The 144,179-nt window shown below is 41.8% G+C and overlaps 3 protein-coding genes and 2 long non-coding RNA genes across 8 annotated transcripts in view; 1 reads left to right on the forward strand and 4 right to left on the reverse strand.

The window, feature by feature from the left end:
- LOC135972726 (uncharacterized) overlaps nt 1–3,952 on the reverse strand; it is an 18,487-nt gene extending 14,535 nt beyond the window's left edge. The window contains exon 1 of the long non-coding RNA XR_010589209.1: nt 3,834–3,952. This is a non-coding gene — a long non-coding RNA (uncharacterized LOC135972726). The remainder of the gene's footprint in view (nt 1–3,833) is intronic.
- A 12,878-nt stretch (nt 3,953–16,830) lies between these two features.
- LOC122174113 (uncharacterized) lies at nt 16,831–22,068 on the reverse strand. The gene is made up of 4 exons (XR_010589210.1): nt 21,932–22,068; nt 18,882–18,993; nt 18,330–18,481; nt 16,831–17,100 (listed from the first exon to the last, which is right to left on the reverse strand). It is a non-coding gene; the product is annotated as an uncharacterized LOC122174113 (long non-coding RNA).
- Nucleotides 22,069–22,147: 79 nt separating this feature from the next.
- On the forward strand, nt 22,148–87,512 carry CDHR1 (cadherin related family member 1). Its single transcript, XM_024106960.3, has 17 exons — nt 22,148–22,348; nt 23,097–23,192; nt 31,037–31,182; nt 32,756–32,806; nt 34,423–34,512; nt 35,211–35,297; nt 38,422–38,538; nt 40,300–40,443; nt 45,410–45,488; nt 50,096–50,196; nt 52,377–52,580; nt 56,093–56,245; nt 59,038–59,202; nt 63,280–63,347; nt 67,114–67,342; nt 68,408–68,662; nt 82,558–87,512. The coding sequence occupies exons 1-17, from the start codon at nt 22,288–22,290 to the stop codon at nt 83,107–83,109; spliced, it is 2,598 nt and encodes an 865-aa protein (XP_023962728.2). The 5' UTR covers nt 22,148–22,287; the 3' UTR covers nt 83,110–87,512.
- A 7,361-nt stretch (nt 87,513–94,873) lies between these two features.
- Nucleotides 94,874–98,627, reverse strand: LRIT2 (leucine rich repeat, Ig-like and transmembrane domains 2). Of its 2 annotated transcripts, none has more exons than XM_005294025.4 (2): nt 97,846–98,627; nt 94,874–95,933 (listed from the first exon to the last, which is right to left on the reverse strand). In XM_005294025.4, the coding sequence occupies exons 1-2, from the start codon at nt 98,612–98,614 to the stop codon at nt 95,125–95,127; spliced, it is 1,578 nt and encodes a 525-aa protein (XP_005294082.3). In that variant the 5' UTR covers nt 98,615–98,627; the 3' UTR covers nt 94,874–95,124. The 2 variants fall into 2 exon arrangements, with proteins under 2 accessions (XP_005294082.3, XP_042710718.2); XM_042854784.2 differs by having other exon boundaries at nt 94,874–95,944; nt 97,839–98,627.
- Nucleotides 98,628–118,734: 20,107 nt separating this feature from the next.
- On the reverse strand, nt 118,735–138,773 carry LRIT1 (leucine rich repeat, Ig-like and transmembrane domains 1). 3 transcript variants are annotated; one of them, XM_065551798.1, is made up of 7 exons: nt 136,337–138,773; nt 136,015–136,122; nt 135,782–135,843; nt 135,284–135,671; nt 130,575–131,041; nt 123,984–124,289; nt 118,735–121,269 (listed from the first exon to the last, which is right to left on the reverse strand). In XM_065551798.1, the coding sequence occupies exons 4-7, from the start codon at nt 135,403–135,405 to the stop codon at nt 120,257–120,259; spliced, it is 1,908 nt and encodes a 635-aa protein (XP_065407870.1). In that variant the 5' UTR covers nt 135,406–135,671; nt 135,782–135,843; nt 136,015–136,122; nt 136,337–138,773; the 3' UTR covers nt 118,735–120,256. The 3 variants fall into 3 exon arrangements, with proteins under 3 accessions (XP_065407870.1, XP_042710600.2, XP_065407871.1); XM_042854666.2 differs by having other exon boundaries at nt 136,015–138,773; XM_065551799.1 differs by lacking the exons at nt 135,782–135,843; nt 136,015–136,122; nt 136,337–138,773 and adding an exon at nt 133,882–133,990 and having other exon boundaries at nt 135,284–135,413.
- Between the last annotated feature and the right edge of the window lie 5,406 nt (nt 138,774–144,179).

Here is a 144,179-nt window from a genome sequence, read left to right on the forward strand (position 1 = left end):
TCCAATGATGGAGATTCCACAACCTCCCTAGGCAATTTATTCCAGTGCTTAACCACCATGACAGGAAGTTTTTCCTAATGTCCAGCCTAAACCTCCCTTGCTGCAATTTAAACCCATTGTTCCTTGTCCTATTCTCAGAGGTTAAGGAGAACATTTTTTCTACCTCCTCCTTCTAACAAACTTTTATGTACTTGAAAACTGTTATCACGTTCCCCCCTCAGTCTTCTCTTCTCCAGACTAAACAAACCCAGTTTTTTCAATCTTCCCTCATAGGTCATGTTTTCTAGACCTTTAATCATTTTTGTTGCTCTTCTCTGGACTGTCTCCAATTTGTCCACATCTTTCCTGAAATTTGGTGCCCCAAACTGGACACTATACTCCAGTTGAGGTCTAATCAGCATGGGATAGAGAGGAAGAATTACTTTTTGTGTCTTGCTTATAAACTACGGCTAATACATCCCAGAATTATGTTTGCTTTTTTGCAACAATGTTACACTGTTGACTCATATTTAGCTTGTGACCCACTATGACCCCCAGATCCCTTTCTGCAGTACTCCTTCCTAGGCAGTCAGCTCCCAGTTTGTATGTGTGCAACTGCTTGTTCCTTCCAAAGTGGAGTACTTTGCATTTGTCCTCTATTTAATTTCATGCTATTTCAGACCATTTCTCCAGTTTGTCCAGGACATTTTGAATTTTAATCCTATCCTCCAAAGCACTTGCAATCCCTTGCAGCTAGGTATCATCTGCAAACTTGATAAGTGTACACTCTATGCCATTATCTAAATTATTGACAAAGATATTGAACAGAACTGGGAACCCAGTCAATTTGCCCTTTTAGCTTGACTGTGAACCACTGATAACTACTCTCTGAGAATGGTTTTCCAACCAGTTATGCACCCACCTTATAGTAGCTCCATCTAAGTTGTATTTTACTAGTTTGTTTATGAGAAGATCATGTGAGACAGAACCAAAACCTTACTAAAGTCAAGATATACCATGTCTACCGCTTCCCCTCATCCACAAGGCTTCTTACTCTGTCAAAGAAAGCTTGGCTTAACACAATTTGTTCTTGACAAATCCATGCTGATTGTTACTTATCACCTTATGATCTTCTAGATGTTTGCAAATTGATTGCTTAATTATTTGCTTCATTATCTTTGTGGGTGCTGAAATTAAGCTGACTGGTCTGTAATTCCCTGGGTTGTCCTTTATTTCCTGAGAAACAAACATCTGGGAAGTTTACTCAACAGGCAGGGATGTTTTTTCTCATTCCATGGAAAAAACTTTAACTGATAAGCTCTTATGCCCCAAATCAGACAGCTGGGCCCACCAGATATGCACAGTTGGCTGAGTCACTGCTACTTCATTTGTAGAACTCTCTCAAATATTAGTTCCTCTCTTTCCAGTGCCTGTGGGGGAAAGCGAGCATTCCCCATACAACTCACCCACCATGCGATAACTTCTTCTCACTGCTCTCTTATGGTATGTTGTCTTTTTCATCCCAAAGTCACTTGTGCCCCGATTCAGAGCCTGTAATTAATACTGTAAGATTTAGTACTGAACTATCAATTTTATTGATGGTGTCCTGCCTGGCGGCTGATCTACACAGTACTGCGTAAACACCACTAAGGGGTCCTGTCCTTCCAGGTGCTGAAGGTTCTGATCTGGCAGCTATTGGCACTGAAGAAATTCCCTAAGTATGAGTTCTATCCTCTCAAGCATGTAAATGCAGGAGTGAAAGCATTCTCTCTTTCCTGGAAAAGCAGAAAGGTGGGTTTGGGAATAGGGTTGAAGTTTGAGCTCCTGAGTCATAGACCAACCCTCAATATTTATTTTTGTCTCATCTGTATTTCCTTATAAACTCCTTCAGGTGAAGGAAGATTAATGTCACATTTTCTACTTGACTCACCTTCTGTGTGGGAATGGCTAAGGACAGGGATTTGCTGTGGGATAATCATCTTATAGTCATAACACCATCTGTCCAGCCCACAAAAGTGTAAACCAAGAAATTGGGTCACTGAGTGTCATTGAGAGCAGCCAAACTGAGAACATATTCATCTTGTTGTATGCAGTGTTCTTGTAGCTGTGTTGGTCCCAGGATATTACAGAAACAATGTGGGTGAGGTAATATCTTTTATTGGACCAATTTCTTTTGGTGAGAGAGACCAGCTTTCCCATCATGACACACACACAAAAATTCTGGAATTGCAACATACTGGTTACAATTTCTGAAGCTGAGTCAAACAACCTGCTAGTCATGTTCCTGAGAGCTGGTTAGCACTTGTTATAGAAATACAAAGCAGATGTCCATGAGGGAGTTAAAGCTACTCATGATGGAGGAGAGACATTCAAGACCAAACTTTCAGAAAAGGAAGGATGAATTAGTTTGTATGCAAAAAATAGATGCACAACATGTATCCATAATTACAAGTGCAAAATGGGCTGTTGTGAATGGAAATAGACAATTATAGCCTGCTAAACTATCCATTTGCATGTGCAACTGTGGTAAATGTAGTATTTGAGTACGCTGAAGGGAACAAATATTTCCTGAGTCCTAGGCTCCCTGAATACAAATGTTAACTTTATCTAAATACTAACCATCTTCCCCCTCCCTACTTATAAGGTGGCTGTCTGCTATGAGTAAAGGGGCTTCAGTATTCAGCAATGTCAATCCAGCAAATTTTGCTACCCTAACACTTTTGAAAGTGGGACTATCTAAAGGTCATTAGGAACCAAGGCCCCCAATTAAAATCTAGAAGAACTTATTTTTGATTGTACTTTTCTGAATTAGGTGGGCAGGAGGTTCTCCTCACTTTTGCTTTTTGTTCCTCCTCCAAAGGCTCTTTATTGTACTGACCCAGCCAAGGATTAAACACAAATCCCTCCAGGACTTATCAAAGCTGTTCTTGGGCAAAGGGCTACCTTGAATGAGATGTTCTTCTTATAGTGTATTCACCTCCCAAGACAGCTCAGAGCCCAACACACTACCAGTCCCCAAAGAGATTAACTGACTATCTTTCCAGCCTACACCTCCATGCCTAATGGTATTAAGCTGACTTCCTGGGTGATATTTGCATAAGGCTTAATCTGTAAAGTGAAGATCTCCCCCATAATTATCTTCCATTTCCCCCACCACATGCTTCTCATCAATAATTGACAAGTATAACCTTGACATTTCCCCCCCACTTCATTGTATACTGTGTTCACATGTTTCTTAGTAGATTTATTACAGCAGCTGAATAGGTAACTATGCCTCTTTGATGAGCCTACTGGAAAGTTCCAGCAGTAGTGGTGGTTGTTTGGTTTGTTTGTTTGTCTTTCCTTGGACACCTTGCTCATGCAAACCTGCCTCTGTAGCAGCAGGAAGAGGAGGCTTCCTTTCACCTTAATAAGGAAGAAATGCTGTTAAGGAGCTGGAAAGGAATGTTGCTGATTTCTGGTGAGTTTTTATTGAAAGAGAGTCATTTCTCTAAGTCCCAGTCAGAAATCATGTATGCTGTGTAAATGTGAAGGTCAGATTTAAGAGCTTTGGCTTTTCATATGTAGAATGTGGCTATTTTCATAATAAAGCATTAGGTCAGGTAAGTGCTGGCCATTTAACCATCTCCATGTCTCAGATGAACCAGTTAGACTCAACAAAACCCCAAAGGAAAATATGCCCTAAGAGAAAGTTGGGATATACTAGCACAGAGCAACTATATGCTCTCACTTCCTGATACTTTATGGTCTGGCCTTTATTGCTTAATGTGCCTAACAAGGGTGTGGCTTGGGTTATCTGAGTTTTATAGCTTCAGGGGTACAGACCAGGGGTGAAAGTAACTTAAAGGACTTACCAGTACTCCAGAGTCCTGCAGAGGGGGCGGGGCCTCAACTGGAAGGGGCGTGGCTGCTACTGGAAGAGGTGGGGCCTTTAAATCCCACAGCTTTTAAATTGGGACTTAAAGGGCTCGGGGATCCGGCTGAAGCTAGGAGCCCCGGGCCCTTTAAATCACCCCCGGAGCTACCAGTTCCAGAGGCAGCTGGGAGCCCTGGGGTTTGGGCAGGGGTGAAAGTAACTTACATTTCTTACCCATATGGTCCAATTGCAAGCAAGCAACCCACCTCTCCTATGTACTTCATGGATCCCTCCCATTGCATGACATAGATATAGAAAATAAAGCTGCTACTACTACTAAAAATACTGTTTGTAATAAAACTTTAATATTGGAATAAGCCTGAAAAAATGAAAACTCACGGTCACATTTTTCTCCATGTCTTCCCTCCTCTTCCAGCCAGGCTGCCGATGCTAGGCCATGCTTTCCCCCTGCCTGGCACTCAGCAGCAGCTGCAGGGACTCCCCACTAGGTTGCAGCAGGGATACTGGCTGAGGGAGGGAGAAGCCTGCCTCCTGCATAAGAACCGTTTAAACTCAGCTGTTCCCTGGGCAGTTCAGCCCCCGGGGTTAGGAGCCGTTTCTGGCATCCTTGTTAATTTCACTCCCAGTCATGGGGGGGGGGGGGAGAATGGGGGGAAGGTGTGTGTGACCATGGCAGGGGCAGTTCTTTTGTTTTCCCAGGAAGACATTCATGTGGATATTACAAAGTTAGCTTTTGAGTGCCATACGGTACCCCCACATGGTAATCGCACGGGCTTGCTATTTACAACTGCCTCAAACAAAGCCAATCAAAGCACACGTGAAGAAAGGTCTTCCAATTATAAGAACTTAATTAACAATTTGTCAGTTTTGAATCCCGAAAAATGGCAAGAGAATCCAGAGAATCCCCATTTCGGAGAAAAGGAAATAAGAGCATTGGCTGATCAACTGAGGGATTTGTTGAATTCCAGGCTTTTGGAGGAAAAAACATTCCTGGTAAACTTACTCGTCCTTGCAGTGGACACCCTGGCTGCAAGCAATGCTGACTGCAAAAGGGGATTAAGTGCGATGAACAACATGAACAGTGAAACAGACTGCACTTACCACTTGTCATGTGGTGGACTTGCTATTCATTTCATGTGTGGGACCTCCTTATACTCAATGGAATCCCATGCCATATGTGAAATTGTGCAGCACATTCATCTCGAGGTATGGCACGACAACAGGGAGAGCAGTTATATGGCCCAATGTGGGAGTTGCTATAAGGATGCTTTGCTCCATCCAGTCCTTCCCATGGATGCCCCTTTCTTGCCCCCGCTGGGCTGGCCCCCTCACACCTTCCATGTGCCAGGACTGAGCCAGGGATGGGGTGGCTTTGCTGTGGGTAGTGGTTCCCGTTGGAGCTGCAGCCCCCACCTGCCACCCCCTTTTGCTTGTGTTGTTGCTGCTGCATGCCCCCCAGACCTCCGTCTCCTCCCCTGTCTCCCGGGCAGCTCCCTCCCACAGCCTGGAAGAGAGAACAGCAGCTGCTGAGGCTGGAAGTTTTCCTGGGGACACCATTAAGCAGCAACCCAAAAGCTGGGTGCCCACAGATGCGCTGGCAGTACCCAGCCAGACCTTGCCTCTTACAGAAGTTCCTGAGGTGTGAGCAGCAGAAATACTGTCTCCCCTGTCCCCGCACCCCTCAAAAGGGCACCGGCGCCCTCCTCACAGGATAGTAATATATACAGTATGTATATGTATGTGTATGAATGTGTCACAAACAATGCAGCTGCACCCTGCCACCGACCCGCAGCGATCCCCAACAACCGGCCCCTGTGGGCTGCTGCTGCCTGCAGAGAGCCAACAGATGCTGCTGGGCTGGGTCTGCCAAGGAGTAAGTAACCAAGGCAAAAAACATAGCCAGCCAGCCAGGGAGGGAGCCAGGGGGGCAAGGGACTGCGTTGCCCCATGCCCACTAGTGCCCTGCTTTCCCTAGATCCTCCCTATTTCCTAGCAAGTCAGATATCAAGGATTTTTTAATCTCCCTTCCAGGCATATAAAAGAGTGCAGGGGACACACCCATGGGTGGCTAGTAGTAGGCAGGGCTGGCTCTAGGTTTTTTGCCACCCCAAGCAAAAAAAATGTTGGCTGCCCCCCGTCCCAGCCCTGGGGTCCTCGCTGGACCCCCCTGCTGCCCCAGCCCTGGGCTCTTCCCCCCCCACCCCACCCCACCCACACCCTCTGCCACCCCAGCTCTGGGCTCCCTCATTCCCCCCCCACCACCATTGTCCCACACACACACCTCCTGCCGCCCCAGCCCTGGGCTCTCTTTCCCCCACCGCCCCGCACCCTCCTTCCGCTGCAGCCCTGGGTCACTGGTAACTCTCTCCCACAGCAGGTCATTCAGCAGGAATTTTAGATGTGCACAGAACACAGACAGGATTGGTTCCCATATGGTTACAGAACTGCCCTAAAGTGGAACAATTTTCAGCTTGTGTGATTGGAGGATATCTGGATGCATATTATGACTGTCCTACATAAATGAAGAAAAGTTGAGGTGCCTTTTATTATTCTTTTGTTCCTCTCTTTCTTTCTATGGGGAATTTGCCAATGCAATATCACTGTCTTCCTTTTAAACAAACAAACAAACAAACAAAGGCAATGGCTGTTGCAAATACCAATTCCAGTCCTAATAACCACTGGGAAGCATTTCTTGCTCAATTTTATCCTACATTTTCTACAGCAAGTTACAGTGGATCAGGATATTTGATTTGGGAGAAATGAAGTAACAGCTGCCCAAACTGAGCTTGAGCACTCCTGAATTTTGAGGTGTTCAAATCTGGAAGGCAGGTGCTGGGGAGGGGGGGGAGAGGGGGCTGTGGCTCTGCGGGGGAGCACGGCAGCATATATGCAGCAGTGTGTCTGGCGCTGCATGGAGCCAGACACGCTGGTCTGAGTGGCACGGTAAGGGGGCTGGGGGGTTGGATGGGGCGGAGGTTTGGGGTGGGCAGTCAGGGGCAGGGAGAAGGGGGGGTTAGATGGGTCAGGGGTTTGAGGGGGCAGTCAGGGGACAGGCAGCGGTTGGATAGGCATGGGAGTCCCGGGAGTTTGTCAGGGGACAAGTAGGGGGTGGGGGTCCTGAGGGGAAGTTGGGGGGGGGGGTCTCAGGAGGGGGCAGTTGGGGACAAGGAGAAGGGAGGTTTAGATAGGGGGTGGGATCCTGGGGGGCAGTTAGGGGCAGGGGTCCCGGGAGGGGGTAATCAGGGAGCAGGAGGGGTTGGATGGGTTGGGGTTTCTGTGGGGGGCAATCAGAGGGAGTAGATGGGGGCAAGGTGGGGCTACCCTCCCTCCCCGTGGAGTGTCCTATTTTTTTGAATGTTAAAAATATGGTATCCCTACTCACAGTGCAGCTCTCCATTCACTGCAGCATGAGGTCTCAGCTACCTCACTCCCTCCCCCTCTTTCCTGTTGGTAGTGGCCAAGGGAATGCTGGGAAATGTAGTTCTTTCCCTGCTCCAGGGCTGGTTCTATAGGCAGGGAGCTAACCAAGGAACTACAGCTCCCAGGGACCCTGTTGGTTCTCAGCTCCTATGCTGGATCCCTGCAGCCCCTGCAAATGGGCTGCCCCAAGCACGTGCTTGCTTTGCTGGTGCCTAGAGCAGCCCCTGGTAGTAGGGGAAGGCAGGGGTGAATGAAGGACAACTGGAATAGCCTTCATGAAATATACAAGATATTTAGAGAAAGTTTTGTCAATTTCAGCCTCTGCACTGTGCAGGCAGGACAAAACAAAAAGATCTGAGATTGAGCCCTATGTCCTAAGGACATTTCAGGTGTTTAGATCAATATATAAAGAAGGTGGAATGAAAACTACTATTTCTTTCAAAGGAGGCACAATAATTTCCCTGAATATCCAGTTTTCCCCTCCAATCCCTTTGTGGTTTTGTCTATGGGGACTATTTGCTTTCCCTGTGAATCTTTAGTTGCTTTAGCAAAATTGCTTTGCCCAAAATAAACCCTGATCATCATAACACATCTTCCCACCATGTTCTCCTTGTTTTTTGTGATTTTTTTTTTTTTTATTTTTTTTATTTAAACAGTAATATTTCAAAGAGGATCTGCAAGCAGTTTGGACATCACAACCATGATCCTCTGCTGGGGAGGGAATGGGATAGATTTGAACTTGGAAATGGTTCCTGATTTTGATTGTATTTTTGTGTATAAGAGATCCCCCCCCATCCCAGGGGCAGAAAAGAACTGCTCCTGCCATGGTCACACACACCGTTCCCTTCCCCTTCCCCCTCCCTCACCCCCCCAGCAAATGTGAGTGAAATTAACAAGCATGCCAGAAACGGCTCCTAACCCCGGGGGCGCATGGAACAGTTGAGTTTAAACCTTTCTTATGCAGGGGGCAGGCTTCTCCCCCCCTTCAGCCAGTCTCCTTTTCTTAACAGTCCTCCGTACCAGCCCATACCGGCTTACTTTCACCTCTGGTACAGATCCAGGTGTTATTTTAGTCAACTGTACATTAATATGGTAGATCTAGGGCCTGTTTCAACAGGGGCACAAATATAAGGCACCAGGGACAGCAGGTGTTCAGCAGAGGGGCAAAGGGATGCCAAGAGTGAATGAATGGTGCTCTAAAGAAGAGGAAGGGAGAGGAGGGAATATCATGAAACTTCAACTGGATTGAGGGACGGTCTTGCTTCGGTAACATGTTTGCTAAGCCTTAATATTAAATCGCAGAGCTGCCCAGCTACCATTCTGATGAGCAAGCAAGAAATGCCAATAAAAAAATTAACTTACACTTCATGTTAGCTTCCTGTACAGAATCCTTTCATTATTTATTTTTAACACTTTATCTGACACCATTACCTGGAGGAGGTGATCTGAGCTGCTGACCTGTGGCACAGCACAGCCAATGAGGACACAAATCAGGATATGGAGCATAGCAGAGTAAGCTTGTGACACTGGTAAGAGGGAAGTGGAGTTTGGCTGTCTGAGCCGCTCAACAGTGGGGAGGTCAAGTCTGTGGTATGACTGTGTACAGATCAGAAAGAACCAATCTCTTCCTAAAGGGAAAATAGAAATGCATGTAATTCCGCACTTACTGTCTGTCCCAGATTCTCAGCCACGCTCTGGCTACTTTATGCTAGAATATATAAATTGGGTTTTGTCACCCTCCCACTTGCCCTTTAGTCATGTGCTTGCTCTTTTTGTTGTTTTATTATTCCCCAGGGGATCTGTAGGTGCCACTGATTGGGCAATACTACACATCTCAGTTTAAGGTTTATTCACACAAGTAGGGAGCGGGGGCAGAGTGGAAGGAACCTATGGCGGAGAGAACCCAGAGTGTTCTATTGTTCTTGATTCCATTCCCACCCAACCTTTGCTGCCCAGAGAAACCAGCAGCTCCTCCTCTCTGATCACATTTCCTGCTGGTGAAGGGTTTTTAAGGTGGTTTTATACTCCTGCTCTGATATCACAATAACATCTAAGCATGGATGGCTATGAAAATAAACTTCTTATATAAAGGACAAGAGGTACTGAAACCTGTAAAGGCTTCCTGGGTAACCTTTGCTGGAATCCCCCTTAAGACTTTCTATTACAGTTTTTGCTTCTGAATGTTAGCTAGATTCAAAACACTAGTTAAAAGATTGAATGCAATAATAAATATGTGCACACAGAAAACTTGTCTCTCATTAACCCCTACCAGAGCACAGGCCATAGTCAGTTCAGGCATCCCTCTACTGTACTATAGTTAAACTCAAACCTTTTCAAAGGGAATATCAGTGAAAGAGGCACAGGAATGTGTGAGAGAGGGAGTTAGTTCAGACCCCGTTGCACCTGCAGCTGATATAGACATCCTGGAATTAATTCATTTTATACCTGATCACTGTTTGTTTTTTCTTCCAGATCAGTGATTCTTTTCTCATTAAATTGGAAAACTGAGATTTTTTTTTTTTAGAAACCTTTAAACCTGTCAAATAAAACTCCGATCCAGCCACATTTTATGTATGTCCTTAACTTTGCATAAGTGGGTAGTCCCAGTGAAGTCAATGGGCTATTCATATGCATACAGTTAAGCACCCATAATTGCTTTAGAAAATCTTGGCCTTTCTGTTTAGACTCTTAAGCCATTCGCATATGCGGCTAACAGGGCAGCCGGCCGGATGGTGCCACTTGCATGGGGCTCCAACAGCCAGAGAGAGTCTCTCCTCCCCCCTGCAGCAGAGATCACTCCCTCCCTCCCTGCATTCGCAGATCGCCTCAGCAAATCCCAACAACAAGGGAACCAGGGGGTCGGAGAAGGGGCAGGGAGGTTTTGGAGGGGGCAGTCAAGAGACGGGGGTGGGGGGGTCGGGAGTTCGGGGGGGGTTATGGGGGTGGGGGTGTGGATAAGGTTTTGGGCAGTCAGGGTACAGGTGGGGGTAGGGTCCTCGGGGGTATGGGGGGGGAGTCTTAGGAGGGGGCAGTTAGGGGACAAGGAACAGGGAGGCTTAGGTAGGGGGTGGGGTTCTGGAGGGCAGTTAGGAGCAGGGGTCCCAGGAGGGGGCAGTCAGGGGACAAGGGGGGGGGGTTGGAGTTCTGGGGGCGGGGCTGTCAGGTGGCAGGGGTGGGGAGAGGGATCGGAGCAGTCAGGGGACAGGGAGCAGAGGGGTTTAGATGGGTCGGGAGTTCTGGGGGTGGGGGCTGTCAGGGGGTGGAGATTGGTTGGATGGGGCGTGGGAGTCCCAGGGGTCTGTCTGGGGGTGGGGGTGTAGATAAGGGTTGGGGCAATCAGGGTACAGGTAGGGGGTAGAGTCCTAGGGGGCCAGTTAGGATGGGGGCAGGGGTCCCAGGAGGGGGCAGTCAGGGGACAAGGAGCGGGGGGAGGGTTGGGGGTTCTGAGGGGGGGAGTGGGAGGGGCAGGGGTGGGGCTAGGGCGGGGCTCCTCCCGTCCTCTTTTTTGCTTGCTGAAATATGGTAACCCTATTCTCCATCGCTGGTAATTTTTAAATCAAGACTGGATTTTTTCTAAAACAGATTCAGTAGTTAAAACAGGAATTAATTCAGGGACGTTCTATGGCTTGTGTTGGACAGGAGGTCAGACTAGATGATCACAATAGTCTCTTCTGGCCTTATAAACTATCCCCAGCCTTCTCTCTATCCCTTTATTCTTAGCACTGTTGGTGCAAGAACTTTTTTCTATGCAGCTCCTGCCCTCTGGAACAGCCATCCTGTATTTCACCGCATCATTGTCTCCATCTATTTTCAGATCCCGTTTGACCCTTTGCCTATACCTTAGTATTTCTCTCCCTGTGCTACTTATAATTTAATTTAACTTTATAATTTTATTTGATTTTTGTAAAACATTCTGAGATGCAGTTTGTAGGAAAGACATGACACAAAATAATGTCATCTTGTATTAGTTATCCTCAACCATTATCTTTGCACAAGGGATCGTTTCAATTCCAGGGCAGAAATACCTATACTTACATGTGAGTTACAGTATTAACAATTAATCTGAAGTGTGGATATGCTATAATGTCAGAGTTGCTGCATGGTACTGTGAGTATGTTATTTCTGCCCTTTGAACTGGAATTATGTTTGGACCTGCTGTGTAATTGTCACGTGGTCTGAAACTTGCAGTTACTACAAGGGAGGGGCATTCTGCAGTAATCTGTGAATACTGTATGTTGACCTGGTTATTGGGATATTTACGTATGACTATATTGGTTTACTTTAATAGAAGGCTGTTAGAAAAACAAGCAGGAAATGAAATAAAGACTTGAGGTAAGATACCGCCAAGTAAACACTTCAGGGCAGTTAAGAGACAATGCCTGAGCTATTCACTGTGAAGAGCTTACCTTCCGGGCTCCAGCTAAGTTACAGAGCTTGTCTGGCTAATGCTGGGAACCAACAGATCAAAAGGGCTAGAAACAGTTCACGACTGTCTCTGTCCAGAGGCTATATAGTTTCTGAGGAACTGTTTGGAAGAATAGACGCTGTGGGATCTGGGATGTGATAGGCCTGTCTAGGGCCTCAGGTAAGATAGAAGTCTTTGTAGCCCTCGTGTTGTCTTAAAACCCTTTTCTCTTATGTTATGCTTTGTTCCTACCGTTAAGATTAAACAATACTTTGGTTTAAGAAGGCTGTCTGATCACTCAGTATACCACTACATTCCTTAAGGGAAGAACCACAGGTGCAGAACCTAGGTGGACCTGTTGAATAAGCACAGTTGATACACAGAATGCTATAGCCCAGAGCCGGATCTAAGAGTGGAAGAATCAAGGACTTCCACCCTGAGAGAGATGAAGGCATGAGGCCTGATGCCTGCGGCGTTGCACCCAGAGAAAGCAGAGAGGAGTCAGATGTGCAGCTAGCTCTGTAACCGTCACACCGGCTATTCACCACCTAAATCCCACTTAAGATCTGATAAATATGCTTAGGCCTTAAGGCAGTCCTCCACACAAGGGTATATTTTACCCCATGTCCCTGACCTGGGTGCCCCCATTGCAATGCATTACTGACTTAGTTATATGTGGCAATGCAGAAAGCATGTTTATTTTTAACACATTCTCTGACGAGCAAGAAGATTTCCTTTCCAGGAGTGCTGACTCTGACCATCACTAGTGCAGATGACTATGTTCTGAGCATGGTGCAACAAAAGGTTGCCCATATTATGATGCAAAAGCCAGTAGAATTATTGGTGATAATTCCATCATTTCATTATGTCCCTTTGACAGGCCTGTCGATATTATAATCCACATTAGCAGTAGTAACTTCTGTTAAACAAATTAGATGCTTATTTATTAGTTGATTGATTGGATAGCAACATCCCATTCCCTCAGAATAATAAGTAATAGATATGCAGGCAGAACAATAAAAGAGAGCAATTCTTGCAGGCATGGCCTTGGACCTGCTCCTAAATGTAGGGTTACCATACGTCCTCTTTTTCCCGGACATGTCCGGCTTTTCGGCAGTCAAACCCCGTCCGGGGGGAATTGCTAAAAAGCCGAACATGTCCTCCCCTACCCAGAGTGAATGATTATACAGAAAAAACAGGTTGTGGACAGGTGATCTGGAATTTTTATTGCTGCTAGTTTGGCACAATTACCAAGGAGTGGAAATTTAACCCCTCTGTGCCTGTCATGACCTATACCTGCCTCACAAGTATGTTGGAACGTGTATTTGATTGTTGCATGAAAATAACTCTAGAAATGCCACATCTTTTTTCTTAAGCATTTGTCGTTTTCTAGTCTCCCTCTGTTTTGTCCATTTGAAGTTCATTAGTTACTTTGGAAACAGGGACATCTCTGTTCTGGCTTCCTCCACAAGAGCTGTTTGCACCATGGTTTGTGAAATACCAGTGCTCCCTGATATGATCAGAATACATTTTGGATACTGCAAGCAGAGAGGTCTAAGGAGCCAAGTGTAAATTCTATTCATTGACAATCACTCTGCTTTATTTACTGTGTTACCTAGGTGGATTAGTTGGTTCCTGATGTAGTATAGTGGGTATTTGCACACAGTATGTGCTAAGGTAATGCTATATCAGCAATCCAGTATAGCAACTTGCATCCAGAATGTTCCCAAAGAAGGAAAGTATGATGCATTTCCAGATTATGATCCAGCTGAAATATGACATGAGGTTTGAGGCATTAGAAGAGGAACCCACAGCTATTTTGCAATCTGAAATACTGATTGTAGGTGCTCATGTTGTACCTCAGCCTCATACTGAGTATATTTAAGTTATAAAGTGAATATTTACTCCTGCAAACTCTGGCTGTAAAGCCATGAGAAGATTGATTTAATTGTAAGTGTTTTGCTGGTTACAGTTTTATTTCAGGTTAATTGAAGTAATATCTTTCATGTTATATGGCTCCTTTCTTTGCTCTTTCATCTTGGTCTAACTGAGTGCAAATAAACAATTTTACTGCCAGGTAGAAATCAAATTCTTTCCTGTTTAAAGTCTCTTCTCACCAGACTTGGTAATAGCTACACAGGGCAGTTCATTTAACTCTGTGGGGTGGGAGGAGAGGGACTGTGGATTTTGTTTGTTTCTATTGACTGCAGTGCTTCATTTGTAATGAAAGAGGTGCCCGGGGTCAAGCAAATTTTTTACTTTCATAACTTATACAGCAAGCCGAGAGGTGCTAGGGCTATGAACTGCCAAGCTTAGAGGTGCTGGGGCTCAGCGCTGGCAAACCCTGGCACAAATTAAGCCCTGCTTGACTGTTCTCCTAGCTAGTCACTGTTAAATAAGGGAGGATGTCTAGCATGTCTATTTTATGCTGTATCCATGGAACATATACAAGATACACGATAACCTGGAAAACAAATCCACACACATTGCAAATTTCTAGGGACCTCATCTCTTGTGGAGGGACTATTCTAAAACAAAAGGGGGGCAGGGAAGGACCTATATGTGATCCTCCACTGGGCTATAGGCAGCCTTTTCCTCCCAAGCAGGATAGTTACTGTGTGGGGCACAGTACTCCAGGTCAGTTATGTACTTTCCTTTTTCTTGCAATTGTGGTAGATACCTTTGAGGGATGCCGTTGGAATCCATCTCACTATAAAAAAAGCAGCCTCAGCAATATTTTTTCCCACTTAATGTCTGCAGTTAGGGGAAGTAGCAACACCCCCTTGTGGCGGCAGCAAAATAGCACTGCCTCTAGTGAATGAAATGAGATTAATGGGTATCTAGAGTATCTAGAAAGGACTTTCCTATTATCCCATTCACCTCCATTCCCTTGGTGTGTATGAACCATTTATTGCCATGATATCCTCTTGTAGGGAAGAGGTACAGTTCTCCAGCTGGTGGAATGGGAAAGGGCGTGAGCCAAAGGGGAATCTAGAGATTAGCTTTGCTCTGCCGTTGAACATAGATTCAGTGCAACGAGGCTGTAGGGATGTGTGCGGAGCCAGAGGGAGGTTTGCACAGTGCTGGAAGGAGGTTTGAAGTTTGTTTCTCTGCTTTTCTTCCTTGTTCCCATTTGCCCCAATTCCTCATCGCCTTCCAGCCCTGCTGGGACTGTGGGACAGCTGAACAAGGTACCAGTCCACTCCTCTTCCCAAGCCAGTCCAAACAGCACTGCTCACTCTTCCTGATGCATGGGGCCAAAGCAGGGAGCCTGGTCTGTTAAAGAGTTGGTAGAGTTGGGGAGAAACTAAGGAGTTTTTCCCGCAACAAAAATTTAGAGAAAATAGTTTTGTTTTTCATTGAAAATTTAGACGTTTCTGTTAAATATATATTTGTTTAAAAAAAAAATCAGTTCAAAATGGTACCTCCATGCTTCATGGGAGTTGTAGTTCAGGTCTAATGCTCCCATTCTCTTCTATGGGCCAGGGATTTTAGCCAGACTACATCTCCCATAATGCTCCACTTTATTTGTGAAGGGAAGGGAGAGTGTCATAATAGTCCCTGGCCATGGTACATCATGAAAGATGTAGTCTGGCAAGAGAGTCCGGCCCAAAGAAGAGAATGGAAGCTTAAATCCCCCAAAGTACAACTTCCATGAGGTACAGTGGTATCATTTTCAATTGAAATATTTTAGTTTTCAGATGAATATAAAACTCTTCTCAGTTGTCAGGCATTTGTTTTTTTTCAATAAAGTAGTGAAATTATCCACAGGCAGTGGATACTTTTCATCAAAATCTTTGTTTAGTTTAAAACCCATTTTTCTGTTTAAAAAAAAAAAAAACAGTTTTGATGGAAAAATTTGACCAGCCCTAAGAGGCAGGAAGGTTTTGACTAGCCCAAAACATAACCTCAAGTTACTAATTTTCAAAGTACTGCTGCCTTTATTTACAAACTATACACAGTTTATTAGTGAAGAGATGGATCAAAATGCAATATGTTGAGCCAGTAAAAAAATCACAGATGGTCCAAAACAGAGAGTAATTAGGAAATAATTAAAAAGAAAAGCAATACCTTCTGCATACTCAGAAGTAGCAAACCCCCACTCTTCGAAACTCACATGTACTGAGGGAAACTAACCCTTTCATTAGTTAACCCCAGAGATGAAGATAATTAACTGTATCCTTCCTGAAGCAGTTTCAGTACATGACAAAAACATGTTTTTTCCTGTTTTGTCTAAAGCAAAAAAACCCCAAGAATTTCCAAAATAGCTAACAATTTGGGTGCCTCAGTTTTGGCTGCCCTACTTGAGAAGGTTGAGACCTGAATTTTGGACTCAGGTTTGTTTTGAGGTTTTTTGTTTGTTTTTAATCAGGTCCCTTTAAGGTGTCTTAAGTTGGGCACCCAAAATCTCTAGTCACTTCTGAAAATTTTGGTCATAATTCACTGTCAGTCAAGTAACTTTTCTTTTTCTGTCTCTGGTGCATCCAAGATCCCTAAGGGAAAGAGAGGGTGTGTCCCCAGCCACACCCTTGCCCAAGCAATTCTGTGTCTTAGCAGTGGCATGACTTAATGCATCCCTTCTAGCTTCTCTATACCTGTGTCTGCAGCCATACTCACCCCCAAAGCTGCTGAATAGGGAAGGCACAAACTGCTTCCTCTCAAGCAGCAGCACAGGGTGAATTGGCTCCTCTGTATTTATCTTAGGGATGAGTGAAAATAATCATCAAATTATAAAATCTTTAACTCTAAAGGGTTTCTGTAAGTTATTGTGAAAAACATGCAAGTTTTGGATAGAATTTTTGCCTTGCGAATATATTAAAAAAAAAAAAGTTCACCTAAAAATGGTCCCATTTTAGAGCAAAAACCTCAACATTTGGAAATTCCTTTTGGTCCAAAAATCGATTTTTTTGCATATTTCAAGAGAGGAAGGGGATTTTGCAAAATGTTGCAGAAATGCAAAACTTAGCAGGTGCAAAATCACCCACAATTAAATTGTAAAAATGTTCACCTAAAACATTCTTGAAAAATTATTCTAGTTTTGCACCAGCCTCATTTTACTCCCTAGCCTTAAAGCTTGGGACAGAGTGACATTGCTCCACCACAGAGATCAAGCTCTCCATTGATCCACTGGGTGCTGGTTGGTTTTTTGAACTAGTATTTTTTATGCTGTTTTTGTGGCTTGTGCTTTTACTCCGGATCAACCCTGGGTATGCTAAATCAGCTCAACTGAAATCAAGAGCAATATTGTCTAGCAATGTAATGAGATGGAAGCTTACATGCAAGCACTGAAGTGAAATTTGTCACACCTACTGTACCTTAGCACTTCCTGCTGCAGATGAGACATGTGAAGAACAGCTTGAACAATTCACACTCATGCAGTTCTGTGAGAGTTGCTAGTGAGCTGCAGAACACGATTCCTCTGAAAACAAAGAGCCATTTGATATGCATTTGCAGATACCCCAAGCTGAGCCATATAGGGCATAATTCTGCCTTGTCCTGCATGGATGTGGGAGGCACATCCTCCCCCGAACTCCCAAATGGCTATCCTCTCATTCTCTAGGAAGGGGCATGCCTGATAAACCTGGTGGCTTCTGTGGGAAAAGGTCAGGTTCCATCCCCTCCCTCCCAACTACTGGCACTGCTGATTGTGCTGCTCTGTGCCATTCGGCCTCACATAGGCCAAATGGCTCCAGGAACCTCTGCTTGGCCATTACAGCTTTTTCTCCCCTTCACATGGCCCAGACAGGAAATGCAGGGTGTAGCCTCAACTCATTCTTGAGATTTTTAAATACAACGCAGAGCACACTTACCTGCTGAATTAACTTACACACACACACACACACACACACACACACACACACACACACACACACACACACACACACACACTGAGTGAGTGAGTGAGTGAGTGAGTGAAGAAAAGGTGCAGTTTTCCTCTGGAAGTTTTCACCAGGAGATGATCTGTCATGTGTATCCAGTGCAGAAAGAGAAGGCTTATGTAGAAGGTGGAGTTTCAAGCTAGTTATTTTGAATGATTTAATATGAATATACATCTTTTCACTCATAAAAAGGTACAGAGGTTAGAGCAGGTGTGTGTCTAAACCTTGTCCAAGTGAAGGCTGCATTAATAACTTGCAGAAGACTGAAGGCCACACCTAGTTCATGTGAAGCAGAGCAGAAAGCTGATACCCTCTACTCCCTTTTTTTGTTTGTGTCTCTCTTTAAAATGTATATGTTAATTTAGTGCAGGTGAAAGGGACGAGATTGGCAACCAAGGAAAGCAAAATCTTGTATTTACCCAAAGTCAGCATGGGCAGACTTTTCTCCATAACATCTGGCTAATGTGATGTGCTCTGACATGGAGTGACCACCTATGATGCTGAAAATATACTTTATCTCCATGCCCATTCAGCCTTTGGCCTCTGTGCTGAGACTGCCAATTCAGGTGACAATTAGTGCCTGTTGTGGTGATGTTGACTAATCTGGGCACTTGTTCATTGCCTGCTGAACTCTAGTGCATCTCCCTTCTGTGAACAAACTACTGTCCAAAAGAGTCTCCCTGTACCCCATTATGGGAATTGCTGTTGCAGAGATACTCTTGTGAGTATTACTGTACCTCTCCTGATAAGAGTTTTCATTTGTACTTACTATGCTCAGATGGGCTGGGGCTTCGTGTAGGTTTTCGTTCAACTGCAGGAGTGTTGACTGCAGCTGTTACCGATGTTACAACGTGTTTCCTCTGCTTTATTTGTTTGTCTTCCAGGTCCTGGAATGGGACATGCTCACTCAGGCAATGTTAGCTGAAATATAGTAGGTATTAGAAATGGTTGGATATTGGAGAGGAGAAAGTTTGCAAAAATATTTGACTTTTTTTTTTCTGGTTTTCATCAATTTCAAAACATTCCGCATTTGACAACCAGCTCTGCCAGGTGTAGGTAGGTGGGTGTACACACAAAAAGGGTATTGGCTAGGGGTTTCCAAATGAGTCTAAGAGAGGGGCACAAATCCATTGAAATTCAGTGGGAATTTGGTGCCATGCTTCTTTGAAAATCCCAGCCCTAGAAACTAAGGGTTTGATCCTGTTCCCTTGAAATCAATAGTCATGCTCCCACTGATATCAGTGGGGCAGAATCAGGCACTAGCAGCAGGGAAAATCTCCTGCCACTCTTGCTGGTAAAGTACCCTGTAGAAAGAACTCACTGTCTGTTTTCTTTTTGCTGCCATTGTGTCCTTCCCTTGAGATCCTTGTCTCACACTTTAAAGGCCTGAAGGCCACATTTGGGCTCAGTGGATGAAGAGCTTAGAACACGACCTGTTAAGAGAGAGAAGAGGGTCAGTTAAGGGACAGACAGCATGTGTGGTGAGAGCCATCCATCCTCAAGGATAGTGCTAAAAAGCAAGACAACTGAAGGGAACAAATCAAGACCCTGACCCTGCAAACACGTATGCAAGTGTGTGGCTCCACACACACACACACACACAAGCAGTCCCATTGACTCTGTTGAGGACTATGTTTTCACTTTGTGTTTTGGTGCTAGCTACCTGAGCAGGCACCATTACTCTTCCTTTTGAGCTACATATGCCTCAGTTTTCTCAGCCAACCAACACTGTCACTGGCAGGTTGGTTTTCTTCTCCTCTCTTGGGAGTCACATGGTTCCTGCTTGTAGGCCATTTTGTATATGTTGCTATACTGTCACTGTTGTGTTAGTATTATTGTTATTGTTAATAAGATAGTAATTATTTATCAGTGATACAAATTAACAGCATCCTAGATTTACACAGAGCCTTTGCTAATAATACTCCACTAATTTTAATGTACTTTTTACCATGCTGAGGCCTTACAGTTCACTTGTCCTGCAGGAAAAGTGTCCATACAGGAACACAATGTGTTCCAATGGGATTCCCCCTGCAGGCCAGGAAACCCTGTGTTGGGGTTTAATGCTCGAGGAAAGTGTGTATCTGGTGCAAAGATGTCTCTCTTCTGGGTTCTGTGTCTTTGCTCTGGCTTCTGTTTCCCTGGCTGGTGATCTGCATGTGACTATCTGTATAGATAACAGGCTCTAATTAGTGGTGCCCTTTGTATTGTAGAAAATGCATAAAATAAAGTATATTGGGCCAGATTGTCCCCTCTACATCTGTGGTCAGAGAGGATGAAAACCTGGTGGATTCAAGCAGGAAGAGAGGCAGGCTGCCTCTTCAGCACCATCCTCCCCTTCTTCCCACACTGCAGAATACCCCAGTGGCTGCTTTGCAGTGACCAGGCTCCATGAGCAGAGAGGGAGCTGTTTTGTCCATGGAATTGTCCCCATGGAAAATCAGAGAATAAGGTCATGCTGACTCTCTCAGCATTCATTTCTTCACTGTTCCCCTCTGCACTCTGAAACTCCCCCTGAGGGTGGTATCAGGAGCAGCAGCTGCCAGCTGGATCCATGCTTCCAGATGCTTAGAAGCTTAAGGGAGAGGGTCAGGAGATTGTGAAGCAGCTCAGGCCTCTGTAGAGGTGACCATAGCTTCTGATTGGTCCCCAAAAATCTATGTGTTTGTGGACCAAATCCCCTGCTATTTCCTTGAGTGGGATGGGGAACACTTACTACCCTCTATCACAGAACAATATAGAAGGAACTCTGTCTGATCCTATAGGAGTCTTTCCAATTACTTCAGTTGGCTTTGGATCAGGCCCTCTGAGTAGCAACTTGCAGATTTTCCTATTTCTTCTGCAAGAACAACACACATGGAGGGGCAATTTAACCCTTTGTTCATTAAACTAAGCCTGGAAGTTCCAGGTGACAAGCTGGGCCGAACCCATGGCACTGATATGTTTCAGAAATAATTCATGTGCTTTTCACCCACTCATGGGACCACATCCTGCACTCCTTACTCAAGCAAAGGTCCCACTGAAGCCAATAGGAGTCTTGCTGCGTAAGGAGTCGGGGTTTGGCCTGTCTAAAGCAGCTGGAAAGAACAGAAAGCTTGTTCCAAATGTTTAGTTAATAATAATAATAATAATAATAAAATGAATGGAATGATCACAAAAGTGCTGACAAATGGAGTACATCCACTGGGGCCCAGTCTGCAGCTGCTGCATGGTTGGGCCCTCTAGGACACGGACAACACAGTGCAAATTATTCCCACCAAGGATCAGTCCTACTCACATCGGCAATGGCTTCAATCCAGCAAAGCACGGAAGTGTGTGAGTAATCCTAGTGAAGGTAAGCACGTGCGTAAATGCTGTGTTTTGGATCCAGACCACGGGGCATGCTTTAGAGGGAACTACCTTTAGGAAGAGAGATATTATTTCATTCTCCATGATCAGTCGGTATTCTCTGCCTTTACTGAGCACTGCTAGCAAGAGTGCCTAGATAGTGCAGTTGTGATAACGGGTATGGTGACGTGGCTACCTGTCCACTGGAAATTGGACTGATCTCACCAACGCCGTCACTTCCAATTCACATTCAGTCCCAATGTATATAGTTCATGTCTGCCAGAAGAAAAAGTAACTTTGATCACACCTGAGTAGCAGAGTGGTTTATTTAAAAAAAAAAAAATCCTGGACAAAGAGAAAAAGGACTTGTGTTAATTTCTTGCTAACTTCTGAGGGGGTTGTTTTTTGTGTGTGTTCTGTAAATTCAAAAATATCATTAAAATACATTAGAGCATTCTTAAAGGGAAAGAATTCTGCATCAAGCTGACAGCTAGAAGGCTGCTTAAACATCTCCCTTTAGGAATTACCATTTGCCAAGTTCCTCTTATGTTTTGTTTATATGCATTTTCCAGTGTGGGTTTCTTTCCCCCTGAATTTACTGAATAGATATATATATATTTGTGTACCATGAAATACACTTTTAACTGTATGAAATAGAAAACAAAGAGGAAAAAAAACCCTATTTCATTAATATTTTCTTTGGAATACTTTTTTAAAATGTTTCAGGATGTTAATTATAAACTGTATACCAGCTATAAAAGATGCATCAAAAACTTAACTGAAATCCAAATCTTTAGGCCATCTCATGAATAAAAAAACCCATCGCTGGCTTCTGTCTGATATTTGCTGTTGTAATTGACTACTGGCCTCCTTTAAAGTACTGATATTAAAGTATTGATGCTTAATGTACCATGCATTTGTTTTGAGTTCCTACCCCCTTGTTTCTCAAAGAAGCCAAAATCTAAAATAAATAAAAATCCCTCTTAGTTCTGAAAAGCAAAGGAGTAAATTAGAGAATAAGACATATTTTTAAAAATTCAACTTTACCTGCCTTCTGGCTTCTATATTCGAGCAGTGAAGAGTGGTTCATTAGGCAACCTAAACACAGTGCAAACAAACAACCCTGTGAGAGTGATGTTGATTCCTCCCAACCTTGTATCAGAAATGAGTCCCACAGCTCCTTGCAAAGTAATTGGTCTAATTAGGTGGTAGGAAGGAGCTTCTTTAAATTCCTCAGAAATTAAGACGTGTCATCCGCTTAACATCTTAACATCTGTTACTGCCTCTTGCACATTTCACCACCGCACAGGTCTGAAGGAGACTTTGCAAGTCCCTTCAGACAAAAAAACAAACAAACCAAAAACCTTTGAAACAGAGAAGAAATTAGCCTTTCCTTCAGTGGGATGAAGCATGTAAGGCATTTCGCCCCATCTTTATTTCTCAATTTGGTGCATGTTTGCCTGGGTGAGTACGGCTTTCTCTTTGTTAATAAACAAAGAGAAGGACATGGCATATCCTATAGTAATCCTTACTGATGGGATAATGTGGTCCTGAATTGTTTCCTGAGAGATTGATCACTTTGCACGTTACCCCCTCCTCCTGTTTGCATATTTTCAATTTTGTTTCAAATGGGCTATTTTGATTTTTAACTATGAGTGATTAGAATGACAACTAATTTGCTTTCTTTTTTTTTCTTTAACTTTATTGTCTGGCAGCAAGTAAGTAACTGTTTAATTATGGCTTATTGCTCATTCAGTAGGTGTAATTTAAAAATATGTTTAGAATATTGATTAGGTTATTACTTAGCCATTGGCCAGGTGTCAGACATACACACACAGAGTGTATGGGAGCTGTATACAGAAATGGTGAATGGTTGTGAAGGTTACTTTGCAAGACGCAGCTTCTGAATGTTTGAGGCTCTTTAAATATATCCTGTTTAGTTCCTTTTTTCTACACTCATATTCTTTAAATGCTGCTGTGCAGTATTTATGTGAATTATTGGTACAACACCAGAGGGGAGCAATTTAACATAGATATATAATTTAAAAGGTAAAAAGTTCATGAGTGTAATTGGATATGTTACATACAAACTCACATTATTTCCCAAAGGGCTCATCATTCTTTGTACAGAGAGAGAGGCAGGATAGGAAATCTTGAGTTACTGCAGTTTATTAAATGCTTTTCTTTGGGTTCTGCTTTGTTTTAATTGCAGCTCAGGCAAATTATGCCCCCTACTTCTTTGATAATGGAGCCAGCAGTACTAATGGGAACATGGCACTTCTCAGCCTTTCAGAAGACACACCTGTTGGTCAGTATCACAGTAAATGTGTTTTAAATAAATTCTAAAATTGCTGTCCTTTGTTGCCTGAATCATTACAAAGGTATGGGAAAGCATACAATTTATTTTGTTATGGTGTCCATTAACATATGCCCAAAATGTTCTAGTACCTCTGCCTTTGATGCACTTAAATGTTATTCTTTCTCTCTTTATAGACCTCACTTTATTTTAAATGACTTGTTTGAATGCAAACTGCATTTTGAAATCCTTCTTCTTCTCTCCCACACTATTGGTCACCTGATTCACCCAGAGCATCTGAGCATGAGTGTTGTGAGGTCATAAATGATTTGTGAAATTAAGAGAGATTCTTGTCTGCCCAGGCAGACGTTTATGGGAAGAGAACAGAGTTGTTAATAATTATTTAATGACAGCTTAACTGTACATTGAAATGAAAATAAGAGAACACACATGAGGTTTTTCTTCAAATAATTATCCTTTTTATGTTTAAAGTAGAAATGGTTGAATATTTACTGTCACAATATTTTTGTGATTTTTTTTTTTAATTGAAAAATTTGGATGTTTTATTTCCCAACCAGCTCTACTTTAAAGGTTTTATGGTTTAAAAAAATAGCATAGCAATGCATCCAAATGCAGCACTGGAACTCTGTTTTGTGTTTACTCTTGTCTGGCTGTAGTTACTAGCTTTTCAATGAGCCCCATAAAAGATAGGCACTATCTGTTCTGGTTGGAATTAAAGTAAATGAGATTTTAAAAAGTGCTCAGCATTGGCCTAGTTCTGCTCCCACTGTCATCAATGGGGCAACACCATGCTTTGGAAAATCTCACCCTAAAGTTTCTTTGGCATGTTTTGTAACAGGAGGTGTTTGTCATGGTGTGGTTGGGAAAGTATCTCCAGCCGACTCTTGTTTAGAGTGCTATGTACTGGTTGCTTCTACTCCAGACACATCTGCATTTCAGTGGTGGTGAAGATCTAGCCAGTGGAATTTCACTCTAACAAGAAAGGACCAATGTAGCAAAAATGATCCTTCTCTTCCTTTTGGGAGTGATGGCATGGATTCTCTTCAGTTTCTGCAGCTGTAGGACAAAGGGCCACTCCCAGTGGTGGCAGACTACAGCAACACCAGCCTGAGGTCTGGTCTACACTTAGGTTTTAGGTCATCATGAATTTTAGGTTAACATAGTTACATTGCTCAGGTGTGTGAAAAATCGATATCCCTGAGCGATGTAGCTATGCCAACTTAAACCCCAGTGTAGATGCAGGTAGGTCAATGGAAGAATTAGCTACCACTGCTTGAGAGGCGATGCTCCTACAGTGATGGAAAAACCCTTTCCGTTGTTGTAGGCCATATCTACACTAAGAGATTATGGCTGCATAGCTATGGTGCCGTAGCTGTGCTGCTACAGTCCCCATAGTGTAGACATGGTCTGAGTCTTCTTTACTCCTTCCTGGGCTCTGTGACATGGGGGATCAGAGTTTCTTCTTCAGCTCTTCCCACCAATGGGAGAGTGGCAACATCAACCAGAAAAGAGGGGAAGGAATGATAATCCCTTGGAATGCACCATTTAGCACATAGCTTATCGTGCATTTTCCAATGGAATTAGCTCAGCTGGAGCCTGCCCATGGTGACCCTGAGTTTCACTATAAGCAGACTGAAGCTGCAGTGTCAGTGGGAATTTCCTCAGACTCCAGCAAACGAAGGCCAGCACCAGTGTACCCACACAAAGCAAACCCCCAGTGCAGTCAGGAAAGTTGTGATTTGCATCAGTGGATACTACCCCTGACACTCGGGTAGATCCCAGCTTTTCTTGTCTACACTTGGGGTTTGTTCTGGGGAAGCTACATCAGTGGCTGGCCAGTGACTACTGGAATCGAGGCAAAATCCCAACACAGACCAAGCCTATAAAAGGACTGAAAATCCATTAATATACAATGAAGCAAAATGGGACTCTCATGCCATTTCAGGCTGGATGAAATTCACCCTGATGCTAAAGGTTCACTCAAAAATAATCAAATCACTTAAACCCCAGGCAGAGGCTGCAGGTTGGTAGGTGGTTAGGAGCAAGAGAGGGAGAGGGTTTTTTTTGGCTTAGATCTCAGGTGGTCTCAGACTCCCAGCTAGAAGTGCCTCTCTGATAGGCAACTAACTAGGCTCAGAAACTTAAGAAGATGCTGGGCAGCTCTCATAAGGGGAGACATGGGATTGCTGTCCAGAAGCCAGGAGATGGTGACCCTGCCATTTAAGTGCTTCTCTGAGCCTCTTTGGTCTGAGATTTCCTTGTCTGAGTGGGCTGGAAGTAGCGTGAAAACACCTATTCTGGCAGTACTTTGGTATGTTCCTTTCCAGTCTTGCTTAGAACTTGGATGTGCCTTGAAGAAAAATGAGAAAATAAAATCAGAGTAAAACAAATTTACCTGCAGGCCATTTCAATGCATTCCTCTGTTACTAATTTAACAGATAGTCTAGATGTGTAATGGGTTTAAAAAATCTCAGAGTAATTTCAATGGTTCACTGTCAAACAGGAAGGAAATATCTAGTGGGGTCCCACAGGGGACTGTCCTAGGTCCAGTGCTATTCAATATTTCCATGGATGACACCAAGCTGGAAGGGGTTGCAAGCACTTTGGAGGACAGGATTAGAATTCAAATGACCTTGAAAAATTGGAGAATTGGTCTGAAATCAATTAGATGAAATTCAGTAAAGACACGGTCAAAGTACTTCACTTAGAAAGAAAACATCAAATGCTAACTACAAAATGGGGCATAACTGGCAAGGCGGTAGTACTGAAGACAAGCATCTGGGATGATAGTGGATCTCAGACTGAATGTGAGTCAACAGTGTGATGCAGCTGTGAAAAAAGCAAACGTCATTCTGGGGTGTATTAAGAGTATCATATGTCAGACACGGGAGGTAATTGCTCCCATCTCTTGGCACTGGTGAGACCTCAGCTGAGTACTGTATCCAGTTCGGGGTTCCACACCTTAAGAAAGATGTAAACAAATTGGAGAGACCAGAGGAGAGCTACAAAAAATGTTAAAGGTTTAGAAAACCTGACCTATGAGGAAAGGTTGAAAGAATTGGGCATGTGTAGTTTAGAGAAGATAAGGCTGAGGGGGGACCTGAAAACAATCTTCAAATATGTAAAAGATTATTATGAAGAGGAGGGTGATCAATTGTTTTCCATGTCCACTGAGGATAGGACAAGAAGTAATTGACTTAGTTTGCAGTAAGGGAGATTTAGGTTGGATATTAGGAAAAACTTTCTAACTGTACTGATCCTATAAGCACCTGAACAAGTTACCGAAGGAGGTTGTGGAATCCCCATCACTGGAGGTTTTTAAGAATAGGCTGGCCAAACACTTGTCGGGGATGGTCTAGGTATCCTTGGTCCTGCCTCAGCACAGCGGGGGCTGGACTAGAAGAACTCTTGATGTCCCTTTCAGCCCTACATTTCTATGATTTTATTATTCTAAGGCTCCCCCAAGGGAAGGATCCATGTGGGGCAGCTGCTTCAGTGCTAATGTGCTGTTTATTGAGCGCTGTCTGTGTGCTGAGTGCTACACTAAGCAAAGATCCCTGTCCTCCAGGAGGTTGCAGCTAAAGGGCCAGATTGTGGCATTATCAGTTACTATTGTATTTTCCCTTGTCCCTATATGAATAATACTCTATTTGCTTCTGTTTATGACTGGAGGGGGCTGTTTGCTTGTACCCACCGATAGGATTTTGGTTGGATTTTTAATTTACTTCTTTTTCAGCAAGTGGAGTCAGCATGCCTAGGATAGCTTTTTAATTGGCATTAACACTGTGCTGGGAAGTGTTCCCAGGGCGTTAATGATATGGAGAGCTTGTGCATTCAGATATAACTCATCCAATATTAGGAGCTGAGACCGAACTGGAAGAGAAATTGCAATCAAACAATTCAATTTCAATGGCACATTAACTGCCCAGTAGTCACATAGCCAAGTGTATCAGTTATACCCGAAAAACCAGCTCAGGAAACAGTAGGGCATAAAGATCAATGAACCCCATTGTTTCCTATTGGGAGACCTCAGCAATCTCAAACTTGACATGAATGTCAATGTTTCATGTTACCTTCAGCAACAGAAATTTCCTGCTACCCTTATAAGAAAGTCCCTAAAAACTGCAGCAGGTAAAATGCATCAATTACCATAAGAGATTTTTTGATATGACTAGTGCATAGGCTTGCAAAGAAGATGCGAGATTATATGGCTAATATTTGATTTACTGTGGTGTTCCCTCCATGCAGATCCTCTTTTCCCCCCATAAAGGATGAAAACTGCAAAGGATGAAAACCTTACTGGGTTTTTGATCACTCGGTTTCCATCCTGCAGATGGTTCAGTGGGTAGAGGTGGATTTGCACAAGTTCAGGTTGAAATACATTCTCACACACTTGCATAAAATTCTTCCTCTGCAGCCCTTATGCTCCATTGTCTACTGGATGGTTATGTGTTTCTTGGGAGTGATATTATTATTGTTATTTATTTGTATTGGGGCAGTTCCTAGGAGTCCTGATGATGGCACAGGGCCCCATTATGTTAGGTGATATACAAACACAACAGAAAGGAGATCCCTGTTTGTAAGAGTAGTTAGTGTATAAGACTTGGAGCCAGGATTTCTAGGTTGCCACTGGCTCGCTGTGAGATCTTGGGCCTCTTTGACTCAGTTTCCCCATCTGTACAATGGGTTTATTATTTGCTGCTCAGCAGTATTGTTGGGCTTAATTAAAGTGATTTGCTTTCCATAGACGAAAGGTATCCCATATTGCAAATGTCAAGTGCTATTTTTATCACTAATGTTCATGGCATCTGAAACTCCCAGTATAGCTTTTTAAACAGATAATACAACTGGAACAGCTGCCACAGACAAATGTGCTAGAAACCCACAGCAGGATGTCTCAGAGAGGTAGAAGAAATCAGCTGGAAGGCAGAAAAACAGTTACGCATTTGGAGAGGAAATAGACATGATAGAGATATATAAGGTTGAAGAGACCGAGAGTGAGAAATATAACAGTGAGGCAATTAAAAAGTGGAAAGTTATAATGACATAAAAAGAGTGAGAAAAAGACTGCATTGACATTGAAGTCATTGGAGTTAATCCAGATATATGCCTGTATAAATGAGAGCAGAATCTGGCCGGAAAAGTGTATAACATCAAGACAGATTTTCAGAAACAAAAACATGTGAAGTCAATGGGAGCTGCTGGATGTTCATCTTTTTTGAAAATCAGTTCCCTTATATAGGAAGCTAAGTCAGGATGTAGACACCTCACTGTGACACCCCATTTTTTGAGAAAAATCTCAGACCAAGTTTTTTCTTTTTTCCCCTTTTATTTTATTTTGCAGTAAAGCAAAAATAACTTTGACTCCTCTGTGCCTTTTCCTAGTTACTTGGTGAATTACAAAGTTATATTTATAATTTTCCTGGGAGTTTTTAAATGGAAAAGCCTAAGGAAAACATGATTTGGTTTGCAATTTTGTGCGCCTGTTTTCCAAACTCTACATACTCACTGGGGATGGGTTAAGCTGGATCTTGGCAGTGTGTACCACCAGCATACCTCTTGTTCCTCTGTTACTCTTTGCAAAATTTAAACTTTTACTTTAAGAAAATACTACATATTTAGCACTTCCAATAGCAGAGGTTGCCATACAAATGAGACCTGATGCAGTGCAGTCTGACTGAATCTTCCAATAGCCTCTCAAAATAATCCCTCTATCCTTGCGGATAACCAAATATGCTGAGTGTCAGCTTCAGATGCCATATTGCTTGATGTTCCATAGCCCTTTAGCCCTCTGCTCCATTGTGTTCTGCCTGTGATAGGTTTAATTTCTATATCTGAAGAGTGAGCAAGTGATCTTTGAAAAGCTTTTATTACAAAATCTGAGAAAATACAAGAAAACATTCATGGTGCATAGTTGCTACTGACAGCACCACAATCCACAGCACATCAACTGTAGTTAGGGAGCTAGTAACCTGCAGCAGCATTGTCTCTCTCTGCTGCTAAAATAACCACATGTGCTCTATTACAGACATCAAAAAGATATTGAACCGCTGCATGATTTTAAGCTGCTATATAACTTAGGGTGAAAATCTTGCAAAACTCAGTGTTTCTGAATGGTTTTAACCAGGAACCAGGCAAAACTTGGTGGTTTCATCAGACAATACACACTAACCTTGTGTGAATCCTTAAATCTGGAGCCCACCTCTGCCACGTTTATTTTGAGGAGAGCACAGTTCACCTCTGTGGGCTGTGCTTGGATCATTCATGCTGCCACTGACAGAGCCAGGAAAAAAGATCTTCCTTCTAATCACCTTGCCACACAACTTCATCAGCCACGATCCTTCCTTTAGGAGAAGGAGCTATGACTTTTTGTGGGCTGTCCGTGGTATAAGCAAATTTCACTGTTCACCCAGCCAGTAGAGTTACTCAGCTACAATACTTTTGCCACAGTGTAAAATATAAGTTTCCATAAGCGTGGTTTTGAGTATTGAACCCTCAGAATTTCAAGGGAGAAAAGTTCTGAGCATAATTTTTAGAGTTGTTTGTGGTTCTTACTAGAAAGAATGATCTTCCTAGTGGTTAGAGGATTGGACTGAACCTCAGGACTCCTGAGTTCTACTTCTGACTCTGGCACTAACTTGTCGTATGATCCTGGGTAATTCACATAACTTGTTTGTGCTCAGTTTACCTACCTGTAAAATGGGGATAACACCACCTGTCAGGCTCAGTTAATTGATGTTTGAAAAATATTTTAAGATCCAGGGATGAAGGGTGCTATATAAATGCAAAGTAGGATAATGGACTTTCAAGGATATTGCCCAGTAAATGCCCCACAATGTTTTGAAAATGCAGTTCCCTCAGGAAATGTCAATTTTGATAAAAGGAGTCAATTCACCACACAAGCTGGCACCATCTTCTCAAGTATTTAAAAATAGAAATAATATCTCTTTTGACCATCTTGTAGGTGAATTAGACTGATTAGCTTATAGGATTTATTCATTTGTGTGTGAGTGAGTGGATGGTTGGGTGTGTTGTATAAAGAATTTAAATGAAGGGAAAGCTAAGTGGAAGAAAGGAGGTTGACATTTATTTAGTTCTGAGACTGGGTAAGCCTGTGGTCATTCTGACATCTCTGTCAGGGGAGAGTTCAATAGTCCAGGTCCAGCTCTTGTGGAAGTTGTCTTCAATATTCACGGGACTCCACATATTGACTTATAGTTCCATTGTTCCAATGAGGCATAGCTGTCCTGTGAGGATGGGCAGCAGTCTTCTTGTCAGCTTCAGATGGAAGTGGGCATTTTAATGCTCTCATGGTTGGCTGGGCATCCAATAGCATTGAGGATCCCAATAGTGTGGACGATCTTAACAATCTGGGCAGTTACCCTCAATAGTGGGGAATATTATAGAGGATACAAATCATTCAGAGCTCTTACTTCTTCCTACCAGCATCACCTCAGCCTTGCTTGGGTTCAGGATTAGTCAGCTACTCTTCATCCAAATGAATTGTATGAGGGAAGAAGATTGAACTTTGTGGTATTCTGCAGCTGAGGGCTCTGGAGGGAAGGACCGGTTGCCCACACTGATTATCTGGGTTTAACCAATAGGCAGAAAATTATGAATCGTAACTATTGAACTGTATACTTATGATCTGGTGTTTGCTTCTGACCTTAAAATCTGTGACTCTATGAATACATTCCTAGAAATTGGAGCTGGTTTACAAAACTTCTCTAACCATAAAAAGGAGCTAAATGCATAAGAAATAGTTCATTGAAGACATATCCTGGTTGAAGTTACCATTGGGAAGTCTTGTGGAATGACTAAATCTATCTTTTCAGGTACACATGTGTACACTCTGAATGGAACTGACCCAGAAGGAGATCCTGTGACCTACGGAATGACCTATGAAACTGGGTCAAGAAGTTACTTTGCCATTGATGCAAATTTTGGAAATGTCACCTTGATTGAGGAGCTTGATAGAGAGGTAAAGCACAATGAAATAGTACCTATCTGCATGTTTCTATAATGGATTCAAGTTTTTAATTTGATTAGTAGTTTTAAGGGAGAGTGTCAATTCAGACCGTGGTGTAAATGGTAACTTGAAGTCTTTCAGTCATGATTTGAAGACTTGAATTACTCAGTCAGAGGTTATGGGTCTGTTACGGGCATAGGTGGGTGAGGTTCTGTGGCCTGCAATGTGCAGGAGGTCAGACTAGATGGTCACGACAGTCCCTTCTGCCCATAAAGTCTGAGTCTATTTGGCCTCCAAATCATGTAAACTTATTCTGCAGTCTAATTGTATCCATATTAATATAATACAGTATATTATTGCACTTATCATCTCCTTTTCCAGTTCATTTATAACATTGCTTCTACTACAGAATCTTTGAGTACCCAACTGTTAAACTCTTAGAATCATAGAATATCAGGGTTGGAAGGGACCTCAGGAGGTCATCTAGTCCAACCCCCTGCTCAAAGCAGGACCAATCCCCAGACAGATTTTTGCCCCACATCCCTAAATGGCCCCCTCAAGGATTGAGCTCACAACCCTGGGTTTAGTAGGCCAATGCTCAAACCACTGAGCTATCCCTCCCCCCTCTTGCCAAATAGAAAATTCACTGTTTATTCCTACTCTGTTTTCTGTTTAGTGCCTGATGCAGCTAAGGTTCTCTAATCCTAGGAGATGGAATCTGAATTTCTTTAGGATTCTCCCAGATGTAGGATGAGTTGGGTTCTCTGTAATTATTTTTCAAGGACAGATTGTTTGATACCAAAAATGAATATTTCTCCACATATATGCTCTTTCCCACATACACACAAGCATATTTTCTTAGGTGTCGGACCCTCAGTTAAGTGCCATGCTGCCGCTGTTGAATTTCCTTAAATATTTCATTTGGGACTGATTACAAATAATGGAAATAAAAGTCACTAAAATGGGTTAAGAAACATGTATCCAGTTAAATGAAAGCCCTTCCTGTCAGCTCAGGATAGTCCCACCAAACATGGCATATTAGGCAACCTTGTTCCAAGATCAGATGCTCTAAACTCCTGATTTGACCTGTTTTCGGGGGAAATCCTTTTCAGGTGAGACTGCCCAATGTTTATTAAATCCCTTAAACCACTGTACACCAATGAGCAGAAGTTTCTCACAATACCTTTTTAGTTAGTATTTTCTTGAAAAATGCAAAGGTTGACTTCCAGCAACTCACACATAGGAATTGCTGGATCAAATTGCATGGTCCAGCTAGTCCAGCATTCTGTCTTCAACAGTGGCCAACACTGGATGCCTCAGAGGGAAATGCAAGAAATCCCACAAAATGCTGATGTGGGCTAATTTCCTCCCCCCACCCCATGAAAGACTCATCCTAATCCCTAATAGTTAGAGATCGTCTTATGCCCCAAAACATGAGGTTTTATTTCCTTTCCAATACTCACTTCGTTAGTGTTAACTGTTATAACTCTGGGTATTCTTGCGATCCATTTAAATACGCAAACCCTCCTTGAATAATTTTGCTAAATACTGGACCTCTGTTTAAATGAATTGCCTTTGTTTGCAGAAAGAAGATGAGATTGAAGTTATAGTCAGTATTTCAGATGGCCTGAGTACAGTGAGTATTCACATGTGCCAAAGCTTGTCAAGCTCACCCTTTCTGCATTAGCCACCTTTCATACTGTATCTTGTTATATAAGAAAACATGGTAGAAATGAGGGTCTTATGCTACTTATGCTCTTTGATGAAATCACAGTAACTCAGACCTAAATCCAACTCCTTGCAGTCATTTCAAACTGATTTTGGATTCTGTGGTCCAAGGCAAAAGTCTGACTCAAAGTAGGCCGTAAAACCATGGTATCTTTTCATACAAGTTGTCACCTTAGGCTGAGACAACAGTAGGTCTCAAGCCCAAAGAAGAGTTGGGCCTGGTAAATTTTTGGAGACCTCTAATGAAAAATTCAGTGTTGCAGGAATTAGTGTTGGAGAGTCAGTAGCTGGTGTTCCTCCCTTTGAGTCACTAGTGAACTTTCATGGTATGGCGTTGCACTATGAAGCTCTGTTTTGCTTGGGGTGCTGTTTTTGTTTGTTTTGTTGTTTGTTGTTGAAGCTCTTATTATTAAGGGCCTGATATCATTTTCACAAGACTAATTGAAGTGACTGCACCAATATCCTGACCTAATTCCACTTGAGACCCATACATTTCCCTGTTGTTTTTATTTGTTTTAAAGATAGGAAGGATGGTTTTATGATTAAGGCACAGGACTGGTGGTCAGAAAACTTGGGTATTACTTCTGGATGTGCCACAAAACTATCCATGGTAACTTGGGCAAGTCATGTAGGCCCAGATCCTCAAAGGTATTTCAGTGCCTAACTTCCATTGATTTCAGTGGAAGTTAGGCACCAACATACTTTTGAGGATCTGAACCTTAATCTCTGTGTTTTCATTTTCTCCTCTGTAAAACTGGAATAATGATTCTCTGCAATGCTTCCTTACTCAGAGGAGCGTAGTGAGAATAAATGTTTAGGAGGCTCATATATAATGAGCAGTGCCATAGAAATCTCCTTAAATAAAAGTATCTGGATCTTTACTTCACAAAAAAAGTTGCACTTTTGCTGGGAATTGATGTTAGCTACTGCATTCCATCCCAGAAGGGGCTCCTTTATGTTGGATGTCAGAGTGAGCTCTCTAGGTATAAATGGGACCAGATTTTCAAAGTTAGCTGCATGCATTTGCACACACCCAATTAATGCACACTAACAGCAGTGGTATCAAATGAGGTATCTGTGCACATCATAGCCAGCTAGGCACCTAAGTAGCCTTGCCTATGCACAGATATCTCATTTATGTGCATGCATCAGGTATGTTTTGAAGCTCTTGAAGAGTCTAGTAAGTGTGAAACTAACTTTGAAAATCAGCCCCATAATCTGTTGTTCATAGAGTGCCCTGAGACTTTTGAAAGTCATAATATAAATCAATAAATAATACTCTCGGGGAAAGCTTTATATTGCCTTTCTTTTGGGGGGGGCAGGGGGAGGAAATTCTTTAAGAAGCCCATGATGTTCTCTCTTTCCATTTTCCTACTGAATTATGGTAGCTTGAGGACATTCCACAACAAAGCAGTTTTCACTGCTATTGAACTCCTTAGCCAGTTGGGATCATAGTGTGCAAATGAACAAGCATATGGTATAATTTAGTTTATTTCAATAAGTGTTTATCATATTCCACTCCAGGTTGCTGAAAAAGTCCGAATCCTTGTTACAGATGCTAATGATGAGAGTCCAGAATTTATCAACACACCTTACATAGTCCAAGTCCCAGAGGTTGGTTGAGGGTTTTTTTTCATGCTATAAGTATGTTTGAATGGGGAACAGGGAAAAGAAGCGAATGTGTTTTCTGTAACATCCCATCACTAATGTGATTAACTCAGTGTTTAGCTGGTTAGGTTTTGAGTATCACTAAAGTGTATGGTTAGTGAGGAAGTCATGCTGTGGTTTTCTCCACTGTCTGAATGCGTGAGGTCTCCCATGGGAAAGCTGTGATGCTTATTTGCACACTGTTTTCCACAGGAAGCCTGCTCCTCCTCCCATTGAAGTCAATGGGGATTTTACCACTGACTTCAATGGGAGGAGGAGCAACATCATAGAAGAAGAAGATTTCTCTGTCTCCTTGACCCCTACACGGACATTTCTCTCTTCCCGTTTCTGCCCCAATCTTTCCCTTATTTTTAATATATTTTCTTCCTCTTTCATCCCATAATTTCCCTCACTTTCATCCCCACTCATACATGTGCCCATTCACTCTCCATCACATTCTGTGTTTCATTCTCTGCTGACTTTCAATCGCTTTTCCTTCTACCTTCTGAATCCCCCATTCCCACCTGCCTCTCTATTTTTGGTTTCTCATTCCTTTGCTGCTTTCCAGCCCTCTCTCATTCATTCCTCATTTCTTGCCTCTCTCATCTTTTATCTCCCATTACTCTGCCAGTCCCCCTGATTCTAGTAACTGTTTTGATTCACAGAACACTCCCTCGGGGAGCAGTATCTTTAAGATCGAGGCAGTGGACAAAGACACGGGTTCCGGGGGAAGTATCACCTACTTCTTGCAGGTATGGGTATTACATGTATGTTTAAAAGTAGTCTCATTTACTGAGGTGTTCAGGCCCCAGGAGGATAAAAACAAGGCCATGGAGCTTGTTAGAAGTGTCACCATAACAGTAGGAGTGATCCCAGAAAATGCATGAGATAAATAGATTCTAAATTAATATGTACCTCTAGGAAAAAGCTGGGGTGGTTGACCATGGACTGGGAACTGTTAGCATTCAGCTTCAGTTCAGGATTCAGTCATCTTCAGCCCTACTCCTGCCTTCTCTGATCCCTCCTCAGCCTCCCTCAGCTGCACGTGGTTCTCTGCAGTGCTTCAGCTACAACACTCCTTCTGCTTCTCAGTGAAGTCAGGGTCATCTCTCCTGGCTACCTGTTAGGCCTGGTCTACATACCGCATTGTATAGCAGTATAGTTAGTTGGTTAGGGGAGTGGGGATTTTTTTGTTTAGTTTTTTTACTGTAGTAGTTCTACTGGTACAACCTCTGGTATAGATGCAGTTAGATCAGAAAGAGGTACCTTAGACCAGTATAGATTATTTCCCTTCCTGCATGGAAATAAGCTAAACCAGTATAAGTACATGTACACCAATATAACTGCATACACAGCAGGGGTGATGTACCACTGTAACTATGCCAGGATAACTAAAGCAGTGCAACTTTTATACTAAGTAAGGCCTTAGTGTGGGAGGAGTGAACAACACGGCTGAATTATCAGGTGGGTGAGAAAACCTCTGTTGCACTCCTGATAACTCTGGATAAGAGTCAGACAGCGGAGAAAGAACCCTCTTGTGACTGATCCTGCATTGTGATCTGATAGGGTCCATCTGCCAAAAAACTAATACATACAGCTAAATATTTTTCTGTTACCCCCATCATATATATTCACACGTCCTTTCATTTTTGCTGCTCTCCTCCTGCTCATACTTGCAACACTGATTAACTTATGCAGTGTTTTAAGGTTCTAACAGAACATTTGTCTCCTGCCACATCACTGGCATTCTCATATTTCCTGCTTCCTTTTCTGTTCCCCACTTATTCTCTTTCTTGTTTATCGGGAGCATAGGCAAGTAGGTACTATCACTTTTGCACTATCTCAGTGAAGAGAAGGACAAACAAGGGTACTGCCTTGAGTGAACTAATAACAGATATTTAATAGGCATGTTTGAAAGGGTTGACCACGTTCCCTCATCAAGACAATCCTGTAAAGAAAAGGTGGCTACAACCTGAGCTGCTGTTGCTAAAAGCTTAGCCTGCCGCTGAATAATTTTGATTCTCCCCAGTAAGAGGAAGTGGTACACATAGACTAACTCATTCATTACAATATCTACTTAGACAAAAGTGAGTGCAGGATCAATGTCTACTTGAGAAAATGCAAATATTTATGTAGGATTAAAGCTAATTGTCTTAACATGAGATAACTGAAAGAAAAAAAATCCTAAACCAAATACTGTAATCAGCCAAAAAAGACACAAAAAGCAAACACAATGATCTTACTGCAAAGGAAATCTAACTCTCATTTAAATTCAATGCCACTTACAAATCCACTCTGCAATTCTGACAAGTCCCTCAGATCAGGTCACTCTGTGAAAACCCATTTCTCTCACAGAAATTGAGTCTCTTACTTTTTTTTCACAGTCATTTTTGTTCTGCGTTTTGCCACTCTGTTCCCCTTTTGAGATGCTAGTGACCCTCATTTTCTCCTTAGCAAGAGGCAAAGCTAGCAGACAATATGTTGCATTGTTTAATGTCACCCGTAGTCAGTCACTGAAGAGGCACATTATCTACAGAGCATTGTTATAATACCTGGACAATTTTCACAGGCTGTGCTTTTGTTTGACAGCACATTTCTATCTGTCCTATCCCCTTATTAGGAGTTGCTCATTAACTCCTAAAACTTTCATCTTTGTGTCAGAAATTTTCTAGATTTGTGCTCTTCCTGAAGGCAGTTTTTGTTAGTTTGAGGAAAAATTGGTTTTGCCATTTTTGAATATGAGGACACTGAACAAATGTATTTTCCCATTATAAAAGAATGATTGCAAACTTTTTGTGAACAGTGCTAGATGCAGCCAGGTTAGATTAATGTAGAAAATTGAAATTTGGCACAAACATAGCCTTACTGTTAAGAGAAGCTTTTGGGTGCCCTATTGAAATTAGCTTTTGATATGACCAAGTTATGATCCTTTGAAAATCTCATACGTAATTCATTTTGCATAGGGTTTTTCACTAAGCTTACAAAATGTGCAGCAAAGAAGGCCATGCCATACATGTGTATATATGACTAACGTATCAGTCTAGCAAAAAGTCCACTTAAAGTGTGCATTGGTTGAAGCAAAAGGCTCCACAAGAGCTATTGGCTCACTCCCTGAGAGCTCCCAAGTATCACATAACAGGGGAACACACATTCTCTCTCTCTCTCTCTGAAGTGTTGGCTTTTTACAATATACGGGATAGAACATTCTAGTAGTGATGTCTACTCAAATATGTCAAGATTTTCAAAACAACCAGTGAATTTGGGTGCTTCAATGTTTGGTGCCCACCATGAGACACCTTAAAAAGCCCTGATTTTTCAGAGGGTAAATGCTCAGCACCTTATCAAAATCAGGCTTCTTTAAAATACTTCAGATTAGGCATCCAAAATTCAGCAATCACTTTTGAAAATCCTGGCCAGTGTTCCAGATAATGGATTGTACATGAACTATTGCCAGTTTTTTGGAAGCCAGTAGAATTTTGAAGTCCTGAAGAGGGACACAACTTTTTTGTGTGTCGTGGGGAGGGGGGGGGGGTCATCTTCTTATTTTCTAAAACAAAAAAAACAACTAATTCCATCCAATAAACTATGTTAACAGAATATTATGGCTACATAGTTAAATATTAAAGGCTGGGAAATGTCTAAGTTAAGGTTGCTGCATTATTTTGAATAATGAGAAAATTGTGACCTGTTCATAAATTGTTTCTGAACACAAAGAGGTGAAATTAATCACATGAATTATTCATTACAGACTATTTACCCACCTCTGTTTATTATTCTAGTCTATATCTTTAGCAAGTTAAATAAAATATAGTCCAAATACTAGTCTTGTTTCCATACCAGTAATCTTTCACCACTTCTCCTCTTCTTTTCTTCTAGAACATCCGTACTAATAAGTTTACCATAGACCGACACAGTGGTGTTCTTCGCATCAAAACAGGGATCACTCTAGACTATGAAAAATCAAGAACTCATTTTGTCACCGTGGTAGCAAAGGTATCAAGCTCTTTCCTGAAAGAAGAGGCAGGGAGGGGAAGGACTTTAACTGTGGAAAGCCACATCTGAGAATGGCCCAAAGAAGAATGGGGAAGAATTAGACGCAGAGGAGTATGCCTTCAGAGTTACCCTCATTCTGGCTAGTGCAGTAATCAGCAGTGTGTGCGCTGTAAGAGGGAACCCACCATTATGAAGGCATGAAGCAATATCTAGGAGTCGGAGTTATCAGCACATAAAGTAGAGTAATTAACTGCAGTACTGGCAGTGTTTGTGTGCATCACTGCTCTTTGTCGGTACAGCAGGTGGAGAATAGTCACGCTGCAGAACAAAGATGACACATCTCTTCTCCAAAACCCATATATTTTCTTCCCTCTCTTATGGACTGACTAATGGGCCATAGTTATTCATATCCTTTAGAGGCAGCTGCACATTCCACTCCTCTCCCCACTGCTATAAATCCTATGGAGTCTGTGCTGTAGACTCATAACAGACTGTCAAACTATTGAGTCTGAGGTGCAAAGACTTGCAGAAATATATAGGACCTGTAGTTCTGATAGACACATTTGGGCAGGTGCTATGAGGTGACACGACTTCTGCTAGGCCACAAAGAACATTTGTGAGGACCTACTAGGGTGACCAGATGTCCCTATTTTATAGGGACAGTCCTGATATTTGGGACATTTTCTTCTATAGGCACTTATTGCCCCCCATCCCGTGTCCTGATTTTTTTCACACTTGCTGTCTGGTCACCTTAGGACCTACTAAGTGCTCTTGTGTTTTGTGAGAAGAGCTTGGTCTGGGTGTCATTTAATTTTTTGGGGCCAGACTTGAGTCGGGGAGGAGTTTGTGGCAAAATGTGGTCCAAATTCACCTGTCTTTGTTATAGTGCAGAGTGGCTGAGGGTGGGAGGAAGTGGACATATCCCTGCATAAAAGTGCTTTATTCTTGTTACAGTGGGGACGCAAAACTATTCACTGCTTTAATAATCAGCATAATTACTAAAGGGTTAAAATCTTCTCATATTTTGAGTCGTCTCTAATTGGCTCTGTCGTGTCAGTAGCACAAACAGAGTTGATTACACCGTGGCCACTTAACAATTCCCAGCTTTATGCTCATTCACGCCTTTGACTGTATCACAAGAGTCCGTAGGAGACTTTGATCACATGCAGAATTTAATCTTCCCCAGCAATGCACTTCCTGGAGCAGTGTCTTTTGTTATGCCCTACATTTAGCATGAAAAGTTATAGATGTTCCTCCAGATTTGGCCTCTTCTTCTCACTTACCTGTTTCCTGCAAAGACTGGTTTTCCTCCCTAGGTGGCATTGATAAATAGGAGCTCAAATGCAAAATAATACATGTGATTCCATGTATCAGTACAACCACTTTTAATGTTAAAAATGACTCCAGGGAGACTCAGGGCTGTCTGCTTAATCACAGAGGGAACTAAACAAACCAAAAATAGAAGGAATAGGACAGAGCAGAGTTTTCTATAACTCTTGGCATTCATTGATTAGCTCTAAAGCTCTCTGTTTAGTTGAGCTGTTTCCACCTGTTATTGACCATTTTCTTGTTAAGATTAGAATAAATATCTCCACGCATTCTTGTTCTGATGATTCTGGCCCTGTATGTATTGCAGGAGATGCATTAGTTTTGGGAGTGTACTAATCAGGAGTGTGGGGTTCTGTGAGCTGATAAATCTCCAATCAGGAGTTCCAGTGGGTGAATTTCAGCATAATGACTTGACAATGCGTTCTGTTGTAGGACGGTGGTGGGAAGCTCAGGGGAGACAACAAGGTGTTTTCAGCCACAACCACAGTCACTATCAATGTGGAGGATGTTCAGGACACCCCTCCCATGTTCATTGGGACTCCCTACTATGGCTATGTCTATGAGGACACCCTGGCGGTGAGTATCACTTTCACCTACAGGAGACCCAGAAGCAATGGAGAAACCTTTCAACATGACAAACCAGTGGGGTCAGGTGTCACCAGCACCAGCCTTCCAATTCTGGAGACCTACATTCAAACTCTGACTTGAATCTTAAGTGAAATGAGTCAGGTAAATCTCATGCTGGTACTTATTTGTGTCCATCACAAAATCACAGAGAGCCTGCTCCAGCTCTCTTTGAAGTCACAGGGATTTTTTACGTGTACAAGTAGGATCATGATTAACAGCCACTCCATGGTAGAGACTTGCAGCGCTTCTGAAAGTGTTTGAGAGCTCAAATGAGCAACCCCCATTAACCCAGCCAGCCCTGCAGAGGCCTCTGACTATTGCTGCAAGTGGAGATCTTTTACCCAGATGAACCTGTACTTACCATCTGAGAGGTCTGTTTTGGAGCCATCAGCTAGGGTATGGGTCAAGGAAAACTTTGACTCTGCTCCCCTACTGCCCTATAAGATACCAGATCCCAGGCATCATCTCCCTTAGAGTCACTAGGGAGGAGGTGCCCTGACATGCCAGTCATGTGGGATCTTCTCTGCTGAATGATGGCTCTGGAGATGGAATGGGTCAAGTGGCCTGTCATAGTCTCACCCCCACTCTAGACTTTAGAGTACAGATATGGGGACCTGCATGTGAACTCCTAAGCTCAATTAACAGCTTAGATCTGGTCTGGCTGCCACCACCCAAATAGTTTGAGTCAATTGGGAAACTGTCCCCCCCCCCCCGCCTCCCCCCTAAAAGCCTTTCCCTCCCTGGGTAGCCTTGAGAAACTTCTTCACCAATTTCCGGGTGAACACCGATCCAAACCCTTGGATCTTAACACAAGGAGAATTTAACCATCCCCCCTCCTTTCTCCCACCAATTCCTGGTGAGTCCAGACCCAATCCCCTGGGATCTTAAAAACAGGGAAAAATCAATCAGGTTCTTAAAAAGAAGGCTTTTAATTAAAGAAAAGAAAGGTGAAAGACAAACCTCTGGGAGAGATTAGCATACCAGCTACTCTCACAGACAACAGATTCAAAACACCGAGGATGTTCCCCTGGGCAAAACTTAGTTACACAAAAGAATACCCAATTTGATTATTCCCCTAATTGCAAGACAAGTTACAAAAAGAAAATAAACAAAACCTATTTATTCCTTTTCTAATACTCACTACTCTGATAAGAACTGATTCCTTGATCTTTTCCACTCCGGCCAAAACTGAAACTGACCCAGACAAAGGGAACTTCCCTCCTTCCTTTTGAAACATTTTGTCCCCCCCATTGGTTCCTCTGGTCAGGTGTCAGCTAGACTAGGTGAACTTCCTAACCCTTTACAGGTAAAAGAGGTATTAACCCTTAACTATCTGTTTATGACACGGCCTTTACAGCCTGTAGAGTCAGCTGACAGCTCTGAAACCAAACTGTCAATCGGGCAAATAACTCGCAGGTGGAGACAGGAGGTTAGTGGCTACACAGCAAGGACATGGCTGCCGCGAGGAGATATCTCCATCAGGTTCCATTTCTAATCCATGGCCACAGAGCCCAGGCAGACTGGAGCTTCTGAGTGCTCCATGATATGGAAGAATCCTGAATAACAATTCAGCCACTTGTAAACAGAAAGGGTATTAACCATAGCATATAGTCCAAAGGGTATTAGCCATAGTCCATAAAGTCCACTATCCTGCTTCCAGCTGTGCCTTATACTGGATGCCTCAAAGAAAAGTGAAACAAAACCATAGCTCTAGCTAATTGCTATATATGAAGGAGGTGGAAATTCCTCCCTAAGCCCAGTGCAGACCTGCTTTCATTCTTAACCATGAGATTTTGATTTACCCTCTCCTAGCACATATCACTGCAAATGGTATTATTAGTCATAAAGTTACTGAGTTGTAGACTCTGACTTCTAGTAGCAGTGTGGCTACATTCTGTCTACCTAAATTTCCCTTGCAGTTTCAGTAGACGCAGTTTTCTTTACTTTCTGACCTAAATTATAATTTAGCATTGCTGTATGCTGTTAAATAGTTGCTGTAGTTCTTTGCCTAAAGTGCTGCATTTCAGCAGGGTGGTGAGGTGGAAGGGATTACTGTATATATTGTAGGTAGTTTTTAAGGCACTTCACAATCCTTTGGCTTGAAAGAGGCTTTAAAAATGTGATGTATACTAATTTACTCTACGTAGTTGCCAAGTGATCTTGAAAGACCCATATCTATCAAGTGCACACAGTACATGGTATTTACTGTGGAAACCATGGGTTAGTAAGTATTCATTACATCCAGTCTGAGCCCTGCAATTTACACTATTATGATGATATAATGATGGAAATACTAGTGTCCTTCGCAGCCTGGCCTCAGCCATTACAGCAAACTTCACACAGAGAAATGCACTTGCTGCTTTCACTCTGATTTACACATTCAACTTTAGTTCCATGAAGTTGCTACTTTTTTTTTTTTCCTGGGTGGTGCTTTCTTGGAGTTAACATTTTTAACCCATGACAAAATGCTCTATCTCTATCCAAGGGACTGCACTGGAGTTCTTCCAGTAGCCATTCTTTAAATCCATCTTCCAGCATAAAAAGTTAGAAATAGAACACTGATGTTTTCTGTGGCTATTTATCCATCTTTTTCTCTGTGAATATCTTGTTCATCAATATGGTAAAGAAATTAAGTAACTCTTTGAGGAAGGGTTTTGCCAGCACATACTATAAACTGTGTAATTGCTATTGCTCTGACAGAACCTTGCCATTGTTTGAAATATACAGTGGTTGTCATGGAAATATTTCCAATCACTATTTGCAACGATTTAACATTATCTCAGGGTTCCCTGGTTCTATGTTGATGTAGACTGAAATTTACAAAGGGGCCTAGAATGTGCCACCCTGGCTCATTGTGTTCAGTATTTTTACTCCGGGAGCAGCCCCAGTTCAGTCAATAGGCCTACCTGTGTGAGGAAATTGTGCAAAACTTATTGATGTTGGTGACCATCTAGCCTACAGCAATGTTAATTAGGCAAAATGAAAGACTGTAAAGATTTTAAAGACAGCCACAAATGTTCCTTGTTGTTTCATAGCACTTACCAATCACATTGCCTTGGGATCCATAGATTGCTTCTGCTGTCTATCTTGATTTTATTGGAGAGACCAGAAATGACCATCTGCTGCTTGGTGAATTACGTGGCAATGAGCCATTGCAATTCCAAGCACTGGAAACCTGTGGAGTAGTTACCAGTACATACATATTTGAGGTCTACAACAGTTGAGTGGCATTTCCAGGATCAAATCCGAGGACTTGAGCCTGCAAGGTTTTGGGCATTTCAACTCCTTTGATATCATTAGGAACTGAGAAAGGACCTTGCAAGACAAGTTCTAAGTGAGGAGTTTTAGGAAATGAAGGTACCCTCATTTAAATGAATATAACGTCTGTATGAGGAGAAGACCGAAGAAATAGAGCTGACTTCCTCTGCTTAAAATCGGAGGTGGACGTGAACCCAAAATCTTAAAACTGAGTTCTCTCAAACTTTTGGATGGCCAGGGAATTCCAATCTACACCTGAATTTTGTAAGTGGCTCCAGTCTTTGCAATGTCATGAGCCTAACTAAAACCTAGAGGGTGAACACTCCCAAACTGTGACTTAGAATCTTTCATCCAAATGTATGGCTTGTGCCCATCTCTGGTTCTTTTTTACCAGGCTCTGTCCACTTACCATGGTGGTCTGTTCCCTGGGAAGTAAGAGCAACAGTATTTAAAACGATTGCAGAATAGAATTCACTGCCTCGGTTTGGGCTAATGTACTCAGCATTGCCATGAAATGCTCACATGGGTTTAGTAACCATTCCACAGGGGAGCAGAGCAGCATTCTCTGATTCCATAGCTGCTCATAAAAGGCTGTGTCGGAAAAAGTAGAAGAGCAGGTGGGAAAAGGACAAGTCAGCACAGTATTTTGGCAACAGAAAGGATTAACAGTTGTGAGCCAGAGTTACACTTTGCAACAACTGTGTGACCCACAAGCCAGAAAGTTGCTTCTGCCTTTCCTGCGGATCCTTACATTTTGCTGACACTAAAATGATTGGCATGATCTTGGCTAAGGATGCTGCAGTGAGCATGCTCCCATTTTCAAAGAATGGCACAGATGGCACTGAATATAATCATAATCATCATCACAAAGAAAACCTAAAATAGGCCTTGTAGCAAGGGCTAGTTGCAGCTGATTTCCTGAGCACAGGCTATCCCTGGTTCCAACTAATAATTAGGACGTCCCCTAGGTCTCCTTCAGTCGATCCCTGAACTAACTTGGTCTTGGTCAGCTATATTGCCTGACCAGCTAGCATAGCCCATAAGCCAGAAAACATTCCATCTTGGTAATGAATAGTCCCAGGTCAAGCGCTTGCAGTCCTGCGACATTCCCATCTCCCATTCACCAAATTCAATAGCATGGACATCCCCCATTTTAATCGCCATTTGATTCACACACAAACTGACCTGTCAACCTTCAGCATTTCACACTGAGAATTTACCCGACCTTCCGTATCAGCTCCCAGTGCAGAACAGGAAAGAGTCTACAAGCAGTACAGGCCTCACAATGGCCTGGAACAACCAGTCCCTCTGCTGCAGCACATGGATGGGCAGGTGGGAGTTTTACTGGTAGAAGAGTAGAGGCAAAAGAGCCCCAGATCCCTTAACAGGGGGAGGGTACCCGTCCCAAAAGCTAATCCTGAGCACACTCCGGGCCTGTAGATCAACCAGTCAAATGGCCTGATACAAAGTCAAGCTGTGACTTATTTTCTGGCAGGAGCATAGGCCCCTGCTGTCATCCTCATGCAGCCACAGCAAGAGCACCTATCACCTGGTTATAGGGGAGGAACTGGCTGGAGTGGATTTTATTAATATTCGCTAGCAATTTAACTGCTCTTTGCTCTCACTACCTAAGCTGTAATTCCTCATTTCTCCCTAGGACTCTGAGGTACTAACAGTTGTTGCTCTTGACGGTGACCGAGGAAAGCCTAATAATATTCATTACTGTCTTGTGAATGGTGAGTAGACACAGTTGGCATGAAATCCTAAGGGATGTCAACGCTAGACATGACATTAAATCAGAACGTAGCATGCTAGAATCTAGTAAAGCTGAAGGTACCTCTCATGAAATAGGGTCAGACACTGAAACCATTCCTGGCTCTTGTCTAGCTGGGAGCAGCCCAGAGATTATTCACTGAGTTTTAGTGTTTGCTTCATGGAGCTACACTGCTCATCTTGAAATCATTTATTTTGCTTATTTATAGTTTAAGAACCAACATTGTGCCTGGCACTTTACTAGACATAAATGATCCTGCGCTGAGGGACTTTCCTATCTAAATTGGTAGCCAACAGAAGAACACACTGGGAGACCCATGCAACTTCAAGGCCAGCACATTTTATTCACGTTTCCATGTACATTGTAGTGAGATTTCACTAGCAGGAAGTGTGGGAGCAGAAAGGAGAGAAGGGAACCAATCATGGTTCTGGAGTGGGAAGAGATGGGGACTATTCCGGCCACTCAAAGCCCTGGAGGTGGGGGAATAGGTATGGGAGTAAGAACACTGTCTTACTTCCCCGCACCCCTATGCAAACACTAGCCTCAATCAAGAGAGGCCCCTATTCTACACCTTGAGTTTGTGCTGTCAAAATGCAAGGAAACCATAACATGCTATTGTTAATTATTTATGAATAGTAATTATTATTACACTTTTTGTTTTAAAATCACTTTTTTGTTTTAAAAAGGAAACCCTAAGCTTCAAAATATGCTGTCTTACAGAATGTACATAATGTCACACTCTGAGTTACCGGTTTCCCTATGGTAATTGGGCAATATGATGTATCATTGCTTGAAACAACTATTGACTTCAGCTTCTTCTCAGTCAGGCTTTACTTTTCAGGCTTATGAATCTTAATGATTTACTGCCACATACGTCTGGATCATTCAATGTGGTGTCTAATGAACTTTAATGAAGTTGCAGGTATTGCAGATATTCGCAAAACAAGGCATTATTGGACATTTTAAAATTAGCATTAAAGTCAAATTAGAGAGAGAGAAGAATGACTGGGCTTTCATGTAATCAGCCTTTATTTCTGAAGAGGCAACTCTTCCAGGTTTGAGTTTTCTTTTCTTCCTACTACATGCATCCGATGAAGTGGGTTGTAGTCCACGAAAGCTTATGCTCAAATAAATTTGTTAGTCTAAGGTGCCACAAGTACTCCTGTTCTTTTCAGTTTGATTTCCTTGCAGCAACAATGGACCTGTCCATGAGTGCATGGGCTCTGCCACAAAACCCAATTCATGGCCAGATTTCCATACATGCTGCAGGGCAGGGAGAGAAATATCCAGCGTAAGTCTCCCTTTCAGACTAATGAAGTATTTGCAGCCAAGCTCTTTTCCTGTGCCTTCATTTCCTACCTGCTTTCTTCATGCAGCAGGCTACCTTTATCAGAGGAGATGGGGCAAAGATGTGGGCAGCAAGCACCCAAGTGATTATTCTATTTCCAGAAGCTGCCTTCTGCTTCGCTTCGCGAATTAGCCATGTCAGAAAGGGAGCATAGTACAAATGGTGCAATTGATGCTCTGCCCAGACACATGGAAGAGTGGGTTTGCTGAATCCGTACACAGCCGTACCAGCTCCATCATGCCTGTGAGCCTCAGCGGGTGTTCAGGTCAGAATTGACCCTATATCCACAGAAGGCCTTTTTACACAGTATCATCTTTTAGGAGGTTGAGTTTTTAAATGCCCAGACATCTAAGGCCCCTAGAGATATATGCTGCACAAGGAATGACTGTTTTCTGGTTAGATTGTCAGACTTCTCACTTTAGCTGATATTCGTGAGAGCGATTCTTGTTTTTGCAAAGGCATTATTAAGTATTTGCCAATTAAACTGAGAAGGCTCATTTTTATTTCTGTCTGCACATGAAATCAATATGTACAAAAGTGACTGGTAATTTTGAATATCCAACTTCAGATACCTTAATGGAAACTGAATTTCAGCACTTTGTGAAAATCACACCTTTGTAAGGCATTGCAAGCAGGGAACCCAAAATCAACAGTATCCAAAGCACAAATCACTGTTGAAAAATTTGTCCAGTGAATCCCATTCCCATTTTATCCCCTCTTTCTAACACAGAAGTACTGCCTTGTTGAGATGCCTTGTGCATCTGGAGGATAGTGTTACATAGAAGGAGAAATGCTGTTGACCTTGCTCCGATCTCCACCCTGATGTAGAATCCCTTCTGTATATTGTGCATATCTCTCTGATCTTTCTTTTGCAAACTAACTATTCGGAACCCCACATCCCTTTGAAAACAAATGGCACAGTTTTGGAAACTTTGGGAAATATTTAGCCCCAGGTGATATTTTATGCATTTTCCTCTAAACTTTTGCCTTTGGTTAAAACAAAAGTCTGTAGACACAAGACAGCATGAGCTTATTTGTACCATGTAACATATCAAAATATTTGTTAATATTTGTAGACTAGACTGATTTGAGAAGTTTGTCCTGTCTCCTATTTTATATTTTATGAATATTGGCTACTGTCCAATGATTCCTGCACCAGCAACTGATGTTAATACAGTGTACACTATGATGAAATAGCTTCAGGGTATTTCCCTCTCTGATCCAAAACTGGACCTATGGTGTGTATCATGAAGCGATCTCCTGCAACACTCAGTTGATTAAATGGAGGAATTAACATGAATTTGATCATGACCACCTTCAGATAGGAGGCATGTATCGTGCAATGAATCTCAAGAGTGATACAGGCAGTCTGATGCAGGCAAGTGACATCCTTGTGGAAGCAAATCTCTGGTGTTTCAGTCATCAGCCAGGCTCTAAGAGTGAAAGTATATAACCATGGCATTAGAACTCACAAACTTATGAATAACGCAATGAATGGTTTGAAATGGATTGCAGCTAGAGATTCCATGAACAATGATGTTCTCCCAGAAGATGAGACGAGATGCTTCTTGGAGAAAGCTCCAAATGGATTGAAGCATTTGAAGATGTAGAGAAGGCACACAGAGAAAACAGTGGAAACACTGAATGCTCTGGCAGGCAGACATCGTGAATAGCTTCACCCTTCTAGCTCATGGATACTTACATTACCCAAGGAAAAAACTGTTCAGATAGTTTTCCAAGAAGAGAAATGTATTTAATGGATTTCTCCCAACTACTGATGGATTACATAGCAGCAAAGAGAGAGAAGATAACATGTCCATGTAGCTTGAGATATTGGTAAAGATTTTTCCACTTGACTTCCAGTATGGTCATGTGAATTATTCTAGATAGGGTTGTGTAAATGTAGCAGAAGACAGACTTCTGGAGGAAGAGAAGCCAGATATATACTATAAGCTAATTGATAATGGGGGAGCAGTATACCGGACTGCCAAACTCTTTAGTGTTGTATGAACATGACATGAGCATCAAGCAATCACTCAACAAGCACTGTGGGAAGCATCAGCATCTCTGCACAAAAGATAAGGCTCTGAGCAAGTATTATCTGACTGCACATTTGGTTTTTTTTTTTCCTTTCTTTCAGTGTTGTTGTAGCCATGTTGTTCCCAAGGTATTAGAGAGACAAGGTGGGTGAGGTAACATCTGTTATTGGATTAGCTTCTCTTGGTGAAAGAGAAAAGCTTTTGAGCTACATGGAGTGCTCCAGAGTTTGATAAAGCCCGAGGGGGTGTTTCATTTGACATTCAGGAGCTCATAGTGTTGTGTAGGGATTACATAAGAGTACATTATTATACTTTTGTAATTCACATGATATAGTCATACAAGACATTCTAAAGCCCTCTTACCAAGAGTCATTACTGTTATATAAATAGTTTACATGTATCATCATTGTGTTCAGTGATTGTAAAAAGATAATTACATTTGTATTGTGGGTGCTTTAGACTTATGCCTCTGGGCAAGCAGATATATTTCTGATGATATGTTTTATAATTAGGGGGTAGAAAGTCTTATCTGCAAAACTTCGCAACTCAATCCATTGCACAAATAATGACAAATATTTTGCTGTATTACATGGTACAAATGAGCTCAGACTGTCATGTGATGAGCTCATACTGTCGTGTTTTAATCAAAGGCAAAAGAAGTATGGGAAAATGCATAAAATATAACCTGGGGCAAAATAATTCCCAAACTTTCTAAAACAGTACTATTTTTGAGTACATACTTGCATTATCAATTGTATTTAGAAGCTTTCTGCCAATTTTGGTTAAAAATTAAATTGTTTCTGAGTTATGGCCATTTGTATGATTTTTTTGCTCAATAATATTTAAACATTACATGATCCAGAAAAACTGCACCCCTTCAAGCATCTACATCCACCCTGGTGATGACCACCAGCTATATGCCTAAAATGTGGTAGCAATGTAATTTTTACCTCTTGCTATCCAAAGTGAGTTCAGGCCGGTAAGTTACTACTCCTTGTAGAGGCTGCCCTAGGTGCCCTACCTCACAGTCCTTTGTCACTTAGCGGCTAGATAGGAACTACAACTTATTTTTTATACAAAACACTGTACATTTTGCTGCTCATGGTTTTTTTAGAACTCTTCTTTTTCAGGAAGTTGGAAAATGTGATCACCATAATCAAATGTCCCTTTCTCTTGTGACAGGAAGTGAAGGATCTTTTGAAATAAATAATACGACTGGAGCTATTTCTGTTATAAAAAACCCAAGTAGACTAAAGAAAGAAGTGTATGAACTAAAAATTCAGGTATGCTCCATAGTTTCCCTGTGCCCGTGATCTACTAGCCATGAGTGTCAATCTGTGTTAAAAACAGGTAACATGAACCAAGTCCTAAATGCTACATGTTGTATTTGTATGTTCAAAGGTCAGATCATCACCTCATGTAAATTAGCATAATTTCCCATTGTTTGCCCAGATATTCAAAGTGCCCCCAATTTCCTCTTGGAAATAAAATCTAATAGTCACAAATTAATTCCCAGCTCTACAGTCTTCTTTCTCTTAGGTGATTGTCTGCTCACTCTCTAGTTTCAATTTTTATTATTGAGTATGAAAATTAATGAATTATTAAATCCATATCTGCTGGAGTGGATTACTATTAAATCCATAATCATTGAGCGGGTTAGGATAAATGATGCTGAATAGTGGATCATAGCTATTAAATCCATATCCACTTGACTGGGTCTCTAACACAACTTTGACACACACGTCCAAGGTTAGAACTGGAAAGAGAACAGAATTTTAAAGAGACAGGATATGAATGTGACATGCTGCCTAAATTTACACAGGATTCTAACGATCAACATTTTAATGGCACAGGGTCACATCATTAGGCCCTTATCAATTTTTCCTCACACAAACATGCATTGAAAGCAATGGCAATTTTCCTGAATAAGAACTAGATTAAGTCTTTAGAAGGGCCTTGTGACTTAGCCCAAAGATAAATAAATAAATGCTGAATTATTTTATACTAAAAACAATAGTAAAGGGCCAGATTCTTAGCTTGTGTAAATTGGTGGGCTGCTATTGACTTCAAGCTGAGAATCTGGCTCTACATGCTCAGAGATTTAAGACATAAAATCCTCTAGAGAAATTCATGTTAAAATCATGTTGCATCATGCCGTACCATCAAGTCAATTGATGCAAGTGGAACAAAGGTTGAAATATTGGGCCATAATTGGTGTTGGTTTGAAAACTCTTTGACTGAAATGGGTGTACACCAGGGATTAATTTAACCAGTTAGAGTTTGATTCCTCGGTTACTGGTAACCAATTTCTTATACAAAGCAGCAGCCAGAGTTTCCTCTGTAGTGGAAGAAACATCAGAGGCACAGTCAATGAGAAGAGTATTGATTGGGTGAACCTCAACAAGTCTGGTAGTTCAGTTTGGTTGCCTGTCCATGGGGTCAGCAAAGCAGGGCTATAAATCTGAGAGCAGCCTCTCCAGAAGGAAATTTCTAGTACTTTCTTCTTCCCATATGCCCCCCAAATACTGCAAAAGCACAGTTCTTCTCACAGTGCTTCAGCACTCATGCCCTTTGCCAGAACCAAGAAGAGCATGGGTACCTGAAAAATAACCTGGAGGAAAAGTCCAAGCTTTTTGGAACTTCAAAGCGTTTTGGGTTCCTATTCACCTTGAACCTTCATTCTGGGCAAAAGTTCAGATCATCTCTTATTTTATGTCAATTGGTAATTCGTCCCTAGAGAGCAGTTTTCATTCTAGGACAGAGGTGGATTGTGGAGCTCTTTTCTGAAGACTTGGCCTTGTGGCCAATGCAGGACCATTGGTTTTGTTAAGCTTTTGGATGGCTGAGCACAAATACGACTTTCTGCAAGTTTGTAGCACTCTAGAGTGAAATCCTAACCTCACTGAAAGTCAGTGCAGTTTGACTTCAATAGAGCCAAGATTTCCATCCCTAAGGACACGTCTTCACTCCCCGCCGATTTGGCGGGTAGCAATCGATCTATTGGGGATCGACTTATCGCATCTAGTGAAGACACGATAAAATCAATCCCCGATGGCTCTTCCGTCGACTCCGGAAATCCATTGCGGCAAGAGGCGGAAGCGGAGTCGATGGCAGCGCAGCCGCGGTCGACTCGCCGCCGTCCTCACAGCCAGGTAAGTCGACCTAAAATACGCCAATTCAGCTACGTTATTCACGTAGCTGAAGTTGCGTATCTTAGGTCGACCCCTCCCCCCTGTAGTGTAGACCTAGCCTCAGCTTCAGACCAAGGTTTCTAACACGAATTTAAAGATCTAGACAAATGTAAAGGCATCAGGCATACTCAACTCATGTACAAAATTACCCTTAATATGTGATTTGTTCACACAGATTAAGGCCCTCTGAGGGCCTGAGAGAAGAAACATTTTAATTGAACTGATAGTTCTCCACAAAGAAAGCACTACAGTTTTTCTTTTACCTATCACAGGCATCAGAAATAAGTCTAGATGGTGATGTGACAGCATATGCTTTTGCCACCGTGACTATAAGGGTCGTCGACCTCAATAACCACCCACCAACTTTCTATGGAGAAAATGGGCCCCAGAATCGGTTTGAATTGACAATGTATGAGCACCCACCCGAGGGTGAAATCCTGAGGGGCCTGAAAATTACTGTCAACGATTCAGATCAGGTGAGTTTGTGAAGAGTATCTATCTAGTCTGACTGTCTAAGGGTTTTCTGCAGCACCTTTCACTGTAATATCTGGGCACCTAAATTTTGGGGAGGAGCAAGGATAGGTTATTAGTATTATAATATGATTGCCCATTAACAGTGTTGTGAATGCTTAAAAGAGAGGTACGGTCTATTGGCTTGAACCCCATGAGTTCTAACCCCAGCTCAGAGATTGACTCCTGCTGGGCTTAAGGTCTTGTCTACACTATGTGGGGAAAGTCGATCTAAGCTATGCAATTTGAATTACGTTAGTAGTGTAACTCAAGTTGACGTAGCTTAGACCTACTTACTGCGAGGTCCACACTATGCTATGTCGATGGGAGATGCTCTCCCGTCGACTCCCCTTACTCTTCTCATTCCGGTGAAGTACAGGAGTTGATGAGAGAGCGATCTGCAGTCGATATATCGGGTCTTCACTAGACCCGCTAAATTGACCACCGATATATCAATCACCACTCATCGATTTCCCCCCCCAGTAAGTGTAAACAAGCCCTTAGACATTTTAGGCCCTATTTACAATCTCAAATTAGTTTTACCACTAGTATAACTCCATTGAGTTCAGTGGAGTTACGCTTGATTTACAATGACATGGGATCAGCATCAGACCCTTCACCTCTCACTTAGTTTCTCCATATGTAAAATGAGGATAATACATTCTTGCATAACTCCTAGAGGTAATAGGAGGACTACTTAGCATTTTACAACTTCAAAATGCTTTACAAATAGTAGCTTTATTACTGCTGTCTCCCACAACCTTATGGAGACAATACAGACCTTGCCCCTTTCATTGTTTCTGTTAGTAAAACCTATAACTTATCATTCTTCTGGCCTTTATCCTTTACCATGAGTTGCAGTGCATGGTTTGATAAAGGTTTATACCCCAAGAAGAGCATACGATAGCCAGACAAGGGAGAAGAAGAAAGACTCCATGAAGCCCACTTCGGACCTCACCCTGTAGTTCTAACCAACCTAAGAAGCACTTATATACTATGGCAATAGTTGCTATAGAAAACCTTAAGTTAGCTACTGTACCACTGGCCTCCATTTGAGTTAGCCTGAGGTTTAGGGAATGACAACATCCCAGAACTGTATTCTGTTAACAGCAATGCTCTTCTGTCACTGTACTCAGTATTGTGCTGTTACTATTGTACTGTTATCAAGCCCCATGGCTTCCCCTTGCTGCTCTGCAGCAAGCAGATAAACGACTACTTACGTATGAGTGCCCAGTCAGTCCTGTCATTGTTGCTGCTGCTGCAGCAACAGAAGAAAGCAAACTGAAAAACTGCTATGCTGGCTTTTTCTCTACTTGGAGTTTAAAAAAAAAAAAAAGTCACATAGGTTGCAACCAGACTATAAAATATACAGAAAGCATTTGTACCTATATCGAATACATTTCTGAACATGTTTACTGCTGCACAGTGTCACACAATGGTTTTTTTTCTTTTAAAGGCCTAAAGCCAAATTATTCCCCTTCTGCACACACACTCATTCAAGGCAAAATGTAAAGTAAACAATGTATGCTTAGTGGTGGCGTGGGATGGAGCTGGAGGTACAGCCTCTAATTTCTGCAAAGCCTGAGGAGTATGGAGTGGAAGCCCATCTGCTCTACGCTCCACGCCTCTTCTCACTATAAGGAAAGACAGCAGCCATGCTTCCACTGGCTCTCCTGACATTCCTGTGCTCTGTGATTGTCCAACTGGGCTCATGGAACATGGGTTGCTCTGACCAGAGGTGGGTTCTGCTAAATTTCCTGACAGAAAGTCACTCAGTTTTGGGAGGAAGCAAACTATGCAGAGCAGCCATCTCCAACACAGCATGGTCCCGCGAAAACCTGTGGAGTCCCATGCATAGGGGATCTTTGCCTGGCTGGGAAGATAGCATTCCACATTGCCACTGCTCTTACTCATTCCATGCACATCAGTCATGTCCAGCTGGTATTTGTATGTGTCACTCCACTCTCCACTGCAGGAAAAAAGGAGCCAATGGGTTACCCTTTAATTGTGGGAGTTTGGATTCCAGTGCAACATAAGCCGCTGAGCTTGAACCTGAAAATATTCAGATTTGTTTTGGGGATTAACATTGGCTTTTTTCCCTTTTGAGATGGGCAAGTACTGAAGCAGTGACTGCCCAGGCTTAGTCCACCTATGTGTACATCAGCAAGTCGAGGCTGTCCTGTTTCTACATCACCACTACTAGAAGTACTGCATCCTGGAGGGCAGGGCCGGCTCCAGCATTTCTGCCGCCCCAAGCAAAAAAAAATAAAAATAAAAATAAAAATAAAAAAAGCCGCGATCGGCGGCAGCAGTTCAGCGGCAGGTCCTTCGCTCCTAGAGGGAGTGAGGGACTTGCCGCCCCCGAATTGCCGCAGGTGCCGCCCCTCTCCCTTGGCTGCTCCAAGCACCTGCTTGTTAAGCTGGTGCCTGGAGCCGGCCCTGCTGGAGGGACATCAGCATCCGCCAATCAGTGATTGTGGCTGGTGGCGACAGTTGGGAATCACAGCTGTTGAGAGATTGGTACCTGCTATTAGTTAATAAATCACATTCAGCTCATCTTGCCCCATCCTCTATAGGAACGCATAAATGTCTGCCAGATTAATGGCTAAAACAGCTATCTGTATGAACCTTCCTTTTTTTGCCATTCCCCTGCCGTGTTCAGATAAAACTTGACAGAATTGTTCTGGTGTCCAATAGCTTGATCCTTTATCACAGTGCATGGCAGAATGCCCCAGGTTGATGCCTTTTATATATTTCTATTGTTTAGTGATTTCACTTGTTTTCCACTGTTCCACCAATGGGTCATCCTTTACCTCCAGTCACCTGTTCTCTGCAGGTTAGAGGGAGCTTCCTAAACCAAAAACAATGAGACAAAGCAGTGCAGCACATAAAAAGTTTCATTGCTGTATATACACATACCTACAGTACTGACTAAACTCACTAAGTCCTGTCCAGCAATGCATCAATCACACTGCAAAGCACAGGATGGATTCTCTGGAGACCCTTGCTTCTTTGGTTGTTATAAAATCCTGGTCAGGAAGATGGAAGGGATAAACCTTACTAGAATCACCAATCTATGTGCTCCTGGTTCCTTGGAACACAACCAGCTTAAGGGACACAAGCCTTGAAGCTTAGTCAAAGCCTCTTTCTCACATGAATTGCCCACATAGCCAGCCCTAGTGTAGTGTTTTTCCATTGTAATTGGAGGAATAATTAATCTTTTTTTTTTTAAAATAAAAAAGCCACGTGTGCCCTGTGACCAGAGCTGCAGCGATTACTTTAGTAAGCCTCTTAGCACTCTCTTACCCAGGAGATGGAGAACAGAAGGTTCTAAGCAGTCAGACACACATTCTAATTATACACATACTGAATAAAAATGGAGCCTATGCCATGCAACAGTAAATGCAGCCTTGCTGCTGAAAGCAAAGCAACATCACTTTGTACTGCTTTTACTTTCATACCTATGCTTTGTTCCCAGGGGGCCAATGCTAAATTCAACCTCCGGCTAGTTGGACCCGGTGGCATTTTCCGAGTTGTTCCCCAAACGGTGCTGAATGAGGCTCAGGTTACCATAATAGTGGAGAACTCTGCTGCCATAGATTATGAGAAGTTCCAGTTGTTAACCTTTAAGGTATAGTATGTTCCTTGCCTGCTCCAATTAAAAGGTTCATATACGTGAGGGTTTTTGACTTCTGGTTTCGACTGGGGACGTGTGACTGAATGCTAATGCTGTTATAGCCCTGTAAACGAAGCTCACCAAGTCAAATTCTTCCCTCAGGTCATTGACTGCTATGGTGTTTAATGAGTGTAACTGAGGACCGTAGTCTATCTTTGGCCCAGTGAATGCAAGGAGTTCTAGCTGTTACATTTGTATAGAAATTTCATTTTGTGATGTTTCTGAAGCACTGTGGACTATGCACATCAGGGTGACTATTTCACTTATGCCAATAAGCTCATTGGATGCAATCCTGGCCCCACTGATTTTAGTGAATCCAGGATTTCACCTACTCAGACTTAGGCCATGTGGCACATGGTCTTGCTTTAGTGTTATTGCTGGAACTGGTGGAAGACCCCAGCTGATGGGTAATTACTTTTCTATTGCAGCTCATTGCCTTCAGCACCTTGTTACTCGTAAAATATTTTTTCCAAGTTATAGTTCGGTACTAATGGGCTCTGCATGTTTTGTATACAAAGAGGCAGTTTCTGTAATGATTAGAGGGAGTGGTGTGGGAGTCAGATTTCCTGGGTTCTATGCCCAGGATTTGCCATGTGACCTCAGCAAGTCACTTCACTGCTGTGTCTCAGTTCCACCATTTGTCATGTTTGTTTGTAAAGCACCTGGTGCTTCTTAGATTTAAGGTGCTCTAGAAATACAACATATTATTATTGTAGTCAGATGGAAGCTTCATGACCAATTATAAAGCATTGCCCAAATCAGTTATAAGTAGTGCAGATTTATTCATGGTAAGTTACTATAAGACCACTAAAGAAATCACACAGCTCAGGAATACCTTGAATTCTATATTGAACCAACCAGCTCATGAACACTGAAAGCTGAATGCTATTGCAATGATCACCGAAAGTTGTAATTACAAGTGAAGAGGATTTTTTTATTCCTTATGAGCTCTCTCACTTTGTTTGGATAAAATGATTTGCACAAGAGTTTTAAAATGAACTGCACAGATTTTGCTAAAAATACAAAGCCTGTTTCTAAATTCCCTATTGGGAAAGGAGGGTGGTGGGAAAATCAGATATCCAGGTTTGAAATATGCCAATTTTTTTTTCAAACAATTCACTAGCTGTCTTGTATACTTGACAAGTTCAAGCCACTTGCTACCCCGACTGCCAGAGTGAGTTCTTTCAGTTAACATTTTGGACAAGATTTGGGCTGGTTTCTGTTCTAATGCCTATCCCCAACAGTTCATCAAAACTGTCATACCTTCCCTAATCAGTGATTAACTCCTTCCCTGCTAGTTTACTGTTGCCCATTAGCATACCATAGAAATCAATGAAACATTAGTCTGCCCTTAGTGTATACAGCAGCATGCCAGGTCCATTCTCCAGGATGTAGGTGGAAAGCATGACACCCAAGGAGTGATCTAGAATTATTTGACCAGAACACATTCTGAGGAATTGACAAAGACAATGGCTCAGTGGAGAACTTCTGCCCTCCAGTTATCACAGTGATTCACCCTTTTGCTAGATTCCTCAGTTCTCCTGGATACCCAGTTAGCAGCACAGTGGCCAGAAACATCTTTTGTTTTCAAATGAGCCCACTTCTCTAGGCCTGGAGCCCATTGTATCTCAGGCATTTGACACCTCCAAACTGGACTGTTACAATTTAAATTTACAATGGTTAATCTAGAAGGCCACTTAGCAGCTCCATCAGGTGCAGCATGCAGCTGCTTGCCTCTTCAGAGGGCGGAATAATAACATATCGCACTGACTAGTGCTCTGTCTAGCTGCCCTGGTGCAGTAGTTCATTTCAACATGAAATTCAATAAAGTCCTAATTGCTCAGGCCCAGTAGTCACAAAGTCTGTCTCTTCCCCTAAGCTTCACCAGGACACCTACACTCAGAAGGTATGATTCAGAGAGGTTGAAGCTCAAGGGAATTTGGGCTAGGAGTTCTCATTAGTGGAACCTCTGGAATTTGATCTTGCTTTTAAATACATGAGTCCCAGCCTGGCTGTGTTTATGGCGAGATGTAAAATGCATTTCTTGTTCTAGGCTTTTCAATGACACCAGGTTCTGCAGGCTCTGATATTTTATCTAGTAGCTGTTGTCTCCCATCCTGAGTCCATCCAAGGAAGTTAAGTCACCTTCTGTGAACAGCTGCAGAACACTGGAGTGGTACAAATAATCTGATGAATTTAGCCTCTGTGTCTGCAAAATGTTCACCAGCAGATACATCATTTTATCCATCATTCAAGCTAATTCAATGTTTGAATTATTTGAAATATTTGAGGTGTTTTTAAAAAAATCTGGAATAGTTCTCTGCAGATATTTGATTTTCAATATGCACCCTCTGAGCTATGCTGGAAACTGTGATTAGTCAGACAGTCAGGCAAGCACTTCTACTGTAAACAATGACACATACAGATTTAAAATTTGGTTTCTGCACATTATTGCAGAGACAAATTTGAAATTCCCTTCCCACAAAAATTCAAATGGATTGCTCAGACTTTCAAGGAAAGCAAACACAAAGTGGGCATGGACATGGCTGAAGTTTATTTTAAAATGTGTATCAATTTAAAAAATGAGTTTGATTTTTGCATGATTTGCCCAGTTACACAAAGCATGCTTTCCTTCTTGTGGTGTTGGTTTCCATTCTAACTGGGATAAAATGCACCTAGGCATAGTGATAGATGCCTCCCAAATACTTGCAATAATAATAGTAGAATTCACTATTTTATCTTCTTAGCTTCTTGCCATAGAGGTGAACACTCCTGAGAAATTTAGCTCAACGGCGGATATAGTGATACGTCTCTTGGACACCAATGACAACGTCCCAAAGTTCTCATCTGACTATTACATTGCCAGGATTCCAGAGAATTCCCCAGGGGGGTCCAACGTAGTGGCTGTTACAGTAAGCTTTATTCAGTCTTCCAGAGATGTGTCTGATCTAACTTTCTGTCTACGGAAACTGCCAAAGAATGTCAGTGGCTCTGTCCTCCTAATAACTTTTTATTCTTTATAAGCTCTATTATACTCCCATGCTGAAGTCAATGGGAATTTTGTCATTGACCTCAACATGGGTGGGAGTCATTCCTATGTTTGTTGGCTGCTCACCTGCTGAAACATCTTTAAATCAATGAGTAAAAGAAAACCTGCTCCTGCAGTCTCATAACTAAGTGCATTTGGGATCAAGGCCATATGGACTCTCAGCTATCACCATACTCAGAGTAGCAGGTATATTAAGCTCTAATGTGTAGAGCCACTCAGAGTCTGATATTGTTATGTTAGCACACAATGCTCAGCAAGGTAGCTGTTGTTTCAGCAAAGCCTTTTCAGACAATGTGTCTGAAGTGCCATTTTTATTTTATTTTATGTGTTTTTTTAAGCCACAAAAATGTCACACACTCCAGCTGAAAGATTCAGTGATAGCTGAGCGAGGCTGGCATTGTTGTAAGAAAGACTTGGATTTGATTGAGGGTGAACAAAAAGAAAGGAAAATGGCTGCTAGTGAATTTCTAGTCCAATCTTCCATAGATTGCAAAGGTGACATGATTGCTACATGCATAATTATGCTGTTTACGAGCAAGACTATAAAAATGCACGAGATTTGGAAAAGAATGACCCCAATGTAAGCAGGGGCGGCTCTAGGCACCAGCAAAGCAAGCACGTGCTTGGGGCAGCCCATTTGCAGGGGCGGCAGGGATCCAGCATGGGAGCTGAGAACCAACAGGGGCCCTGGGAACTGTAGTTCCTTGGTTAGCTCCCTGCCTATAGAGCCAGCCCTGGAGCAGGGAAAGAACTATATTTCCCGGCATTCCCTTGGCCACTACCAACAGGAAAGAGGGGGAGGGAGTGAAGTAGCTGAGACCTCATGCTGCAGCCTGCTATGAATGGAGAGCTGCAATCTGAAGGGTAGGGATACCATATTTTAACATTCAAAAAATAGGACACTCCACAGGGAGGGAGGGTAGCCCCACCCTCCCACCATCCACCCCCTCTGACTGCCCCCCACAGAAACCCCAACCCATCCAACCCCCCCTGCACCCTGTCCCCTGATCACCGCCTTCTGGGACCCCTGCCCCCCAGGACCCCACCGCCTATCTAAGCCTCCCTTCTCCTTGTCCCCAACTGCCCCCTCCTGAGACCGCCCCAACTTCCCCCCCTAGGACCCCACACCTACCTGTCCCCTGACAAATCCCCGGGACTCCCATGCCTATCCAACCGCTGCCTGTCTCCTGACTGCCCCCCCCAACCCTGACCCATCTAACCCCCCCTTCTCCCTGCCCATGACTGCCCCCCCAAACCTCCGCCCCATCCAACCCCCCAGCCCCCTTACCGTGCCACTCAGACCAGCATGTCTGGCTCCGCACAGCGCCAGACACACTGCTGCATACATGCTGCCATGCTCCCCTGTGGAGCCCCCTTACCCCTTACCCCCAGCACCTGCCTTCCAGATTTGAACACCTCAAAATTCAGGAGTGCTCAAGCTCAGTTTGGGCAGCTGTTACTTCATTTCTCCCAAATCAAATATACTGATCCACTGTAACTTGCTGTAGAAAAAGTAGGATAAAATTGAGCAAGAAATGCTTCCCAGTGGTTATTAGGACTGGAATTGCTATTTTCAACAGCCATTGCCTTTTTGTTTGTTTGTTTAAAAGGAAGACAGTGATATTGCATTGGCAAATTCCCCATAGAAAGAAAGAGTGGTAGAAAAGAATAATAAAGGCACCTCAACTTTTCCTCATTTATGTAGGATAGTCTTATAGTATGCATCCAGATATCCTCCAATCACACAAGCTGAAAATTGTTCCACTTTACTGCAGTTCTGTAACCATATGGGAACCAATCCTGTCTGTGTTCTGTGCACCTCTAAAATTCATGCTGAATGACCTGCCATGGGAGCGAGTTACCAGTGACCCAGGGCTGCTGCGGAAGGAGGGTGCAGGTGGGGGAGGGGGGAGAGAGCCCAGGGCTGGGGTGGCAGGAGATGTGTGTGGGGGGCAATGGTGGGGGGGAATGAGGGAGCCCAGAGCTGGGGCGGCAGGGGGTGTGGGTGGGTGGGTGGGGAGAGCCCAAGGCTGGGGCAGCAGGGGGGTGCGTCGAGGAGCCCAGGGCTGGGGCAGGGGGCAGCCAAAATTTTTTTTGCTTGGGGCGGCAAAAAACCTAGAGCTGGCCCTGAATGTAAGAACTGCTTTCGTGTATTCAGAAATGGGAAGAGTTTGTTTATACATTTACCAATATCTCACACTGTCAGAGGAAGAAAAGCAAAATGTTAGAGACCCTGTGAGCACTGAAGAAACATTTCCAGCCCAAAAGGAATGTTCTACATTTGTTTAATACAACCACTAGAGTCAGAGCTAGAACCCATAGATCAGTATGCCACACAAAGCTGAGGCAGTCGACAGCCACGTGTAAATTTGGGAGTGATACAAGATCCCATAGGGCTGGGCACCAGAGACATAGATGCCTGAGGCAGGATGCTAAGGGAGCCCAAACTAGTCAGTGTGCTGCAGAGGCAGTGAAATGACACAAATGCTACTGAAAGTACTAACTGCAGATCCTAGAGGTGAAAACACTAAACTCTATATAGGGAAGAACATCAAAACTAGAAAGAAGAGCTCACCATAGGACACACTGGCACCAAGGCAGCACAGCACAGAGATTATCATGTTCCTAACTGTAGTAGTCAGAAGAAGAAGAACAGTGTCCAACACTGAGGTGGTCTGCAGAAAATGTTTAAAAAAAAAAAAAACTTTTTGCAAAAGCAGCAAAATCGGGCCCTTCTGGTCAAAGGCAAAGAGGACAGCGCATCTGCACAGTTCATATTCAATACTAAACATCATGTAGTCACCAGATTAGTGCCTAAACCAGATTCAGAGACAAACCCAGCATGTTGAGATACTGTAGGCTTGGAAAGTAACTGTTCTAGCAGGATGGATACATATGAAAGATGTATTAGAGAATACTGGACATCCCAAGAAAAAATAACATGCGAAATGGAATCCAGTAAAAAGAACCCAAAGTTATGAGACCTCAGAAGTTGACAAGAATCCATGGTAGTTATCAGGAACCAGATGCACGTCCCCACACCCCACAAGGCCACAGATGAGTTACACTGGTCTTGCATGAGTTTAGACATCAAAGACATTGCTAAAGACTGCAAAACAAGCAAGCAATGTTTAAACAAGCAAGTGAGGGAGCCAGTTATACACTCAACACCACAGCACACCTGCCTACATCAAGTTTCTCTGCATTTAGAGGTAGGTGGACAGACATACTGATGTAACAAAAAAATCCTCATAGGTACCAAAGAAAACAGAAATAACTCCCTCTATCAAGTCAACTGCTTTTCCCAACCCTGAACCCGTGGAGAAACTAATAAGAATGCAGAACAAAGTTGCAACATCTGAAGAGATACCTGCAGCGCAACCTGGGCCCACATGCACAAGAATGATCAAAACACCAGCCAGATTGAAATATCGTTATGTACAAATATCAACTAAATATACCACAGTGGAGTCTTTTTAAAAAAATCTCTGTGCTGTTTAAAAGACAGTTTTGGCCAGGGACACTGCACTCATATTTAACTGATCTCTAGTAAAGGTTGAGAATGAGTTGTTTGTTTAGTCAGTGCACTAATGCACTCCTTACTCCTATGAAAGAAAGGATGTTACAAGATAATGTCAAATGCCTAAGAATGGCGTCACCCAATAAGCATTATAGATTTTACTGCTTATGTTCATGTAGAGTGCTTAGGATGTGGTTGTATGAAAAAGCTTTGCTGTATCGCCCATTACCATTTGATTTTGTAATATTTTGCAAACTTCCAAATGCAAATTGTTAATGAAAGTTCCATAAATATACTGACAAAATATTTTAAAAGGAGAAAAATCTGTTTGGCTTTTAGTGTGCTGTTATTAGGCACAATAGGACAATACACTTTACTACAGGTTAATAAATCAGGACTCCTTTGAATTCTTTTCTTAAGGCTACAGACCCAGATTCGGGACTCTGGGGAGAAGTCAAATACTCCATATATGGAACAGGAGCTGATCTGTAAGTAAAAAAGTTAACCTTTGAATACATTAAAAAGAGAAATCACTACTGACAAAATAAGAGGGTTAAGACAGCGGCTGGCATCTCAGACAAATGCATGTTGAGATTATCTGAGGGGGAGGCACTTACCCTATGTCTTTTTCCTGAGTTGTTTCTGTTAAAATATTTTCTCCTGCAAAACACAGGCAAAAACTTGTTGTATAAGTCTATGGTGTTTTACCACATGCCCCTAAAGAAACCTAGGGCAGCTAAGTGACAATGCATAGCATCTGTTCAAACTATCATTTAAAAAGTACTTTTTGCAGGAGGAAGGGTTGTTTGTGCTGGTTATTGCAAAAGGTCTGTGGACCCCACACGCCCCTGTTTAGCTGCAAAAACAATGCCATTTCAACACTCAATCCAATGTACAGAAAAGACCAAAAATTCATGGGAACCATATCTAAAAATTCCCACAACATTTTCTGAGGTCTGACACTGTTGGCACTTCTGGCATTGGTGACTGGCACCACTGGATATTAGAACTGTTGCTTGCATGTAACACTAGTAGCAGCAGGGCATGGAGGAAGGGAACAGGATGTTCACCAGATCTCTAATAGATACCTCGCTCCTGCTTCCTGTTGTAGGATAGATGAAAATGAGCACCCATTTGATCAGCTCTCCAACCCCACCCCAGTTATTGCAAATGTAATAATTGGCTGGGGCTCCTAGCCATCTCGAATATGGCTGGTCATCTCTCACGATTCTGCGGAACCTCTCACCCCTATGACTTAAGAGGTTGGAGAGAAGAACTTGCAAATGAGTGTGTTGTCCAGACTCTCATCCCCCTCTCCTGCAAAATTTTATTTCTTCTAGTAATTCCCCACCTGGTTTTAAAGCTCTGCTCCCCACTTTGAGTAGGATGCTAATTATGGCAGTCAAATCCAGAATTTCAGGGGGTTATTGGGAAACATCCAAACAAGGGCGCACATACAGGAGCTTCTAAATCACGGCTTATTTTGAGCTTCTCACTAAATCCTCAAGCAAGCTGTTAATTGGGTAGAAGCAAGCAAGCAAAGGCCATCTGATGCACTCAGACCTATTAAGTTTAAAATGTAACAGCTGGTGCCAAAAAACTTCTGAAGGCTTGGAGAAAAAAAGATGTTGTGTGGAAAAAAAAGTGTGTGCAAATTTATTCTGATTCTCACACTCCTAAAGCTAAAATAGAACTTAACCAGGGAAATGAGGCTGCTGTGAGGTTTTTTGTTGATTTTCCTAAACATGGAACTTTTTTGGTTAAGACACTGGATTGAGACTCAGGAAATCTGGGTTGAATTTCCAGCTCTGCCATAAACTTCCAGCATGAGCTCAGGCACATCACTTAGGCTTGCACCGCATGCAATTCTTATACCAATTTAACTGTTTGTTAGGGCTGTGATGTTTCTGCCAAAACAGTTAAATTGGTACAACTCCTAACATGGATGTAGTTATACTGGTATAAAGGTGCATTATACTGGAATATTCCCCCTCCCAAATAGGAATAGCAATGTCCATATGTGAAAGGGTCGACTCACCACTGGCTCCTCCTCATGGCGGGGTGTGGCACAGCAGCACTCTGTCCACTGGGGTCTCCTGCCAATGGCTGCTCTGCCTCTGTGGTGGCCTGCCTCTTCCTGTGACTTGGCCCTCTGGCCAGGTCAATTCAAAGTCCCTCCCCTTCCAGGGTAGTTGGTGAACAAAAAGCAAGGAGAATTAATGCAAATAAATGAAGTTAGTAAAGGATAGAGGGGAGTGACTCCATCTCAGCATGTATCCAGATCTGTCCCTCCCTTCCCTCTGGCAGGGACCATCAGGCAGTGGTTGTCTGGGAAGCTCCTGCCTTCAATCAGCCCTTTCCTTGGGAGCTGAGGGTTGAAGATCTGTTTCTTTTCCCTGGTCTGCCAACAAGTGAGCTGTTCTGCCCCCCTTTTAAAGCTCCTTCTCCAGCCTGTGCCTCTCTTGCAGGTGTGGCCAGGCTGGGGTAGCTGAGCCCAGACCAGCTCCTTAACCCCTTGTTGTCCAGTGTGGAGTTTATCGACCCTATCACACAGTATAACTCTGCCTTATACCAGTATAACAGAGTCCACACCAGGATGCTGAACCACTTTAACTATATTGGTATAGCTAAAGTGATACAATTTTTGTGTGTAGACAAGGCCTTAATCTCTCTGCGCCTCAGTTCCCCATCTGTAAAATGGAGATAATAAAACTACCTTTTGTAGTTCTTGTCTTTTTAGATTGTAAGCACTTCAGCACAGGGACTATCTCTTTCCATGGAGTTGCACAGCACTCAGTACAATAAGGTCTGTCTTCATTGGAGTTTGTGGGTAGTATTGTAATACAAACAACTCATAAGCATAGATAATAACAATGCCAATTTTATAATAATTATATATTAAGCTCAAAATTGGAATGCACAAAAATACTTTATTTTATTTTGCATTAAATACAGGATACAGAAAACCTTTCATTTTTACAAAACCTCCATTTGGGGCCTAAACTGACAGGGTCCTTTGAAAAGACAGGAGGTTGGCATCTTTAAGAGAAATTCAGTCTTTTGCCTGTCACTCTTGACAGTGGCTCAGTAATTAAAAATGCATAGAATTGAACTCACCCTGGATAATTCTGAATACCTGCAACCTCCCAATACCAGTTTATAAAACAGTGATTAGTTTTTGGAGGACACAATCGCTCTGCACATTTTAGGGGGCTTAGCAGAACCATTTAGCTTACCCATTCTGAGAAGCTAACTAAGAGCCAAATATTGTATGCAACACACTTTCCTCTGCTATTCAGCTGGGGTCAATCAATCTTCTTTTATTCAGGACACGATCTAATACATTGTACTTATAACCTGAATAAATATGCAGTTCTCTAATGTTTCTACACAAAGAGATCACATTTGGGAAAAAACCATCACACTGAGCATTGCATGAGTACAAAAGCTTCTACAAAATACAACTGAAAGGGCTAACACACAAAGAATACCACATAATAATAATTCTGTTTTTTCAAAACAAAAAGGACAAGCAAAAATATGTAGGGTCAGTGATTTGGGATCTGTCAGGTTTTAGGTCTGTTTTCAGAACAGGAGAGGCCTTGTATAAGGCTCCCGGCTGCAAAAATTCCAGCATTATACCACTACCCACATCTTTAAATACTCATCTGCATTAGACCATAACTGAACTGTACTGTACAATAGGCTCAGTTGTCAGCTAGGCAGAGTTTACACTCAGTGCAGCTGAGAAGAAGGTGGAGGAAAGCTGTCTCTAGTCCACCTTTCCACCACCTCAGTCCTGGGCAGAGGCATCCAGCATAACTTAGAGCAGTGGCCAAAGATCTGGTGAAGTGTCATGTACTGCACCTTTTCTGTGTCTGGTGCGAACCCCCACCCCCAACAAAGCCCTGCCCATCCTGGATGCACCACCCTGCATTGCAAGGCAGGGAAATGGGTGGCACAGAACAAGCTATGCCAGCTTTGTGCCACACAAGCTTTCCCAATGTCATAGGAAAACCTCAACTGCTTCTTTAGGGGGCCTATGTGTTTGTCAATTGACTGTTTAGCCTTTGGTGTAAGCTGTGTGACATCACTGAGCCTAGGCAGAGCGAACAAGACAAGATATAAATTAACTTGAGCTTGCATCTGTTCTGGGTACCAATATCTAACCTCAGCAGTTCAATAATCTAGACTAGGATGTGAGCGTCCACAATTTAACACTCAAAATGCTTGTTTTTCATGTATCTCCTCCAGATTTCTAATCCATCCATCAACAGGAATTATTTATACCCAGCCATGGGCCACATTAGATGCTGAAGTCACTGCAAAGTACAACTTCTATGTGAAGGTAGAAGACACAGACGGGAAGTATAGCTTGGCTGAGGTGTTTATCACTGTGCTAGATGTTAATGACCATTCTCCGGAGTTCAATGAGAACATCCAGGAAAAGACCATGATCATTGGATCACCAGTGAAAATAGAGGTGAGGAATGAAATGATGTCCAAGACTTTAGTGGACGCAGAGTTAGCACAACACCAAGTGCTTTGAACATTCTACCCCTAAGTGTGCATACGTGGGATGAGGGTGAACAAACACATTTGTTTCCCTCTAGTATGTTTTAGTTTGCCCGTTGGGTGTGGCAGTGTAGAACAGAGATCAAAAACATGGACTGATAATATTTTACATACTGTTCAAAAATGTAAATGCATCAAAAGAAATGTAATTCTGTAAAAAATAATAAACCCAAGTTACATCATTTAAATTATCAGTTTGCACATAGCGTGCTGTATAGTGCTAGATTTAAAATAAGTCCATCACCATTGGCACAGATGCCATGGAGTGAGTAAATGTGCATGGGGATTGAAACCAGGCTACCCTTCAAAGCAGAGATCAAGTCCATTGTGTGGGGATACTTGCATCTGTCCATATAGTTACATTGGTTCTGTAATGAGAGGGCTTCAGTTTCCAAGTAGTATATGTAACGCTGTGGAGTGGAATATGAAAAAAAAAATGCAGATGTCATGTACAGTTAAATGAGAATCTGCCTAAAATATATATTAGCAAACATACATTAGCAAGTCGGATGACAAGAATATACATATGGTTAGCAAAAGTAAATATTGAAGTATAATAACAAAAACAAATATAGTTTAGTGGTGTACAGAGCTAGCTCACTGTCAAATTGTTTTCTATCAACTTCACCTTTAAGAGTAAAGTATTCCTTCTAGTCTGGCTGCAGGGAAATACCCGTTAAATTAGTACAAGATGCCTGCTATTATAAAGTGAATCATTTATACCATCACGTCCATGGATACATAATACCTGGACTTTCTTTCTTGTTTACTTTAATCTAAAATAAAAATTGTTCAGATGGAAAGGACTGCTAATTTTGTCGTCTAAGGTCACACAGTAATATCTCAGTAATCTCACAGCAGATGCTTTGACTATCCCTAAAGTGGGCAAATACATGCCCAGGAACTTTTACATTCTCCCTTCATCCAAATTCATCTGCAATACGTGTCTCTTTTCAACATTTCTCCTGAACAGGCTATAGATCAAGATGCAGAAGAACCCAACAACATTGTAGACTATTCTATTATGCAAGCAGATCCAGCCAATGTATTTGATATAGATCAAAGCACTGGGGAAATAAAGCTGAAGTCCTATATCAGGTCCCTGGATATCATTCACAACATCACCAAGAACAAAGACTGCATATGGTCTGTGGTAGTTCAAGCCAAGGACCGGGGTTCCCCTTCATTTAGCACGACGGCAGTACTGAAGATTGATATTACAGAAGAGGTAAGCAGATATTGAACAGAAGTGACCAGCCTTGGGAGATGTTTGGGTGGAACCAAAGAGGAGTTTCCACTCACACCATTTCTAAAGAGCACTGTTTAATGTTTCAAGAGTTGATAATAGCAAAAAAATAAAATAAAATGCTAGCCATCAGAGTTTTCCCAACAGATTTTTGATAGCTCCACCGTTTAATGCCTTTCCAGAACCCTGAGGCCCAACCAAATTCTGTGGACTCAGAGGCCTAAGAAAATCCTGATTGGAGGAGAGGGGAAAATCCTGATTGTGGCGGGGGGGAGGGGTGTTAGAATCTGGCTGGGAGATTAGTTCCTTTCATCTGATGTCAGACAGTTAAGGACCTATGTGCCCATGAGACCAAACTTCAGTCGGACTACTACATTTCTGAGCTGTTGGTCAAGAGAGATGAAAGGGAACTGGACCAAAAGTTGCCCTACGGCTTGGAGAGCAGGCGTTCAGAACTGGGATTGTGGGGGCAATTAGGTCAAAGACTAACTGCAATCCATTTCTCTCCCCTGTGACAGCAGCATGGCCATCTGGGTGTAGTAACCTCCACAATCTCAGTGTGGGTAAAAGAGAGAGGTGAATGCATAGAAGGTACTTGAGAAGGCAGAAAACTCATAGAACCTTCTCCCAGCTCCTCCAAGGAGCTCCACGCTTAGCGACTGCTGAAGGGTTATTCCTAAGAACTTTTAGATACCACATTTAAGTTCTATAAATATATATTAGGATATATAGAGATCAATCTAAGGAATATCTGTGTGGATTTCCTATGACTAAAATATTTTCTTGATCTTAAAAAATAGTGCAGTATCAGCAGCATTCTAAAAAGTAAGCAGGCACCTGCAGCAGAATGATCTTCAGAGCATGAGAACCAGAAAATGTTACTGATTGGAAGTTGACTGGAGACAAATAAATGATCCAGTCTAATTTCATTGTTCAGCAAAAGTGAAATGCAAAAAGTAAACGTACAAATGCATGTTAAAAACTAATTTATTTTTAATGTATTTTAATAATCCTCAGTAGTGTTAGTAATCAAAACAAAAAGACTTTAAAATATATTATGCATTTGTTGGCAGTGTCCCTTCAATCTGACTTGTTTATATGTTAAAATCAGGCTTAAAGTGTGTTTTCATGTATTCTAAACACCTTTTTCACTGTACTGGGACCTTTTAAAAGGGGTGTAAGAGAGGTGCAAATGGGCTTTGATGCAAAAGAGACAGACCTCTAGCCTTTTACTATCTGGACCCATCCATGGGGCATAAATGCAAATCTCTTCATGCTAACAGTGACTGGCCTTCTCTTGCTTTTGTCCAAAATGCAGCCAAAGTTCTGTATCCTTTAAATATTAGCATCTCTCTCCTTTTCTCATTTTTTTTTCTGTTTTCCCTCTCATGTTCCCTTGATATCAGTCACCCAAGGTAAAGAGATTTGTGCACTACCGGAAGCTCCCTGTGCACATATTCTGAGCCCATTGATTGTTATCCATCTCCTGACAGATAAAAGGCTTCATCAGAGAGAACTCATTTTAACTGTCTCTTTAAAAATGATGAGCCAGATTCTGCTTTGAGTGATACCTGTGTAAATCTAGAATAACTCTACTGATACTCTGAATTTATACCACTTCCACTCCTAGAAGAATCTGCTCCAACATGTCAGATGTTTGACTGTTTCTGAGTTGTGGAGTATTTCTACAGCAAACAGGATAAAGTGCTCAACCCCCTGAAGCAAACTACAGTATGTGGCATCTTACTGTTGGTGATAACCTGTGCCTTCATTAGAATAAAGCATTCCACTTCCACATTTAATATTAGGTGACATGGAACTACGTAATATTGAATTTTGAGCCACCCATTAATTCTAAGAACATTTCCAGTTCTTCTAATTGTAACATAACCATTAACCCATCCTTTCACACAATTTCCAGCCATAGAGTGTGGATGGACTTAGCTACTGACCTCACAGTAGTGTGTGCCTGGCTATTAGTCCAGCAAGCTACAGCTGCTGAGCAAGAGACATCACCGAAATCTGGGCCTTGACATCAGTCAGCATATTGGAGGTACCGAGTCAGTGAGCTCACAGGGGCCTATGACTTGTCATCAGCACAACAAGCTAGACAATCTGAGCGGGATTAAAAGAAGGGGGAATGCGCTGGAGAGCAATTTCCCCTGCTCTGCTAAAAGCAATGGGAGAGTTCCCTCCTTTCTATCTTCTGTAGATGGGGCACTTGAGCTCCCCCATTTCCCCTGTCCATTTCCCTCTCTTGAACTTGGGGAGGCCAGTTCCCCAGACCTCCCTATTCTTCTCTCTGGTCACTGGCTGGCAAAAGGCGGACTCCTCAGGTGAGAGAAGCTGATGAGGGAGTGGCAGGAGAAGCTGTTGGTTGGCTGGTTATCTAAAGGTTCCAAGAATTCCTGCCAGTGGGTGAAGAAGCTTTGGTTCCTAATAAGAGAATGTGTCCATTTGGGAGTTCCCTGCCTGACTTCTGCTGAAAATATCGGTCCCTCAGCAAGTTTCACCTCCCCTCCCGAGGTGCAGAGAGGGATGGAGAGAGCTGCCTGCCACTTCCAGTTCCCCTGCCCCTCCAGGAGAAAAGGCAAACCTGCCACCAGCTTTTTTTGCAGGGGCAAAAGAAAGGTCCTGTGAGTGTCCTCTCCCCTCCTGGAGTTCCCTAGTGAGGAGTGTTGGCTAGCAGAGGTGGGGAAAGTAGCTGGGAAACCAAGAGATGTTCTGTGTATTTCTACACCCTGCATGTGCTCATGCTCTTTTGTCTGCTCTGAGACTCGCACACCTTTCCAATACATTTATTCCTTCCTCCCCATTCTCTTTCCCATGCACCAGCTCATCAAAAAGTTAATGCACTGCCACTTCCCCAACCATGATGATACAATCACCAGACTTGAGGAGCAATCCTTCCTCCTATTTTTTTCTACATTAACAACTTCCTGCTAGTGACCTGCTGATATTGTGTACCCTCCATTCAGAGAGAATGATTTTCAGTGTTCCCTCTCCCAAGCATTGCATTTATGGACTTCAGTCCACTATATTCCACTTAGAATCATAGAGTTGGAAGGGACCTCGAGAGGTCTTCTAGTCTAGTTCCCCTGCACTCATGGCAGGACTAAGTATTATCTAGACCATTCCTGACAGGTGTTTGTCTAACCTGTTCTTAAAAATCTCCAATGATGGAGATTCCACACTCTCCCTAGGCAATTTATTCCAGTGCTTAACCACTCTGACAGTTAGGCAGTTTTTCCTAATGTCCAACCTAAACTGCCCTTGCTGCAATTTAAGCCCATTGCTTCTTGTCCTATCCTCAGAGGTTAAGAAGAACAATTTTTCTCCCTGCTCCTTGTAACAATCCTTTATAACAACCTTCATAATTAGCCCGCTCAGGCAGGAGCTACAAAACGAATCTCGTAGTATGCCCTACAGAAAAATCCTTGCACAGTGCTTGATCACTTCTTACATCACCTGTAGTTTCTCAGTGGTGTCCAGAGTTACTTGCAAAAAATACTCTCAGATTCAGCCTGTGGGGGAGATTCAATTTCCAAATACAAAAATCTGCTGTGGCTGCAGGGTCGGCTCCAGGCACCAGCTAAAGAAGCAGGTGCTAGGGGCAGCCAATACAAAGGTGCGGCATTCCGGCCGCTATTGGGGCGGCACGTCCGGGTCTTCGGCGGGAATTCAACAGCGAGTCCCTCAGTCCTTTTTTCCTCTTTGAGCTGCTGCCGAAGTGCCGCTGAAGAGGAAGAGATGGAGTGAAGCCCTGCCGAACTGTCGAAGAGTGGAGTGGCGCGATTGCGCTGCTGCAGCTTTTTTCTTTTTTTCCCCCTCCGCTTGGGGCAGCAGAAAACCTGGCCCTGGCCCTGGCCCCGGCCCCGTGTAGATGGGTTCTCATTCTCTTTCTTTATGACCACCTCTGCTGAGTGTCTGTCCTGTTAGCACACTGAAGAGTCCATCTGGGTTGTCTCTCTTTTGTCTGAGGTTATAACTGGTAGAAAAGAGTCCATATAGCATCTAAAATCTAGTCTGGACAATACAATCTTAACCATGTGAAGAAAACAGTCTTTTGTTATTATCATGCACGAACCACACACAGGCTATAGGTGAATGTGTCTTTTCTCTCTCTTTTCTGTGCATATACCATCTCTGTTGGTTAGAGTGCTGTATGCTGAGTGGTTTTTTTTTTTTTTTTTTTTTTTTTTTTAACTACTCCCTTCTGGATGCAGAGCTTTTCTGACAGCATAACTAGAGGTTTCTCACAGTGTTAATCACACTGAGTAATTAAACAGGCATATTTTTCTGATTAACATTTAGCATTGCAATTAGTGCAGGGCTGTGCCCTTTGTGATAGATGCCTTGAGGCTAAGTGCGTCAGTAGAGCACATCAAAAAGACCTTTTGCTCTTTGAATAATACAGCAATAAAAAAATCCAGAAGCAGTTTAATTTAACTGAGTCTGGTTTTATGGAAATTGGTATTGATTGGTGCCCAATGCTTTTCTTTATCTCCTATCCTTGCTCGACAGAATAAGAAACATATGCTGAAGAAGCAACTATTTTTCCTTTTTTTTTCTTCCCGTTCTGTCCTGCTTAAAATTTATTCCAATATTTTCAAATGTGAGTGACTAAAGCTAGGCAGCTAAGGCTCCAGTTCTGTAGGGTGTTCCACATAGATGGATCCCTGCCTACACACAGAACCCCCTTGACTTCACTGGGACTCTGCAAGTTTATGGGGCTATTTGGACACAACTATTTGCTGGACTGGGATAAGTCCATATTCAGGCTCCTAAAATCAGTGGTATATTTGGGCATTCAGCAGCTTGGGCATTTATTTAGACTTCTGAAATATAGATGATGATGACAGAACAAATATATAATGGATAATATGAAAAAGTATAGGAGATAAGCATATACATTAGGCATGAAAAACAAGACAGGGTGTAATAAGGTAGAAATTTAAAATGGAAACATTTTTATATAGGAATTAAGAAAGGGTTTTTTTTTAACACCAGGATGATCAGGGAAAGAGAGAACCTGCCACAATAGCTAGGTATTTATAGCATTAGTATTCATAAAGAAGTTCTTAAAATCAGTTTCCACAAATGTAAGGTGAGACTAGCAATCAATGAATGCCCAGTGATTTCTCTCACCTGGATTGACCTTACCTTTGGGAAAGGCCACTTAGATTGTCCTTTGGAAATAGCTTTATGATGAGTGGTTATTATAAAGTGGCATGCAATGAGATTGCTCTTGAACAACTCATTTGTCATAAGGCATGTTATCTTTTATTTCTCTGTGCTTTATAACACACCCTAGGCACCTTTATCCAACACTAGTTACCACATCCTGAATGTGTCCTATTGCCTGGGGAAACTGGCAAAGAAATTGCATTGAAGCTCAGTGATGCCTCATCCACCGACGAGTTTTCATCATGATGAGCAAGACGGTACATGCAGTGTTCCCATTATTAAAATAGAGATGGGTTTGAACTAGAACCCAAGATATGAACTCTCCAAAATTTTAGGGAAGTTCAGATCCAGATGTAAATTTTGCTGCTCAGGCTCATCTCTGTGTCAGTGTGCATTTAATTGCCCACACATGGAAAAAATTCTACCCCTGAGTTACTTAACTGTATATGAAAGCCTGATGAACTAAGCGTCAGATAAACCCTGCTAAGTAGTACATGACCTGAAATGAGTTCCATTAATTATGAGTGTTTGTCAAAATCAATTCTGTAGCATGACACTGAAGGTGTCCCATAGTACAGGAACAACAAAGGGAAACAAATTACATATACTGAAGAAAGAATGAGGAGTGCTTGTGGCACCTTAGAGACTAACAAATTTGTTTGAGCATAAGCTTTCATGGGGAAAATTAGCATGGGGAAATAGGTTTTACTTTTACCCATCCACTCCCAGTCTTTATTCAAGCCTAATTTAATGGTGTCCAGTTTGAAAATTAATTCCAATTTTGCAGTTTCTTGTTGGAGTCTGTTTTTGAAGTTGTTTTTTGTTGGAATCAGGGCTGGCTCCAGGGTTTTGGCTGCCCCAAGCAGCCAAAAAAAAAAAAAAGCCGCGATCGCGATCTGCGGCGGCAATTCGGCGGGAGGTCCTTCACTCCCAGGCGGAGTGAGGGACCATCCGCCGAATTGCCGCCGAATACCTGGACGTGCCGCCCCCCTCTGGAGCGGCCGCCCCAAGCACCTGCTTGAGAAGCTGGTGCCTTGAGCCGGCCCTGGTTGCAGTATTGCGACTTTGAGGTCTGTAATTGAGTGACCAGGGAGGTTGAAGTGTTCTCCGACTGGTTTTTGAATGTTATAATTCTTGATGTCTGATTTGTGTCCATTTATTCTTTTGCATAGAGACTGTCCTGTTTGGCCAATGTGCATGGCAGAGGGGCATTGCTGGCACATGATGGCATATATCACATTGGTAGATGTGCAGGTGAACGAGCCTCTGATAGTGTGGCTGATGTGATTAGGTCCTAAGATGGTGTCCCCTGAATAGATATGTGGACAGAGTTGGCAATGGGCTTTGTTGCAAGGATAGGTTCCTGGGTTAGTGTTTTTGTTGTGTGGTGTGTGGTTGCTGGTGAGTATTTGCTTCAGGTTGGGGGGCTGTCTGTAAGTGAGGACTGGCCTGTCTTCCAAGATCTGTGAGAGTGAGGGATTGTCCTTCAGGATAGGTTGTAGATCCTTGATGATGCGCTGGAATGTTTTAGTTGGGGGCTGAAGGTAACAGCTAGTGGCGTTCTGTTACTTTCTTTGTTGGGCCTGTCCTGTAGTAGGTGATTTCTGGGTACTCTTCTGGCTCTGTCAATCTGTTTCTTCATTTCAGCAGATGGGTATTGTTGTTGTTAGAATGCTTAATAGAGATCTTGTAGGTGTTTGTCTCTGTCTGAGGGGTTGGAGCAAATGCGGTTGTATCTTAGAGCTTGGCTGTAGACAATGGATCATATGGTGTGGTCTGGATGAAAGCTGGAGGCATGTAGGTAAGTATAGCAGTCAGTAGGTTTTTGGTATAGGTTAGTGTTTATGTGACCATCATTTATTAGCACTGCAGTGTCCAGGAAGTCGATCTCTTGTGTGGACTGGTCCAGGCTGATGTTGATGGTGGGATGGAAATTGTTGAAATCATGGTGGAATTCCTCAAGAGCTTCTTTTCCATGGGTCCAGATGATGATGTCATCAATGTAGTGCAAGTAGAGTAGGGTGTTAGGGGACGAGAGCTGAGGAAGCATTGTTCTAAGTCAGCCATAAAAATGTTGACATACTGTGGGGGCATGCGGGTACCCATAGCAGTTCCGCTGACTTGAAGGTATAAATTGTCCCCAAATCTGAAATAGTTGTGGGTGAGGACAAAGTTCAGCCACCAGGTTTGCCGTGACATTATCAGGGATACTGTTCCTGACGGCTTGTAGTCCATCTTTGTGTGGAATGTTAGTATAGAGGGCTTCTACATCCTTAGTGGCCAGGATGGTGTTTTCTGGAAGATCACTGAAGAGGTTGCTATTTATTCTTTCTTGCATTAATCCCATTAAATGGGGTCCACTCTGGGACCACTGCCTCCGAAGTGCTCATTCAATGCCATATCTTCTGTCATTCCTCATGCTAACATATCTTTGTTTATGACATCCCACTACTTCTTCTCGGGTCAGTCTCTGTCTTTTTTTCTTCAGTCTCGTTCTGTTGGACAATCTTACCCACATAAAGAAGAACAGGAGGACTTGTGGCACCTTAGAGACTAACAAATTTATTAGAGCATAAGCTTTCGTGGACTATAGCCCACTTCTTCGGATGCATATAGAATGGAACATATATTGAGGAGATATATATACACACATACAGAGAGCATAAACAGGTGGGAGTTGTCTTACCACCTCTGAGAGGCCAATTAATTAAGAGAAAAAAAAAAAACTTTTGAAGTGATAATCAAGCTAGCCCAGCACAGACAGACAGTTAGATAACAAGTGTGAGAATACTTACAAGGGGAGATAGATTTCAATGTTTGTAATGGCCCAACCATTCCCAGTCCTTATTTAAACCGGAGTTGATTGTGTCTAGTTTGCATATCAATTCTAGCTCAGCAGTTTCTCGTTGGAGTCTGTTTTTGAAGTTTTTCTGTTGTAATATAGCCACCCGCAGGTCTGTCACTGAATGACCAGACAGGTTCACATCAGCCATACCATCAGGGGCTCGTTCACCTGCACATCTACCAATGTGATATATGCCATCATGTGCCAGCAATGCCCCTCTGCCATGTACATTGGCCAAACCGGACAGTCTCTACGCAAAAGAATTAATGGACACAAATCTGACATCAGGAATCAAAATACTCAAAAACCAGTGGGAGAACACTTTAACCTGTCTGGTCATTCAGTGACAGACCTGCGGGTGGCTATATTACAACAGAAAAACTTCAAAAACAGACTCCAACGAGAAACTGCTGAGCTAGAATTGATATGCAAACTAGACACAATCAACTCCGGTTTAAATAAGGACTGGGAATGGTTGGGCCATTACAAACATTGAAATCTATCTCCCCTTGTAAGTATTCTCACACTTGTTATCTAACTGTCTGTCTGTGCTGGGCTAGCTTGATTATCACTTCAAAAGTTTTTTTCTCTTAATTAATTGGCCTCTCAGAGGTGGTAAGACAACTCCCACCTGTTTATGCTCTCTGTATGTGTGTATATATATCTCCTCAATATATGTTCCATTCTATATGCATCCGAAGAAGTGGGCTATAGTCCACGAAAGCTTATGCTCTAATAAATTTGTTAGTCTCTAAGGTGCCACAAGTCCTCCTGTTCTTCTTTTTGCGGATACAGACTAACACGGCTGCTACTCTGAAACCTTACCCACATAGTTGTCAGGACTCCACTTGACTTGACCAAGCCATCTGAGATGAGACATTCCTCATTTTTTTTTTCTTTCTCGATGTTACTTTGAGCACGTCTCAAACATACACATTCCTTAAATGATCTTTCTTGCTTACACCATGCATCCATCTCAATATTTGCATTTCTGTGGAATAGATCATTTGCTCTTGTTTCTTCTTTGTTGCCCAACATTCAGTGCCATGCATTAAAAATGCACAAACCACCATTTTAAAGACTTTCTCTTTTAATTTCACCCGTATCCTATTGTCCCATACTACACCACTTATCTGTTTCCATTTGAGCCAGGCATTTATTATCCGAGCTCTAATTTGGTCCTCTGTTTCCCCAGATCCTGGAACTCATACTTCTGGATACTTGAAAACTTCGTATTTTTGATATTGTCTGTTCAGCTAGTTTTATGGATAATTCTTCAGTGTTCACAATATTAAAATAACATAACATATATATACATACTCTGTTCTTCCTCTGGTTAGTTTGAGCCCATTTCTGTCCAACACATCTCCATTTATCAAGAATCCTCTTCTAGACTATCTATCATCTGTAAACAACATGCACTAAGCTATGCGCCTTGTGCAGGTACCCAGCATGAGGCTAAACAAGAAAGGGCTCACTGTTGATCCCTGATGCACTCCCACCTTTCTGATAGTTCACCTGTTTTACCATGGGGAAGTTTGGATCCAGATGTAAATTTTGCTGCTCGGGCTCTGTATTATCTGAAAGTCATGAATAAATGGGATTAGCCAGCACTATCTATGTTAGCAGAACAGAGCTGTTCCAGGGGGATACAACTTAAAGATGTAATTGCTTAGATTCTGTCTGCATGGCAATATAGCCTAGAGTTCTGTTAGTAAATATTAACCTTTTTAGACCACTTTTTCTTGTATGTTAAATGTATTTGCATATTAACTATTATCCCAGAATCTTTATATTAGCAAAGAGTGTGTTTAAATTTTAAGGCCCAGAGCGCTGGTTCTTAACATGTGAGTGACCTGTACTCAGGATTTTTTATCTGATTAAGTGCTCAGCTGTATTTAATTATGCTCAGCATCTCCAAGTCTGTGGAATATAGGTGTCCAGGGAAAAGACCCCCTCAAACTAATAAAAGTATCTACAGAAAAGTTTGTTATAAATAAAACTGGGAGATTGATAAGGGATATTTGTTACGGCAGATGTTTTCTGTAAGGGACTGGGTGATGAATATGGAATAATTTTTTTTTTTTTACAGAAGGGTTCTGAAATGGGTGAACCAATAACCCACTGAAAGATGTTTTTAACTCATTAAGAACTGTTGATTTCACAGCAGTTAGTAATAATGATTGGGTTAGAGATTCCTTTTTTACTCATCAGTCAGATAAGCTGAGGATTATGAAAAAAATTCCATCAGTAATTAGGAAAACAGAACACATGATAAAAATTAATAATGGGGAAGTATTTTCCCTCCAAAAAGGAGTTTCTTTGTCTCATACCCTATAAAAGGACAGAGGTTTGGGGAGTTAGACTAAGAATAAACCCTGTCAGAATTCCACGAGGTACAGTTACAGGGACCAAACTACCCTCTCTTCACCATCTACAGGGTTATATCTTCTTTCTGTATTCCATATAGTGCAGAATTAATCTTTGAGCCTATTTGACAATCTCAAATAATTATTAAATTCAAATACACAACAGTTCATGTTAGAAGATTCAGAATTTAACTCCCTAGAACTGTCTCCCATCTCACTGAATTTGGGACCTGTTTAGAGCATTCATATCTATAATAGCTTGCTTTATGCCAAAACTAAAACATCACAGGTTTAATCAGATTCAGCTTATATTGAAAATATTTTCTTTCCGAACTATTTGTTATATTCTTCATAATTTGTATGATTTAAAGTACATATGAGAAGATGGATTTTTCTAATTTCATATTGAAAATATTATGCATTTTGCCACTCTCATATGGTACATATACATTTTGCCAGTGTCAGGATATTTACAGGATACATGTAAGAAACAACATGTAAAAATATACTGACATGGAATTCTCAGCCAATCAAAATGGCATGACTATAATAGTTGGGGTTTTAACCACTTATATAATCAGTTGTGATTTGCATAAGCACTCTGGCCCAGTTTGTGTGATTAACATACAGGCCAACCTTGGGAGTGGTATGGAGCTACATAACCCCAAGGGGAAGGTCAGGAAACATTTAGGCCCTGGGGTTTAAACATTTTGGCCTCAGACCCATCCAGCTCAGATATGATTATTAAACATGAAACATCCTCAAGTTATTATACTGGAAATGAAATGAATTGGCCAATGAAAACTAGCCAGCTTTTTAATACTTTGTAGATCAGCACATAGGAATGGGTATGAAAAATATTCCTTCTCTGTAATTTCTTCAGATATGAATTAAGCAATAGTATGGTGCTGTATGTTTGAGATTTTCAATTCAGCTTGTACACATTAAATATATTCATACACAGAATTTAAATAATTCTAATCCCAAAAGCTTCTGTAGTATTTTCACAAACGTGGATTGTTCTGCATGTTTAAATAGCCCAGTCTTCTCAAGTTTAAGTAGGAAGGAAGCTAGCCCTTAACAATTCTTTCACAGCACATCAAAGGAGTTAAAACACCAATTTTAACGGGAGAAGATTCTTTGATGTCTACTGCTGTGATTTTCACAGTTACAATGAGAAAACTAGCCAGTGAGGAGCTGTGAATAATTATAGGGCTGATGAAACATGGCAAAAGTTTCAAGGTTGCTAAGTGGTTTATAACAATTTTGAAGAATAGAAAGCCCAAGCCTGGAACAAGGTTTACGTTGAAAAGAATAAATAAGCTGTTAAGAACCACTTCTATTGTTTAGTTATTATCTACTTTTCCATACTACCTGTTGTTCTGATGATTCGTGTACTGCCCAAATGTTTTAGAAATAGTGGCATAGCCTATATGTCTGCCAATGACAGTTTAGGCTTGAGTCCCCTTCACAAGTCTCAAATGATAAGGAGTATTAACAGAGAGACAAAGTGGATGAGGTGATATCTTTTATTGGACCAACTTGTGGTGGGGAAAGAGACAAGCTTTTGAGCTTACATGGAGCTCTCCTTCAGGTCACTGAAGTTGATCCAGTAAAATATATTACCTCACCCACTTCATCTCTCTAATGTCTTGGGACCAACACAGTTACAACTACACTAGTTGTACAACTAAACAAGTATTATTAGTAGTCTTTTAGGTTCCCTATTTGAACAGTGTGTATGGTGAAGATATACTATTGTGATGTACCAGGCTTTTTCTTCCTGTCCTTTCCTGTAGCTGGGTAAGTCTTTAATTAAAAGAACATGAGCGGGCCATATCAGATTAATATGGCCACTTACAGACTAAAGTGTGAGCTAATTTTCTTGGTGTTTTTCCCTATGTGATACTTTGCCCCACACATCCACCACTCCTGGTCATTTTAAAGGGAATTTGATTTTGTCTGTGCACCAATATGAAGCTTTCTAGCTTGTGTAGAATGATATTAAGGAGAGCCTGGTATGTTTTTGTTCCATGAGTTTGTATATGATGTAGATATTTGTATGTTTATGAGCAACTCGGACTTTCATTCCAAGGAGCACTGCTCTTATTTTGTTAGGCCTGTGAGGACACTCAGTAAGCCCTCACCGTTATGCAGATGTAACTGTTGTTGGGGAGCTGGGGATCATTCAGATCACATGAATCATCAATTGCATGATGCTCTCCCATGAACATTTGCCAATGCTAGGGAAGAACATGAACAATGGAGGGGTGGGAAATAATCCGACTGCTCTAAAACAGTGGATACGAATCTTTTGTGTTCATCATCTACCACAGTTCTCCTGGCTGTGGAGCTGGTGAGGGATGGGCAAAATGTAGGATTAGTTCACACGGTTGGCAATTTTTATTTTAGTTGTATGTAGGATAAAGATTTACATCAAACATGGTTATCTAAAATTAGACATTATGTGTCTCCAGAGTACTATGCCCATATTTACAAATTGCCAGTTTCTTTGGAATATAATGGTGCACAGGTTGATAAGTTCTCTTATTTTTGACATTTCCAGATCAAATCAAGGGTAAAATCCTATATTTTAGGCCTCAAGAAGCATCCATGGACAATATTTGGAATTTGCATGAGTGGCGTCCTTTCCACCATTTCTGTAACAATGGTGATCTCCACCATCACATACTGGAAAAGTGTGAAAAGATCCAGACTTCATCCTCAGGGCAAAATCCGAAAAATTATACGGGGACCTCCAAAGCGCTCAGTGTGCTAAGCTGCAAAATGAACTGTTCATTCATTTGTCCTTAATATGCCACATATAGTGCACATTAGCTCTTATTTAGTTTTTTTTAAAACAAAAATCTTGGTCGACTCAGGTCCATTACCTCAAACAGTTTTGTTATGTCTGTAAAAGAGTACTAGAAAACAGAATGCAACACAGATCTGCTAGAGACTTATTGTGTACATTGCAATCAAAAAAACACGGTTGCCTCAAAATATCTTTAATGCCATATTCAGTAACAGTCCCATAAACTGTATCATGTGCAGATCTTCTCAAAAGATTATGTCCCACTTATTGGGATTCAACAGTATTGTTCTTTCTTTTAAATTAATTCTAAAATACAGCATAACAGTTCAGCTGCATATTGCAGAGCTAATTCTTCTCTTAAATACTCCAGTATTACACAGGATTGATCCAAATCATTGCAGTAACATCACTGTAAGCTTCAGTGTTTGGCCATTACAGTACAATACTGTAGGGATTTCTTTTTGTCCAGTTTGGTATTAAATCTAAATGACCCAAATTCAAAGGTAAAATAATCAAATTGGTTATTTTATTTATTTTTTTTTACAAAAAGACAACTTATCTTGGTCAACCGTCATAACTACATATTTTGGACAAATGAAATTATAGAATCTCTGTCTGTCCCATAGAGTAAGTCACATGTTCTCTTTGTACTCTTTTACAGACTCTTCACAAAGGGCCAATGGCCGCCTTTTTGATGCAAACTAAAGATAACCCCATGAAAGCCTTAGGAGTGCTAGCTGGTGTCATGGGCGTAATGGTGGTGATCACAATCATGATCTCTACTGCCATGTTCTGGCGCAATAAGAGATCCAACAAAATCATGCCGGTGAGACGGATCATAAAAAAGAGACAGATCCATCAACCCAGGACGGTCAGGATGGAGTGGCTGAAATTCAAGTGGTCCAGCAATCCTGCCGAGAAGTTTGCCATTGAGGATGACACACAGAGTCTGCAGAATGAGAACAGCAACAATAATGTCCAGGTGCCCACTCTGCCACCTACTGCCCCAGCCCTGCCCCCTCCCCCAGTTTTAGTGCCCAAGATAAATACCACTGAGTGGAGAGTGACCACAGTGTCAGGCTCCCTAAGCCCCAAGTTTATAAACAAGCCGGGGAAGAAAAAGGGCCCCAGCAGCACTCACCATGCCCTGGTGTCAGAGCTCAAACAGAAGTTTGAAAAGAGGAACATAACCAGCAACAACCCCCATATTTAGTGCATCTGCAGCAGCCACTCATGGAGATCACATAGCCATGCAGTGTATGGCGAGAGGTGCATGGTGTTATTGATCTTTTCCATTTGTTTCAATACAAAATGAACTAAAAGCAGTTCCCCACTGCTACAATCACCTGTTACTTTGCACAAGTATTACATGCTAATATATTTTGCAATGGAATTAGTTCACATATAATATCGGTGTCAGTTGCTAGAATTTTATTCAGATCATTTCTAAAAACTAGTTTCCTCCCTGCACTGTATGACCAAGGTGCTAATTGTCCTGATGTAGGCCATAATTTTCAGGAGGGGCCAGTGATTTGGGGGGTGTCCAACTTGAGACTCTTTTTCAAGAGACATGATTGTCAGAGGAGCTGTGCACCCCCAACTCCAGTTGATGTCAATCCTTATCAGGGCTGGAAGATAGCCACCATGGTGCCTAAAACTGGGCATTTAAAATCACACCACACTTGAAAATGTTGACCTTCTTGTAGAAACAGCAACATTTTAGCATAGGAGGTTATTTTTTTTTAATTTAGGCAAGCTGTTATTCTCTGAGTAAATAACTTATAAATGGATACTTACACTCTTAGGTGTACGCCACATTTTGCAACAGCTTGTGAAGCGATGTGCTTAGAACTTAAGTATACTTGATCCCAGATATGAACAGTCGGGCTTTGAGAAGTTTTTCGTTTTCATGCAGCTTACACTGGATTTTGCCAGAGCAGCTTTGACATAATGCTTTTCTCCATTTCTCAGCCAAACATCCCTGCCAAAGGAAAGTCCCACTCATTCTTTCCAAAAACAGTTAGTGATGGGTCCAAATATGGAAAGTGTAGCATCTGCAAGAGGTGGGGCTAGTGCTAATTCAGTGCTGCTCCCTGCAGGTAGGGCACCCAACAATGGGGGAGAAGCAAGAAGTGATTAAAGCAGGAAGACTGAAATGTAAAAACGGAGCAAAAAAATAGACATGAAAAGTACGAGGAGCCTCCTGGAAACTGGGTCAGGAACGTGTCTTTAAAAAAAACTTTCCATTTTGGCCCAAAACATTACTGTCCTAATTATGCTGCAATTAAAAAGCTACTCTCATTTGCAGCTGAAGCACCTATTTTTTTTTTCTGCAGTTTGTAGCATGGCAATAAAGGGTCTAACCTAGGATTACCCTCTTTCTTTAGTATTGTTAAAGGAAAGCTCTTTACTCATTTCTGAATGGGTGAAATTAACAATGCAGAAGGGAGCAGGTAAAGCTGTTTTTCTGTATTCCTGAAATGAGCACTGACTACAGTCTGGCTGCTTTGGATCAATCCAGCAAAGCAGCTGTAACTGCAGTTTAACTAGCAGCTTAAGGCAGGTTAACAGTGCCTTTGCCTCACTGATTTGTTAAAAAACAGTTGGCCGGTATTACTGAGTGTAGCACCTTGTTTCCAACTCCAAGGCTGAGACCAAAGGTGACACTTTTAAAAGTTTGCTCTCCCGGACACAGTCATTATGTGGGACATTGTACCACAGTGTGCTAATGCTATGACACAAACATCACAGTGTCATGTTACATTGGCCCCAGAGATATTTCAGACTCCTCTTGGTGTCACTGAAGCATACAGGGCTATGCCATGAAAATCAGGATGGGTGGCAACCCCAAGCCAGAGGAAGGTGAAGTATTCTGAATAACCATCTCTCTTCTAACCTACTATTTTGTTGGTTATATTGCATCGGCTGCTGACCTATAGACCTGCTGGACCTATTGGTCTGACCTAGTTCTGGGTCCATGGATCCCTCCTTAACTTCTTTATCCCTAAACCATCATATAGTCCCTTTTCTCTACATCTGTCATCCCTGCATGACTGCCCATTGCATCACATTTTCTCCATCAGGGAAGGTGAGATGAGCCATCTGCCCTAGGGTAATGTCTATGCCACGCCTGAAATGACTCAACAGATGGTGTCAAAGCACTGCAGTTCTCTATATGTTTCCTCCTGTCTGCCCACATCTCTCCCACCCCATCAGCTCAAAAACAGCATGGCTTGCAGCCTGCAGCTGAGCTCCCACAGTCCCTAAAAAGATTGGAATGCATTCCCTAAACTAGAGCCTCAAATAATTGTAAAAAATCTTGGCCCACAATTCTTGGCAGCAGTACCAGGAATTATAAGTGAATGTGTAATCTTCAGTAGGCTATTCCTATAACCACACTTCACTGCCTGCTTTTAGGCCCTGTTTAAAGCCACGTATTCTTTTCAGCAGCACAATTGAGGCCTGTCTCACTAAGTTTCAGACCTTTGTAAAATAGCCATTTGAAGTCATTCCGTTGTAGGTTTGACAGTTGGGTTCAAGCAGGTACACTGAGACTTAGCTTCGCTTTCAAAGTATTCCCTTTGGGTCGATCTGTCTCCATGCTAGAAAAGACAAACAATATGACAGCTGCTTTGACTGAAGCTCACAGCCGTAGAAATGCACGATAACCAGAGAAAGCAGTGGCACAAAAAAACCCTTTTGAAATGCACTTAGGGCCAGTTTAACCAATTCCCTTGCAAATATATTATAAATCTTGGCTGTGATTTCCACCCATTTCCACCAATGTGACGCCATTGGCTAGCGCCTGGGTTAGCCTGGCAGGCAGAGAAGCAGTTCCATCCACACTGTGAAGGCTCCAAACTCTTACTACTACTAATTTCTGGATAAATTTCTCATAAAAGGAGGGAATATTTTATATTTCACTTTTTGACCTGAGGCAAGTGGTATTTCCAAAGGGCTAGAGATAGGTATACAATATACTGTGAGAAATTGCACAGTGACGTACACAGTACTTTGGGACTATGGGCCTGAGTCTCTATTCCATTATATCACTACAGCGACACTGACCTAAAACTGGTGTAAGAGGCTGGAGAGTCGTACTTTCTATAAAAACAATGCGGAGTCCTTGTGGCACCTTAAAGACTAACACATTTATTTGGGCATAAGCTTCCATGGGCTAAAACCCACTTCATCAGATGCACGGAGTGAAAAATACAGTGAGCAGTATAAATATTACAGCACATGAAAAGATGGGAGTTGCCTTACCAAGTGGGGGGGTCAGTGCTAAGGAGGCCAATTCAATTAAGATGGAAGTGGCCTATTCTCAACAGTTGACAAGAAGGGGTGAATATCAAAGAAGGAAAATTTGTTAGTCTCTAAGGTGTCACAAGGACTCCTCATTGTTTTTGCTGATACAGACTAACATGGTTAACACTCTGATACCTTATATAGCAACAAAAGATAGGATTTCTGCCTATCTACCTGCAAAGCAATTGTTTACAGCCACCAGTGTACTAATTACTGGAGCTATTTCTGTTTGAATTCTTACATTGAAGGGTGTGGGGAGATTGCTTCATTGAAGTCTGGAAATGAGGATTACAGAGTACCGAGGGATACCAGTGTGGATGTTTTATTATGCAAAACAATTAAAAAGCATTTGCTGTGCAGTAGAACTGTGCAAAGAATGGTTGAGTAGGGAAAATGTAACTTTGAAACACTTACTTGAAACAGAGTTTAATTGGGCTTTTGCTATTCCCCACTAGGCAAATTTATAGAACTGGAGCATGTTTTAAAAGAAATAGTGGCTTGTAACAGTGGTGACGACTAAGACTCATAGCACAAAACACTACAGGCAAAATTCTCTGCTGGCATCCCTCCACTAAGTCAGGTGGCAAGCCTATTTTTTTTTCTATTCAGCTCTGGTTGCTATTGTCGTTGCTGTTGCTTCTGGCAACTTTTCCCCTGGTTCTTTCATTTCTTCATCTTTGTTATCTTGCACAACGCACAACAGTATATTGTTTGCTCTTGTTCTTTGGGTTCTGCCTAGACTTGAAGGACCAGTTCATCAGCTTGTGTAAATCAGCCTGAGTTCAGATGAGCAAGGCCAGTTTACACTACCTGAGGATCTGGCCCCCTGTTCTGGACAATTGCAACCCTATTTCTTCAATTTTTGCCTAAATGTTCAGCTTCTTTAGGGCACCATTTACTAAACAACAGTGAGCAGCGTTTGCACAGCTCTACTCTAGAGTCCAGGCCCCACCCCCACAAATAGTGAGGTAACATCATAACCGCACAGGGAGGAGCACTCTGTATTGGTACACAAATGTCTGTGATGACTTGAAGTAATGATCTGTACATTTCATTTGTTATATTTCTGAATCTGTTTATACAACATTTCATAAAGTACCAAAAGCTAATAACTATTGTCTGGACCCCTGTCTTCATGATGATGTATTTATAGCAGTATTTATTGTTCATTCTAATATGATGAAGCCCTGTAAGGACCATTTAATTAAATGAGACTTAACAGGAAATATAAGATAATAGTCTTAAAGAAACATTTAAAGAAAAAAAGATGGTTTATTATATATTGTGAGACTTTTTTTTCCCCAATGAATACAGGTATTCTTACCAGTTACACTGTATTCCAGATCTTTTTATTAATAAAATCCATAAAAGGTACCCAACGATTATGGCATCAGTGTTTTCTGTTTCTCTTGGCAATGGCATCGTTCCTATTTTTTTGCTGCTTTTAGCTTAAGTTTTAGGACACTATAAAAAAGGCAACTTCGTGGTTGTCTTTGTGCAGCTGCAAGTCAGACAGTTTTCTTTGATGACAAAAAAGAGGTTGGGGGAGGAAAGGGTTAACTCTGCAGCACCATTCATAGGAAAGTGGTTCTCTTCTGCTGCCTGTCAACAGCAAAATTTGCAGGTTAAGCTCCATGTTGCAGAATCTTTTCTGCAGGTGATAAATAGGAGGGTGAATGGCTTTAAAAAGCTAGCTGAATTCTAAAAGGCAGACCTGGCAGCTAGAAAAAAAAACAGCTCTTGATGCAGACACTGAGCAAATTTGATACAGAAATGAAATTACTACTATTATGTAATTATATTTGGAACCCCACTGCCTAGGTACTTGTGATAATAAGTGCGTGTGGAGGTCCAGTTTCACAAAACCGGTTTATTTCTTTAAAAGATGGATTTTTTTTAAATTATTATTTTTTAATGACCTAGGCATGAGTTAATGGACTTTACTCAGTGTTTATTACTGTTTCACCTGTCTCAAAGTAGAACTTGATAAATGGTTTAGAAGCTCTCTATGAGCTAAGATCAAGCTCTTTGAGCTGTGGTCAAGTGAAAAATTCTCTAAGTTTTATCTTCTATATATTCCTCTGTACCTGTAGTATTTCCTGTAACCTCCTACACTAATATTGCACTAATATAGCCTACATTTCCCACAGTAGCATAACAACAGAGGGTCTGTTCTTTGGTTTTGGCTGCGAGACGCCATCATCCAAAGAGTTAACTGATGAAAAGGGCAGAAATTTTGGCGGTGCTGCAACATCACAAGATTGACACTGTAGGCCCAGAGCCTGCCTTCAGCAGGGTTTAGCGATCCACTGACCAAGTACAGCAGCAAATTTGTAAAGACATATGTAATATACTGGAAATTGGGATCATTAAAGGGTCTGACAGTTCATGGATCTCACCACTTGTTATGGTGCTGAAGAGAGACAGGACTATAAGGTTTTCTGTTGAGTATATAAAACTTAACGGTGTCACGGTACTTGACACCTATCCTAGGCCCAGAATTGTTGACATGTTAGATGCTTTAGGCACTGCAAAAATACCTCACGTACTGTGGCCTTGATTAAAGGCTATTGGCAAATACCTTCAGTGACGCATGGAGAAAATCCACTTTCATTACTGATAGGGACTTTAAGTTCTTACCTTTTGGGTTAATTAATGCAGGGGCCACCTTTCAGTCAAGTGCTAAATGCATTACAAGACTTTGCGTAGGCTTATATAGTGTGTGTGTGTGTGTGTGTGTGTGTGTGTGTGTGTGTGTGTGTGTGTGTGTGTATATATATATATTGCAATAGTTAGCAATGATTGGTCAGATCATAAAAAACACTTGGGAATTGTGCTACCACTACTCAAAGATTCAGGTCTTACTGTAAGGGTATCAAAATATAAAATAGGAGCTGCCAAAGTTCCTTACTTAGGACATTGGTACAGGGATGGCCAATTTTTTCCTGCTCCCTGGAAGATGAAATCTATTGTTAACTGGCCCAGTCTTTCATAGGTTTGGTTAATATTACCACCAATTTGTACCTGGTTTTAGCGACATTGCTAGCACAAACTTGTGCAAAAAAATGAAGACAAATTAAATAGTAAAGACAAAGGTGTGTCAGGAAGGTTTTGATAAGGTAAAGAAAAGCCTTTCAGAAAAACCTGTTCTAGCCAGGCCAAATTTTGACAAAATGTATGAGCTGTGTACTGATGCCTGAGACACTGGTTTGGGGCAGTACTAATGCACTCAGTGGGAAGTAACAAAAAGCATCCCATTGCTCTCGTGAGTAAGAAACTGACACCCACTGAACAGAATTAGTCAGTCATAGAAAAAGACTGTGATGCTGTGGTGTGGGCAGTCAATCAGTTAAGGGCCTCTCTAGTTAAGAGAAAATTTAGGGTCCGGACAAACCATTCTCCATCGAACCAAAGGTACCAATTCCACACTGTTACACTGGAGCACCATCCTCTAAGAATGACATGGGAATTCTGCATATTAAGGGGAGATAATGTAGTAGCAGATGCTTTAGCCAGACAAGAGGGTTATGAACCAACGCTCAGCCAGTGGCTAACTCTACCGCATCATTGTACAAGGTGAATGAAGTAAGAACCCCTCAATATTAACTGGCAAACAGTTCACTTTGTAACAGCAGCTCCTATCAGGCCTGACAAATTCATGCTACCCAACACAGTGCTGTCATAGTATTTATCTATAAAGAATGTTGCATGAGATCTTAAACGAAAGCCAGGATCATGCTGGCCATTAAGATTATTGTGACTATATCGTATGTACTGATTACATTTAAATAAGGCATGTATATTTCCTGAAAATACATCCTTAATAGTTTGTATCACAGTGTTATTCCCTAGCAGAGGTAAAGAGCTGGTTTTGCCAGAGAAAGGGGTGTATATTCACATGTTTAGGATCCTATATAGATTAAGCATTGTACATGAAAACATAATGGCCGCTATATTTGCATTTCAAGTCAACATGAAGCTGTGAAGACAACATGGAGCCAACATATTCGAGAACAAACAGTACGGTGCCATCCTGACTCTAGGGTAAAAACAATGAGTTTGGGCAACGTAAGGAGAAGCAAAAAGCCATTTTGTTACCTATTTGCTCAGGAAACCTCTTGTAGGGTGGGAAAATATTCATGAACACTTGGATCCTGGTTTTGACTGAAAACTCCCTCACAGATTGAATCCTCGGGAGAAAATCTTCTTTATAAAATAGAAGAGGTAACCTTTAATAAGCGTAGATGTAGGATTGCATTTTATGTTTTATTTTCTAAACCAGTTGTGTTTCCACTCATTATCCTTTTTCAGCATCTCTTAAATCTTAAGCTTTTTGAATAAACTTAGATTTGCTTTAGATTACAGTGCTGTGTTGCCATAAAACACCTGATCCTGAATTGTACCAGTCAAGCTATGTGTACACTGTCTCTTTGGGGACCGCTTTCATGGTAATTACACTAAGTGCCCAGTGACAGGCGCTGGGTACTACAGAGAGATGCTTCTGAGGAGTTCAGGAGGTGGGGTACACCAAGTGTTAACCAGCAAGGCAAAGTGGGGCAGAACAGAGCCCTGAAGAGAGCACTTGAGTTGCTGAAGGGCTGGCAGTGTCAGGGAGCTGACAGCCAGTTACTACAAGAAAGGGCTCTCTCCCTAGAGGCAGGGAGAGGGTGTAACATGGTGACTCACAGTCCTTTACACCCTAAGAAAGTGTCACAGAATGCTTTTAAAGTGCAAAATTCCCCTTTAAAATGTTTACATTGAGTGCTTAGCCCAACACATGGGGATTTGGGAGTTTTGTCTGCATAAGGACCATGCTCCCCTACACAGAAAGGGAGGAGAACATTTTTGGTCAAAACCAATATCCACAGATGTCCATGGGAGTCTTTCAACTGATTTCAATGGGAGGTGGATCAGGCCTTTGCATCTGAGTTAGGTCTGCAGGATTTGAACTTAAGGCACCTGCAAGTGAGTTGAGTAGCCAGATTAGAATTGGGTACCCTAAGCTAGGCCTCCAAGTGTGAAAGTTAGACCCATGGTTTAATTTCAAGACATAAGGGCTAGATTGCACCTTTTGGCACAGCCCCAAGAGGCACCTTTGTGAGGCACAATTCTCTTCCTGCTTTTGGAGGTAGTGGTCTGCTAGTGCACATACTAGCAGAAATTACAGCAGAGCCAAGGCACAATGTACAAGTAGCCTATGCAGAAGCAAAAGAGGAGTTCTTAATCCTCTGCACAGCGGTGTAGGTCAAGTCACAAGCTAACCCTTATGGAACAGCTCATCATTAACTAGCGTAGGATTGTAACATCAAGCAGAACAGACTTGGTCATTAGCATATTCCACTGCATTGGCCAATGTTTCTTTTGTAAGAGGTTAGCTGGTCTCTGTCCTCAGGAGGGAGGATTACTCATTTTGCATTAATTTTAAGTAAATCCCCTTTTCAAGACATATTTTGTTACATGTGTCAATGAGACATTTACAGTCTCAGTCATTTTTTAAAAGAACTCCATGTGACAAGCTCACTTTGGTATGTGCTCTGTGCCTCAGTGTCCCTGCTCCATCTCCAGGCACTTCAGCGGTCCACTCTTAGATAGGCAGAGTCCAGTGCTGTTTAATGATTTCGCCCTCCAGCCAAATAATGAAGTCCACTCCAGGGGGTAAATGAAAAATCCAACACAACAGTCATTCAGCCACCTCACATTGAGTCTTCAGTTCAAATGCCACACTCATTGGCCTTCATTCCTCATGTGTTCACACTTGCTCTAAGGAAACCCAGGCCTTCTAACTCTGGGTTCCACTCCAGGGACCCCATCACAAGCAGCAATCCACCTGCTCAGACCCCTTTGTTTGACTACCTGGACGACTTCCTATATCAACCTGCCTTTGGGCCTTTCCCCCGGCAACTTCCAGGGCTCACTACCTCTTCCCTGGGCCCACTAAAGAAAGCCTACTTGCTCTTTCTGCAACCCATCTTCCTATGGATCTCATGGTTACTGTGGATCTCCTGTAGACGCCTTCCTCCCAGCAAATCCCTTTTCCCACCAAGCTAAGCAGGCTCACTCTTAAAGGAAACCTCAATGTTCACCGCCTAAAGAGAACATTACCTTGGTGGAGGTGGGGCTGAGCCCAACCCCTTTAAATGGCCAGCCCATCCTATGACATTCCTTCACTCATCAGCTGTGCAGTATAGATGTTACAAGTTGACATATAGGATCTTTTGGTCAGATCATGTAATATGATCTTATTTAATCACTGGCCATACAGGTTTCTTTTCAAATATGGCAAGTATATTAAAAAGACCAAACATGCACAGGGAATGGGTAAAACTTTGGGTATTCTGAAAATCAATATTTTATTTTAAAACCATATTTTACAACTAAGAAGTACTTGTCAAGCCTACAAAACCACTTAAAACAAACTGGAAAGTAAGAGTCGATAAACTAAACAGTTATAGTTAAATATTTGTACAATAAACTATTACATTAATTAGCATTAGAGAAGAAAATGTAGCCCCCATATAAAAAAAACTATGAAAGCATTGTTTACTTCGTGTTACTAAAGTATTACCATAAAACCTAGGAGACGACAGAGTGAATCTCAGCCAAGCTTATTAAGATCCATCTAAAGCACTGTTGTCAGCTCTACTTTGTTTTCTGAGGACTTCTGCAGCAACCCATTTGAGTATATACCAGCTAGCCATATGCCTTGGCTATCTTTTAAAGCAGGAGGCCAAAAATCAAGGTTCTTCCAACTCCTGAGAAACACAGCTGTAATTACACTGTTAGAAGGTTTGTAACTGCTTTTTTACACTGATTTAAAGGAAAAACTTTAATTTTCAAATGTAAGGACATGCATTACTTGGATTGTAAGCTCTTTGGAGCAGGGGCCATCTTTTTGTTCTGTGTTCACACAGCACCTAGCACAATGGAGGTCCTAGTGCATGACTGGGACTCTCATGTGCTATCACAATACAAATTAATATAGATGCATTTCTTTGGGACAGGAGATGTTTTTCCTCCTATGTTCTGTGCAAGGCTGCTCATACAGTTGGGCCTCACTGTATGGATAACCATAATTTATAAGTTAAATGATTCCCCTCCCCCTTTTAAAAACATACTTTGTTTCAAAGATTCTGCCAGGAATACAGAGCTGCTTCAGTAGGAACAACCACTATTCTTCTAGAAGTTCCAAGATCCAGCAAACTCCTGCAGTCTGTGGTGTTTCTGACTCCCTTTCTGTAAGTGCAGTGAAATAAAAAAGTGTGATGTCATTAATAATTCCCTGCCTGTACAAGTACCATGGATAGCTGCACAGTTGGAATTCTATTTATCCATTCAGAATTGAAGTTGTGAGCTGGATTGCACTACCAGACTAGTGTAAAGGGGCCTTAATATAAATGAGAAACAGATTCTGTAGGAGAAATATGGTCCCCGCTGAAGTCAATGAGAATTTTGCCAGGATTTCCCTGTGTATTTCAAATATAATTTTTGTGGATGCATGTAGGTTTGTATATGCATACAAAAGGAAAAGGAAAGTGGGGGAAACCTTACCTTTAGCAACCTGGACTTTTGAATAACTGTCATGGCTGAAAACACAATTATTTGCCTAAATAATATTGCTGGATTTGGTCCTTAATAGAGCTGGCCACAAAATTTTCATCAAATCTGTTTTTTCAGTGGAAAAAATGGCTTTTTGAGAGGAATGAACATCTTTGTGGAAAATGTAGATTACTTAAGGTTTGGGATTTTCTTTGGAAAACCATAAAAAATGTGAGAAATTTCAGAAAAACCTAAAAAAGATTCCTACATAAGACAACTGGCATTTTTGTACCAGCTTTAGATTAGATCTTAACTAAAAAGACACATAGGCCCAGAGTCTCGAAGATACATACCTTTGAGGTTCTGGATCTTAGTTAGTACACTAGTTATGCAGTTGTTGATGTAACCCAATAATAGCACAGCTAAATATTTAACTTAACACTTTGTTTCAGATAATCAGAGACTATTCCTCTTTGAGGGCTAGCTCCATGTGAGGTTTAATGTTACAAAGTGCAGCTGTTTTTCAATCATCTATGTGCAAAATAGTTCTTTAATTTCCTTCAAAATGGAAAAAAAAGTGTTTATTTTCACATGGAGATAACTCAAAAACTGTTAACATTTTTTTGGCCTGTGAATTTACCCCCAACAAAAAATAACAAAAGCATATCAATTTGCACTAAGACCAAAGCTCTGGAAAGTTATAAGCAAGTGAAACAGGGTTGTAAGGAAAGTCATCTTGAAAGTGCTAGTGTTCACTGTCCCCAAATGCTGCAGTACATATGGATACTCCAAAGAGCACAGGATAAAAGCATGTATTTAACAATGAGAGAGCAAAAATAATTCTTTTCCACTTCTGAAACTCTCTGGTCAATTAAGCTATGCAAGTGAGAGACTGACTAAATTTAATTTCATCATTGGATATCATTTTGTCTCTCAGCATTAAGCTGCAGTAAGGGCTGAAGGAGCCATTTTTGTGGCTCAAATAGTTAATAGGATGGATATATATATATGTGTGTGTGAAAATACTAGAATAAATTTATCTCAGTAATTTCCCCAAGGGTTGTCCATGTATAAATAATTTGTAAAGATTACAATGCCATGTATCTGTCCTCTATTTAATTGAATTTCCCAGGTAGCTGGAAGTATGTATATCAGCTCCCCTGCCAGCAATGTGCATGTCATGCATTACTCTCCTGCTTACCAATAACCCCGTTTTTCCTTAAAGTTTCAGATGTTGCCAAAATCCTTTGAAAAACAAGGTTGTATGTCTGCATAGCACATGCCCAGTGTTTATGTAACACAGAGCCCTAGGTGTATGTACATTTTTGTTGACCTTTCCATATTTAACTTGATCTACTCTAATATGGGATTGAATTTTTATCAGCTAATAGAGATCAGCGCTATTTCTGTGATTAGGTTTGTGTTTGTCGGGTTTCTCCTTGTCCTCCGGAGACCTTGGCTTTCTCTTGTCTTCACTGGAGTCTCGGTAACAGAGCCCCTCCTCGCTGCCCGTTGGCAAGCTGTCAAAGGTGTTTTCTTTGTTGCCTGCTCTCAGGTTCTTCTGCCCTTTGCGATTCTTGTGGCAGAATCCAGCACACTTCTCCATGCAGTTAAGCCGAGTCTCTGTGGTGCACGCATACATCCCAGCAGGGACTGCCAGCACCATGGCACACACAATGATGATGATATGGATGAGCTTCTCCCTCTGCTCCAGTTCACTGATGTCACTGCCTGTGACAAACACAATGCATTGGCCCTTTCGGGGTGTCTGGTTCCTTAAAGTGACACACACCTCGTACTTGGTAGCTGGGAGCAAGTCATTGACTGAGTATGTGTTGGTGCCCGGGCCAATGTAAATCATCTCCTTCTTGGAGTCGTCATACTTCCCAAAGTGGAGGGTGTACCAAGTTTCTCCTGGATTCTCAGTCACTGCATACCACTCCAGCGTAATTCCATACACCGTCTGTTTGGCAATCCTCACATCAACATAGGCATTCTCTTCTGAGACAGAGGAAGAGAAAGACGAGGAAGAAGCTACCATTCTGGGAGCCTGGATCTTCAGGGAGATTATAGTAGAGGTGTTGCCAATGAAGTTGGCAGCCATGCAGGTGTAATTGCCCTCATCCATAAGGTGAGCTGAAGGAATCACCAACTCTGATTTCATTGTATCTTCACTGATGTGTGTAGTGGACACTGGAGAGAAAAGGAGAGCAAGAGCAGACATGTCAGGCTGTACTACTCACCACCAGCTGTGTTATAGGCACGGGGACTCTAGGAATTAACTTCATCCCCTGACTGTGAGTTACCCTGAGAGAAATAAGGACTTCTTGGTAGGTAGGGGGTCAGGAAATTATAACTCAAAATCCCAAACAAAAACTAACCTCAGACCTAAAATTTCATGAAAATATTGTGGCTGTTTCTTTTACCTGCCCCTCCATTTTCTAACCAGTCTAACTCATTGAATAATGTTCCATCTCATGGGAACAGCATGACATCACATGGCAGATGTGTGCTTTGGGGAGGAGGGGAGAAATAGGTCAGGAACATGATAACCCACTTGCTTCATGAGAAATGCAGAACACAGGTGTTATGACTACATTAAATACAGATGAACAACTAGGTCAGCAAAAAGTTACATATGACCCAAGGTGTGGACATAGTGTATTGCTACCTAGGCTGTCCAGGCTTAGATATATACTCAGCTGAGATCAACATTAGAGGAAAATGTCATGATATGTTTTCATCATTTTCAGATTCTTTGGTTGAAATCACTGTTTCCCTAGCTCCTTGGAAGGTAGTGATGATATTCAGTATCTTAATCGCATTTCTCCCATTGCCTTACTGGTTGTTATTGTACATTTGCTCATTATTGTGCTGGATTGCTGATGTACACACATACAGATTTTTTAAATACAGGTGAAATCATTAAAAAAAAATCGAGGGGAAATGCACAAAGAGTTCCTATTTTTATCTCCCAGCAAAAGCCTCCTTATTCTTACATGCTCTGCAGTTCAAATGGCTTCCATAAGTGATAATAAATCAAAGAGAAAGTGTTTTAATGGATATGGACATGTATTCTGAGGTAAATTCTATCGTCCATTATACCAGACAAGGCAAATTTCAGCCTCAAAGGAATTTGTTGAAGAAAATTATGAGCAACATATGGTGGATTGGATGGAAACTGAAAAACAATCTTAACAATAGCATTTGCTACTAGTTGAAAATATTCTGTCTAATCTATTTAGATACAGTGGTTATGGATATATGACAAGAGAGAATATATAGAATTGATGTAATATGTAGCTTGTTAAGGGAAAATAACAAATGCTGATAAAACATTAAAATAAAAGCAAATAATATACTGGGATTTATGATTAACACTATTTCGTTTAAGTATCAGGAGTGGTAGTGCCACTCAGAATTCTGTGTAGAAAATTGGATGCATTATAAAAAATGATCTTATGAAAATTGTACTACTGAAGGCAGTCAGTATGAGATGGAGTCTTCTAAGGATCTAAGCTGTGGGGGGAAAAGAGGACTGGTAATGAATTTTGGATTGTAGTCTTTGGAGAAGAGATGACTTCATTAAGAGAGACAAAATCCAGAAGGGAATAGAGCAAGCAAACTCTGTGACCTATTGTTTTATGCAAGAACCAGGGGAATATATTTTGGTTTGTAGAAAAACTTGTAGGTTTATATTAGCAGTTAGATAGCAGAGCTGCTGTATTGTCTGTGTGAAAAGCCATAAGAACATAAGAAACGTTAGGAACAGGAAAAGGCCTGTAAGCACCTGCCCTTGGACAATCTATCTTTTTTTTCCACAGTCTCCTATTTTTTCACCATACTTATGATCACAGAAAAGAGAGAAGCTTGTTGGTGAAAGTCTCTGCTTCTCCCTTCCCAAATTGACTCTGAAATCCTACTTGAAATAGCTTTGCTGCACTTAGTCTCCATGACTGCTCTGCGCCGTTTCTGACCAGAGCCTGCTAACTGTGTTATTTCAAATAATTTTAATGGTTAGGTGATGTATGAACGACTCACTAGTAGACAAGGAACTAACTCCCACTCCTTACATTGTAAATAAAAAATAGAAACCATTGCTTACCATTAAATGCCCTTAAATGTTTTAGGCCATAGGTCCACCAGACTGCTGGGGAGGGGCTGCCCTCTACCAAGCAAACCATAGTAACATTCAATCCCACATGTACAGTCAGGTTGGAGTCAAGGGATGAGGTTAATGGTTTCATGCAACTGTTGAGCTCCACTTCATGAAAGAACTTCCCTGCCCTAAATTTAGGGCTTGAACAAGTTAAATAAGAATTCATCAGAATAACTGGTGGGCTAACAGATTTGATAAACTGGACAAATCCCCTAAGGCGACAGTCACAGATCCATGGGTTATCATGTAAAGCCAGGACAGCGTTGGAAATAGCTTCCATCTTCCTCTCAGACTGCTGGGTTTTCTGGTACACAGGCCAATTATAGAAGACATCCCTGGATATGACAGTAAGCTGATTTGAGGATAAGTCTAAGTAGGTCAGGTTGGGCAGATACCTGAGTGCATGCTCTGGAAGAACATCCAGTCTATTGTGCTTTAGATCCAATATTTTTAAAGCTGGAGTGTCTTGAAATGTTGTCCATGGAACTGAACTTAACTTGTTTCCCTGCAATCTCAGCTCTGTCAGATCCTTCAGGTATTCTAAGCTCTTTAGGTGCATAACTGTGATATTATTAAAATTCAACCAAAGGTATTCCAAGGCACTGGCATTGGAGAATGACCCACGAGGCAGTTCTGTTAGATGAGAGTTTTCTATTCTAATTTTTCTGATGTCTTGAGGGATGTCTCCAGGTATCTTTCTCAGGGATGTAGACATGCACAGCAAACTCCTAGAGAGGAAATCAGTAAAGTGTTAGCTAACACACTGTGCTCCTGGGTAACAAACTGTTCTACCTAATATGTACACTGGGAACTGGAAACAGGACACTCTCATAAGCAATGTATTATTAGATATGGTTAACTTCCCTCTCCCTGCAAAAGAAAAATTTAACCCAATAAAAATTATCTTAAAATACATATCCCAGATATCTTATTATTTACTCAAACTAGTAATACCCAAACAATATTAGAGCTATCCACAACATACGGCCATGTATTATTGGCTAGTATTCACAAGACTGCCCAATCCACACTAAGAATTTCCAAAACACTCTTCTGAAGATTATTATTAAGATGCCAACATTTCTTACCTTCCAAAGCTATCACTGGAGCAGGAGCATCCTATAACACAATAAGAAAGAGCTGGGTTTATCCTGTAAAAGGCCAGAAGAAGAAAAATGATGCGACGAATGGGGTCCATATTCTTCTTTAAGAAAACACAGGGTGTGTACCAGACATGCCAGCAGCTTCCAAGTACCAAATCCTATTAGCCATAATCTTTCTTGACGCAGGAGTAAGCCCTGCCTGAGACCACACCAGAAGAGATACATGTAACATGGCTAATTTTCTACCTCAAATCTCCAAAATCATCCATGGAACCAAGTGAAAATATTAATATCTCCTGGGTAATATCTCCATTGGCCAATGAAATAGTGAAGTGAGTGCTATTTAAACTGGATGATAATGTTTAGACAACACATCTTTCTCTGAAATATTCAAAAGTAGCCAAAAATCGAACAGCTTCTGTTTCTCTCCACACAGAAATGTTTAGCTAATTAATTTTAAACTCCCTTGGTTCCTAGAATTATAATGGTGATCATCTGAGTAGACACTCCGTATTAAAGGCCAGATTTTATCCCCTTTACTCAGATTTTGTAGTGAGTCATTCCAATTAAATGAATGGCACTATTTGCAGAACAAAGTACTATACCTTAAGAGCAAAAAATCTGTCCTTAAATGTAGCAATTCTTCAGGAAAACTTAAATATTACACTATTTTTTTCTGAAACTAAAGTGCTGTTACAGATAGAGGTGGCAGACCTAGGAGTGGGGTATGGGCTAGTGCAGGGGTGGGCAAACTATGGCCCGGGGGCCGCAGCCGGTCCTTCAGATGCTTTAATCTGGCCTCGAACTCCCGCCAGGAAGCGGAGTCTGGTGCTTGCGCAGCTCTGGTGCTCCAGCTGGGGAACGGGGTTGGGGCTTGTCCCACTCTGTGCATGCCATGGCTCCGCATGGCTCCCGGAAGCAGCGGCACGTCCCCCCACCGTCTCCTATGTAGGGGTACAGCCAGATGGCTCTGCGCGCTGCCCCATCCGCAGGTGCCACCACCGCTGCTCCCATTGGCTGGGAACCAAGGCCAATGGGCGCCTGCGGACAGGCCAGCACGCAGAGCCACCTGGACGCATCTCCACATAGGAGATGGAGCAGGGACATGTCGCTGCTTCTGGGAGCTGCTTGAGGTAAGCGCCGCCTGAGGGACTGCACCCCTGACCCCCTCCCGCATCCCAATTCCCTGACCCAGCACTGAGCCCCCTCTTGCCCTCCGAACCCCTCGGTCCCAGCCTGGCGCACCCTCCTGCACCCCCAACCCCTCATCCCCACACCAGCTGGAGACCACACACACACACACACACACACGCATACACTTGCCCCAGCCTGGAGCCCCTTCCCGCACCCTGAACTCATTTCTGGCCCCACCCCAGACCCTGCAGCCTGAGCCCTCACCCCTCCCGCATCCCAACCCCCCAGTTTCATGAGCATTCATGGCCCCCCATTCAATCTCCATACCCAGATGTGGCCCTTGGGCCAAAAAGTTTGCCCACCCCTGGGCTAATGCCTCCACAATGGTAATATTGTGGGGGTTGATCTATGTTCCCGTCCCATGTGTTGATCTTAAGTGAGTTGTTTCATATGCTCAGGCTGGGCAGGGCTCTGCAACTGGTAGGGGTGGAGGTGAGAGCAGGGCCAGAGGGGCTGAAGCAGCCACCATGGCACTCAGGATCAGGCCCGGAGCAGCTACTCTCATGGAGAAAGCGGGTCTGCCAAGACCCCCCCTTCCCAACCTGCTCCCTCCCAAGTCTCAGTAGCTCCCCTCACTCCCCATGCAGAGCACCCACTCTGTTCCCCCGCCTATCCCTGACACCCCAACCATCTTCTACACCTGTGGGAGAGCACTCACTTCCTAAACATGATACCCCAACCTCCCGCTCTGCCCCAGTTTCTTCCTATCCCTCATACAGAACACCCACACCGACTCCCCCAAACCGCCTCCCACTCCCCAACTGTCCCTGTTCCCCATGGTTAGTACATTTCAGTTTCACTGTGCACCTTCACCCCTAATGTGTTGTTATGATTGTCAGTCTTCACCTGAAGGTTTCAGAGTGATGTATCCATGTTCTCCTGAGGACATCTAGTGTGCACAGTTCTTATTACAGTTTACAGCAGGCATCATTGTCAATGGAAAAGAGATTAGCCACGCTACCAATCAGCATGAAGCTGGGTCACAAATTGAGATTAGAGTGAACCTACTTAACCTATAACCTTACAAGACCAGGATAGAAAGGTATTTATAGTTTTCCACTGGCAGATTAAATCTATACATGGCTTTCAGGTATTTTCTGATAGTACAGCAGTTGTCAACACTGTAAACATAGTGTCTGATCTTGCAGCTTTTTAATGTCACGTGGAGTTTAGCATTCAATTTCAATGGGCGAAGGATCAGATCTATACAATGCATTGTAGAGCAATCACATACATCTTTTTCACTGGGTGTACTCAGTGATTTATGGAATGAATCTAACATGTAGTGATATTAGGGTTCCTGTCGGGCTATGGCATTAGCTAATCTATAATAAGGATTTAACTTCCATTGCACTGTACACCCAGTTATACCCTGTGGTGTGGAACTTTGCCATTTTTCAACTGAAATGATATATTTTTACATATCAATAAGTGATCATTGAAAGGAATGAATGTATGAGAAAGGCACAAACAACTGCTCTAAATCCTCCATAACAGTCCACATTTTTGGCCTGATCCCGTCAATGTTTACTACTGGGTGTAGTGTTAACTCCAAGGAATAGTCCCATTGACCTTGTAAATGCTATGCTCAGTGCTAAGTGTCTTCAGAATCATTCCCTAAAAGAGGCAAAGCCTCTACACTCCTATCTGATATTAAGGAGAAAGGATAATACAGTTATAAGTAATGGGTACACTGGTGCAATCAGATAACTCCAGGGGAGTCATAGTGATGTAAAACTTGTGTCCAGGAGAGGCAAAACAAGCCCATTGCTCTCTGGATATATTAATCTAAGCATTAAAATAGTGCACAGAGAATATTGACAAAAAATTTCAATATGCAAGTACAACTCTGCAAAACAGCTGAGATATTTTATAAAAACAACCAGACAACTAAAGATTAATGATGTCTCAGATCCTGGCACCCTCTCTCATGGGAGTAGTGATGGGTCTTTTCATATAAGTAAGATGAGAAGGATTTGACATTATCCTCCTTTTAGTAGTAACATATGAAAACTGGGGTGGGGGGAGGGAAATTTTCGGATCAGTAATTTGCAAAGTTAGTCTACCACAGGACTTGACACAGCTTGCTGAGCATACTTGCATAGACATTATGGTGCTAGGCACTTTGGAAATCCTGCTAGATTGAGATTGATTCCAGCATTTAGGGACGGTGGCAGTCTGGAACATAATTTAAAGGTAGATAAAAAAGTACTGAGAAATATAGACTCTGAGCCTCAGCTAGTATAAATCAGTTTCACTCCCTTAAGGTCACCAGGATGACACTGATTTACACCAGCTAAAGGATCAGGCCCTTGAAGTCTACTTTTAAAATCACTTTTATAAGCCTGGATGTTGCTATCCCAATGTGTGGATAGAATTCAAAGCAGTCTTCTCTTTGCCCTGCTGACAGCAATTTCAGCCTCAGCTGCAACTGCTCCAAAGGCTGGTGAGCTTCATCTCACCATAATTTATTATACTACAGGAAAATGGAGACTGTCCATGGTAATTTGAAATTCATTATTCCTTGCAAATATTTCTAGCATCACTTTAAACTAGCTTAAGTAAAGGGTATAAGAAAAGGCTCCTGCATTTGGTAGCTAAGCAGGGAGTGCTACAGCGACAACACATGCAATTCTTGATGGCAAGAAGTGTCCTCTGTTGTTCAGCAATAATCCTTCCATCCTATTAAGAGGCTGCCTTGAGGAGCTCTCAGAGGAGCCCAGTACAGACTCCTGGTCTAGCAGAATGCTGGTTTTCAGTGGTATTGGTCTAAAGAAGAGGGAAACGGTGATACCACCAGAGCATAAATTGCTGTATTACAGTTGGTTACTATAAATATTCTAAGAGCATAATACCTTTATAAAAACGTATTAGACACTCCCCCACATAGCAGGGGAAATTCACATGTTGGCAGATGGTCAGTGCAAGCCCTTTCATACCAATTAACCCCAGGTGTGGATAGGCAAAGCATCTATGCAGGGACCCTCTCTGCTCCCTGTGCACTGGGAAGAAGGGCTTTGTGCTGGTGTTGAATATGTTGGTGAGAAGAGGCTGTTGGGACCCAGTCAAAGGAGGGCTCTCTGGATCTGCCCTTTTGCTGTGCAACAGCTGAGATGTCATCTTTTAGATGAGCTTTAAAACCAGTGTCCTGGCCGCTTGCCATCATTAAAGATCACACCGCATCAAGATAAGGAATATTGACCCTTATTATCCTGGCTAATCCCAACCCTAATAATGATATTGTCTACCTAAATTCTCCTACAGATTCAACAGGCTATGGTAGTCTTCAGTACCTATTATCCTCAACTATTGTGCTACAGTGTTTCTGTGAGTTATGGGGAGCTTCTTAAGACATACTTGCATTTAAGTGATTCACATACAGCTCTCACTTTCCTCGCTGTACCTTGTGAAGCTTAGGATTCAGTTATGGCTCTGAAGAGCCTGAATCATGCAAAGGAGGAGAGAAGGAAGTACACGCTACCCAAGTGGCAGTGCTTGAAAGTAATAAACCATTGCAAGGCATAAGAATATTATATATCTATATTCTTAGGAGAGATGTGGAAAGAAGGCACCTTTTGCAACACCTTCATCAACCCCAACTTCTAGTGGACCGACATGAGGGAAGGGTCATAAATTAGGACTCACTTATTTAATATCTGTATATTTGAGATCCATGATGAAAGTGCTAGCCATGTATGGAGTATAGCTATTTATTGACAACTCCATAAACAGCAATCACATTGCTTTTTCTGTACTACTTTTTCTGGTCAGACCACAGACAAATCATAATGTGAGATGCTCAGAAATGTGCAGTTGTTAACTTTCAGAATAATGATTGTAACTAGTAAACTATCCCCAGCTTTAGGTTATTTGGCCAAAAGTAAATACAGCAATTTAAATAAATACATTAAAAACAAAGAAAGAAAACTGTCATCTCTCTGGTCTCATTTCTTCATCCATTAGTTCTCACGGCGCTAAGACTAATGCACAAACAGGCCAGAAGATGCCTTTTCAAACTAATTTTCCCAGCTGTTGTAAGCATTATAGTAGAGCAGAACCACCTCAATAGTTAAGGTTGATAGTAGTGTACAGTTTAGCAGACAATTTTTCTAAGTGCTCTAAAATCTACATACATATTCTTGAAGATAAGTGTTAAACTTAGAAACTTATGCTTAATAAAATATTGTAGCTGAAGTGATCTGTTGGCCAGAGAGTCAAACTTAAACAAATACTAAATCCACATTCTCAATAGTAAATCTTTGTATAGGACTGTTGTCAGTTCAATATAGTTGCAGGCAGCCAGCCACACTAGTTAATTCCTGATGGCATGTACCACTGGTCATCCCCAGGGCAGGACTGTCCTGTGCACTGAATGAACCAGACAGAGGTCCTGGGCAAAATATAATACAGGATCACGTAATTAAAGGTTGTTTCATAATGCATACAAGAAGTCCAAATAAAGCTTGCATGGTAAAACAGTCAGGTTGGGTTTTCCTGAATTGACACTGCTTGATTTTGCAACCTTATAATCCTTTATTTTGTATTTCTTAGATTTTTTATGGTTTAATTTATTGATCAGAGCAAACTCAACTAATGTTACATGAAGTTTCTTGTTTGTGAATTATTATTATTCATTAATGTGCCATCCTAGCTAATGCAAAAAATGCAGCATGGGTTGTCTAAAGAAAGAAAGAAAGAAAGAAAATATCCAGTTGATACAGGATCTTTCCAGAGAATATTTCTGGAAATATTGTGAAAAGTGGTCAAAAAAGTCTGCAAATTCCCCAAATAAGCTCCAAAAAGACCACAAAAAGTCCCAACAGAGCTCAAAAGCAGCTCCTTTTAGTGAAAGGAGAGAGGAAAGAGCGTAAAACTACACCATTGTACCAGTGCCTAATAAAATCAGGGCTCACGTCCAACCTGATGATTTGGCTGCAGTGGCAGTAAATGATTAAGTGATAGCTAAATTGGATATTGATAGAGGATACAACAGGATGCTAGCATCAAGAGTAATAACCTAGTGAAACTGCTAGACATTTGCTTACAAGGAACTCACACAGCCATCCACCAGAACCTGGAAGGCACACAAAAAAGTATCAGAGGGGTAGCCGTGTTAGTCTGGATCTGTAAAAAGCGACAAAGGGTATGTCTACACTACGAAATTAGGTCGAATTTATAGACGTCGATTTTTTAGAAATCGATTTTATATAGTTGATTGTGTGTGTCTCCACTTAAGACCATTAAAACCATTAACTCAGTGGAGTGCGTCCACAGTACTGAGGCTAGCGTCAACTTTAGGAGCGTGGCACTGTGGGTAGCTATCCCACAGTTCCCGCAGTCTCCACCGCCCATTGGAATTCTGGGTTGAGCTCCCAATGCCTGATGGGGCAAAAACTTTGTCGCGGGTGGTTCTGGGTACATGTCATCGCCCCCGCCCTCCTTCCCTCCATGAAAGCAATGGCAGACAATCGTTTCACGCCTTTTTTCTGGGGTCCCCTTCACCGGACTCGCTCAACCTGCTGCCTGCCTGGATGATCAGAACCCCAGGCAGGCAGTGGGCTGAGCCGCTGCCGGTCTGGGGCTCCATCTGCCAGCTCCTGCCATCCGGGGTCCTGCTCAGCTGGCAGACCTCGGTGAGGTCGATCAGGGGTGCTGGACAGACATGGCTATCCTCCTCTTAGAGCACTGAATGGGAGTGACTCCAGGTCATTCTCTTCTTTAAGTTTCATCTCATGGAGATTCAGTCCTGCCTGGAATATCATGCGAGCTGGAGGCTTCTGCCTCAGGTTGCTCTCCCAGTCGGCAGCACCGCGCAATCGCACCTACCCCAGCCTGCCCCTTGCTCCCATGGCTCATGAAGCCTGGACAGTAGTAAGGAGCAATTCAGCTTGTGGAATGACAAATCCAGAACGAAGGATTGCACTCTATGGGCCACGTTAAGATTATTTCAGAGTCCTAGATCGCATTAGTCCCTATAAAAGGCTTCATGAAAATTTTCCCCTGCCCCTAACAAAAACGTTAATTTATCAGAGCAGCTGAAAGGGTAAGGAACCCGGGACTATAACTGAGAGAGAGCTTCCATATTATTTAACTCATAATTGATATAATTCAAAGTAAAATTTCACAGCGCGGTCTATTCTAAGACTGAAAATGCAAGAGAGGAGTCAGTAAAAGGAACAATGACCTGTTTCCACCCAGTTTTGGGCTGGTGACATTTTGTGTGTTAGGTAAACATGATCACCACTACACTACAGGGCTTTTGTGTATTAGGTGAATGTGATAACCACTACACTACGGCGCTTCTCTCTTTTTGCCACAGACTTTGCTGACTGCACAGGAATGTTTTCTCTAGCTACAGAAGCTACCTAATGCAATGTCCATATCTATGGTCTTTCTGCTCACAAAGCGGTCATGCCCCCGCCCAAGGCTGACACAGTGACCTGGCTCAGGCAGGATCGCTAGCGAGCCATGATACTTTTGCCGTTAAGTAATGCCTCTGCCACTGAATGCCTCCATGCATTACGCTGTGCCCAATCAGTGTGGGAGGACTGCATGAGCTTGGAAAACATGTCATCGCAAGTGCATTTTTTTCACCTTCTAATCTGCGTTAACCTCAGGGACAGAGATGATAGGGGGAACGTAGACACATTCTGCGGGGACTGCATGGTCACCTGTGCTGCCGAGTGCTGCTGAGTTCGCCACGCTGGCCAAACAAGAAATTCAAAAGTTCCCAGGGCTTTTCCTGTGAACCTGGCTAGTGCATCTGAGTTCAAAGTGCTGTCTAGAGCGGTCACAATGGAGCACTCTGGGATAGCTCCTGGAGGCCAATACCGTCGAATTGCATCCACGCTACCCCAAATTTGACCCGGCGATGTCAATTTCAGTGCTAATCCCTTTGTCAGGGGAGGAGTACAGAAATCGATTTTAACAGCCCTTTAAGTTGAAAAAACGGCTTCGTCGTGTGGACGGGTGCAGGATTAAACCGCTGTAATGCTGCTAAATTTGACCTAAACTCGTATTGTAGACCAGGGCAAAGAGTCCTGTGGCACCTTATAGACCAGGGGTCTCAAACTCAAATGACCACGAGGGCCGCATGAGGACTAGTACATTGGCCCGAGGGCCGCATTACTAACACCTCCCACCCCCACCGCCCTCAGCCCTGCCCCCACTCCACCCCTTCCAGAGGCCCCACCCCTGCCCTGCCTCTTCCCACCCCTTCCCTGCCCCCATTCCAACCCCTTCCCCAAAATCCCCACCCCAACTCTGCCCCAGAGAGGTGTGGGGTGTGGCAGGGGCTCAGGGTACAGGAGGGGTGTGGCATGGGGCTCAGGGCAGTGGGTTGGGATGCAGGAGGGGTTGGGGTGAGGCAGGGTGTTCAGGGCAGGGGGTCGGAGTGCAGGAGGGGTGCAGGGTACAGCAGGGGGTCAGGGTGCAGGAGGGGTGTGACATGGGGCTCAAGGCAGTGGGTTAGGATGCAGGAGGGGTGCGGCATGGGGCTCAGGGCAGTGGGTTGGGATGCAGGAGGGGTTGGGGTGAGGCAGGGTGTTCAGGGCAGGGGGTCGGGGTGCAAGAGGAGTGTGGGGTGAAGCAGGGGATTCAGGGCAGGGGTTCAGGGTGCGGCAGGGGGTTCGGCTGCAGGAGGAGTTCAGGGGCAGGATCTGGCCCAGCGCCTACCAGGGGGCAGGGCAGGCTCCCTGCCTGCCTATCTGTCTGCCCTGCCCTGCGCTGCTCCAGGAAGAGGCTGGAACATGGGGAAGGGGGGTGGAGGGGCTGTGTGTTGATGTTGCTTCAGGCAGAGCCTCCAGCACCTCCCGTTGGCCGCGGTTCCCCATTCCCAGCCAATTGGACCTGCTGAGGGCGCTGCCTCAAGCAACAGCAACACACAGCCCCTCTGCCCCCCACCCTCCCTACGTTCTAGCCTCTTCCCAGAGTGGCGTGGGGCAGGGCAGGCAGGCAGGCAGGGAGCCTGCCCTGCCCCCGGTGCACGTCTGGCCGGAGCCGCTGTAGGTAAACACTGGGAGAGGGCAGGGTGGCTACGAGGGGCTCGTGGGCCGCAGATAATAACCCTACAGGCCGCATGCGGGCCGCATGTTTGAGACCCCTGTTATAGACTAACAGATGTATTGGAACATAAGTTTTCGTGGGTGAATACCCACTTCGTCAGACCCATGTGGTGGAAATTTCCAGAGGCAGGTATAAATATGCAGGCAAGAATCAGTCTAGAGATAACGAAGTTAGTTCAATCAGGGGGGATGAGGCCCTCTTCGAGCAGTTGAGGTGTGAACACCAAGGGGGGAGAAACTGCTTTTGTAGTTGGTTAGCCATTCACAGTCTTTGTTTAATCCTGAGCTGATGGTGTCAAATTTGCAAATGAACTGAAGTTCAGCAGTTTCTCTTTCGAGTCTGGTCCTGAAGTTTTTTTGCTGCAGGATGGCTACCTTTAAATCTGCTATTGTGTGTCCAGGGAGGTTGAAATGTTCTCCTACAGGTTTTTGTTTACTGCCATTCCTAATATCTGACTTGTGTCCATTTATCCTTTTACGTAGGGATTGTCCAGTTTGGCCAATGTACATAGCAGAGGAGCATTGCTGGCTCATGATGGCGTATATAACATTGGTGGACGTGCAGGTGAATGAACTGGTGATGTTGTGGCTAATCTGGTTAGGTCCTGTGATGGTGTCGCTGGTGTAAATATGTGGGCAGAGTTGGCATCAAGGTTTGTTGCATGGATTGGTTCCTGAGTTAGAGTTACTATGGTGCGGTGTGTGTTGCTGGTGAGAATGCTTAAGGTTGGCGGGTTGTCTGTGGGCGAGGTCTGGCCTGCCTCCCAGTGCCGTGAAAGCGAGGGATCGTTGTCCGGGATGGGTTGTAGATCACTGATGATGCATTGGAGAGATTTTAGCTGAGGACTGTAGGTGATGGCCAGTGGAGTTCTGTTGGTTTCTTTCTTGGGCTTGTCTTGCAGCAGGAGGCTTCAGGGTACATGTCTGGCTCTGTTGATTTGTTTCCTTATTTCCTCATGTGGGTATTGTAGTTTTGAGAATGCTTGGTGAAGATCTTGTAGGTGTTGGTCTCTGTCTGAGGGGTGGGAACAAACGTGGTTATACCTCAGTGCTTGACTGTAGACGTTGGATCATGTGATGAGTCCGGGATGGAAGCTGGAGACATGAAGGTAGGCATAGTGGTCGGTGGGTTTTCGGTATAGGGTGATGTTAACGTGACCATCAGTTATTTGTACCGTGGTGTCTAGGAATTGGATCTCCCGTGTAGATTGGTCCAGGCTGAGGTTGATGGTGGGGTGGAAGCTGTTGAAGTCGTGGTGAAATTCTTCCAGAGCCTCCTTCCCATGCGTCCAGATGATGAAGATGTCATCAATGTAGCATAGGAAGAGAAGGGGCGTGAATGGATGAGAGCTTAGGAAGCGTTGTTCCAGGTCAGCCATAAAAATGTTGGCATATTGTGGAGCCATGTGGATGCCCATAGTGGTGCCACTGGTCTGAAGATATATATTGTCACCAAATTTGAAATAATTGTGCGTGAGGATAAAGTCACAGAGCTCAGTAACCAGGGTTGTGCTGTGGCATCATCAGGGATACTGTTCCTGACAGCTTGTATTCCATCTGTGTGTGGGATGTTTATGTAAAGAGCCTCCACATCCATGGTGGCTAGGATGGTGTTTTCTGGAAGATTACCAATGCATTGTAGTTTTCTCAGGAAATCAATGCTGTCACGGAGATAGCTGGGAGTGCTGGTGGCGTAGGGTCTGAGTAGAGAATCCACATATCTGGACAGTCCTTCAGTGAGAGTGCCAATTCCAGAGATGATGGGGCGTCCAGGATTTCCAGGTTTGTGGATCTTGGGTAGTAGATAGAATAACCCCAGTCGGGGCTCTAAGGGTATGTTGATTTGTTCCTGTGTTAGTGTAGGGAGTGTCCTGAGTAGATGGTGCAGTTTCTTAGTGTATTCCTCAGTGGGATCTGAGGAAAGTGGCCTGTAGAATTTGGTATTGGGGAGTTGTCTGGCAGCCTCCTTTTGGTAGTCAGACCTGTTCATGATGACAACAGCACCTCCTTTATCAGCCTCTTCGATTATAATGTCAGGGTTGTTTCTGAGGCTGTGGATGGCATTGCGTTCTGCATGACTTAGGTTATGAGGCAAGCGATGTTGTTTTTCCAGAATTTCTGCCTGTGCACGTAGGCGGAAGCATTCTATGTATAGGTCCAGACTGTCATTTCGACCCTAAGGAGGAGTCCATGTGGAGTTCTTCTTCTTGTGCTGTTGGTGGGGGGGTATCTGTGTATCAGTGCGTTGTTCAGTGTTATCTTGAAAGTATTCTTTGAGTCGGAGATGGCGAAAGTAGGCTTCCAGATCACCGCAGACAGGGCCGGCTCCAGCATTTCTGCCGCCCCAAGCAAAAAAATAAAAAAGCTGCGATCGCAATCGCAACCGGTGGCGGCAATTGGGGGGGGAAAAAAAAAAAGCTGCGATCGGCGGCTGCAGTTCGGCGGCAGGTCCTTCGCTCCTAGAGGGAGTGAGGGACCTGCCGCCCCCGAATTACCGCACATGCCACCCCTCTCCCTTGGCCGCCCCAAGCACCTGCTTGTTAAGCTGGTGCCTGGAGCCAGCCCTGACCACAGAACTGTATCATGTTCGTGGGGGTGGTGGAGCAAAAAGAAAGTCCCCGAGATAGGACAGACTCTTCTGCCGGGTTGAGTTTTATAAAGTTTTCCTCAGTGAAGCAACATATCAGCTGCCCAATTCTCTTCATCATCAGTCAAGTTTGCTGGCCCCTGGTTCTGAGTGAGCTTGAGTCCTAGAAGTTTGCTCCCTTTAGAGCAATACTATGTCAAGAGGAATTTGGTATCGCACAGGAGTGAATCTCTCTGACATTGCTGCTGGGAATAGTTCTGACACATGAGATCCAAGGCAGTCAGTTGCTGCAATTTTTCCATGCAACACAAACACATACAACTTTGGGAGAAGATTTTCAAAAGCACTCAGAGTTTAACTAATTTTGCTCCCACTGCAGTCATTTCCAGTGACTTGATCTGGAGCAGATTTAGGCCTACGTGGCCTACATGGAGCACTATTGAAAATCCCATCATCAACACATGTAAACACCTGGCACTTGCAGCTGTACTCGCAATCTTTCCAAGTCAGACAACACTGCTAATAAGTTCCATCTTAGATCATCAACACAACCACAGAATCAAAATAGACAGTGAGATGTGACCAGTTGTACTAGTGAAAGAATATTACAAAACAATTCACAAAATTTGCATTATCCTCCCTGATTCATTCATAAGGGGATGGGCTTCATTACTCTCTTCAAGCACCATAATATGAGGTGAGACCGCCTCTCACATTGAATTAATGAATATACAACATGGTTTCCTAACACTTCACTTTAAGTTAAATTCTGCCCTCTGGTGCACATGTGCATGGTTCCATTTGAATCTACACAAATATATCCAAGGGAATGTGTGTGTGTGTGTGTGTGTGAGAGAGAGAGAGAGAGAGCGAGCGTGTGTGTGTATGTTCTCTTTGGAGCTAATTTGTAGACTTTTGTGATCATTTTTCACCATCATAAGGTAATTTGAGACACTTTTTGTGCTATTTTAGAGAGCTTTTTATACTTTATTTTCAGGCACTTTAAACCTTTTTAGAGTACAGCTGAATATTATTATTTGAGAGTTTCTAACCCTTTTTGGACCAGTTTGGGGGCATTTTGAAATAGTTCTTTTGGGGGAGCTTTTTACCTTTTCATTTCATTTTACCGATTAAACACTTTTTTCAGACCTCTTTGGTGCTGTTTTGACTTTTTAGTGTATTTTTGCAGCATTTAAAAACAAATAATGACTTTTCACATTGTTTTTAGTCATTTTGTGACTATTTCGGGCCTTTCTTTGCACTCTTCCCTTGAGCTTCTTTTATACTTACATGACATTTTTTTCCAGCCGTTTAAACACTTAAGAGAAACATTTTTCGATCATTTTTCCAGAGGTTAAAAGACAATTTTAGTTACTTTAAAAAAAAGGCTTTTAGATCTTGAATTTTTTAGTACATTTTAGATGCTCTTTTAAAAAAAACAATTTTGCCATTTTTAGGGGCATTGTTTTAATCATTTACTTGCACTTTGGAGGATGTTAGAAACACACATTTTAAAAATAGTTGGAAGCATTTTTCATGCTGCAAGGGTGCCCTTTTTTATATACTTTGGAACAACTTTGAACAAGTCTTTACAATAGCTTCCCACCCCACCCTTCTTTGGCATTTTGGGGATATTTCTTGAACTTTATTTTAACCATTTTTTGATACTTTGGGGGCACCTTTTTTGATTATCTTTTACACCCTGCGGCCTATTTTGACACTTTTGTTTCTTTTTCAGGCAATTTTTAACACATTGAACCATTTTACACTTTTCAACATATTTCAGACCATTTTTAACCAATTCCCAAAGTGATCCTAAATGTCAAAGAGAGAAATTTGTCAAACACATCACCAAAAAGTGTCATAAAACTTTTTAAAAGCATCCAATATCTGTCAATCACTGGTCCAAAATGTCCACCAAAAGGATGAAAATTACAGAAAAAGTGTCAAAGTTTTATAATGGCATCCACCACCTTCTAAAATTGGTCCAAAATGCACCCCCAACACTTTACAAAAAGACTCCACCTGCTTCTATAAATTGTCCTAGAAAGCTGCAAAGAGTGTATAAAACTGAATTTTGAAAGGTATAAGTTATCCTAAAGTGCTAAATGGGCCAGAAAGTATTTTTAAAGAATCCAAAAAGAGTCTGAGAATAGTCCCAGGAAAAAAAAATGCTCAGAAATGTGAGCTGCACAAACTATAAAGTTGAGTAAACCAATCCAGAATAGATAATGCTCCAAAACTGCCGGCCAAGTATTAAAAAAAACTGCTCAAAAATTTTGTCCCAAGTGTTTGAAATCCCTTAAATAACTATTACGTTTAAAAAGTCCAAAACTTCCCCAAGAGTGTCATAATCATCCAAAACATGTTTTAAATGGTCAATATAATTAGTTTGTATATGTCCTCTGTGCAAAATCTCCAGAAGTTTCAGATGTGGAATCTCAAAGATGGTTTAATCAATGTTGAAAGGTTAAGGTTTGATAAAAGTTCTCCTCTAAAAGAGGTTACGAAAGAGAAACAAAAGCAAGGCAAAGGGAATAATTTTAGGTCTATTGAAAATAGTACTCAAAATAACCAATTAAGGAAGCATGTTAAATGATAATGTGTCCAAATCAGGGGAAGATTTATTTTTATTATTCTTTTTGAAAAACTCACTGAAATGTTGAAGAGACATTCCTCCCAACAAATTTTCAAAAAGGCCCTCCACCTCTCTTTGTGCACTCTCACCTCAAACACACACCCAAGTGTAGTTCAGACATATACAGGGGCCTTTTCTATACCATTGTCAGAGCTGGGCGGTGGGCAGCCAACCAGTTACCAAGTTGCAGCCAGGAGACAAGTATCAGGGTGGGAGGTCAATCCAGGTCAGGATACCAGGAAATCAGGGCCAGGTACCAAGTTGCTGATGGCAGGCAAGTAGCAGAGTTGAGGTTGAGCCAGGCCAGGATACAAGGGAGTCAGGGTCAGGCACTACAGACAGCAGGCAAATAGTAGAGTTGGGAGTGAAACAGGGTCAGAAGCCAGCATCTGGGGTTCACAGCAAAGCAAGGTCAAGAGAGGAAGTAAGCAGACAGTCTGCATCATTGCTCAGACAGCTCCCTACACTGGCTTCCTAGTTTATATACCAGCATGAACCAATCAGTGGGCTGCAGGGGGCTGTCACTCAGGCCCTGCTGGGTGGTACTTTCTGCAGTGTCTAGCTTCACAGGGTCCTCCAGCAGAAACCCAGCCTGAGCTTCCAATGACAATGCAGAAGCGGAAGTGGCCCAGAACACCCGTGGTCCCTTTCAACTATTCTGTTTTGGTAAATCTCCCACCTATATATTACCAATGGAATTGCATTGGCGGTGCAATAGCCGGAGTGCTGGTGTAGACAGGGCTTGGGTGTTCACTTCCATTTTTACTACAAGAGGCTGCTAGACAACTCTCTGACACCACATTCTACAAGCCATTACCCTCTGACCCCACTGAGGATTACCAAAAGAAACTACATCATCTGCTCAAGAAACTCCCTAAAGAAGCACAGGAACAAATCTACACTGACATACACTACAGCCCCAACCAGGGGTATTCTACCTGCTACCCAAAATCCATAAGCCTGGGAATCCTGGGTGCCCCATCATCTCAGGCACTGGCACCCTGACAGCAGGATCATCTGGCTATGTAGACTCTCTCCTCAGGCCCTTCGCTACCAGCACTCCCAGCTATCTTCGAGACACCACTGACTTCCTGAGAAAACTACAATCCTTTGCTGATCTTCCAGAAAACACCATCCTGACCACTATGGATGCAGAAGCACTGTACACCAACATTCCACACAAAGATGGACTACAAGCCATCAAGAATAGCATCCCCGATACCATCACGGCAAACCTGGTGGCTGAACTTTGTGACTTTGTCCTCACCCACAACTATTTCAAATTTGAGGACAATTTATACCTTCAAGTCAGCAGGACTGCTATGGGTACCCGCATGGCCCCACAGTATGCCAACATTTTTATGGCTGATTTAGAACAACTCTTTCTCAGCTCTTGTCCCCTAACACCCTTACTCTACTTGCGCTACATTGATGACATCTTCATCATTTGGACCCATGGGAAGAAGGCCCTTGAGGAATTCCACCAAGATTTCAATGATTTCCACCCTACCATCAACCTCAGCCTGGACCAGTCCATACAAATGGTCCACTTCCTAGACACTACAGTGCTAATAAGTGATGGTCACATATACACAACCTTATACCAGAAACCTACTGACTGCTATACTTACCTACATGCCTCCAGCTTTCATCCAGACCATATCACACAATCCATTGTCTACAGCCAAGCTCTAAGACACAACCGCATTTGCTCCGACAGAGACAAACACCTACAGAATCTCTATCAAGTGTTCTTAAAACTGCAATACCCACCTGGTGAAGTGAAGAAACAGATGGACAGAGCCAGAAGGATACCGAGAAGTCACCTACTACAAGACAGGCCCAACAAAGAAAGTAACAGAACGCCACTAGCCGTCACCTACAGCCCCCAACTAACACCTCTCCAGCGCATCATCAAGGATCTACAACCTATCCTGAAGAACAATCCCTCACTCTCACAGACCTTGGGAGACAGGCCAGTCCTCGCCTACAGACAGCCCCCCAACCTGAAGCAAATACTCACCAGAAACTACGCAACACACAATAAAAACACCAACCCAGGAACCAAACCCTGCTACAAACCCCGGTGCCAACTCTGTCCACATATCTATTCAAGGGACACCATCATATGACCTAACCACATCAGGCACACCAACCAGGTGTTGTTCACCTGCATATCTACCAATGTGATATATGTCATCATGTGCCAGCAATGCCCCTCTGCCATGTACATTGGCCAAACTGGATATCTCTACGCAAAAGAATAAATGGACACAAATCTGACATCAGGAATCATAATATTCAAAAACCAGTAGGAGAACACTTCAGTCTCTTTGGTCACTCAATAACAGACCTAACAGTGATAATTCTTCAACAAAAAAACTTCAAAAACAGATTCCAACGTGAAGCTGCAGAACTGGAATTAATTTGCAAACTGGATATCATCATATTAGGCCATTCTGGATACCATCAGAATAAAGACGGAGTGGTTGGGTCATTACAAAACCTAAACTTAATTTCCCCAATACTAATTTCCCCAATACTAATTTCTCCCTACTGTTACTCACACCTTCTTGTCAACTGTCTGTAATGGGCCACTCTTTTACCACTTCAAAAGTTATTTTTCCTCCCTTGGTATCCTGCTGTTAATTGATTTATCTCGTTAGACCAGGGGCGGGCAAACTTTTTGGCCTGAGGACCGCATCGGGTTTCGTTAATTGTATGGAGGGCCAGTTAGGGGCGGAGGTCATGGCCTGGCCCCCACCTCCTATCTGCCCCCCCGGGACACCTGCTCCATCCAACCACCCCTTCTCCCTGTCCCCTGACTGCCCCAGAACCCCTGCCCCTGACTGCCCCCTGCCACCCCTTCCAACCCCCCCTCCTTCCTTCCTGACTCCCATCCTTTCATGTATTTATACCTGCTCCTGTATTTTTCACTTCATGCATCTGATGAAGTGGGCTCTAGCCCACGAAAGCTTGTGCCCAAATACATCTGTGAGTCTCTAAGGTGCCACAAGGACTCCTCGTTGTTTTTCTGTGAGCAAGATTCAATGACTCCATGCAAATTCCAGTGTCGTGTCTAAAAAATAGCATTCATCGTTGCACCCATCATTGGAGCTGCGACAATTTCCCAAAAAAGGTTAGTGTAAGCACAGCCACAGTGGGCCAAATCCTGCCACTGTTGAAACTACAGAGTTAGTCCACTGAATTCAATTACTTCAGATTTATATTACTGTAACAGCAAGCAGCATTTACCTTTGCATCATTTGTATGCACTGGCATGAAAATAATTAGGTGCAAAAGTAAATTCACATGCAAAGTTGTACACAAAGGGTATGTCTGCACTAGATCTGGAAATGTAATTTCCAGATCGAGGAGACATACCTGTGCTAGCTCTGATCAAATTAGTATGCTAAAAATAGGAGTGAAGCCACAACAGTGTAAGTGGTAGCCGGGTCAAGCCGCCCCCAAGTACATTCCTAGTGCCTCCGGTGGGTACATAGTCAAGGCAGCTAGCCTTGCTTGGTGAGAGCTAGTGCAGGTCTGTCTCCTTGAGCTGGAATTTACAGCTCCAGCTTGAAGTGTAGATATACCTGATTAGGTAACGCATTTGGAATTATCTTTTATTCATGTAATACAGAGAAATTCACCAAAATAGTTCCACTGTGAGTGAAGCTATTGAGTTTATTGACTCCATAGAAAAATATCACTACTATTTACATCACAATATATTGGAAAGAACTCTTCTTTCATGCATGAGGTACATTTCTTTAACATGTGCTTGTGTCAGCACTACTCAGGTAGAGCAAAGGCACATTTTCTAGCCAAATTAACTCAATTGATCAAGCTCTACTTTGACTTACAAACTGTGCAATTTGATTGGCCCAAATTGTTCTATTTAGATACTGATAATTCTTCATAGATAAGTGTCAATTTACTAAACAGGGCACCTTGTTAGCTATTGTCTTTTACAGAGCCACACATGCAGTATAATAAGAGGGAGGGCTTCAATCATCCTGCTACTTAGAATATAAGCATTTGGAGGAAGGAACAGTCTCTTTGTTCTGTGTTCATATAGTAACTAGCTCATGGGGCTCGTCCACAATACAAATAACAAATACTCTGCCTCCTCTCAGGTCCAACCAGCAGCTGACATGCTTGACGACTCCTTCCCTCATGGGATGAGTTGTTTAGGGTGGCTATTGATTGTTCTTGTCTACTTAAAAGTGTAGTTCCACCAATTAACAAGGAGAGATGACTTACAATCTCTACAGAACTGAACTTTCGGGAGGGTCTAGGATATTTGTTAATAATTTCAGTCCTTGAAATATCATTCTCTTTTAAGTGAATTTTCAACACCTGAGAAGGATTTTAGCTATGCATCAACTTCCATTACAGTCAATGGGAGTTATGTGACTGATACACCAGACACCACTTTGGAAACATAAGGGATGGTTAGTTTTCATCTTGGAAGCACTTGTGCGAATGCCACATGCAAAAACATTTTTAGTAAAGGGACCCTAGGAAAAGAATCAAATGGTGATATGATTATTTTTCTTCTTCAGGAAGAAAAACAAATAGCTATTTACATGTTACTTTCATGAAATGTCCTATACATCTAGAACTTAGTATGAAATAGAGTTTGTTTAAACACAAAAGAGACAGCTTTTCAAAGGTATTTAGGCAACTAAAGATGCAGATAGACACTTAATGGGATTTTCAAAAATGCCTAAACAGGTTACAAGTATCAGGGGGTAGCCGTGTTAGTCTGTATCTACAAAAACAACAAGGAGTCTGGTGGCACCTTAAAGACTAACAGATTTATTTGGGCATAAGCTTTCGTGGGTAAAATCCTCACTTCTTCAGATGCATGTGTTTTTCTAAACAGGTTAGGATCTTAATCCCCATTGATTTGAAAATCACACAAAGTGTCTACCAGAATCTTTTGGTGCCTATAAAAATCTGGAACATAGCTTTTAAATTCAAATTCCACTAGTTCTGTAGACAATCAGTTTGCATAGTGGTCTGAAATTTAAACCATGGTTTAGACAACATTGGTGTTTTTCTAATTTATACCACATGAGATAGACTGCATAAGATGATATGTCTTTTCTATCTCTTATTTCTATAATTCACTTATATGAGACAAAGATATAATTGTTTTAGAGTAAAAAAAAGTTCAGGTGTTATATTGATATGACTCAAGTGAGACAACAGAAAGCAAAAAAAAACACAGAAAAAATGCACTCGTTGTTTTAGACATCTATTTATTCAAAAGCAAAGTGTAAAAAGTGTTCGATAAAGTTTGAAAAACTTAACACACTCATGATGAATATTATGGGCTGAAATATTTCTTTCCCCCATCAATCATATATGAACAATATTTTGACCCAAATAATATATTCCCAAAAATTAGTGTTTATACTCCCCAGATACTCTATTTCTTCAGTGGTGATGTGCAATGTGTGATGACCTTTGGCAATACAGCAAGATCACAATCATGTAATATAGTAGCCCTTATCACCACCAGTAACCTGAGGAAAACAACTGCTTCTGCTCACTTTAGCTGGATGAGCTAACTCACATGACACATGATGATGGCAGGCAACTGAGAAAGTAAATGCATATCTCTTGCAGTCTAGTCCTGTAAATCTTACTCATGTGAGTAATTCCTTTGATCTACTCAGCTGAGTACATGCTACTCATGTCAGGAACATTTAAAATATTGTGCCCTTGATTCTTAAGGGCCAGACTATCCATTCATTTACCCTGTGTCACTATGCTGATTTCAGTGGAGTTACTCCAGACTAAAGTCACTTCAGCTTGACACTGATGTAAATGAGAGCAGAATCTGACCCAGTAAAATTAAATTATTTGCCAAATATTGTATTGTAGATAATCTCACTATACAAAAACCCATTTACTGCAAGAATATTGTCTTTGTGAAATGTCTAAAACCACCATTTGACACCTAATAAGTACAAATAACAACATGTTAGTCAATCACATATTTCATCAACTAATCTGCCATACTAAAATACTAATCTGACATTGCAAAATGTTATTGGTAAACGTAGAAATCTGTGAGGGATGTGGCATTAAGTATTAAATACCGAGATCACACTTACATAATTTATTCTCTTGGTTGCTACTCTTTACTATTTTTCCTCAAATCAATACATTAATGTAATAATAAATTATGATTGTCACATTTTATAGTTAATTGTGTATTTGCTTTCATGATCTATTAAGCATCAAGCTTTTAATTGTTTTGGGAGTACCAAATGAGTCTATGAATCTTCACAACATTTGTAGTTAAATTTCTATTATCATTAGAAACAACTTCATTGTTTATCATCCTAAAGGAATTCAACATAGTCGATATTAAAATATTTAGTGTACAACAAGCCAGATATTCAAACAACAATATGCAAGAATGTATTTGACAACATTACTTAATATTCTCATATTCCATCTGACAACTTCATTTTTGACAAAGGAATGCTATCCCAGGGGAATTTAGGAACAATCACAGAAATCTTTCGCATCTATCTGATTAGATGCAACTCAGCAAACAAAACTGTGCAAAATGTTCCAAAAGAGCGGAGTATAACCAGTCTTCTCACGTTGCTCTCTTGAACATGTTGGGATACATTACTACTGACATATTGACCTGCAACAGCATATTCTGGTGTAAGATCTACAGGGTAAAGAGTCATATGCATTTGTGTGTGCATGTGTGTCTAACATGCCAACAATTAGCCTAGTAATATCAGCAAAAGTACTCATTGGGTTGCCCCTCTGTCTTTGGTATTGCTTCTGAGTCCACGCTAGATCGTGCAGACAGCAGTCTGTTAGACTCATCTGGGGTGTGTCTAGTCAAGTATTCTCCTTCCCCTCCTTTAGTTTTGGCCCCTGGAGACAGACTTTCAAATGTGACATAGGACTCCTGAACTTCCTTGGGTTTCCGCACTAAGCATTTTTTGCAGCGCCTTTTCAATGCCCCACAGCAGACCACTAGGGTCAGAGGCACAGCAATGACACAGGCCACACTGATCACCACCACATTAATGAGTTTTTGGGTTCCACCGGCACTGGCAACTTCATCTGTGGAAAATATGATGCATTGCTCCTTCCTGGGGATCAGCCCTTTCACACAGACACACACTATGTATTTGGTCTTTGGCATCAGCCCGTCAATGGTGATCTTAGTCTTACCTGGCTCCACACTGATTCTGCGCATTTCCCTTTCTCCAAAAATGGCATAAAGGACACTGAATATGGTTGTGTTCTTTGCCTGAGGAGCTTTCCAGGCCAATGAGACACTTTGATCCGTGTCTCCTATCACTCTGACAGACCTCACTATACGTTCTGGCTCCTGTTGACCAGGAGGTAGACTTGATAGAAGATTTCTTGGATTGTTATTCTGCTCCTTAACCATATTCTGTGCCTCATTCTGGAACCCTAGATTCTCTTCTGTGTTAACACGGACTGGTCTGGCACCTAATGTAGGTGAAGTTGAGGTTGTGATAACGTACCTAGCCACTAGCTTATCATTGTAAGCAGCTGCTTCCATCCCGCTCACCTTCCCATTCCATACTCCTTTAGAGTTAGCATTAGGGTCATCAGTGCCTTCAGAATCAGTGATGATGAGGGATATGAAAGCCTCTGTAGCCCCTAGGAAGTTCTTTGCTTTACAAATGTACTCTCCAGAATCCAGATAGGAGACTACAGGCAAGCCTAGAATAGACCAGCTCATTCCATCACTAGAAATTTCCTGGTGCACTGAAAAAAAAACAAAAAAACATGGATATTATGTAAAATATTAAGAAGATGGATTCAGCAAAATTACTATTATACATAGCAGAATGATCATTTTGTTAACCAAAATATGAAATCAAAATAAACCTAATGAAAGGATATTGTCTGTTAGACTACTGTCAAGATCACTTTAGTTTATCTAGTTCATCCATACACCCTCTTCCAAAAAATATGATGAAATTTTTTCAGGGCAAAGCCAGAATTGGAAAACAAGCTAGGAAAGATTTCCCCATCCTGAAAAAAAATTGTGTATATAAAACACTGCAAGCATGTGCATGAATGAGAGTGAAGAAAGTTGTGTTTGGAAGAGTAGATATACTTTTTTACTTATGATTCACATGAAAGAAAATCACTGCTCAAGAGGAGACTGTCTTTCAAGATGCACATACGGTAGCTCCTAGAATGAATAAACAAGAGACAAATGGCTGGGAAATAATCTGCTGTTTGCTGTAGAATTAAAGTGAATATTTATACCACGTTACATACTGAGCACTTTACAAACATCCAATCATGTTAAGATCCAGCCTTTTGGAAAAGGAATCTTGCTAATGAAAATTGAATCAAACCAACCAAACAAAAAATCAAAGGCTTTTGCACCTTATGGGTTAAGTAGGTTAAGTATTCATTGAGTGGGGAGGTTCAGCAGAAAACAATTTCCAATCTTCCTGTGACCATTCTAAAATACTCTTACAGCTAGAATGAGAGCAGTTTTTCCTTTCATTCTTTCAGAAAAGTTAATATTTCAAGCTGTCATATTACAACGTTCATGAGGAAACTCCATCACTGAGAGGTACTGTATTTTTTCAGACAACTCTTCACTGAAAGGTGGTAATGCCATGTTTAATGTGGCACAAAATATATCAATCACGACTGTAGCTAGAGTAAACTTAATATACGCTTTCTAGAATGCATTCTTTATTTTGCAGGGAGGGACTTTTTGTTTGTTTGTTTTTAATGTGGGAGGCATGTTTTCAGCATGATATGTAGGCATTATCATTGGTAGCAGCTGCATCATGTCATGCACAACAGAGTAATGGCTTGTGAAGATCACAAAAAAAGGACTTCTATTACAAGTCATTCTATAGCTGTGAAAAAAAATTATATCCACTCCCTGTCTCTGTGGCACTGAAGAATCTCATAACACTTTAAGGACACATAACACAAATCTATTCATTTTGTTTAGATCTTATAAGGAAATTATTTAATAGGCTGGTCCAATAAGATAATACCATTCAGGGGATCACAGTTAACTTTCTGAACTTGCACCCTTAGGGAGAAATCCTGGTCCCAGTGACATGAATAACAAAATCCCCTATGCCTTGAATGGGTCTAGAAATTCACTCTTCATTTCCAGATTCTGGAAGACCTGTGCCCACCCACATGCCAAGGGAATATCTCTTGTTGTTCTCTTTAACTCTGCATTCAGACTGTATCAGATCCAGTCTTTCTTGTGATCGGAAAGATCACCATGATAGGGGGCATTTAAAGGGAACAATGTCTATCCTGAAGAATCCCCACTTTAAGGGGGGAAAGCATTCAAAGTAGAGCTGATCTGAATTTTTCCATTGGAAAATGCCAATTCATCAAAAGTGAAATGTTTGCAGAAATAATGTTGATTTCAATGCAACTATATTTTTAAAAAATGGGCAGAGGGGAGAGAAGCATTTTGACCTTTTTGAAATCGAAAAATCAATTTTCCATTTTGAAAGGACTTTTTTCAATTGTTTTTTTAAATATATATTTTTAATAAAAGTCAAAATCAGAATGAAACATCTCAACCAACTCAAAATAAATTTTGGGGAGAGAGGGTTGTTTTGCAGGAAATATTAAAATGTGATAATTTCTGTCCATTTTGAAATGGAAAAAAGTCAAAATTGAAGATTTCTCTGAGAAATGAAAAATTTTGTTCCCACCCAACTCCAATTGAAAGTCATTTTAATTTTGAGGGTCAGACTTAATGAGACACTGTATTACATGCTTTACAATCTTGCTTATTGCGTATGCTTTCAATAACCTTTAGGAGTTTAGTGACTTTTTTCCTCTCAATATTTGTTCCATTATCTTACCAGGGATTTTATTATTCCTCCAGTCTTCCTGTCACCTGCAAAATTGATCTTGGTTGATTGACATCAAAGAAACATCTGCCAGAGCTTTATTAATTGTTTTGATAGCAGCTCAACATTTCAGACATACGAAAGCACACAATGGAGCCCGGGCAAGCCCACAACTAGTTTTTTAGGAAGACTGTTTAATATGTAATTAAAACTAATTTTAAAATGCCTCTTATTTTAGCTTCACCCTTGTGATGCAAATAGGTGTCCAAACCCACCTAAAAGTACTTTGCAGAGAACAGCTTGAGATCCACTACTGCAGTACATTTGTTGTGGAACAAAGAAAACAAAACATGCTTGATATGATAGTTTATTATATAAACATCAATATATTCACACTGAAGTATGAGTTAGTTGTATGAGCTTCGAAAAAAAACATAAATACTGTAGAGAATTACAATGTTAACATTCTCCTCTTGCTAGCCTCCTATTTTCTTATTCAGCATGAGGCATATTCAGTAGTTCTATTTATTTGGAAGAGCTGAAGCTGATATTTGCTCCAGGGTGTGCAGAAAACACAAGCCTACTTTCCAATCACACAGTGTGAAATAAAGAGCCAGAACCCACCTGTGCCATTGAGTTGATTACCATCAGCCCGTCTCCAGCTGAGTTCAGGAATAGGTACCCCAGTAGTACCACACCGCAGTAACACAGTGCTACCCAGTATGGTCTTCACTTTGGCTACAGAAGTATGTACAACAGGGCTTTGACATTTTCTTAGTTCGACTTGACTGAAGAAGACTCCAGCAAGACTCCGTGGGGTAAAGCATTTCAGTCTTGGCTCTATAAATGCTATGTTAGGAGACTGGAAGTTTAGGAAATGGACCATTTCATACAGACTGCAGTCACACACCCAAGGATTGTCCTGCAAACCTGTCAAGAGAAATCATGATAGTCAACATTTCCATTGCTACTTTTCACTTTATATTCATTAACGGACAAGTGGTGACTGGCTTATAGTCTGCTTCCAACTAGGGGCGTTTGTGGCCCTGCATATGGAATACAGCCTTGGAGTCCAGAAGCCTGGGTTTAATTCTCACCGTATGGCTTGGACCACTCTGAGCCTTACTTACCCCATCGGTAACATGGCACTAACAGAGCTTTATAAACTGTTTTGGCATCTGTGGATGAAAAAGTACTATGGCAGTGCAAAGTATGATTATTCATACAATCAAAACAGATTGTTAGGAGGAGAAAACAGCCTTTCCTTAGTTAACATTGCAGTCAGCTTCTATATCTTTGGCTTGAAAAAAAGAATTGTCCTGCTGTTTTTGAGTTGCTCTGTTTTGAAATTTTGACTTTTGTTTCAAGTTTCTTTGTCTCCCTCTAGCTCAAAACTGGCTATTTGGGTACTACACTTTCACATTTTCCACATAGTTATATTTCTTTGGAAACTTGTACACCAGTTATATTTGAAGAAAACAGGTGACAAGAAATCAAGCAGTTATTAGAGGTTTTGTTTTAAATAGTTTGGGAGAGAGGCCTTCCTCATTAATTTCAAATGATATGAATAAGAAATTTTTGCCATCACTTCAGAGGGAGCAGGAGCAAGTACTAGGTAAATGTGTGAGCACTTTCCCATCCACTGGTTGGTTGTAGCGTACAAAGAACATATGGCTCCTTTTAAAATTCAGAGAAGCTTTTCTTTAGATCAATTAGTAGAGACCTCTGTTTTTAGAACCGTAGGACAAAGGTTCTAGTGCAGGTGTTTGTGGTTTGCTATAGAAAGGTAACAACTATTCAATATTGAATGCAACCAGAGTCCCATTGTATGATTGATTATAACCCCTTTTATATCTCAAAAAGAAAGAAAGATCTTCATGCTTTCACATTTTTCACATTATCAATCTCACAGACAAATCACACATTTCCTGAAAATTTTGATTCAATTAAGTAAGATTAAATAACTTTAATTTTACTCCTTTTCCAGTTTCGCAAGATGTCTGATTTTGATTCATTTCCCTCTGTCTGCCCCAAGAAATCACATTATAACAAAAACTGTGAAACATGGGTGCATTTTAACAATATCCCTTAGAAAAAAAATTAAATATCAAAATCACAATAAAAATAATGCTTATCCATTAATCAGAGTTAAAGTTGTTGTATTGTGATAAATTATGTATTTCTTTACCCTTGAAAAGAGTGATTTGTTTGTTTAAGATGTAAGTAATATAAGGGCTCATGTCCTTAACTGTTCATTTCTTTGCTTTAAACACTTGGGCTCGGCAAAAGAAGTGATAGATATATAGATTCTTGTCACTTAATTACCTTAACTGGTTTTAAAATAAAGTTATTGGGTTTTGTTTGCTTTGGAATTAAACATACTTTATTACTCGAAAAATGATAATGTTAGAAAAATAATGACTTTGAGATGTTTAAGGGTTCAGTTCAAGAACGCATCCCTAATTCAGGAGAGTATGTAAGCACATACTTAACTTTAAAGTTAATGGGACTTAAACACATGTCTAAAGATAAGGACATGCTGAAGTGCTATCTTGAATTAGAATCGACTTAAGCAGGAGTTTAAATACTTTTGTGAATCAGAGACTAAAGTTGATTACCTAAAGTAAAGGCCTACATGATGGGGTGCAGTGCAGGTGCTACACTGGATTCTGACATAGCTGACCATGGGAGGAACACTGCAGATTAGGCATACCCTCAGGCAACCTCCTCTCTTCTGCCAGCAATTCAATAAGCTGTCATGGAAGGATGGACATAACGTTCTACTAGCACACCTTTTGTGTGCAGATGATCCTATACCTGCAATGGTGCTATGGCCTTGCCTACAGTGACATATTTCATGACATTTCCAAGCATTGCACTGGTGGAAACAGTTTAGGCAGGGCACAAGTGTTTTTACCCCGATCTGATCTAACGCTACTCAGAGCAGGTCTATATGACACAATAATAAACAGAGTTTTACCCTGTTTACACTAACACTTCCAGCATTTATACCACTTAAGCAATGGCACTGCTCGTAGCAACGATAATAAATGGAGATATCCCATCTCCTAGAACTGGAAGGGACCTTGAAAGGTCATCAAGTCTAACCCCCTGCCTTCACTAGCAGGACCAAGTACTAATTTTTACCCCAGATCCTCAAGTGGCCCCCTCAAGGATTAAACTCACAACCCTGGGTTTAACAGACCAATACTCAAACCACTGAGCTATCCATCCCTCCCCCTGCTCACTGGGATAGCACATCACTGAGATTCTAATTTAGACACAACATTGCAGCAATACCAAGGCTTCCAGTGAATAAAAGATCTGTGAATGCTACAGTTAGTATAAATGCAGTCACAAGCAACTGACATCTCACAGAAATATTAAAAACATTCTGCTGAAGAAGAAATGATGCCTGTCTCATTCCATGCTATCACTGTTAGGAAGGTGTTTTAAAAGTGGTATGCCTTAGTGGTGGGACATTTTTTACAAATTTTAAGCTAAATACATTAAAACTCAGGGAACGGATGCTGGATAGGAGCAGGGCTGGGAAAATATATTAAAAAAGAGTCCATAAACATTGTCACATTTCTAAACAGATTTATATTGTCTGCACCCATACCCCTTGGGTGTTTGCTGTCTGCAAATGTTCTAGCAAGTTAATTAACTGTCAAGAATGCTTAGCAAAAGTAAGACAATATTACAGAAGTTAACTGGAATATTCACAGAAGTTAACTTAGTTTTCTGATTCTCAGTCCCTTCCTGAAATTAAACTCTTGATGTATGATCATTCTATTTGCCCTCACTGGACACCTTCACTTTTCTCTTCTGCTTAACGTATCCATATCTGAGAGACCTACAAATGTCCTATCTATACTACGTGAATCCAGTTGTTAGATCAGCTCTGCTATTGTTTTTCTGACCAACGTGCACACAGATATTTTTCTGTGAGTTGTGCTAACCAAACCATACTGTATAGACCCCATGGACAGGCTGCGGTATGGTTTTAAATATGGTCATAGCTTGGTTCTTTAAAAGGCTTTTCTCACGTTCTTGCAGCTCAGCCCTTGGCTATGGACCACAGATGCCTTCTATGTCTGCATGTACTCCTTGGTTCCTATAACATACAAGGAGACTATCTAGTTATCTACTCAGTAAAAAGGACTAATGAAAAAAATGATCTAAAACCCATGTTCAGTGTGCACTAAAGGTCAAGAAAAGCAAGCAAAATGCCAGAATGCAAAAAGAATGGGATGAAGATATTATAATGCTACTGAGAAAATAAATGGTAGGCCATCACCCAGAATACTATGTTCAATTCGGCCAGGCCTGTCTGGAAAAAAAATATAGTAGAAATGCAGGGAGTAACAATATCGGCAACAAAATAATTAGACAAGTAAAAACATCCATATGAAGAGACTAGAGACTGAAAAGATTGGGACCTTTGACATATGTATATGAAATAATGATGGCACAGAGCAGTGGTTTTCAACCATTTTGGTCCACAACCCAAACAATGGCAAAAGCACAACCCAAACAATTGCATAAGAATTGCCCCAAAATCTACCATGCCCCACAATCCTGTGGAATTTAGACCCAGGGTTGATTTTGTGGCCATTTTGTGGATTACAGATCATGTGAGAGAGGGGGCAGCTGTTGCTGCTAAAATGAGGGAAGACTGACTGGGAGGGAGCATTGCTGCTAGAGAGGTTTGGTGATTGGTGGATGAGTAGGCTTGGTGCAGTTGGAGTGGGAATGAAGGACTTTTTCATCCTCTCTCTTTCCCCATATGCACAGCACTCATCTCTGAGTGTTGGGAAGCACTACTCCAAGGGGCTGTGAAACTGGCTACCCAGCCTACAGAGAGACAGTTTCTCCAGCCACAGTGCCAGGCCCTGTGTGGGCTGACAGGCAAAAGGGGCCTGAGCAGCTGCTCTGGGATTAGGTCTTTCCTTGAAGTCAATGGGAGTAAGGATAGTGTTGGAATTAACACCCAGAATGGACCATGATGGTTCAGAGATGGCTAGATGAGCATTCTTATAAGACTATTGCTCCACCCTTCCCATCTCCTTAGTATTGCAATACCTGCAGTACACCAGCTATGACCAGGAACACCTCCTTTGCTCATGGGCCTTCCTAGTTCTTGCCTTTTTTTACAATCCAGAAGGAATAACTTCCACTGACAATCTTTCTCTGGGAGTGAAAATAGGACATGGCCATAAAATACACACTTTTTTCTCTTCTAAACTCACAGTTCAGCCATTTGTTTGATCTCATGGCAATACTTTCCTTTTTCACTTCAGGACTCAGAGCTCATGTGATACTATGAAAATGTTTTTGCAGTAAAAGTACAAACAAATTAACAGTGGGAAACACTAATTTAATCTCAAATAACCAATTCTACTGTATTTCTATTTTCCAAACAAAGACATTTGGGCTTTGGCATAGTTGTCCAGACCTCATCTCTCTCTCTCTCTCTCTCTCTCTCTCTCTCTCTCTCACACACACACACACACACACACACACACACACACACACACACACACACACACACACACACACACAATCTCCCCTTTTAAGCTCCACACTACTAATGCCTTCACCATTGCTCATCTCCTAGCCCTTCCTGTCTCCCCTGCAGCTTTTTTCTGGAAGGTGATCCAGATTCTTAGCTTCACATTTACTAAACCTATGTATTTGTGTGACACATGAGCCAATGCAGCAATTGATGATCAACCACACTATCACAAACTACTCCTCAAGCCCCTACTCAATTGTTGATGCCTCATCCAAGCACTTATATAAAAGAACATCACAAAGCTGACAATGAAAGACATGAATATCCAGAAAGCACTAAGCTGTTTCTAAAAATATTTTTATTATAATACCTTAAAACCAAAGGCTTTGAAGAGAATTCAGAATGATGTGCTTTATGGAACTAAAGGGAATGACTGAATCCTTGCTATTCATAGATTTTTTTGCTTTCAGTGAGAAAGCCATGGCCAGGAAGGAAATTTAGGATGCAGCTGTGCATCTCAATCCCTGGACTAAAATCCGCGGACTTCACACACTCTAATCACCTGTGTATGTGCACAGAGGGGAAATCTGGAGTGGGATTTAAGGATCAGTGGGTTGGTCTATAAATTATAGTATGACTCTAACCCATTATCTCCATATACATTTCTCTGTACGGATTTCTTAAGATCTTGGCACATGCAAACTATACAGATGATTGTGCAAATTTCCACAAAAAGAGATCTATGCAATATATTGTTATAGCCAACATTCCATAACATAAAAGGGACCATGCAATAGAAAACATGTCTTTTGTTTTGTTAAGAATTTATTTAGCACTTTGCAAAATGCACCAAGAAGACACCATTTATTTTTACTAGCAAAAGATACTAAAACTTGGCCAGCCCACAACTTGATTCTTTCTTTTAAAAATGTGTGGGTTTCTTTTAAGTGTGACCTTAGTGTTAGAAAAACAAGCTCCACATTTATCCACAGAAGAAGATTAGCAGCATTGTAATCTTCTTCACACTTTGGGGACCACCGCTGGGAATAAGAGTAACTCTCTCCAATGAGGTTGTCAGCAAGAGTGTGAATTGATGCCAAATATTGTGGTTATGTATGCAATATGGACATAAAGGGTCACGTCCTCAGGTGTAAACTGAAGTCAGTGTCACTCCATCAGTTTATAATAATTGAGGATATGGTCCATAACCACTTGGAACTGCCTAGGGACCACCAATTTAGTTCATGTAGCCTATCAAACAACCAGCAGATGGCAACAACCTTGAGTCACCCTGAGATGGATTTGAATAAATGATCTAGAGATAAAACGCTCATAGACAAGCCCCTGAACTTCTCAGTATGCTTGTTGCAGAATTTCATTCTGGGCTACTGCAACAGAGGTGGCTCACAAGACAATCATCTGTAACTTGATTTTCTGTTGCAAAGCCACCCATCAAAAAATGTCATTTTAGAATTCATGGCTGTTCAGATAGTGTATGAACTGTAGCTGTCCTTACTTTCAACAGGGAATCTATTAGCCTGCAGGGGGACTATAGGAACAACAATATATTTCCGTTAAAAAAACATTTTCTTCCTAGAGTGAATGAGCAATATTAAGGTACTGCTCTTGTATGTTGCATGCTTAATATTCCTCTCAAGTGCATTGTTATTTAGTCCTATTTTTTTTAACTCTCTTACCTAAGATGATCTTGGAATTGTCATTGGGGAAGTAAGGAACTGCCTGGAGGTTAGCCCAGGTTGAAATAAGCTCTTGAGGAAGAGTCATCAGTTTATTGCTAGACAGATCCAAGTAGGTGATGTTCTTGATGTAACGAGCAGCTTCTGCTGGTATTGAGGTGATTTCATTATTGTGTAAATCCAGCAGCCGTAGCTGGGGCATGTCTGCAAGAACTTCCCATGGAAATAAGATTAAGTCATTCCCGTCCAGTCTCAATTCCTGTAACCGGCGGAGACCCCTAAAGGTAATCACACTGACACTAGCCAAAGAATTGTAGGGCATCCAGAGGTATTCCAGGTTACGGAGAGAATGGAAAGCTTCTCCTGGTACTCTCCTGATGGCCGTCTTTTCTATTCGAAGTTTAGATGTATCTCCTGGGATGTTCACAGGGGTGAGTGTCATCTCTGGGTCATTGCACAGCACAGTTCTGATTGGAAAAAACAAATATTAAATTACATTTCTATAGTTTGAATTTTTTTTATTTTATTCTAATCTATGATTTATACATGCTTTTCTCTTTTTCGGTCTCTTTGTTTTCTTACCAGCCATTCTATACATATATGACTCAGCTATGTAAAAAAATCAAAGCAATTTAGGTACATAGGATCAAATTCAATCTTTTTGTAAATGAATTCAGTGAGTTGCAACTATTTATGTTAGGTATGAATCTGGCTCATGAAGTCTTTCTTCTTTTTATTTTTAATTGACTTTCTGAAAATTTTGACCATAACATTCCTGCACTAGAGAGTATGTCAGTACATGTTAAAACACAGTTTATCAGTTGAGCCGTGAGAGATTTGGCTAAAGAGCCAAATATTAAACAAGCCTCTCTCAGGTAGAGGTCAGAGGTGTTGTGATAATTGATCCTACAAATTTACCCTAATTGTGAGCTCAACCATGAAAAGTGAGTGAAAGTTCATAAAGTGTCACAATTACCTATGACAACCAATGTTGATGGGAAAAGGTGCAAAAAAGAAGCAAAAAGACTGAATTAGTCCAAATAAGAAAGCCTATTGATATAATTCAAGGACTGTGTTAAAGATCATACTTGGTAAACAAGAAAAGTATAGAACTGGAAATCAATTAACCAAAATTGGTGTGTTGGAAATTAGGCCTAATTGGTTGACAAAATAAAGAGCATGGATTATTCCTTTTTTGGGCCCTTCTAAAAGAGACTTTGAGGCAGAAAAGGGGAAACTTTTTACCACCACCACGGCTGCAGTGGAAGGATTGTTATCATGACACCAAATCTTGATACTCCAATGGGGACACTCAGGCATCATTGCTGCACCAGCAAGGACCCCAATCTTAGGCTAGGTGTACACTACCCGCCTGAATCGGCGGGTAGAAATCGACCTCTCGGGGATCGATTTATCGCGTCCCGTCGGGACGCGACAATCGATCCCCGAATCGGCGCTCTTACTCCACCAGCGGAGGTGGGAGTAAGCGCCGCCGACAGAAAGCCGCAGAAGTCGATTTTGCCGCCGTCCTCACAGCGGGGTAAGTCGGCTGTGATATGTCGAATTCAGCTACGCTATTCACGTAGCTGAATTTGCGTATCTTAAATCGACTCCCCCCTGTAGTGTAGATGTACCCTTATACATGTGAGATTTTGCTCTGTTTCCCCCACTCTCATGTGCTCCTTTTTGTCCCTCACACATCTTCCTCCTGTCCCCCCCCCCCCTCTCTCTCTCTCTCAGCTTTTCATCTGACTCTGAAGCCAACTGTACTGGACAAGACCAGTCCAGCAAGAAGAGATGGCCTATCTGGCTCTGCTCAGCCTGAGAAGGACCAGTGAAGGAGGAGGACCTGACCAGCCCTACCAGATCATGTTCCTGACAGAAGAAGTGAGCTGGGATCCACAGCAATAGCTGTCATGGCTAATCTGTCCAACCAAAGCATCCGTCTGTGACTGACCATCTGCCCTGTATCCTGAGAATATCAACAAAAGTCGTATTTCCCTCATCTTTACTATCCTATCTCTACTCTTCCTTCTGTGTCTGTCTGTTTTGTATGAAGTAGGGAAGTGACTATCATTCCCAACTCAGGACTGAACAGAAGTATCCCTTTCTTCCCCACCGAGAAGTACTGTTTAACTGAATATGAGATTTTAACTAATATTCACTGTCTCCAAAAAGGGACTTTGTTACGTTTCGATTAAGCTTGTTTTACATAATCAACTTCCGTTTCAATGTTCTTTACCTCATTTTGAGTCTTGTCCTTTTGTATGTTTCAAATCAATAAATTTGTAACCTTTGGTATGAATTTTATTGTGTGTTCTCCAAAGTCCTAAGCAGACTGAGGTCTCTGTTTACCAAACCCCAAAACCTGTTTAAAACTGTTCAGTGTTAGATAGTTTCAGAGTCATGGCATCAGCTTTGACTCTTTGGGCCCTTTATTCCATCCAACTGAATATAACAGGGGAACACACATTAAACACTGTATGGAATCTCCTATTCATAAAATGAAGTCAATTAAACCAACAAAACCCTACTTTGAAATCTGAACTACAGTGAAATCTGTTGGACTGTGTAATAGTGATAAAAGCCACTTCACTTTAAGCATTTGAAAGTAGATGAGTCAAAGCACTGGAAATTATTCTGTTGGTGAAAATTCTGCACTGGCTGTAGTGAACTAGATGACCTAATTGCTCTTTCCCATCTTTAATTTCTAAAGGCCGTATCCTACTCCTTTACTCTTTATTTACTTGGGCCTTATACAAGCAAAATTTGACTTTGGCTTTGTAAATGCATGAAATTGTAGATAGCAATGAGGAAGGGAGAGAGACAGATATCTTAGAAAATACAATACAAAATGCACATCAGTTTGTCTAACAACAAGGGGAAGGGAGGAAAGGCAAATTCTTAGCATGAAATAAAGCTTAATTTATAAAAAGTAGCAGAATCAAATAAGCATGGTCCACTTCACATGCTAGAAGAGGTACTATGAGGGAAATGTAATATGATAATCTAAGGATCATCTCCTAATGACTGTGGCTGGTTAATAAATGGAATATTATAAAACCAGATCACTTTTAGCTGGAAATGATTACTCCTCTACTATAGGTGCAAATAAATAACATAGCTAAACTGCTCTTGCTAAATGAGGCTTCCTAGAGATAAATGTTTTCAAGCTTTTAGATAAAATTGTTCATTCATGGTAGGTATACAATATAGTTACTTTTATTTAGTACTTCTACAATGGCATTAAATCTGTGATGGAAGATGCAAACACAACCCCAGGAGGTTGAGGAAAGAAATGCTTCACCTGACTCTCAAGCAACAGGGTGCAGTCAAGACTCAGACCAAAACTGATAGGCTCTGGAAGAAGGCTCATCCCACCCTCCTTAACTGAGGGCTGGGGGTTTGGGGAAAAACTAAGAACAAAAAGAAGAAAATAAGGAGACAGAAAATTCTTCTCCGTAATGCATTTCTTTTCTGTGAATGGCACAGAAGTTTCAATAATATGAGAAGCTATTACAGTGTAGCAATGTGCACTTATGCTACAGATGATATTTCCAGATGATACTATTGAGCACTAAACTGTTATTCTATGGGATAAACCCCTTCTACTACTGGGAAATTTGCTGTTTTTTCACTGAATCATAATATAGAAAAATTACAACAATTATCACCTTAGGGAATGGTAGACACCACACTTTTTAACATAGCTACCACAAAGTACTATCATATTTCCCAGTCACTGGAAGGTAATTCCACTATGGCCTCTTTGGGATAGTACTGATTATTTTTGTTGCATTCCTTGTCAATAACTACAGGCAATTTGTGTTACAACTGTACTTCTCACATAGAAAGCTACTGGTGCTACTTCTATCATACCTGAACAGTCTTGAGGAAAATTTTACTGACATTCAAAATCTAGGTGACAGTTTTAAGTTTCTCTTTGTTGAATTCCTTCATTAGAACCCTGTCTAGAAGAAATATGTATTCCAAAGAAAAAGGGATTGCTTTCTCTCCCTCTCTCTCTTTTTGTATTGTGAATATATTGTATAAAAGCTTGTCCTGTTTCCCATTAAGTCAACTAATTGCTTAATTACTACATTTTAAAAAGAAAGCATCCTCTACTAATATCTTAATTGTATTTCATTCCAAAAATAAAGAACTGGTCTTTGTTAAGATTTTGTGGAACTGAAATAAACCATTCTCAGATTTTACATTTAATGTATGGAATCTGCCTTTGAGTTTTCTTCTGGTTTGGGGATTGTTTCCTTCTAAAAAAAAATCCTCTGATTAAAGGATTCTTAAGTAAATGGAATAGAGGGCAGTACTCCGTGCATTTTTGAAAGCACTGTACTAAGCAAGCCTGGTTAACTCTGTGAAAGGAGAACAAAGTGAGCTAGAACTTAAAGACATCTTCTGCACATACAAAGTCCAGTATTTTCCATTTTATTCATCTTTCACCATTATACTGATGTTAATTATATTGCTTCTACCCTAGTAGAGAAGATCACCAAATGCTTTCTCTGAAATCAGATTATAGTGTGCTCAGAAGATAATCCTTCTGCGCATAAAGCTGTCTTACAAAGTGATTGGGGAAAATAACACACAAACAAATAGCCATGACACAAGCCATGTCTTTTTCCCCCCATACATCCTTACAAAGGTGAACACAAAATCTTCCAGATGAAAAACAAAGAGAACAAACATACCTTGCTTTTGTTCCTTCATTGATACTATAGAAGGCACAGCTACATTGGGAAGGGCAAGTGCAGTGAGCCGAAGGCAGTCCTCCAAAAACTAAGCAGCAGACCAAGCCCACAGTGATCCACATTGTTACCTGCACATGAGGACGACTTCCAGATACTAGACAAAGTGAAGATTTTTCTCTATTGTTTTGTCCAGGGACTGGTCACATCTTGTTAACTCTCTTTCCATTTCATTCGCACAGTGATCTTCCAGCCCTCACTGAATCCATCAGATAAAAAAGGATAGGCAGGGGATTAAGGATGGGGACTTGAGTTATTTTCATGTAGGTGCTTATTGCTTCCGGGAATCACACAGACAAAGCATTTCTTCCCTCAGCGAGCAGCATCAATCCTGGATTCCAATAGAAAACCAGTGATTGTTGAATGGAACAACATAGTCTTTTTGTGATTCTAACAATGACAACATAAATATTACTTTAACAGATGTTGCCAGTAACTCACTTTCCTGTAGTGATTTCTTGAGTATTCAACAAGGGTTCATAGTACTGCAGGAATCTGAGCCACTGAGAATATACAAAAATATGGAAAACTGTTTTATTGATTTGTCTTTTCTTAAAAAAAAAAAAAAAAAAGACCAACAGTTTAACGATTGATTAATTTTGCCAGTATGACCAATGTTATAAAACTAAGAATGATACAGTAGCTAGAACTTTAATAAAATATTAAATACATACATTTTCCAGGTGTTTCTCCCAGTGCTAACACATTCCTGAAAGACTAACCATCCCAAGACTGCTTACTGTGCTTAAGAGCCTTTGATGAGGGACCTTGCCAAATGTTTTCTGAAAGTCAAAGTATACATTATCAGCAGGATCACCCTTTCCCACATGTTTGTTGACACTCTCAAAGAATTCGAATACATCCGTGAGGCATGATTTTTCCTTTACAAAAGCCATGTTGACTCTTCCCCAACATATCATGTTCATTGATGTGCCTGAGAACTCTGTTCTTTACTATAGTTTCAACCAATTTGCCTGCTACTGAAGTTAGGCTTACCTGACAAAAGTCAGATGAAAGTCTTCGCATCCTGCAATATAAATTTAATAAGGCTGATTATGAGCTGAATTACACTGGTGTAAATCAGGAATAATTCCAGTAAAATCTTGGCCCCCCAGGAAGCTAATGGGAGCTTTGCATTGACTTCAGTGGAACCAGGCTTTCACGCAATGGTGTTACTGTTGTGAAAACTGGTGTAGATGAGATTAGGATTCTTTATTTTGTGGCACACTGCTCAGTGTTTCTGGATTCAGCAAAAAGGCTTCTACCGCTCCTGCAGGACCATTTCTTTTCTTTTTACCACTAGTCTATTTCCTGTCACTTTCCATCTTCTCTACTGAGGGCTAAGATCAGAAAAGGAAAAAAAACCCTCAGGAATGAGATTTCCTTTGGTCTTGTTCACTGGCCCTTAGATCAGAAAGCATGGCCATTATAGTTCCTCCTTTCAGTGCTTTCTTAGTGAGGAGTAGCTTTGGCTCTGCCTACTTGCTATCCAGTTGCTCCTGGGGGAAGCATCTGGGCCTAGCCCCTTGTGCTCCCCTGAATGCCAGGGGTGAAACTGAAGTTCCATCCCTTACACACCCTTGCAAGGAAGCAGTGAATCCTTACACCCATTTATGCCTCTGTGTAACCAAGTAAGGGCTAGGCACATTCTAACTTTAAGTAGATCATGAATATTTAAAAAAAAAAAATTGACTTGCAGGGTTTCTACCTGATTATTCCATGAAGGAAGGATTTGTCCTGAAGAATTGCTAGGAATGTTTTCCCCCAAAACTCAGATATCTTCCAGATCTTCTTGGGTGTTGAGAGACTGAGAAAGGTGAGTGCCATTCATTCAGAGGTGCTGGCCTCTACACAGATTCAGTGCTTTCCCTGACCCTCAGATCTGCTCAGCATCTATAGAAGCACTGCTTCCCCACCAGCCACTGCCATCAAACCCTCTCATCTGAGGTGGGGAATTATCTATGTGATGAGGGAACCCATCTAATTTGATGCACATGAATTTATTCCAGCAACCCATGCAGGGTCGAAGTGGAGGATAATGCTTCAAAGAGGGACCATCCCCTCAGACCCACACTTGCCCAACACTCTTCACCGACAACCCTCCCTATTATGGATAAGTTGCTTTTGTGTCTCCCTTCAGATACGTAATCAATTCAGCCCTTCATTAATAACTTATGTATTTCTTGCAGGAAAAACTGACACACTACTGAATGTTAATGGATAAATTACAGTAAGAGCAGTGGACATTATTTCTAACAAAGAACCTTTACTAATGTTTTTACTATAGAATATATTTACCATAAAATTCATTTTTAGTTCTTCATCAAAATGAAATATCACTAGCAATTGTATTATAACCATGGGTAAAGAATACAAAGAAATAAGAATTTCAAGGTAACGTATGTGTGATGTGTGGGCTAACTATTAAGTAGTCATTTACAGTGCCATGATTTTGTGCCAGTTTGTCTCACCAGTAACTAAGTGATGATTTAGACCACAAGTCTTGCAAAAATCAGTTATTCTGAGAAGTGCTCAAAGGATTATTTTTCCCCATGCTATTTTTATATTTAATGTTTATTGTTCTTTGAGAAGAACTTCAAACAGCCCCTTATTTGTTTCTTAGATATCTGTGTGATATGGGGGACTGTCGTTAATGGTTGAGCTTCCCAGAGAGAGTGTCTGGTCCAGGTGCTGTGGACATGTTGTTGTTATGCACAGCCAGTTGAAACCAGACACAGAATAAAGAAGAGCCCTTAAGCACTGTAAGCACAGAGTGATCTATGAGCAGCAAATGGCATGAGCAGTGGGGTGTTTGCCAGGCCCTGGTGACGTCTCAAGCAAAGAAAAATATTTGGCATCAGCCATTTCCCCAAAAATTTCTCCCCTGATAGGTAGTGGAAAATGTTCCCTTTTTACATATTTATTTCATTCTTTTAGGTCTATATACAAGTGAAGGGTTCTGTCTTTTTTCCTACAATAACCAATGAGTTTACTCACTCTGCTGATTCATTTACATTCATGCTATGATTCCCAAAGCAATAAGCCTACCCAGCTCCTCTTTTAGTCCCTGCCTTAAGGTGAGGGGAACTTTTATAGAGGCATGAATTGTGGGGCAGTTGGGCTCTTTCAGCTCTTTTTTGTACTCTGTTGAGAGCTTCCCTATCCCTCAAGGATAGAGAGATTATTTTTTCAGCTACAAATGTACAGTCTCTGAATAGAATTCAATCCTGGGAGAGATTTGGTGGTTGCAGACACATCTAGTAGAGCATTTGACAAAAGGGCAGTAGAGCAAAGTAGGCATAGATTTGTTTCCACTGTCTGGAAAAAACTATGTACTTGTCCTAGATAATTATAGAAGATACTACAGAAGATACTAGAAGATACTATAGCAAAACAAGTGATCTGAATATCAAATCTCACTAGAAGATACTACAGCTAAACAAGTGATCTGCATATCAAATCTATTTTTACTAGACATGGTCTAACACAATAGTGTCAGACAATGGGCCACAGTTTAGTGGGCATGAGTTTAAGCAATTTGTAGGGAAGAATGGGTTAGATGTATCACTGTCAGTCCCTGTTATCCCAAATCCAACAGGCTGGTGGAAAATGGTATCAAAAAAATAAAGCACCTACTGAAAAAGTCTGTGGAGTCAGAATCTGGTTTGTATTTAGCACTGATAAACTATAGAATGGCACCAATGAAGCATGGGTTGTCACCAGCTGACATTTTGTTCAGCAGGAAATGAAACTAAAACCAAAAATGCCTGCCCCAAATGTCTTATGTCAGAATCACTGGGGACTTGCAACTGTATAAGAAGATGCATAAGGAAAACAACAAAAAAATCAGTATGATTTGGAGTCCAGGGAGCTTCATGAAAATGACACAGTGCAGCTCCAGGATGGGAAACAATGATCATAAACAGCAGTACAATCAAATAAGTCATATGAGCTTGTCTCCCCAGAGGGAGGTATACTATGGAAAAATAGGCAACACTTTCTCCAAATCCGAGAAGGAAGGGAGGACGACATTAACACGAAGTAATGTATGTATGTATGAGCATGCCAGCATGCCAGCAGGTTCTACAAAGGGCAGTTAGAGTGCAACATGTTAGAGTGTTTTACAAATCATACCCCTTTAGTGCACTTTGCCTGGATTGTGTAGACAAGCCCTCAGAGTCCCTCCCTTCTGGGTGTAATCACTGGTCAGCTTACTTTAATGCCCAGACTTCGTCCCTTCAGTCTGATTCTTGTGGCCCTGAGTAAGACAGCAATCCTTATTAAATGTGCAATTCTACTCTGAAAAGTGATTCTGTAAATATAGCACCCTTTCCTCTGTTTTTTTTTACATGCAGCTAAACAATGTGTTGCCACCAAAGTAGCCTTCTTGAATAACAAACGTGTAGAAATTACTTTAAGGTAGGGTTTAATTTCATGAAGGCATATTCCTCAATTTTGCCTCTGTTAAGACACCTTTAAGTAATGAATGGCGGAAAGGCTGAAAGTAAATATACTTTATAAAAATAATAATTGACAAAAAGTGTCCCTTAAATAGCTGCTATTGCTATACACTAGTTATAGAAAATTGCTAATTAATTACTATGGAAGACCACATTTCTAGGAGAAATAGAAAAAAAAGACCATTTGGTAGACCCATGTAATAATCAAATAAAAGTCATGTTATTCAGAGGCTGTTGAATTTGGGGCATATGTTCATTGATTTCAGAGACAGATGCATGGCAAAACGTGAGAGAGAACCAGAGAAACGTCATGATAATACATTCCCATGATTTCCAGAATGTCCATAATTTTAAACTTTCATCAAATATTCCTCACCACGCTCATTGTGCCACCATATATTGCCTATTATTATTTGTATATCAATGTAACTGTAGATTAGGTTAAATGTTTCAAGCCAATAAAGTCTCTACCCCAAAGAGGTGAAATACAGAATAAAAAGATTGTCAGGAGAAATGGAGATACAGATGGTGAAGAAGTCTCTGTTGGAAGGGATTTGACGGAGAAAAAGGAGGGGCCTTGGTGTATAGGAAATGGGAGAATGTTCCCAGTGGGTGCGCAGCATGAAAGAAGACGCAAAGTAAAGTGAGGGAGGAGAGTAGAAGGATAAGTAAGGATAAGTAAGGAGAGATGATACTGAGGCCTGGTCCACACTACACTGTTAGGTTGACATAACGCAGCTAATTATGTCAGTGTACGCACTACAGCCCTGCCCCATTGATGTAAGTGCCCTACTACACTGACATACACTGAGAGGTGTCGCACTTATGTTGGTGTAGTTACGGCGAAATAGTGTCCGCGTAGACACTACGTTACCTGCTTCAGCTTTTGGCCATCTCCAGTATAGCTGTGAAATTGACAAGAAAGCTGGGCAGTTAGAGTCTCCCTACTCCCAGCTGGGCTGCTGGCTCTCAGCTCCACATTGACCCTCTGACATCAGTGGAAGCGCTCCTGGTGAGGCTGTGCACCACCGACAGAAGGAGGGTAGTGTGGAAATCAGCCACCACAGTAATTACTGCAATGACTGTAAGTCGATCTAACATAGGTCAACTTAGGGCTGTAGTGTAGACATGCCCTGAGAAGAGTAAGGAAAGAGAGGCATGCCTAAGAGCAGATGTCAGTGCTCCCATCCTTCAGTAACTCTATAATTAGCAGTTTAAAAAAACCCTCTGTATCCAAAAGATACAAAAGAAGTCCCTTGGTGAACACACTCTGAGCCAATTCAGACCTCGGTTAAACTGCAAATAACTTTCAGTGCAACCCAATACAATTTTTTCCATCTCATGTAACACAGATTTGTAGCTTGTTGGCAGTGCAGCCAACAATGCAGTGTAGGAGACACCTAGATCTCAATATTAATTATATTTATCACTTATATAGTGCTTTATCTCATCACACTCAGGGCCGGATTTCCAATTAGGCACAGTAGGCCCGTGCCTAGGGGTGCCAGCATTTTTTTAGGGGCCCTAAAAGTTAAAAGTGGGTTAAAAGTTAAAAAGTTAATACATACAGTTCCCCTGCAGGCGGGCGGGCTCCTGGTGCAGGTTGGCAGCCATCCGGCATGTGGGGCTGGAGCAGGGTGAGCTTCTGAGTCCGCCTACCTGGGGGTGCTGTGAGCCATGGCCGGGCGGGGTGGCTGCTGAAAGGTGCTGGGAGTGTCACAGCCCCTTCCCAATCTCGGCTGCCCCACTGCCTCTTCCCCATGCCAGGGAAGGTCAGGGAGGGGTATGGCCGGCTTGCAATTCATTTGCACGGGCAGAGCCAGAGCAGGGCTGCTGTGCTGGGCTGTGGGAGGAATGGAAGACATCCAGGAACCACTCACCATGGGGAGAGGTACAGTCCCCACCCCTTGCGCCTTGCCTGATGTGGGTGGGCTGCACCCCCGCTCAGGCTGGGAGCACCGTGCATGGAGGAGGGTCTCGTGCCTTCCCAGGGAGGCTGTGTTTATATTTATTTTCGTTTCATTTTTTACGGAAAACACAAAGGTCAGCTGTAGGTGGGCGGGGGCACTGAAGATGCTGTGCCTAAGGGCGCGTAAGGTGTAAATCCGTCCCTGATCACATTGCTACAAATACTAAAACATCACTTAATTTATCATTAATGTTAATTAATTAATTCCCTTCATATTGTATGCTACACTTTAACTTTGTTTTTGTTTTTGTTTTTGTATTTAAACTCACTGTTACATTTTTATGGAGGATAAAATGGTAACATGGTACAGCAATACTCTGTCTTCCATTGGGCCTGCTCCTGCTCCAACTGAAGTCAATGAGAGCTATGCCACTGACTTTAGTGGAAGCAATAGAGGGCCCTAAGTTACAGGAATAGAGCACTTGGGTACAAATTAGGAGGGACATTGGAAAAGATGCCAGCAGGAGGTATAAAGTTGCATTCAGTAAAGGTATGAGGATTTGTTTTGCATACCCTGAATATAGCAGGATCTCTTGTTCAGATTTTGAGAGTATGTATATTGGGCCAAATTCTGCTTTCAGTTACAACCTCAACAAACTCCTGAGCAACTTCAGTAAAGTCAGAGTGTGTAATTTAGAGTAGAATTTTCCTCATTATTTTTGTTTCCCATAAAATTTAATCTAATTATTTGTCTAGATAACATCTAATTTTTCTTATGGAATTTCTGAACCCAGGTATGGATGGATATCAATAGACTCCGCTCACTTGGAATCGAAAGACAAATTGAGAAGCTAACATGACAGATCAAAAAGTCAAACCTTTTACTACTGAGTTAATTTTCTTTAACTGGACTCTTGGAATAGATTTATTTTTGTTTTCCCCTTTCTGTACTTGAGAAAGGTAGTCTAATACAAATAAAATAGCATATATTTATAATAAATAAAAGCTGTAAAATGTCTTATCACTATTCTGTCCAAGAGCAGACAACTCAAGCCAGACACTAAAGCAATTTCATTAGGTAAATGAATCTTCAAGAAGCTTCTGGCAAGACACATCTTGTGAAATGGAAAAATCCGCCCCACTGATGCATGTTGAGAGCACATTAATGCATTATGTCACTCTAAATTGGATTTTGCACTTAATGCTGATGAAGAAATCTCCTCCAGACCTATAGGACTTAAGTAATTAAGTAGACCTCTAAATGTGTATTGATGAAAAAAAAAAGAAAAGAAACTCTGATGCTTTTTGGCATGGAATATTAAAGCCTATCAGTTATGTTTATTTTAGTTACAGTTAGCAATGAGTAACATAAATCATTACACCATAGGAAACCAAGAGTAAGAGACATAGGTAGCTCATGAGACCATAATTTGACCTATATTCTTTAAGAATCAATAATCAACTCTATAGGGCCACGCCCTGACCTCTGTGAAAAGCCCAGGACAACAGGTTCTACAAAGTAAGGCTCTGTGAGGTCCAGGTGGGAACAGACTACTCTGCTCAGGCCTCAGATCACCTGAGGCCCATTCCTTGGCCTCTACAACAGCCTCAGAACTAAAATAAAAACAACAAGGAGTCCTTGTGGCACCTTAGAGACTAACAAATTTATTTGGGCATAAGCTTTTGTGGGCTAAAGCATGCATCTGATGAAGTGGGTTTTAGCCCACAAGCTTATGCCCAAATAAATTTGTTAGTCTCTAAGGTGCCACAAGGACTCCTCATTGTTTTTGCTAATACAGACTAACATGGCTACCACTCTGAGAACTAAAGTAGTGTACATAACTACTGCACTCCAGTGGGAATGGGGATGGCTATTAGATCTGCATATTCATGGATCTACTAGCCATGCCCCTGCCCCTCCTCTCCCACAGACTTCCCCCATTCCCGTAAGCAGTGACAAGAAAACAGCCATTATAGATCACAACTTCATGCAGCTAGAGCAGAATCCCCGGTGTAACCTCTTTGTGGCATGGATTCCCCCATATACAGAAACATCTGAAGATTTGAATCCTTACTGTCCTTTGTAGCCTTTTTCAGAACATTAATTCTAGACCAAGCTAATGTACATGTTGTCCAGTAGATGGGCTGTCTGGGAGTGGTAATATCACTTCTCCCACACCTTAGAAAAGGACATGAGATCTGTATGACTCCATCTCAGGAGATTTTAGCCACCATATAACTATTCACTGAGGAAAAAATTGGTGATGATGATACATTCTGTGGTATTTCTGTAGTGGAAAAAAGACCATGTCTAATTAACAGGTTGATTTTTGCCTTCAGAGGTAACTTTTCAAATATAATCCCTGCATGTGTCTTACTCTGCAAAATTGCATGTATTCCCTATTCATGATGTCAACAAACCATTCATTCACCACATACCCAGTCAGTTGTATACACTATATAAACTATT

Source organism: Chrysemys picta, chromosome 7 (assembly GCF_011386835.1).
Source record: "Chrysemys picta bellii isolate R12L10 chromosome 7, ASM1138683v2, whole genome shotgun sequence".
Lineage (NCBI taxonomy): Eukaryota > Metazoa > Chordata > Testudines > Emydidae > Chrysemys > Chrysemys picta.

Coding starts and splice junctions, on each gene's coding strand:
- LRIT2 (XM_042854784.2), bottom strand. CDS start 98,614: ATGTCTACATCCCTGAGAAAGATACCTGGAGACATCCCTCAAGACATC. Junction 95,945..97,838: donor AGGGCATTTAATGGTAAGCA/ATGGTTTCTATT, acceptor TCTTGCTCTCCT/TTTCTCTCCAGTGTCCACTA.
- CDHR1 (XM_024106960.3), top strand. CDS start 22,288: ATGAAGCATGTAAGGCATTTCGCCCCATCTTTATTTCTCAATTTGGTG. Junction 34,513..35,210: donor ACATAGTCCAAGTCCCAGAG/GTTGGTTGAGGG, acceptor TTTGATTCACAG/AACACTCCCTCGGGGAGCAG. Junction 63,348..67,113: donor TATGGAACAGGAGCTGATCT/GTAAGTAAAAAA, acceptor TATCTCCTCCAG/ATTTCTAATCCATCCATCAA.
- LRIT1 (XM_065551798.1), bottom strand. CDS start 135,405: ATGTGGATCACTGTGGGCTTGGTCTGCTGCTTAGTTTTTGGAGGACTG. Junction 131,042..135,283: donor AATGAAGGAACAAAAGCAAG/GTATGTTTGTTC, acceptor TTTTCCAATCAG/AACTGTGCTGTGCAATGACC. Junction 124,290..130,574: donor CAATTCCAAGATCATCTTAG/GTAAGAGAGTTA, acceptor TTCTCTTGACAG/GTTTGCAGGACAATCCTTGG.